The sequence below is a fragment of the Theropithecus gelada genome, chromosome 17 (assembly GCF_003255815.1).
Source record: "Theropithecus gelada isolate Dixy chromosome 17, Tgel_1.0, whole genome shotgun sequence".
NCBI classification, from domain to species: domain Eukaryota; kingdom Metazoa; phylum Chordata; class Mammalia; order Primates; family Cercopithecidae; genus Theropithecus; species Theropithecus gelada.
The window spans coordinates 92,732,826-92,848,679 of record NC_037685.1 but is presented as its reverse complement, the minus strand read 5'-3'; the positions used below and the strand labels follow the sequence as shown (position 1 = coordinate 92,848,679).

Genomic DNA, 115,854 nt, shown 5'->3' with positions numbered 1-115,854 from the left:
TATTTTTAGAAGTTACACTCTGAAGTGTCATGGGTATCTGAAAGAAATCTTCAAATTGTTCAACAACACATGTACAGTAAATTGAACTACATTAAATTGTTTCTATTCAATTTTTATTATAATTTCTTTTTTGTTTGTTTGTTTTTGTTTTTGTTTTTGAGATGGAGTCTCGCTCTGTCGCCCAGGCCGGAGTGCAGTGGTGTGATCGCAGTTCACTGCAAATTCCGCCTCCCGGGTTCTCGCCATTCTCCTGCCTCAGCCTCCCGAGTAGCTGGGACTTCAGGCGCCCGCCAACACACCTGGCTAATTTTTTGTATTTTTTTTTTTTTTAGTAGAGACGGGATTTCACCGTGTTAGCTGGGATGGTCCCGATCTCCTGACCTCGTGATTTGCCCACCTCAGTCTCCCAGAGTGCTGGGATTACAGGCATGAGCCACCGCGCCCAGGCTTCTTATTATCATTTCATATACTTCAGCCTGATAAATAAATAAGTATAGCAAATATTAATGGTTGTTTCAGCCTGGGGATAAATATATGAAAGTTACTGTCCTATTCTTTCAACTTTTTTGATTACTTGGAAATTTTATTAATAAAGTTTTGAAAGAAAAAAATAAGAAAAAAAGTTTGACATCAAACTCACTGATGCTTGTATTTTTAGTAGCTATACGATGGCAACAATGCCAAGAGTAAGTTTCTGGCGTGGGAGCTGGTGGGGGCACCTGAGGCAGCTTTATTCCATCCACATCTTCCATTAAGAAGGCTTATTGCCACCAATAATAAGCATAACCCTACCTAAGAACAATGTGCTTGGCTACTCTGGGCATACTGCCTATGGGGTAGTCCTGCTCTGCAAGAAGCAGTAAAAAAAAAAAAAAAAGAAAAGAAAAGAAAAAGAAAAGAAAAAGAAAAAAAAAAAAAAAACAGTGTTCTTTAGCCCAAGCCTCCTAAGCACTAGATTTTGTCTCCTAAGACTCACTAAGTGGATGCTTTGTGACCTGGGCGAGGTGTTTAATTCTCCAAGGATTTAGTATTAAGTAAATCTGAAGAACAAGGAGGAAAGAGTTTAGGATGACTTCCACATTTCTGGCCAGAGTGACACCTCAGGAAGAGAAAGCCTAAGCATCCCTGGGGGCTAGGAGTTATTTCAGGCCAAAGCACTGAAGAAGGAAAGAGAGACCTTCTCTTTAACAGTGGTATATGGGACTCAGAGCCGTCTTCTTTGTTTATTCATTTATTTCTTTTTATTTTTTTACTTTTTGAGACAGAGTCTCATTCAGTCACCCAGGCTGGAGTGCAGTGGCCCGGTCTCGGCTCACTGCAACCTCTGCCTCCCTGGTTCAAGGAATTCTCCTGCCTCAGGAGAGTCCTCCCAAGTAGCTCAGACTGCAGGTGTGCACCACCACACCTGGCTATTTTTTTTTTTTTTTTTGAGACAGAGTCTTCCTCTGTTGCTCAGGCTGGAGCAGTGGTGCAATCTCAGCTCACTGCAAGCTCTGCCTCCCCGCATCTGGCTAATTGCTTGTATTTTTAGTAGAGACGGGGTTTCACCATGTTGGCCATGCTGCTCTTGAACTCCTGACCTCAGGTGATCTGCCCGCCTTGGCCTCCCAACATGCTGGGATTATACGCATCAACCACCGTGCCCAGGCTATATAACCATCTAATTTAATATTGACCAGATGAAATTTCCTTTTGTACCCCAAGCTGATGAACAGGAATGGAGCAATTTTGTTTTTCAAATGTTCTATAATGAGCATATATTATATTATTATTAAGGAAAAATTATTTTTAAAGTGGTTCTATGGTATAAACTCACAAAAAGTAAAATTTTAATTACTTGTAATTATGTAATTGTGAGCTAAATAGTGAACTTTTAAGTTCATACATTTGAATTTTTATCAATTAATTTACAGTAATAAAAAGACACACGATGTGTTTCGGCAGCAGTTGAGGGAGAAACTGCCAACAGCAGTACCAGCAGGATGGGGGGCACCACATCCACCCACCCACACTGGCAGCAGAGGTGGCATCCTGAGAAGAGGCAGGCAGGGAGAGACTGCCGCAGCTGGAATGACCAGAGAACCATCAGCAGGGCAGGGCAACTGTGGGCATGAACCATCTAGATCCCCAAGGAAGGGAAACAATGGTGTGGGGGAGGTTGGAGATCCAACAACACTAGGAGCAAATCCTCCCCCTAATAGCCACAAGGTGACTCACCGAATATATTTCCAGGCATTAAAATAGATGATCTCTGACCCTCACCAGGATTGTTATGTTTGGTTTTTGTTTTGTCAATGTAAAAAAAAAAGAGAAAAAAATGGTTAAGAGTAGAGGAAGCCCTACAACAAAAAGCAATTGTTCCTTGCTTTTTATCTCCACAGCCTCAGTCCCACTTCCAAAGGGCAACCACTTTGACCTTTGTGGTTTTAAATTCTCCTGATGATCTTCAACTGTATGAATAGGATTAAGCTGCTATTTTGTGACATTATTGACTCTTGCAAGGACTGATTAAAAAGTCAGCTTAATTCACCTCCCTAAAACACAAGGTGCACATGATAGTTACATTACAATTTTTAGTCCTATTGGTCACTTTAGTAACTTCAATATCCTTAAACTTTTGTTTTTAGTTCTATTAAATACAGATGGTGCCTCTTGGCTCTCCATTTCGTGATAGGAGGAGATGTGAACTCCTATTTCTCTTGAACTCTCCACCTCTGCTTCTACCTCCAAAATTCTTATTTTTTAGAAATGAGGCTTCCCTCTGTTGCCCAGGCTGGATTACCTCTGGTGCAATCATAGCTCATTGCAGCCTCAAACCCCTCTACCTCCAAACTTTTTAAAGCTGTACTCTCCTAGATATCCATGACTGATAACATTTATATTCCCTTCAGTAACTATAATTCGTTTTCTTTTTTCTTTCTTTCTTTTTTTTTTTTTTGAGACAGAGTCTCACTCTCTTGCCATGCTGGAGTGCAGTGGCATGATCTCAGCTCATTGCAACCTCCGCCTCCTGGATTCAAGTGATTCTTCTGCCTCAAGCCTCCCAAGTAGCTGGGTCTACAGGCATGTGCCACCACACCCAGCTAATTTTTGTATTTTTAATAGAGACAGGGTTTCACCATGTTGGCCAGGATGGTCACAATCTCTTGACCTTGTGATTCTCCCTCATCGGCCTTCCAATGTGCTCGGATTACCGGCATGAGACACCGCGCCTGGCCTAAGTCTTCTATAAGTTGGTTCTAATAGACAATAACCAATAAGCAGCATTATGAAAATGTTGGTCCACAGCAGAGCCAAGTAGTATGCTGTGATTGATTTGCCTTCGTGTAATCACAATGTCTCAACCCTGTGCTGCTCAGTTTCTCAAAATCATGGTTACTTTGTTGTTGCTGTTGCTTTGCCTAGTACTTTTTTGTTGTTGAAAGAAATCTGTGCCATCTTACCCATTCTATTTTCTTGGAATATTTTTCTTTTCAAAGCCCATCGATGACTCAGTTAAACTTAATTCATATTTGTATTACGATTTTCTTGTAGAGTCTTTCAGAAAATAAAATTTCTAGGTGCTTTTCTTATTTTCATTTTCTTTGCCTGAAGTATATCTTCAAGTTTTTCCAACTGTATGTTCCATGAAATACCTTTGTTTCCTGGATCCCCCATTCTTGCTCAGATACGAACTGGTGGCTTAGTCACCCGCAAAACTGACATTCTAGGTCACATCTGCTGCTGCCTGAATCCCATGGCTTCCTCGTGGTACTTTGCTGTTTTACTGATGGAGTATATGCTTTAATAACTCCTCAAGAAAAGTTGTCTGGCAGGTAAGCTTTCTAAGTCTTTGCATGTGTAACAATGTCTTTATTTTGCCCTTGCACATAATTTGACTGGGTGGAAGTTTCTCAAGATGAAAATCATTTTCTCCCTCAACTTCCAAGCTATTATTCCACCATTTTTAGTGCAGCTGATGATCAATCTAATGCCAGCATGCCTTGTTTCTTGTAGAAGTTTGTGTTCCTCTATTTCTGGAAAGCTTTTGAATAGCTGGTCACTTATTTAACAAATTTTATTGAGCTCCTACTCTATGGCAGCCACTGGGGACAGGACCTAGGGACACAATATTAAATTATTATTATTATATATATTTTTGAAACAGAGTCTCACTCTGTCGCCCAGGCTGGAATGCAGTGGCACGATCTTGGCTCACTGCAAGTTCCACCTCCCGGGTTCATGCCATTCTTCTGCCTCAGCCTCCCAAGTAGCTGGGACTACAGGCGCCCACCACCACACCCAGCTGATTTTTTGTATTTTTTTAGTAGAGATGGAGTTTCACTGTGTTAGCCAGGATGGTCTTGATCTCCTGACCTCGTGATCTGCCCGCCTCAGCCTCCCAAATTGCCGGCTAAGATTGGATTATTTCTAATGAAGTTTCCCACATGTCCACCAAAGACAATGCTTGAGGCATCTTCCTTTTTCTCAGAGGCAGAGATCATATTAGCTTAATTTTGATATATAAAGATTTTATTCTTAGAGCTCCAGAAAACTGGGCTAGGTTGACAGAGAAAATGTTAGATGCTGGTGTTAGCTCACTGCGGTATTAATTTAGATGTGTGATTATAATGGGGAAGAACATAATTTAACAGAAAAGCTTTCTGTTCATAGTGTTTTCCTTGACTTTCCACCTTTCCCATATGTTATTGTCTGACACTGTAGGGTACATCACTGTGAAATCAAAAACAAGCAAGCATGTACCCTTTGTCCTCAAAGGTTGGCATGCAGGCCTGTGAACTTGGAAAGAAAACAAAGCTTTCTAGCATGATAAACAAAGAAAATGAAGATTAAAAAGTCTGGTTTCCTCTTCCTGGCATCAGCAAATACCAGCTGTCAGAGAGCTCTGAGTAATCTACCCCTCCTATTCCTAAAAGGTAATTAATATTAAAACATTGCCAAAAGGAGCTATATTTTGATTTTCAATTAAAACAACACAAATGAAGTGGCAATGCAACAAATACGAGAGAAAAATTTTAGATTGCAATATTTGCATTTGTGATGTTTTTACCATCTAATTTCACTCTCTCCAATGGTCCCTGAAACATCACCGGCAGGCTGACATCCTGATAAACTCTAAAAGGAAGAAAAAAAAACAATCTAAAAGGCAGGATGGGTGTGGCAGTTAGAGAGGTCACCATGAAAAAGAAGGAAAGCGCAGCTACTCAAGGGATACAGATAAGTCATTAGGGTCAAGGGTTGAAAGGAGTACATGAGATTGCAGACTGCCCATGTGGTAACTAAAACTAATGACAGACTTCTAATAAAGGAACAAAACCTTNACTGCCCATGTGGTAACTAAAACTAATGACAGACTTCTAATAAAGGAACAAAACCTTTAGATTCTTTTGTTTGGCTGTTACTGCCAAACAAAGCAAGTTGCCAGACCAGTCCTAACATGTCATCAAACAGTAGAAAGCTTCTTTCCATTGGGAAAAGCTAAGAGAGGTGTCTCTTCAAACCCTCTTACAAACAAAAAGGGCCAGCTTTCTCCTGATGTTTCTGCTTTTAGAGAAGACTTGTAGACTGGGCGTTGTGGCTAATGCCTGTAACCCCAGTACTTTGGGAGGCCAAGGCAGGCAAATCATTTGAGGTCACCTGGGCGACAGAGCTAGACTACGTCTCAAAAAAAAAAAAAAAAAAAAAAAAGTATTGTTTGTAAAGTGTAGTAGATTGAAAACACAAGCAAAAGGGATTCTAAATGTCTAAAAAGGCCTATTTCCTTCTTTAACTCATTATTCTCATTTAAAAAGCTTGACTGGGCGTGGTGGCTTACGCCTGTAATCCCAGCACTTTGGGAGGCCGAGGCGGGCAGATCACGAGGTCAGGAGTTCCAGACCAGCCTGGACAATATGGTGAAACCCCATATCTACTAAAAATACAAAAATTAGCCAGGCCTGTTGGTACACACCTGTAGTCCCAGCTACTCGGGAGGCTGAGGCAGAAGAATCACTTGAATCCAGGAGGTGGAGGTTGCAGTGGGCTGAGATCGTGCCACTGCACTCCAGCCTGGGCAACAGAGCAAGACTCCATCTCAAAAAAAAAAAACAAAAAAAAACTTAAACTGTAAAAAATTGTAAACTGTAAAAACTGTAAAAAATTGTAAACTGTTCTACCTGCTTTATATATACCTAAAGTTAATTAATGCATTTTCTGAACATGATAAAGTTAAGTTTAAGAACAACATACATGCACCACTTCCCCTGCTGAGGTCTCTGCTGCCAGTTTGGTCCAGGAACACGTAATCACCATCCTGTTCCCAGGTAGTGGCATGGTCAGTACCTACTGCCCATTTCCTCAGAAGACAATACTTTCCTTTCCAAAATGTTTACTATTTATTTGCTCAGAACAGATAGGTCTTCATTTGACTCACTACCTGAACCACCAGCTTCTTACGTTATCTCTTTAAAGCAGAATTGATTCATATAATTTTGTGAAGTCACCTAGACTCTAATCTGAAAGTTCTTCTTGAATATCTGTGGTATCACCATTTCTAAGTAGCTCTGCAGTCTAATGGTCGTAACTAACTTAATCAGACAAATATGAAACCTGTTTGATGCTACCATTGTAGGAGTCAAATTCTTAATGTATTTATAACTTAATAAATTGCAATTCAGAGTTATGACACCAAGTTAACTTTGCTCCACCCCTTTTTAGCTGAGGTTCCAAATTTCTGCTTCAGGATGGAAACTGCCAATGCAATGTTCAGACCATGTTCTACTCAAAAGTCACATCTTATCCTTCATAGCCACATGACAGACCAAGCCCCCCCCCCAAAATAAAATTGTTTATATTTTATTATGATTATTAGTAATTAATCCATAGAAATTGAATAACAAAGGAAAAAGCTCAAGATAAATAATTTCTTTCTTGTGAATTCAAACACATGCATACACACACATTCTCCTCTGTGTGTGTTACTTCCTCCTCACATTCTGTCCTATGGTACAAATAGTTACACAAAAGTCTACAAAACACGAGTAGCAGCCCCCAGCTGTGTAAAGCTCAGGCTGATTCTCAGTCTAGATCACCAGCTTCTCCATGCTAAGTGTACTTGTGGTTTCGTCCTCTTCATTTGACCCAAAATATCCTGGGAGGTCCAGCATCCTCTGCTCAGCCTCAGTGAGGCCAAATGATGTATTGTCATAGAAGGCAAACTCAGGGTGAGTGGGGAAGCTTTGACACTTGTCTTTCCTACACTGAGAAGGGCTCAGAGGACTGATCCTCTGGTAGCTATCTTTGGGGGATGTGGGAGAAGACTGCTTCCTTGAGACACTCTTGTGACTGGGGGACGGTCCCCTACGAGCTCTGTGGGGCTCTGTTCTCTCAATTCCTGCCACTAATCCTGCCTGGCGATCCCCAAGGTCTGGTTTCCTTAAGGGCTGCCCCAAAGTGTAGGATTTAGGGAGAGGGTTTAATGGACCACAGGTTCCACTTGCCCCCTGGAAATGCTCCAGTTTTTCAGGAAACAGGTGGGCGCCTCGACTCTGAGGCCTAAGTCTGTCCTCTGCCTGCTCCCCGGTCCGCGTCCTAGAGCTGTAGGCGGGGGCCTGCCGTGGAGTCAGAGTGGACATGCTCCTCTCTCGGAACGGCCGGGCCTGCCTGGCTTCATGGAAACTCGCTGTTCTCCTGAAATGGGCGTTCCTGGCATGGCTCCTCTCGGATGGGCCCCCTCTGCTGCCCACGTGCCTTGCCTGTGACTTGCGAATCAGAGTCTGGCTGGGGCTTATGGCACAACTGGCCTGAGTCACACTTAAATCCAGTCTGGAGGGAGGCCTTTCCCCGGCGCTGACGGCAGGCTGCTCCGGAAATGGGGATTTGATCCGGAACTTGTTTGCTGCAGCTTCTTCCGGGCTTTCCAAATCTAAGGGAGGGCTGGCAGCCGCATCAATGGCGGTGTCTGTCAGGGGACTCTGAGACACGTGATACACTTTGGTGGTTTCCGTCAGACCTTTCTTTTTCATCTCCTTTAATTGCTGCTGGGCAAGGCGGTAGCTGAACAGAGGTGGGATTATCTTCTGGGCATTGGACTGGAAGCTCTCGCTGCCAGAGACATCATCCTCGGGAGGCACTGGCCCGCTCCGTCTGTAGGTCAGAGGGATGCCCGTGTCCCCTGGACTCCCCGTGGGCCCGTCTCCCCCATCTGAGAAGCTCCCACGCTGCTCGCTCAGCTCACAGATATTCTCCTCGTCCGAGTTCTTCCGGAAGCCGGGGGAGTGGATGGAGTTGTGTCGAGCAGGGGTGCTGCACTTGGGGGGGCGGCCGAACCTCCTCCACAGAGTGATGAGCACGGTGGCAATGATGATGAACAAGCACAAGGATATACCAGTGACAGTCACGATGTTGTTGGACTTCACTGGACCCTGGGGCTGAAGAGGAGATGGGCTGGATGGCTGGAAAGCTGCAAAACAGACCAACAACAACAACAACAAAAAAAAACCACAAAGGAACAGATGTATTTTTACTTTTTCTTTTTCTTTTTTTTTTTTTTGAGACAGAGTCTTGCTCTATTGCCCAAGCTGGAGTGCAGTGGTGTGATCTCGGCTCATTGCAACCTCCGCTTCTCAGGCTCAAACAATTCTCCTGCCTCAGCCTCCCAAGTAGCTGGGATTACAGGCACGCGCCACCAAGCCCGGCTAATTTTTTTGTATTTTTAGTAGAGCTGGGGTTTCACCATATTGGTCAGGCTGGTCTTGAACTCCTGACTTGTGATCCACCTGTCTTGGCCTCCCAAAGTGCTGGGATTACAGGTGTGAGCCACTGCGCTCGGCCCAAATACGTATTTCTAGTATTGTTTGCTCTGCACGGTTTTAAGATCTCTGAGTCACTCACTCTAATTATCTAGCAGTTAAGGAATGACAGAAAATAAACAAGGACTGGGATTTCTGGTCTTCCATATGGATTTCTGCCAGCAGCTGAAGCCAAACAAGATCACCAAAGGGGAAACACTGCAAAAACAGAGAGTGACCGAAGCAAGGTGACCTGGTAAGCCATAATCAAGGTGACTCCCATGCTCACCAGCTCCTGCTGGAATTGGCCTCCAAGTTTCCACACAGAAGTAGCATGTAGAAATTTTCTTTTTTTTTTCTTTTTTTTTTTTGTGAGACGGAGTCTCGCTCTGTCGCCCAGGATGGAGTGCAGTGGCGTGATCTTGGCTCACTGAAACAACCTCCACCTCTGCGGTTCAAGCCTCCCTCAGCCTGCCTCTCCTGCCTCAAACCTCCCAAGTAGCTGGAACTACAGGTGCGTGCCACCACGCCCAGCTCATGTTTTTGTTTTTAGTAGAGACAGGGTTTCACCATGTTGACCAGGATGGTCTCGAACTCCAGACCTCATGATCCACCCGCTTCGGCCTCCCAAAGTGCTGGGATTACAGGCGTGAGCCACCACACGTGACCAGAAATTTTCAAGGTAAAAATCAGTGTTCACTTAGGATAATGTAAATGTGGTACCTATTGTTAAATGTACCTCTGAGAGGCACATCAGAAAATACCAAGTATAAAATGTGAAATGCAAAATGATTTAGGTAGGCCACATTTAGGTACCTACATATGCACATCTTAAGGGAAATTAACTGATGAAAGTAAGACTTGGCAATATATAATACAACTCATTTCCCCCTTCTATTATCCAGAAACTTGTCTTTCCTAAGTGTTAAATCCTCTGCATTCTCACTCTTCTATTTTCAACTATCCACTCCCCTTCCTACCTTCCATTGTGAGGGATACTTTTCTTCTTTTTCTCTGCTCAAACTGGTTTGTCCCACAGTCATCAAAATGTTTCATCAAAATGCAGGCACCATCTGGAGCCTCCACCTGTGCTGCCACTGAAACACCTGGAAACCTGAGACCAGCTAATGCCATCAGACCTCCCCACTCTCTCCCCTTTGGTCACCGGTCCTATGGCTTTTTTCCCCATGGTTGTATCACCACCACCAGCTCTGTGCTTCATCTTCTCCACCCGTCCTCCCACTGCCCACTCTTTGTACTGTCCCCTAAGGGACAGCTGATTACAAATTCCTCAACATCCCTAACTGCTCCACAAAACACCGCCTTCACCTTCTTGTCCCAACTGAAACCAGGCTACCCTGCAGGGCATGGTTTCCCCCAACCCTCTCAGTGGAAGCTGTCACACATACTTTCTTTCTTTCTTTCTTTTTTTTTCTTTTTTGAGATGGAGTCTCGCTCTGCCACCCAGGCTGGAGTGCAGTGGTGCGATCTTGGCTCACTGCAAGCTCCGCCTCCCAGGTTCACGCCATTCTCCTGCCTCAGCCTCCAGAGTAGCTGGGAATATAGGCACCTGCCACCACGGCCGGCTAATTTTTTTGTGTTTTTAGTAGAGATGGAGTTTCACCATGTTAGCCAGGAAGGTCTCGATCTGCTAACCTCATGATCCGCCGACCTCAGCCTCCCAAAGTGCTGGGATTACACATACTTTATAAGTAAACAGGGCCAGAAGCGGAGTGTGCTCCCCAAGCTCATTCCTATTGCTGTTTCCAACCTGTGCTCTTTTACCTCCATAGAAAACTTCCATTCCTTTGATGCCCATGCCATCCTTGCCAACCACCATTCTACTCCTCTCTCAACACCATCATCTTCCAACCTCCTGCTAGCCATCAGTCACTCTAGCACCTGGGTCCCAGTCTCCCTCACTATGCCAGAGCTAGGACCATCCAGGTGACTTCAGGTCCATCCAACATATAGTAACTTCCCACCGTCGGCTCCTCTTCTAAAATCTTAAACTGCTCAACCCACTCTCTAGCTGTGTTCACTACTCTCACTCACTATTACTACATTAAGACTTCTGATTCTCCAGCCCTCCATTTTCTCCCATCTGCCAGACACTTCCTAACCTCACTTTTCCCCCTAACCAAATTACAACCATGATCCATTACTGAAACCATTTTCCTTCCAACAACCTCAACTCTCTTGACCTCTAATACTGCTCTACAGCAGAAGTCTGACCCTAGACATGTGAATCTCAGACACATGAATTCCTAGCTGCTGCACTGGTGGAGAAAATAACACAACCATGTAGGTCAGTGCCCCCACATAGTCACAGCACCCAACCTCAGCTGCCCATGGGTCCTTCCATAGGTCCCCTACAACACCTGCTTCCAATGTCACCACTTCCTTAAGCCCCCTATCCAATCCACTTCCTTAACACTCTTAATAGGTCACACACACACAATATAGAAGCCATCAGGCAAGTACATGCCCAGCTTCTTCTGTGATCCTCCTCTGCCCCATAAACTTACTAGCAGCCACACCTCTATTTACCTTTTTTCCACATAATCAGTGGGAGAACTGTCCTCCTATAAAAGGTGAGGCCACAAGCAAATGCTCTCTAGGCCTCCTTCATCCAGGGGCATCATCCCTCTGCAGCAATTATCTCCAGCTGCTCTTCTATGTAGCTCCACTTCCTTAGCACACAAACATACTCAAGCTCTTTGCACTTTCAAAAGACCCTTCTCCAACCTTCTCACACTCTCAGACATATCTTGTTTCCTTGTCTTCTCAGCCATGCTTACTGAAAAGAGGGGTCCGCATTTGCTTACTGCTCTTACATCACCTCTGTCTCCTGCAACCTATCCCCAAGATTCCAATTAAACAGCTCCCACCAAGGTTATGAATGACCTCCCAATAGTCAAATTCAAAGGAGTTCGTTCTGCAGCATTGGCTACTGTTATATAGCTCTTGCAACTCTCTCTCTCTCCCTTTTGGTTTCAATGAGAACATTCACTATGTAATTTAGAGAGAAGAGCATGAATTTTAGACCCAAGGAGAGCTACAGTCCATTCCTGACTCCACTAGCTCTACTGTCTCCATTGGCTGTCCCACCACCTCCATCTCAATATGCCCAAGACTCACCATCTTCCCCTACAACTTGTGCTTCCTCTGATATATCTGATCTTAAAGGAATGGAATCACAGTTCACACAGTTGCCAGTACTAAAATCCTGGGTTTTATCCTTCATGCTCCCTCTCCATCATTTGCCACATACAGAGTCTGAATTCTCCTCTCCCTCCATCACCATTGCTGCCACTTCATTTTGCAAATAGGTTCCTGAAAATTTTTTCTTAACAGGTACATCTGCTGCCATGCCTAACCTTCTGATTTATACTCCTTGCTACAGCCAGATAGAGATACCATGAAAACACAGGTCCCAACCTTCAAGGCCCCTCAGGATATGAATCCTGTTTGCTTGGCTGGCCTCATGTCTCCCACCCCTTCCTGGCACACTATCATCCAGCCACACTAAACTACTTTCAGTTTTCCAGGTCTCTTAATGTGCCATCTTCCATGCCTTCATTCATTGCTCCCTTTGCTAAAACTCCCATTTTCACCTCCTTCACCTGGGGGACACCTCAGCTTCCAAACTTCAGCTCAAATATCACCTCCTTGGTTGGGTGTGGTGGCTTATGCCTGTAATCCCAGCACTTAAGGAGGCCGAAGTGGGTGGATCACTTGAGGCCAGGAGTTCGAGACCAGCCTGGCCAACATGGTGAAGCCTCATCTCTACTAAAAATACAAAAAATTAGCCAGTTGTGGTGGTGTGCACCTGTAGTCCCAGCTACTTGGGAGGCAGAGGCAGTAGAATCCCTTGAACCCAGGAGGCAGAGGTTGCAGTGAGTTGAGATCATGCCACTGCACTCCAGCCTGGGCAACAGAGCAAGACTCTGCTTTTAAAAAAAAAAAGGATCACCTCCTCCAAGACTGGAGATGTTTTGGGCTTGGATTATCACTACTGAAAGCTTCTATAGCAAGCTATGGGTACATTTTTCATTGCAGGCCCTTAATATTGTACTGAGTATTAAGCCTGTTTATGTGCCTTTTGAGCTACTATAAGCCCCTTCAAGACAGTCTTATCAATACATTCCCAACCACAGTCACAGTAACTTGCATAGTGCTCAATAAACACTGGTTTAACTGATTGATTCATTCCTTCATTATTAAAAAGGCAATAGTAAAATGATCAGTATTCCACCAGATGGAACATCGGTGCAACAGTAATTTAATTATGCTACTCTCTTGTTGAACAAGATAGATCATATAATGTAGAACTACATTCAGACCTTGGCATAAGAACATTCTTCTAAAGCCAAACCAACTTCTGAACTCCTAAACAAGTGAAAACAGTTGAATGATGAAAGACTTTTTCCCTGATATATCACTTCCTTCACCTGCAGTGGCTGCTCATGACAGTGGGTAGCAGCATTGCTATTACACACCATGAACCTCTTCACTCGACTCTGTTATCTTTTTACTCTGGGTGGCTTCCTTTAAAATCACAGCTGGAGAAAAGCCCAAAAGCTGCTGGCCTTGCCCATCTCTATCTCTAGTTTTTCCTCTTTCACCTGAAGTAAAGGAGATGTGTTGATGCTATGCAGCCTGTGAATGGATCTTTACATTTCCAAAGATTGAAAATAGGTTGACTAGGACAAAGAGAACACTTGGAAGACATGATCATTTTTATCCACGTAAGCAATATCTGAGGACCACTTACAGTAGAGCAGGCGAGTCTATAGGACTTAGCCTTCTTGCTAACTTATAATGCACAAATTTCCAGTTCCTATTCAGTATTAAAGAATTAAGATGCTGGCTGGGCGTAGTGGCTCACACCTGTAATCTCAGCACTTTGGGAGGCCGAGGCAGGTGGATCACCTGAGGTCGGGAGTTCAAGACCAGCCTGACCAACATGGAGAAACCCCATCTCTACTGAAAATACAAAAATTAACCGGGTGTGGTGGCACATGCCAGAGGCTGAGGCGGGAGAATCGCTTGAACCCGGGAGGCAGAGGTTGTGGTAAGCCAAGATCGCGCCACTGCACCCCAGCCTGGGCAACAAGAGCGAAACTCCGTCTGAAAAAAAAAAAAAAAGAATTAAGATGCCAGAATATGACATAATATCACATCACATTTTGGAAAAATGATTGTTAATTCCAGATTGTTGATGCTTCTTTTAGAAAGCCAGATTGGCCTGTATATAAAGGCAAGGTATTCAAGATAGGTAGCTTAGCAAGGAGTCAAATTCAATGCCCCCACTTTCTAGCTTAATGATCTTGGACAGGCCACCCATCCTTTCTATCCCACAGGGTCCTCATCTGCACTGTGGAGATAAGAATATGCCTATGTTATGTGTGCAAGGTCCTTAGAAAAATGCCTGGCAGACAGTAAGCTCTCAAGAGATCTGAGCCCAGCATAATGATACCTACTTTGTGGAATTACTGTGAGCCTTAAGTGAGATAATGTATTTTAAGTGTTGTCACATAACGAATTAATGGTAATAACAATAAATAAATATTGTCACATATAAAAGAATAGTAGTCACCAGTGGCCACTGAGTTTAAATTCATCTGAGTGTTATGGAACTCAGATATGAAATGTCTGAACACATGACCCCATCCCAGAATTGAGAGGATAAGGTGTATTTGAGGGAAGTTATACACCAGGAAGGTGCTGTGGAAAGTGAAGAAAACTTATAAAGAAAAGAGCAGATAGAGAAGAGAGCCTTAGAAAACAGTTTATCACTGAAGAAATAATGGATTCAGGGTGGGGCCCATGAAAGACAGGCAGATGGAGGGCTAGGAGAAGAGGAAGCTACAATAAGAAAAAAAAAAAAATTAGGAGAAAGAAAAATGTCCTAAAAATGCTGGAATGAAGGGAACAAGGCCTATGATACTGGCTGGAAAAATGATACAGCAAGAAGGATTTTCTAAGGCCACAGGTGGGGACGCTGGCTGACATGTTGCCAGGTGCCTGTGGTTTGGGCTAAAAGGTACTCTGAGATCCAAACACAGAAAAGCACATAACTCCTCCATATCCCAAAGAAACAAGGAACTAATATGGTCTTTTAACCTGGAATTGGAGAGTACAAGAAGGACAAGATAAAGTCCTTGTGCCAAGGACTTTATCTAAGAGTCAGGAGCGGAGCAGAGCAGAGGCTGGCCAACTAAATGTGGATTGTCTGTCAGGGGGCGGGATGGTGTGTGGAAAAAGCAAGGACTATTCAGTGTGTAACTCGTGGTAAATGAAAAGGATTTAGCTCCATAAGTTGGGGCAAACCTAAAGCCACATGAGCAACATATCTATAGGCTATTTACATCAAACACTCAATGACCAGCTACTAGTATGTACCTTGAAGACACTCAGAAGATGCAGGAAAGGCCAGTCCCCAGATGACAGCAGGAAGAAATGTCCCTCTGGGGCTGGGCACGGTGGCTCACACCTGTAATCCCAGCCAGCACTTTGGGAGGCAGAGGTGGGCAGATCACGAGGTCAGGAGACCAAGACCGCCCTGGCTAACATGGTGAAACCCCGTCTCTACTAAACATACAAAAAATTAGCCAGGCATGGTGGTGGACACCTGTAGTCCCAGCTACTTGGGAGGCTGAGGCAGGAGAATGGCGTGAACCCAGGAGGCAGAGCTTGCAGTGAGCAGAGATCGCACCACTGCACTCCAGCCTGAGTAACAAAGCGAGACTCCATCTCAAAAAAATAAAATAAAATAAAAAAGTCCCTCTGGGTAGGGGCAGTAAGGAATAACTTAGGCCACTCAGGGGATAGGACGGGGAGTCTTGCCCCATTTTGACAAATAATGGTCTATGTGGTCCCCTGGCTTTTCTGGGTTGATAGGGAGAAAAGGAAAACTGTTTTTCCACAGTTTTGGTGGAGAGAAACAGAGGGAGAAAAAAACAAAAATCTTATGAAGAAATGATCCCTTCCCCATTGTTTGCATTTTTAGAAATTATTTAATATGTCTGAATACTTAATATTTCCTTATCATTTCCTTATCTTCTACAGTGGTAAATCCCATTATCTCACTGGTAAGCTACTCTCCTAGCTATTCCCAGTCTTAGATACACTAACAAATACAGCGTTAGTACAACCAACAGCAATCACAGAGCATTAATGAGTCTACTCCTGATCTCAGACTGGTAACTCTCAGGCAGCCCTGGATTCAATATTCCTTCTGATGAAGGCTCTGAGGAGAGACTCCTGAAGGAAGCAAGAATACCTACCAGCACACTCCTCCAGGGAACACAGGGAGGTCTCCAAGGACATTCCAGGGCAGCCAGGTCTGGAGGGGAAGGAAGTGAGACACACTCGGCGACGCTCTCTGACACCATCCCCACATGTGGCACTACACTGGCTCCACGGCTGCCACACTCCCCAAGTTTCTGCAAGGATATAAGTTATGCTTTTAATGCTAGTTCATTTGAGAATCAGTATTTAACTGCACCCAAATGAAACAGCAAAACTCAAATCTCAGGTCTTGAAAAGTCTGTAAGTTGAAGTGTTCCCAGAGATGAAGAAAGCTGAAAAGTGTTGCTCCTAACTTTAAAACAAAGAAAAGCTGTATAATTTATAAAGTCGTAACCTTTCCAGAACCCAAAAAAGAGCTGAGGTTGCAGGACTACTTAACTATCCTGCAATATAAGGAAAGATAGGATCCTCCAAGGAAAAATGAGATGCAACTCTTGTTTACCAGGGGCAGACACCAGGCTGCATACAAGGTGGTGAGAAAAGTTCACCTAAAAATGTAATGAACTGCCAAAAGCCTAGTGGGCTAGCACAGAATATAGAACCCCTATGACTCACATACACAAGCAGAATTTATACCCACTTGCAGACTCTTCTCCATGGATCTCATCAAATACAGGAAGCACTGGGGCAGGTGCAAGACCAGACAAAGCCTCCCTCGTGGTGGAGGCCCAAGGAGGGAAGGGGAAGCACTGTGGAAAAGACACAGAGCCTCACCTGTCCTCTCTCCATTTCCTCTACTGAATAAAAGCTTCAACCACTTGGGGAAAGGCCTCAAACCCTATTATCCTAAGAGTACCAGTTGATATCAACTGCTTCTAGAGAATGGAAAAAGAAACTCCTTCACCCTTGGGGAAGAGCCAAAACTATCGTGGACCCACACTATTAGAGATCTTCTACTACTGGGGAGGGGCGGGATCATCAAGAAGGTCCCATTCCTGAAACTTAGGAACACAGCACTTGCCTACGACTGAGGCTGAACTAGTACAAGGGAATGCCCTCCCTCTACTCCAGGCTAGCAAGTGCCAAGAATCAAGTAACAACAGTCGACTTCTGGGGAAGAGGCATAGCAAAAGAAGAAAGCCTCTCTGATGTGCAGGTTCACACCTAAAGCTGAGGGTGGGACAGAAGCATGGAGAAAACCCCTATAGTCATGCAATGCCTTCCCTAAACACAAAATAACACTAGAAGAATTTCAAATGTGGTAAGCACTGAGGGTAGCCATAACAATGGTAAAAACCCATAATTCAATTCTTTATTAACCCAATACCAAACTAAAGGCCTAGCAGAAACAGAGGTATGATCATTTCCAGGCATAAATACTTCCATGTCTATAGTTTTTCAAATAAGGTGTCCAACTTTCAACTCAAAATTATTAGGCACAAAAAGCAAGGAAAAAAAAACGTAAAACTATTAAGAGACAAAGTAATCAAGATAACCAGACTCAGATCTGACCCAGATATTAAAACTCTCAGAGAGATAATTTAAAGTAGTTATGATAAATATGCCAAATACTTTAGTGGAAAAGTTGAACAAGATGCATAAACAGATGGAAAATTTCATCAGACTGTTGGAAACTAAAAAGTCAAATGGAAATATTAGAATTTTAAAATATGGTAACACAGATGAAGAAGGCTCATCAATAGACTTGACACACAGCTGAGGAAAGAAACAGTAAATGTGAATACAGGTAAATAGAAATGTCCCAAACTAAAAAACACAAAGAGGAAAAAAAGAGTAAATAAAACAACAGAAGACCTAAGTCCCATACATGTAATTGGAATACCAGCAGGAGAAGATAGGACACGATAAATACGTCCAAGAACTCTCCAAAGTTAATGAAAGACCCGAAACCACATATCCAAGATGCTCAGAAAACACCAAGCAGGATAAATACAAAAAGCAATACTGTACCCAAACTGCTGAAAACCAAAACCAAACCAAAAAGTTTGAAGGCTGTGGCTGAAGGGTAGGAGAATACACCACCAGAGAAGAATGACAATAAGAATTATAGCTGACTTCTTGACAAAATTATCCAAGCCAGAAGATAATAGAATGTCATCTCTAAAGTACTGAAAGAAAAAACTACCACCCCAGTAAAAAAATACATATATATGTATATTATATGTATATATATTTCAAAAATAAAGGAGAAAGACTTTTCCAGAAAAAAAAATGGAGATCACATATTACCAGCAGTCCTTCCATACAAGAAATGTTCAAAGAAATCCTTTGGGCAGAAAGAAAATATTAACAGACAAAAATCTGCATTTATATAAAGAAATGAAGAGTGCTGGTAATGGTATATATAAAGGTAAAAATCATTTTTCTCACTTTTAAATGCTCTAAAATATCATTGATAGCCTAAAACAAAATAGTGGCAATGTATTGTTTGTTTTTTTGTTTTTGTTTTTGAGACAGTTTCACTCTTGTTGCCCAAGCTGAAGTGTAATGGTACGATCTTGGCTCACTGCAACCTCCACCCCCGAGGTTCAAGCAATTCTCCTACCTCAGCCTCCCGAGTAGCTGGAATTACAGGCATGCGCCACTCATCCAGCTAATTTTTGGTATTTTCAGTAGAAACGGGGTTTCTCCATGTTCGTCAGGCTGGTCTTGAACTCCCGACCTCAGGTGATCTGCCCACCTCGGCCTCCCAAAGTGCTGGGATTACAGGCATGAGCCACCATGCCTGGCTATATTAAGTGTTTAATAGTATATGTAAAGTAAAATTATGGCAATGATCACACAAAGAATGGGAGGAGTGAATTGGGAGTGTATTGTTAAAAAGTCCTTATACTACATGTGAAGCAATATAATACCTGGAGGTAGACTGAGAGTAAAGATATATATTATAAACTCTAGGACAACCACTAAATACAATTTTTTTTTTTTGAGACAGAGTCTTGCTTTGTTGCCCAGGCTGGAGTGCAATGGCGTGATCTCAGCTCACTGCAACCTCCGTCTCCCAGGTTCAAGAGATTCTCATGCCTCAGCCTCCCAAGTAGCTGGGATTACAGGTGTGCATCACGATGCCCAGCTAAGTTTTTTGTATTTTTAGTAGAGACAGGGTTTCACCATGTTGGCCAGGTTGGGCTTGAACTCCTGATCTCAAGTGATCTGCCTGCCTCGGCCTCCCAAAGTGCTGGGATTACAGGTGTGAGCCATGGCGCCCAGCCCACTAAATACATTTTTAAGGTATAAACAATAAACCAATAGTGTAGTTAAACCATTAAAATATTCAATTAACCTAAAGTAAGGCAGAAAAAAAAAGAGGAAAAAACAGAATGGATGTAACAAATATAAATCCAGCAAAATAGTAGATCTTAATCCAACCATATAATGATAAAACTAAACACTAAGTTAAAAGACATAGATTGTCAGATTAGATAAAAAAAGCATGATCCAACTTTTTTTTAAAAGTCCACTTTACATATAAAGACATATATATGTTAAAAGTAAAAAGACGGAAGATATGCCTTATGAACATTAATCAAAAGAAAACTAGAGTAACTACATTAATATCAAACAAAATAGATTGCAGAACCAGGGATATTACCGGGGATAAAGAGCAACATTATATAGTGATAAAAGGGTCAGTTCAGCAAGGAACCTCAATCCCAAACGAGGATGTACCTAACACCGGAGCTTCAAAATACACACAAAACCCTCCCAGCCATTATTGATTGATACATGTGAATTTCTCATCCAAGCAGATATGCAATCACTGCCAGACAGAATAAATGAGTAATTTCCCTATAAATAATTACTCTGGCAGGCATGGTGGCACACTCCTGTAAATCCCAGCACTCTGGGAGGCCAAGGCAGGTGGATCACTTGAGCTCAGGAGTTTGAGACCAGCCTGGGCAACACAGCAAAAACCCATCTCTACAAAAAATGCAAAAATTAGCCAGGGATAGTGCCATGCACCTATAGTACCAGCTACTCGAGAGACTGAGGTAGGAGGATCACCTGAGCTGGGGAAGCCGAGGCTTCAGTAAGCCATGATCACACCACTGCACTCCAGCCTTGGCAGCAGAGTGAGACATTGTCTCAAAAAAATAAAATAAAATAAAAAAATAAAGAATTATTCCAAGTCCCCTGTCTATCAGTACCCATCCAACCCCAAGTTCTATCAGATCCTGCCAACACTAGGCACCAAAACACACTCTGCATAAAACACTCTCTTCATCCTTCATGGACAGAAACTTCTAATGCAGTCAAAGGTATACAAAGCACTACAAAACATAAAACATGTAGAGCAGATGCATTCTCAGGTGAGCCAAGTGGTGCAATCTGGAGTGAGTAATGGAATATGAGTTCTTTAGAGTAATTAAAAGGATTTTCACAAGAGTGGGAGGGTTACAAACCAGTATCCTGGACCAACATCAACTGAGGTGTGCTAATTATGTTCCATCTAGAGGTCCAAGTGAACATAATGTTGGTTCTGTGCCTCCAAGATCACACTGGAGCTCCTCATACAGCATAACAACGAGCTGGCTTTGTCTTCAAGGCTTCAGAGCTGTTCCCATACTAGGCCCCCTTGCTTGAAAAGCTTTGAGAATCTCCTATTAAAGTCTCTCTGAGTTATAGTATTGTGATTTATTTTGGGAAAATCTACTGGAAATCCTACTACTGTAAATTCTAAATTGAAAATTAAATCAATATGTAGTTTATCCTTCTCCATGCTCATATTTAAGACCACAAAAGGTAGAATTACACATGCTAAGAATCTTTTGTTATTCCTTCTGAACTCTTTTACTTTATATAATTTATTTAAGTACATAAAGTCATTTGTCAAACTAAAAATAAAAATTCCACTAGTGAGGATCAGAAAAAAAATCAGTTTTGATTTAAAAAGTGTATTTTTTGATTAAAAAATTATATATATATACACACACATATAAAATGGAACTCATATTCCATTACTCACTCCAAAGATTGCACCACTTGGCTCACCTGAGAATGCATCTGCTCTACACGTTTTATGTTTTGTAGTGCTTTGTATACCTTTGGCTGCATTAGAAGTTTTTGTCCATAAAGGATGAAGAGAGTGTTTTATGCAGAGTGTGTTTTGCTGCCTAGTGTTGGCAGGATCTGAGAGATCTTGGGGTTGGATGGGGACTTAGAATAATTCTTTTTTTTTTTTTTTTTTTTTTTTTTTGAGACAATGTCTCACTGCTGCCAACGCTGGAGTGCAGTGGTGTGATCATGGCTTACTGAAGTCTCGACTTCCCCTGGCTCAGGTGATCCTCCTACCTCAGCCTCCTGAGTAGCTGGTACTACAGGTGCATGGCACTATCCCTGGCTAATTTTTGCATTTTTTGTAGAGATGGGTTTTTGCTATGTTGCCCGGGCTGGTCTCAAACTCCTGAGCTCAAGTAATCCACTTACCTTGGCCTCCCAGAGTGCTGGGATTTATAGGAGTGCACCACCATACCTGCCAGAATTGTGTGTGTGTGTGTGTGTGTGTGTGTGTGTGTGTGTGTATATATATATATATATTTTTTTTTTAGATGATGTCTTGCTCTGTAGCCCAGGCTGGAGTGCAATGGTGCAATCTTGGCTCACTGCAACCTCTGCTTCCTAGGTTCAAGCAATTCCCTTGCCTCAGGCTCCTGAGTAGCTGGGACTACAGGCATGTGCCACCATGCCTGGCTAATTTTTGTATTTTGGGTAGTGATGAGGTTTCACCATGTTGGCCAGGATGGTCCTCAATCTCCTGACCAAGTGATTCACCCACCTCAGCCTCTCAAAGTTCTGGGATTATAGGCATGAGCCACCGCAGCCAGCCAAAAGGAAAAATGTTAATGTCAAAAAAAAATCTCATTTTAAAATGCTGTGTTCTTTTCCCTTGAAAGTAAAATCATAGCATGTAGGATACCAAACAGTAAAACAAAATGAACATTTAAGCTAAGCTTTTATGTCTCAATTTCTAAATCAAATTAATCAAACAGTAAACACAGGAAATCACTCAAAACAATGAACAAATTTAAGTAGGCAAATATTTGTAAATGTCTTAAGTAACTCCTTCTGATCCCTGAGATCTCTGCTAATAACTTTGAGGAAAATACTTGGCAATATGGGAACTCATTAGATAACTGTAGTTCATACGTCAGAAATGAAGAGCAAAATGACCAATACTCCAAATAGTCCCACTTGATGAATGAAAGGCTGTTTCGTTTGTCCTGTTTAGATGTCCATACATGTGCTCGCACTACATGACAAACCTGTTTGTCCAGGCTAAATGCCTTTCAGCCTATTATGGAGGGTTTTGAATAAGCAAAATATGTCTTCAATGTGAAAAGGGAGGTTTGTTTCTACCCATAAAACTATCTGAAGGAATACAGCCTTTGAAATATTCACATCTGCAAGGCATTTTGTTCAAGAAACCAAGGTAACTAAACAAATCATGATTATAAGAAAATTCTATAGACATAAGGGAGTGGCTATAAGCAGTAGGAAGAGCAGTAGCCGCTGGGATAAGCAGTTCAGATTTTCTTTCCATAGACAAGGCTTCCTTATATTGAACAAATCATACTTATGCTTGGGCCTGTGGGCTCCCAAGTGGTTATGGGTGTTCCAAGAGATGGGTGGCACAAGATGAAATAGTAAGTTAAGGAGGAAAAAACAGAACCTTTTTTTTCCATCTAAAAGCTTTGTACTGTTTAATACATGGATTGACAGTCAATTTGCATAGAAGGCAGTCACAGAATAGTGGTCAAATTAAACTCTCAAGCTATTCTATCTGGATTTGTGTTCTGACCCTTCTATTTAAACACCATTGACCTTGGGCAAATTACTTAACCTTTCTGTGCCTCCATTTCATCACCTATAAAATTGACAATGTAATGAGTTGAACTCATAAACTTGTTATGAGGACTAAATGGGTTAATATCCATAAAACAGAACAGTGTCTGGTGCAAATCACTATGTAAATATTTATCCCATTAAGTGGAATAAAGACTACAAATAGTCATTTTTGCCAAATCCATTATGTATTTGCTATCAATTGTTATTTACATATTATCCTAAGATCCTCAGACATATTTGGAAGAAGAGACAAACATAAAACACAGAGATTGAGACCATCCTGGCCAATATAGTGAAATATATTTTAGTCTCTACTAAAAATACAAAAATTAGCCGGGCATGGTGGCGCATACCTGTAGTCCCATCTACTTGGGAGGCTGAGGCAGGAGAATTGCTAGAACCCAGGGGGTGGAGGCTGCAAGGAGCCCAGATCGCGCCACTGTACTACAGCCTGGGCAACAGAGTGAGACTCTGTCTTAAACAAACAAACAAACAAACAAACAAACTATTATTCTATTTTCAAAAGGAACTAATAAATTCAGTGTGAGTCAGTGGCTCACACAAGTCATGGTGAGTCCCTAAGTGGTACCATTCGGCAAAAAAGACACTCTTTACTGGTCAGAGATAGAAAATAAAAGGAGAACTCAGTTCAGTCATAAATTTATATACTAAAAACACAGGAAGTCACTGAGGTTCCTGTCTCAAGTATAAATTTAATTTCTCAGACCAACAGAGTCAGAGCTGGTCTGCCACACCGAGAGCCAGGGTCTCCAGGCATGTTTAGCTCTCCCAGTTACTGCCCCAGCCCTGCTGTTCTGATGTGTCTCACAGTTGCTGCATGGGGCAGCCCCACAGGGAGCCCCTGACTACCCTCCACCTGGACACACAGAGAACCACTCCCGTTCTGCCCTTTTCCAGCGTCTTCCTGCTGCTGCTGCTGTGGGAAAAACTTCAGCCTTTAGACATGGAATGAAAGCCACCAAGGTGAACCTCCTGCCCCCATGTGACCTTAATTAAATGACCCCAATTTCTTGATTTCCCTTGATTCATTTCTGCTAAATTCAGTGAGATTCTTTTCCCCCACGAATAATTTCTTTTGAAAAGGCAAGAATATTGGGCCAGGCACGGTGGCTCATGCCTGTAATCCCAGAACTTTGGGAGGCCAAGGCAGGTGGATCACCTGAGGACAGCCAACATGGTGAAACCCCATCTCTACTAAAAATACAAAACTTAGCCAGGCGTGGTGGTGCACATCTGTAATCCCAGCTACTCGGGAGACTGTGGCAGGAAAATCACTTGAACCTGGGAGGTGGAGTTTGCAGAGAGCCAAGATCACACCACTGCACTCCAGCCTGGGCGACAGAGCAAGACTCTGCCCCGGAAAAAAAAAAAAATATATATATATATATATATATATATATATATATATATATATATATCTTAGATGAGTAAATTCGTTCAACCTAATTGTTTTTCTCCTAATACCTAGTTGAGACTAGCCAAATCTGAGTTCAATTTTCACTTAATAAGCATTGAGCACCTCTGAATGTGCCAGGCATACTAAGTGGGCCAAATAAAGACCATAAAAAGCTTCAGAGCAGCACGAGTCAGGTTTTGCCACCAAGTAAGCTTCCCCCATCTGCTGTGCAGAAAGGATTTATAGGGGGAGAAAGACATTAAACAAGCAATGGCAGAAGTGATAAATGCCATCAAAGAAGAACGAAAAGATGCTGCCCCAGCTTACAGCAGAGGAACTGAACCTCAGGTCATGGAAGAGTAACCCAAGTGGAGACTTGGAGGATGGGTTAATGTTAACTAGGGGAAGGAGAGAGGAGGGTGTCCTGGGCCCCAGTGCAGAGATGGTGACTGCGAGGATGTGGGGGCAGCCTGACCATGGAAGGTTTTATGGATTTGCATCCTCATGCCTAGTGAAATAACAGGTTTTAAGAAAGAGAATAGCCTCAGCTGACCTGAATTTTAAACAATCCTTTTGGCCGCAGTGAGAGAAGCAAGTGGACAGATGGAAACCGATTAGGAATCTGTTCTGAGCCTAGGCTAGGGGTAATGGAGATTTAACCCAAGTGGTGCCAGTGGAACTAAAGAGAAGTGGAGAGGTTGAGACACTCAGGAGACAAAGCCATAGGACTCAGTAATGTAGCATTTATAGGAGGTAAAGAAGAGGAAGACTCCTGGCTTCTGGTTTGAACACTAAGATGGTTGGTGAAGTCCTACACTGAGAAGCAGGGTTAGGGGGTACAATGATGAGTCTTGGTCCAGAAATGCTGCTTCTGAGGTGCCAGGGAGACATCCGAGGGATGCAGCGCCTGGATGCAGGGGACGAGCAGGGAAGAGACGTCCACCTGGAGCCATCAGCATCAAGGCTAATCACCTGGCAGGTGTGTGAAGAGTAAATGAAAGACAACCAGCACTTGACAGACAGTGGAACTGGCAGGCCAAGGAGACTGTGAAGAAGCAAGCAGGGAGCGGGGAGGTGAGCAGGGCGAGTATGGTGTCACAGAATCAAGGTCAATGAAGATGCTGGCTGAAGTGTCCCTGGATTTGGAGTCCTGTACCTCATTTGCTGGCTGCTTCAGTGAGAGTATTTCAGGGGAGGACTGGGGCATGGAAGCCAGTTTGCAATAGGTTGAAAAGTAAATGGGAGGCAAAAAAAAAAAAAAGAACTCTCAAGCACAGACAAATTTTTCAAGCAGTTTTTGGGCTATTGAAGGAAGAAGAAAGAGGGTGATGTCTGGGGAGGACATGGGGTCGGGATGGTTTGTTTTGGGAGAAGAGAAATAAGTACATTTCAAAACTGATGAGAATGAGTCTGTAAAGGAAGGACAGTTAAGGATGGGAGAGAGAGGGGATAATGACTAACAGAAGGTTCCTGAAATGAGCAGAGGGGCTGAGATCCACAGTGGAGGGAAGGAATAACACTTCTTCCATGGCGGCAGGAAAGCAGGGGAGAGGATGGGGTGAGAGGATGGGTCTGACATCTACAGGTATACAGATCTTTTGGTGGGAGGGTGGAGTTCTCACTTAATGGCTTCCAGCTGCTCTGTACGGTAGTTGGCAAATCAACTCTCAGAGTTAATCAGTGGGCAGGGGTTAAGGTCTGAGGGGAGTGGAGGAGGTCTGAAAGGACTGTTGTGTAGAACAGGAGCAAGACCTGGTCTGGGTGACATGCTGAGCAGTACGCAGGCCCTGCCAAGGGTGAAAGCATGATCCACCCATGGTGGCATCAGGCCACCATGATGTAACCTTGTCACTCAGCCTTAGCAACTTGGGTGCAGTGGGTGGCTGGCAGATGGCTGGATACATGCAGAGCTGGGGTGTGTCCTGGTAAGTGTATCGAAAGGAGAGGCTAAGGAGTTTAGGATATTGGCAGGAGGGTGGTTAAAGGGATGAGCCATGGAATCTACACTGGATAGAAAAGAAGTGCAAGGAGGGAAGTGGCCAGTGGTGGAGGAGAAAGCCAAAGGAAAGGGTCTTAAGGAGACGAAGTGGGTAAATTTGCAAAAAGGAACACTGGGGGTTACAATCAGGCTCGTGCAGTCAGGGGACACTGGGCTTACCAGGGATAAAGATAAAAAGCAAACGAGACCATTTCTGCCAAATTAAACTACTTGCTAAGACCAGACTTTCCCCCAAGAAAAGGGAAAGAAATGCAAAGAGCAGCATAGGGAATTAATGGAATTGTCATAACCTCATTTCTTCATGATTAGGTAGGGCATTACACAAAGAATACAGAATCCCAATACATTTTTAGAAATCTTGCTTTGATTTCTCACTAAAAAGGCCACATTCCTATAATGAATGACTTAAGAGAGAAGAGACTTAAGAGGACTTAAGAGGAAGACAGAAGTTGCTAATTTGGGATTTGGCTTTGAATTCCAATAATCTCTGCCATGAACTTACCATATGATTTAATAATGGGATTTTAAAAATGTAATGTAATGTTTATTCACCACTTCCTAAATGCCAGGCACTATCCTGAGTGTTACATGTTGATTTCGTTCAATCTCCATGACTCTGAAGTATGTACTTGTATTGCCCCTGTTTTACTGATGGGGAAACGAGACGTAAAAGACATTAAGTAGGTTTACCAGTATTCTTACTTTTTCAGCTAAGGGTGATAATGCCAGTTGGTACATTGTAAGGCATGAACCATAAAATGATGGTACAATTCACGTAAAGTTCACCTAAATTCTAAATAATTTTGATTACATGAAGGATTTGATTTAAAATGTTAAAAAATCTCAATACAAACCTAAATTTCTCTGAATCAGCATGCACTCCTTCTCCTTTGCAGAAAAATGGCTTCTGCTTGAAATGCCAAAGTCAAAGCAGTACTTATTCTTCCCCATGTCAAACAAAGTACAGTTAAAAATTGTCCTCCTCTCTCCCAAGGGCAGGCTGTTTTCAGCCAAGTGAATGATCCTCTTCCCAGGGGATCTGGGTGCCTCCTTGAAGACAGTGACCACTCCTTGGACGAAGGTGCATGGTGGAGGCAGCACCATCACCTCTACCCCAGACTCACATGTGAGTTCTGGCACCATCACCAGTTTGTATCCAAATTTCTGGGCCAGGTCAATGGGTCCTGTGGAGGTAATGACTGAGTCTCGCCCAAGCAGCTTCAGCACCACGGTGACATAGGCTTCTGGCCCCACGGGTGCACAGCCAAACTCAACCCACTGACCTTGAGCAAGTTGTGTCCTTTTGCTGGTTCTTATTTCCAGTGGCTGTCCTGAATTTCTTCTTGCCTCAGGAAGACTGTTGGTGAAGATGACATCCACTACAATGTTGGGCTTGTCCACAGGAAATGGGCACAGTGGTTGACTGGTAAATAGGCCCACTTGGAAGGTGCCTTCTGCTGCCTTGGCACTCCTATTCAAGTCAACGTGAAAGACCGGCCATTCCACCTTCAGAAAGGCACTTTTCTCCCACCAGGGGAATGGAGTGCTGTTGTCTGTTGCTTCTGGAATCATTGTGAACCAGTAGTCACCAGCCTCCTTGAAATAGAAGCACTCAAACTTGAGTGTTCCCTGGGACTGGTTGGTCAAGAGGTACTTGGCAGTTACAGTCTGATTGGTGTTGGCCTCCAACAGCAGGACAGATACATTCCTCAGTGTCCCATTAGCACCATCAAAATACTGGAAATCCACATACACTGTGTCGTTGCTTAGTGCTACATGGCCTGGCTCTCTCAAGAGGAGATATTCAGCTTCTCCAAGAACTGAAATGAAGTGGTCAGAATTGGTTTTTAAAAGGTGCATTTGAGAAGGACTATTGGTGACATTGATGAAAACAGAATTAAAAAAAATTTTTTTTTGAGACAGGGTCTCATTCTGTCACTGAGGCTAATGTGCGGTGGCACAATCACTGCCTGCTATACTCCTAAACTCTTGGGCTCAAGCGACCTCCCACCTCGCCCTCATGAGTAGCTGGGACTACAGGCACATGCCACCACACCCAGCTAATTTTCTTTTTGTAGAGATTGGTCTCAAACTGCTGGGCTCAAGCAATCCTTCCACCTCAGACTCCCAAACTGCTAAGATTATAGACATGAGCCACTGTACCCAGCAGAAAACAGCATTTTAGACAAGAGAAGTTAGAACTGAGCCAGGGATGATGTAAAATGATACTAAGTACAGATCCTGGAAGCTGGCCATTGTGCTCTTTCCATTCTGAAGTGATTCTGTTCCTTCTTCATCTTTCATAGTCATGTTAAAATAATTAGTGGTAAATACTCCGAATTCACCACATTCAACAATGTGATATATCTGCAATGAAAATCTATACAGCTTGAATAATAATTTTTAGGATTAAAAACCCAGTAGCTTATATTGTTAATCATATTCTGACGTTTAGATATTTGGGGAAAATGGATATACAGTGAAGAGAAAGCTTGATCTAAATGACACAATACAAATTGTTCTGGACTATTTTAAATGTAAAACCCTAAATTTACTTCAAAGTTATTATTTTCTGATATTCAAGACAAGCACTGGGGAATTTTTACCAGTAAAGGAATCAGTGTCCTCAGTTGTATGAGGCAGACATATTTAGATGGATAAGAAATGTTGACACTTTATTCTGCATGGATAACCAAAGGGATAGGGTGAACATTTATGAAATAACTAGGCTTGTCCTTGGCAGTTTAATGACATTACAGCAACTTGTATTTGCCTAGATAGGACAGATGACTACTACTTCTCAAGTATCATTCTGTTAGGATCAATCATATCTTTTAAAAAGAGACCCAGCAGAGCAGCTTAAGTGAAAAGTGCAAAGAACAGACACACAAGAATCCTTGTTTCTATTTTGAATCCTATCCAAATACATATCAAAGGAGGCAGGATTTGGCAATGCAACAGTCAGCTGGCCCGTGGCTAGGGTAAGAAACAGTTCTAGATATAAGGGACTGAAGTTCCCTTTAGGTTTGAAAAACAACTTGTGTAAATATGAATTTTTTTTCTTATTATATATGCCTCATGAATATATATGTCCAAAGGGGCCCATGTGTTTTTTTGTTTGGGCTGGTAGTCTTTAAAATACCCATATATATAAGCAATCAATGATTATTAGAATCAGCACATGAATATCCTGGCACACAGAAGAGTTTTTAATTAGCACAGCATTTCACCTAGTTCTCATTTGAGATGAGATGAAATAAAAGACATGAAACTTGGATGACTTGAATGCTTGATTATCACTTGTTTGAAAACCATAATCGGATAAAGTTCTTTTTTTCTCCAATTAAGCAAAAACAAGTTGTGGGATATTCCCTTTTGTTTAGAGATGACTCAAAGTTGAGGAAGGTGGCTGATTCTGGTGCAGCTTGTATACTGGTTCAGACCCAACCTGGTACCTTTCTTGAACTGCTGGGTAAAGAGACCCCAGCACTTACCACAGCCCAAGGAAGTGCTTAAGACTGAGAACAAAGTCATACTAATTTGGATCTGAAGGGGGCAGGATGGTTCTGTGGTCCATTTAAGAATAAGAGGCATACACCACTTAGTTAACTAATGAAAGTCTATTGCAGGCTGGTCCGATGGTAGCAGGTTATCAGAACTTATTAACAGTAGTGTCACCAAAGTTGGTATATGACCCCCAACTACTAAATTTGACTGGCTTAAAAAAAAAAAAAAAAAGCAGTCTATTGTGTATGACAGAGATTGTCAATGAAGCAAATCAGATTCTGATTTGATGGGAGACAGTCAATGAAAAAGACACACATGCCCCATTGGAAATGGAGAACAAAGATGCAATTGATGGGTTCCAGCAGCAGCAGATAGGAGGTATGTACTAGAGGGAGAATTTGCTACTTTAGAACTCCTGTTAGAAAACTACAATTTGGGCCGGGCGCGGTGGCTCACACCTGTAATCCCAGCACTTTGGGAGGCCGAGACGGGTGGATCACCTGAGGTCAGGAGTTCAAGACCAGCCTGGCCAACATGGTGAAACCCTGACTCTACTAAAAATACAAAAATTAGCTGGGCATGGTGGTGGGCGCCTGTAATCTCAGCTACTCGGGAGGCTGAGGTAGGAGAATTGCTGGAACCTGGGAAGCGGAGGGTGCAGTAAGCCGAGATTGCGCCACTGCACTCCAACCCAGGCCAACAATAGCGAGACTCCATCTCAAAAACAAACAAACAAACAAACAAAAAACCACTACAATTTGGTTCTACCACATCCTGACTACTATAGTATACAGGTAATGGTATATTTTGATCAGTATTAAGTAGAGATAAAGGGGGGTAAAACAGATCTATGACAATACCTACTTTTTTTATTTTATTGGTGGCTTGTGTACTCAACTTCTATGCTCTTTTTTATGCTCATTCAACTTTTATTTTCATATTCCAGTAAGAAATTTTGCTCTTAACAACACCCTTGTATAATTTGTTTAAATGGAGAATTTCAATGCTTTATTTATCATTATGAAACCAAGAACACATACTTTTTGTAGAAGGCTGTCACATGTAGAGTAATCTGTGGTTTTTTTTGTGTTTTTGTTTTTTTTTTTTTTTGAGACAGACTTTTGCTCTTGTTGCCCAGGCTGGAGGAGTGCAGTGGCACGATCTCAGCTCACCACAACCTCCACCTCCTGGGTTCAAGCGATTCTCCTGCCTCAGCCTCCCAAGTAGCAGAGATTATAGGTGCATGCCACCACGCCCAGCTAATTTTTGTATTTTTAGTAGAAACGGGGTTTCACCATGTTGGCCAGGATGGTCTCAATCTCTTGACCTCGTGATCTGCCCCCCCTCGGCCTCCCAAAGTGCTGGGATTACAGGCGTGAGCCACCGCATCCAGCCAGAGTAATCTGTTTTTAAAGAAGGGATACATTACTTTTCTTTTTTGTTTGATTTGTTTTGTTTTTGAGACAGAGTCTCACTCTGTCACCCAGGCTAGAGAGCAGTGGCGCGATCTCGGCTCACTTCAAGCTCCGCCTCCCGGGTTCATGCCATTCCCTGCCTCAGCCTTCCAGGTAGCTGGGACTACAGGCACCCGCCACCACGTCTGGCTAATTTTTTTTGTATTTTTAGTAGAGGCAGGGTTTCACTGTGTTAGCCAGGATGGTCTCGATCTCCTGACGTCGTGATCCACCCACCTCGGCCTCCCAAAGTATTGGGATTACAGGCATGAGCCACTGTGCCTGGCCAAATTACTTTAAAATAAATGAATCCCACATTGGCTTTCCTTAAATCCGGAGTCTTCTTGTATAAATAAACTTCTTAAAAAAAGAAAAGACTGAGAAAGGAGGTCTACTGAATGAAATGAACAGCAGTGCTCTGGTCCATTTAACCAACTGTGCCATTCACATTACACAAGCCAGTGTCCTCTACATCTTGGATCAAAATTTCTTCACCAAATTCAAAAACAACTTCCACTCCCATACCATCAACCGCCTAGATGTCTATGAAATATTTGGAAATCATCAAAAGAAAAGTAGTGAAGATTACATCATATTGTTGATTCTATTGGTTCAGTAGTTGTATAAAGCTCTCTGAGAAATGAACTCGATTTTTAGTTGAAACGAATGACGAGAACAGACTTTAAGTACCTACTATCTGCTCATTCAGGGTGTTTCGCATTCTTGATATTATCATAACAACCCTGTGAAGTCAATATTATTGCTGAGATTGAAAGAGATGAAGAAACTTTTCTAAGAGCACGCAACTTTCAAGGATTGAAATTCAGATTGGTTCCAAATACACGTTAGCACCAAAACTCTGTCAAGTGAAATCTTATGTAGAACCCTAATATACACAACATCACTGCATGTGTGTATGAAGTGATTTATCACACTGAATTACAGGGAAATCAAAAAGAACTCAAGGTAACATGCTTGCCTCCAGTTTTTTAAAATTTGAGAGAGTTGGTTTTTTAATTATTTTTTTAAAGTCTTAAAAATATAAAGTGAAATATGAATCAATCATGCAGAATCACTGAAGCATGAGAGAACCCAGGGTTGCAAGGGTCACGGTTTAGAAAGCACTGCACTATAGACCCTACCCTGCCTCCTTCATGAAGAGCCATCAACATCAATGCATTTACAAATGTCATATTTATGTTTTATTCCTACCAATAGCATTAAGTATACTCACAATACTCACCATAGTCACAGAGCACCACCAACAATAGATTTGAAAAGTCTTTCAACATTGGTTTCATTCTGATCGGCAAAATCCCAGGTCTTTAGTCTCCTCATGTCCTTTCTCACGTACAGATTGTGATTTTTTTCCTCAAAAACACCTGAAATTAGAACCTCAAAAAATGATGGCTCCATTCAATGTGATTGATAAAATAGTGATCATGAAATGACAAAACCATTCTAAAACTCAAACTTCCTAAGTGATATTGAAAGGAAACTAGAGAGGACATTAATTTTCCCTGGGGCAATGACTTATAATTATACAAGCCCCTTTCATTCCATTATAACTCACAGGTCAAGAATATGCAGGTATGCCTAGCACCCACTAAGATTATCTTTGCACAACACCAAAATCTCTTCTCTTTATAGCACATCCTTAAGTGGAGAGTTTATTGTTATTTGCTTAATTTTATCAAAGTTAATAACCAATTTGGATACATTTTCACATTATTTATCTGCTTGGCATTTCACACTGATAAATTTACTAAATTTCTGCTAAACTTTAATTTAGCATTGTGCTATATATACTCAAATGCTCCCTGCCTGGCGTCCACAAATGGGCTAACACTTCCTTGCACAATTGGTGTGTTACCAGGATTGCTTCATTTATCGATTCCTAGGAGCTACATCCAAGCGATCAAAACTTTTTTAAAAAAAGATACTCCAGAATACTACAATTAAATGTGAACTCCATGTGGCCCTGACTTCCCTTGTTTAGGGCAGCCTAAGGAGAAAACAGATAAATAACAATCATCTTCATCATCCTGAAATACTTGTTGCTGCTGGTATGCATCATGAGATTGGTGGTTCACACAGCAATCTTCCCAGTCTACCTAAGAGGGCAGGGAAGACCTTGCTGGCCTGTGGTTCACAGCTATTTGTTGGAAGAGGCACTTATTTTATTTAATTAATTTATTTATTTAGAGATGGAGTCTCGCTCTGTCACCCAGGCTGGAGTGCAGTGGCAAGATCTCGGCTCACTGCAAGCTCCACTTCCCGGGTTCACGCCATCCTCCTGCCTCAGCCTCCCAGGCAGCTGGGACTACAGGCGCCCACACCACACCCACCTAATTTTTTGTATTTTTAGTAGAGACGGTGTTTCATCGTGTTAGCCCGGATGGTCTCGATTTCCTGACTTCGTGATCCGCCCGCCTCAGCCTCCCAAAGTGCTGGGATTACAGGCGTGAGCCACCGCGCCCGGCTGGAAAAGGCACTTATTTTATATAGACTATTCAACTATAGAATAAGATACTGGGCATTTAAGATAGTTCTTTCATACTAGAGTCTAACAAACTATGTATTAATATTAAATACAACCAAATATATATTTTCTTAATGTTGATGGTCCCCCCCATTATTCACAGTTAATCTTTTTTTTTTAGACAGAGTCTTGCTCTGTCACCCAGCCTGGAGTACAGTGGCATGATCTTAGCTCACTGCAACCTCTGCCTCCCAGGTTCAAGTGATTGTCCCACCTCAGCCTCCTGAGAAGCTGGGATTATAGGTGTGCACCACACTCTTGGCTAATTTTTGTATTTTTAGTAGAAACAGGGTTTCACCATGTTGGCCAGGCTGGTCTCAAATGTCTGACCTCATGATCTGCCCACCATGGCCTCCCAAAGTGCTAGGATTACAGGCGTGAGCCACCACACCCAGCCCACAGTTAATCCTTTTAAGAAGCAAGTATATTATATTCCAAATACATGTTACATCTCTTCAGATAAGAGCACAAATTAGTGGAATTAAGAAGACTGATTGAAATAAGCCAAAATTCAATGGAAGGGAAACTGGTGTGTCCTATTAGCTTTCTTCCATTAACAGTGGGCTGAACAAAGGAAATACTGTACTTCCTGAAAGGGAAGCAGAGATTTGAAGTGTAACTATGCAGACGATTAGGGCTCCCTCCTCTTCCCCGCCACCCCTACCCCCCAAAACAAAAAGAAAAGGGAAGAAGAAGAAAATTGTTTTGGGTGGAATTAGCCACAGATTTGACCCAATTCTTTCCTTGAACATGGACTGGGAAACCTGGCCAAAGTCAGCCAGTAAGATCCTTGCAGAAAGCATCATATCACTTGGGCAAGTGTGAGCACTTAAAGACAATTACAATGCTTCTTTTAAGTCACTGAGACCTGGTAACCAAACCAAGGAGAAGCAAGCTCCCAAAAGTTGAACTGGCTTCTCTCAGATTTGTTTGCTTCCACCACAATAACCTTTTTATTTTTGAAGCCCCAAATCATAACTGATTTTGTGATAACACATTTTCTTTCTTATGAAAATGATCCCTAAAACATAGAATGGTGAGATAATCTATATTTAGAGCTGAATGGAAAAAGACTTATAAAACAGACCAGCCTACTTGTCAATCATAATATGGAATATGATTATAACATTAGTCATAATATGTCTCTTTAATTTCTTTCTACCTTGCTTGCTTATTTTCTTTCAACATGTTGTTCCAGATACCCGACTGACTTCTTATAATGTTTGGCTTCAGAATTGTTCTAGGAAATTAAGAACTTAGGTATATTTTATACACATTTGAAAATACTTCTACATAGCATTCTTGTATGTAAACTTTATAGACAAATTCTAAATGCATCAGCTGAGAAGGTGGGGAAAAGTTGTGAATATTCTCAACGGCTAACAGCATCACCGAATCTCAGACCCTATGTTTTTGCTGAAACCAGCTAGGACAAATGCTTCTAAATCTCCCTTCATAGCTGCAGAAAAAGAAAAGGAATCACACTAATGTCCATGGGACCAATGATTCGTGAAAAAATAAAAGGGAAAACGAAGAAAAGTTATTTTGTCCCTTCTGACCAACATGCACATGTTCCTGTGTATATATAGGAATAGTATTTATTGGGAGGAAATCTGTAGTTCCAAAGCAGCTCGTGTAAACAGGCTTCATTTATATGTTCATTCGAGTCTGCTCTGCCCTGGTCCCACGGGTTGGGTGCAGCGTTCCTAGGACGCCGTGGCTCGCCCCATTTACTCAGCTTCCCAAATGCCCGCAAGCCCAGTTCACGCTTGGAAATCTACCCCTCTTGTCGTCAGCTGAAAGCCCTCCTTAATGAGGACCGTCTTTAATTTAATTTAATCCTTGTATCTCATACTTTTTGTATCTCAGAAGGGATTTCTTTTTGGAAAGAAACAGTAGCTCAAGACGCGATTTTTCAAGGTTCTGTGGCCAGTCTCAGTCACCCGGCAACGTCTGAGCCAGGGCAGAGCCAGGTTCAGTTAAATTCGGGACTCCGAGGTGTGGAGACCAATACTCCTTAAAAGCGTCCCCTGGGGCCGAGGCGGGGGTGTGGAGGGGCCGCCAGCGTCCACCTGCGCCTTCAGGCTGCTGGGAGGTGGCAGGGTCCGGGGGCATTTCCCGACCCCAGCGGAGCCTCCGAGGGTCTCGCGGCACAGGAGCGCCCGCTGGGGCGCGGACGCCGGGATGCGGAGGGCGCTTCTTACCTTTCCAGACCGCCGGGATGCGGAGGGCGCTTCTTACCTTTCCAGACCGACGGGCAGCGACCCCAGGCCGGCCGGGCGAGTGGCGAGGCGGACGGGAGGCCTCAGGGGCCGCGAGGCAGCGCGCCGAGCATCCCGCGTCCCGGACTGCGCGCCCTGACCCCGCGGCGTTCGGCTCCTACAGCCCCGCCCTGGGCCGCCCCCGACGGCGTGGAAGGGCGGGCACCGGGAGGGCGGGGGACACCCGGGACCGGGCGTGGTCGGCTCCCGCCCCTTCTAGGCAGCGCATCCTTTCCTGCCCGCCCCCAGCTCGCCAGCTGCTGGACAGGAAACAGGCAGGAAACGCGCGGCCAGCCAAGGTCCTGCGGCAGGGGGTGCGGCCCCGGCAGACGCAGGTCCCCTCAACACACACCTGCGTCCACAGCACACAGCCGGATCAGGGGTTTAACTAAGGACGAGCCAGCAATCTCCTGACACTTCACATTCAATCACTTCTACCCTAGTGTCATTTTCTTCAGGGAGACCACAAAAATTAAGTCCTTGAAGTGGCACAGCATGTGGGCTGTAAACTTGCTTTCCCAAATGTCATTGAAGAGTTTCAAAAGAACATAGTTCAGGTAAAGTGCATCTCCATTTTCTTTCCCTGGGGTCAGAATTGGTTATTAAAAATAACTAAACGTTTTTAAAACCCTACTCTGCAAGTGTTAAAAGTTCTTTTTATGGGAATGTGAATTAGTTCAGCCACCGTGGAAAGCAGTTTGGAGATTTCTGAACTAAAAACAGAACTATCACTTGACCCAGCAATCCCATTACTGGGTGTATCCCCAAAGGAAAATAAATCATTCTGCCAAAAAGACACCTGCACTCCTATGTTTATCACAGTACTATTCACAATAGCAAAGACATGGAATCAACCTAGGTGCCCATCAACAGTGGACTGAGTAAAGAAAATGTGGTATATACACACCACGTAATACTAAGCAGCCATAAAAAAAGAACAAAATCACGTCATTTTTAGCAACATGGATGCAGTTGGAGGACAGTATCCTAAGTGGAACAGAAAGCCAAAAACTGTATGTTCTCACTTATAAGTGGGAGCTTAAACAATGGGTACTCATAGACATAAAGATGGCAACAACAGACACTGGAGACTCCAAGTCAAGGGAGGGAGGGAAAGGGGCAAGCGCTGAAAAACATCCTATTGGGTACTACGTTCATTATCTAGGTGACAGGATCAATAGAAGCCCAAACCTCAGCAACATGCAATTATCCTTGTAACAAACCTGCATATGCACCCCCAAATCTAAAACTAAAATTTAATAAAAAGTTTTAAGTTTTTTGGAAAATATGAGAGGATAGATTCCACCTTAACAGCTGTGCTTGTTAAATTGAGTGAATGAGCAGTATGGCTTACGACTTGCTTTTCTTTTATGCAGAATATACCATTTGACAGCAAAACTAATATCCAGTAATGGAAATCAAAGCACAGTGGTGGCCTCTGGAGAGCGGATGACTGGAAAGAGGCACGAGGGAACTTTTAGGGGGCGACAGATATGTTCTATTGTTTGGAGTGTGAGTTACATGGATTTGCTAAGCATTTGTTAAAACTCGTTTGACTGAAGATCTGTGCAATGCAGTTTGTAAACTTTACCTCATTTAAAAAATATTTTAAAGTATGTGATTTGCAGATCTTTGACTCTATCACTTCATTTTTTTAAAAGGTAGCACAAGTATTTACCTATGTTACCAGAGGTATAAAATTTTCTAAGAACTTGTCTTGTCAGCCAGGTGCAGTGGCTCATGCCTGTAATCTCAACAATTTGGGAAGCCAAGGCAGGAGGATTGCATGAGTCCAGTAGTTTTAGACCAGCCTAGGCAAAATGGTGAGGCTCCATCGCCACAATAAATAAGAAATTATTTGGGAGGCCAAGACGGGTGGATTGCTTGAGCTCAAGAGTTCAAGACCAGCCTGGGCATCATGGCAAAACCCCGTCTCTACCAAAAATAGAATATACTAGCTGGCTGTGATGGCATATGCCTGTGGTCCCAACTACTTGGTAGGCTTAGGCAGTAGGATCACTTGAACCCAGGTGGAGGCTTCAGTGAGCCAAGATGATGCCACTGCACAGGCTGGGTGAGACCCCATCTCAAAAAATAAAATAAGAAATTAGCCAGGGGTGGTGGCATGTACCTGTTGTCCCAGCTACTCTGGAGGCTGAGGTAGGAGAATTACTTGAGCCCGAGGTTGGGGCTACAGAGAACAGTGATCACACCACTGTACTACAGCCTATGTGACAGAGTGAGACCAACCAATCTTGTCAAATAGTTACTTCTAGCAATACTAATTAAATCCATCCAAAGTTTCAAAGAAGACTTTAAGGTGATCATCCAATTTCACTGCCAGTAGAATTATCTAGTCTAATTTCCATTCACCAATTTACACTAGGATTATTTTTCAAATACATACCACCCAGCCCCTGGCATTTCAGTTTTAAAAGCAAAAGCTCAGTGGAAAGAGCAGGCATTGGAGTTATAAAAGTACAAAAATTAGCTGGTGTGGTGGTGTGCACCTGTAGTTCCAACCATCAGGAAGCTGAGGTGAGAGGATTGTTTGAGCCCAGAAGGTAGAGGTTGCAGTGAGCCGAGATTGTGCCACTGTGCTCCAGCCTGGGCAATAGAACCAGACCGTCTCAAAAAAAAAAAAAAAAAAAAAAAAAAATTATATGGGGGTATAAAGAACCCAGAACAGGATAAAACAATCTTGAAAATGAAGAGCATATTTGAAGGACTCACATTTTCCAATTTCAGAATTTACTACAGGCTGGGTATGCTGGTTCATGCCTGTAATCCCAGCACTTCGGGAGGCCAAGGCAGGCAGATCACTTGTCAGGAGTTTGAGACCAGCCTGACCAGCAGCGAAAACCCATCTCTACTAAAAAAAAAAAAAAAAAAAACAACTAGCTGGGGATGTTGGCACACACCTGTAATCCCAGCTACTCAGGAGGCTGAGGCAGAAGAATTGCTTGAACCCGGGAGGTGGAGGTTGCAGTGAGCCGAGAATGTGCCACTGCACTCCAGCCTGCATGACAGAGTGAGAGATGGTCTCAAAAAAAAAAAAAGAAAAAAAAAAAAAGAACTTACTACAAAGCAGTAGTAATCAAGACAGTGTGATATTAGCAAAAAGATAGATATATAGCTAGAATTGCAAGTTCAGAAACTCATCTATGGTCAATTGAGTTTTTAAAAAAACAAAAAACCCCATACGCAAGCATATGGTCAATTGTTTTTTGACAAGGGTGCCAAGACCATTTAATGGTCAATTAATGGTGCTGGCATAACCAAATAGCCACATGCAAAAGAATGAAGTTGGACCTCCTACTTACACTGTATACAAGTAAAAAGATACACTTTTAGATAAAGCCTAGATTAAATTCCAGCCCTGACACTGCAAACCTGGGTAGATTTCTTAATCGCTCCCTCCCTTCACTGTAGAAGGCATATAATAGTTATTGTGAAATATTATAGTGATTAAGTGAAACATATCGGAGGCAACTTTCTCTGCATTAATCTTTCAGGCACATACTTTTTCCCCAAAAACCTACTCTTTAAGGGTGGAAATCCAGGTACAAGTGATATGCTTGGTCATATTTTAAATAACAGCTTTATTGAACTGACTGGTCAATTTTGTCTCCATTAGAATTATTGCCAAACTGTACTGCTGTCTTTATTGGACAGTTAAGATATAGTTTAACGTTTTCTAAAAGAAGGCAATATAAAAATGAAAGGAAAAAAAGCTTTCAAACGAACAGTGGTATGGTCAGTATTGAACTATAACTGATCTGGCTCTCAAAATACCTTCAATTCTCTTTCTGGGTTAGCGACTGATCTAGTAATCTTGTGCAAATTGTATAAAATTTATACACTATCTCAATAACTCCGTTTATACAAATGGAGAGAGCTTTTTTTCTCTGGGTAATGCTCTGAGATGAAAGCTATAACAGACTCATGATTTCATATCAGGACACAAGGAAGAAGACGAATGGCCCAATTTCCACACTGTAATAACAAGAACTTACATGTGTATATAACAACTACTCTAGAGTGCTTTCCACATCATGCACATGGCCCATGCCATATTTGAGTAAGACAGAGCAGATCTCACTCAGACAGGCTAAGCCTTGACAAGTCTGGTTGAGAAACCTCTCGGGAAGAGGGTAAAAGACAGAGTTGGTTTGCTAGGCAACTCATGCATGACTCAGTACTATAATTCAAAAATCACCCAATTCAGTTAATACTTTACTAGGAATCTACCATGTACAGTCACTGACCTAGGTCAGTGAGAATTCAAAAGAAATGTTACCTGACAGTCTTTGAACGTAAACCTAGTTTCTCTATTTTCTTATGGTATCAAGACAACATTTAAGAGAACAAGACAAAATATAGTTGAGCATATGGAAAAGACAATAGCTCTTATAGAGTTTAGAAATAATAGAGCTGTCTATTGGAAACATTTCTGGAGCAGGCAGGATCGAGCAAAGTATAATTTAGATTGGTGGGAGTGGGCATGGGAGAGGGGAGGTGAGTGGGAAGAAGTAAAGAAGGGAGGTTTGGACAGACAAGGGAAACATCCAGGAGCAGGAAGGGGCACACCTCTGCTGTTCCCTTTTCCCAACACCTTCCACTTACTGACAATCTCTTGGTCTTTGTGAGCCTAGTTTACCAGGTTCTTCCTTTCCCACAAAGTCTTACAAAGCCCTCCACCAGGACTAAGGGCTCCTTCTTCTGTCTTCCCCAGCATGGTACATATGCCCCTTACATGGTACTTACTTCATTCTATCTTCAGTGAAAGTCACTTACATGTCTGTTTCCCCAACTAGGTCTCCCTTTTCTTAAGGACAGAGCTGTATCTTATTCATCTTTTTATCCCCTCCCACTACCAGTGCCCAAAAAAATTGCTCACAAAAAATTGCTATATGTTCAAAAAAATCTATTTTTCATTGAATTGAATGGGAGCTAAAGTAGGATAAAGTGGAGCCAAATTATAAATAGGAATATAGGTCGGCGTTCATTCATTCAGTAAATATTTATTGAATGCTTATTGTGTACAGGCCCTGTTCTTGGCTCTTAAGATACATCCATGAACAAACCAGACAAAAACCTCTGCCCTTGTGCAGCTTATACTCTAGATTGTAAGGGATGGGATTAGCAATAAATTTACATAAATTCAACCATACCTACTGGAAAAAGACACATGCATGTAAATTATTAATGCTATAAGAATCTACTCTTGATATGCAGTTTGTATTTTTGTACTTAATATAAGCATAATATATTCATACCTATGTATCACTCCACAGGAATTTAAACTTTAAGACTACAAAGAGAACTTCATTGGTAATTTAGGAGATTTTCAAGGACCATTCTGAGCATGCTCAATTTTGTCCTTAGGCACGGTCTTTAAAACCTAACCACCTTCCAAGTTGTGACTCCACTGTACCAAAATGAAGACTCTGAGACTTTTGGGCAAAAGAACCATTTTAAGTATTTGAGCATGAGAATGATGACAAGATGAATCCACATTCTCTCAGATTAATCTGGTAACAAGGAACAAGAAAGAGTACATTCATCTGAATATACATAGTCAGGCAACAGTGGAATTCACATCAAGAATTTTTTAAAAAACCAAACCAGTTCATGACATGTCCCATTCTTTTTAGACAACGAAAACAGTAACAGCTCAATGTCATAAATATTTATAAGCAACTCTTAATTATAAAATCCAAAGGAAAAATTCTTAACATAACTGGCTTTAGTATGATTAAAGGCTTATCATTTGCATATATTTTTCAGAGTATTTAAAAAGAATGCCAAGAAAAATCGTTTTTAAATTTTGTAATAATTTTACTCTATATACATTAATACCAATCATTTAACCTTGAAAACACAATCTTCACTAACACAATGTAAAAAATTTTTTTGACAGTAAATGACTGGAAATATTGCATTACCATAAAGCTACAAAGAGGTTCATGCTCCTAAGAGCAAAGTTAGGAAAACAAAATAATAATAATTATGCCAGTGATAAGCACCAAGACAGAACTTTTTTGCACTTAGGGCCTGATTGGTTGTATTTAAACATAACTTCTACATTAGAGGACCAAAATCACACCTTATAATAATGGCCCAAAAAAAAAGATAAAAATACACAAATACATACAAAGGTCTCGAAACAGTGACGAATGCCCACTTTAAAAATAATAAAATCAATCATACTCATTTTTAAATTAATGTGGCATTTGCAAAATATATTTATATGTCACTTTTCTTCCTTCTTAAGTCATTTTATACAATTTGGATTGCTCCATTTCTTTTCATCAGTTGTCACACTAAAGTAAATAAATATGTTAAATTATGTAGGTTTGCAGTAATGAATCCAAACCATTAGCGCTAGATCGAGTAGCTCCAGCAATCCTCCTTGCAACTCACTCCAACTGGTGAAACAGATTATTTATCTTTATAATTTTAAAAGCCTTAGCCAGGTGAGAGAGAGAGAGAGTGTGTGTGTTTGTGTGTACAAGTTTGCCAGAGCAGTGTGAGACAGTAAGTACCACCCAGAAAGAGGTGAGACATATAAACAAGCTTACGCAATGGTCCAACTAACCCCTAAAAGACTTGGGCAGTGAGACACTGAGTTACCCTCAAAATAAACCTGAGGCTGAACAATGGGGGAACCAGAGGATCCGACACCACAATGAAGAGTCAGTGACAGGTTTGGAAAACCAAAACTAAAGTGGGATGTCTCAGGCACAGCCTTCCTGTGACACTGGAGGACACGAAACAGCAATAGCCACTTTTCAGGCAGGGATAAGGGATTGGGATCCCCTGGGTCTGCAGCGGAGGGTCCCTGGCACTTCCCAGAGGGCACTGCAGCAGCCTCTGGCAGTGGCCCTCCACCTTACCCACTGACAATGTCTTAGGGGTTCCAGAGTGTGAACCTGGGTATCCCTCTTCCTGGTTCCAAGGGTGCTCCCAATACAATACTTTCCCTCCCGCAGGCTTGGCCAAAACCATCACCACCCTTTCACTTCCAACTCAGTTTCAGAAAGGGCGTCTCCTGTCCTGTGGGGTCCCTGAGTTTGAGATAATGCCAACATACTGGAGGCTGTAGAGCAGTAACATGTGAAGTCAGGTAGTCACTTTAAAACTTAAGCAATCTACATGCAGTATTAGCCAGTTGTTGTTATCTCAGTAACACTTCTTACCGAAGTAGTTTTTCCTCACAATTTATAGTATAAAGAACAAAGAAAAAATATTGCTGGAATATGATAGACTTTTTATAGTTCAGTGTGGAAACTCCTTATGGAAAAGAAAAGGAGACATTACTTTTCCACTTTCGATCTCCTGTCTGTGGCTTTGAGGTAGAAGAACACTAAGGTTCCTGTGAAGCCATTTAAAGGCTCCCTCTGCCTTTCCACCAGCACAACAATCCCAGGGAATTCCTGAGCTGTCTACCTCCTAAATTTGTAATCATAACTCTGGGCATGTCTATACAGCTCTCTAGTTCAGTTTCAAAATCCACAGCATTTGGAAACAAAATGACACAGTTGCATTCTTTAAATGCCAGTCATGAAATCATCACTTAAAAAAACAAAGAGAAACTAGATAGAATATATATAAATATATGTGTCAAATAAAATTATTTCATCTTTAAAGGTATTTTATTTGGTATGTTGAAGACATGCCTATGACTGCTTCTAAAAGCCCCTGGGAGGAGCCTCATATAGCAAGCTGCAGTATATTTTGTCCCAACATTGTCATGTGTAGTCAGTGAATTTCAGTCACATCAAAATAATCTAACCTGTCTGAACATGCAACTTCTCTTTTTATTCTCTGCAAAACTAAATTCCCTTCTTTATAAAATGATTAGATTTGAGGATCAAGTTAAAATCCACTATATTTCAAGTTAAACTCTGAGGGTTCTGCACAACTACAGCATGATTTTAAATTCATATTGGCATTCACTTTTCTGAATTTTCCTCTGCATATCCTAAATAAATTTCCTGGACCATATTTAGTGAGAAATTAAAAGAGATTTACATTGCACTGTGAAGTTCTAATAAATTCTCAGTTGATCGGGTTTATCTCTTAGCTCAATGTCATACAACCTCTACATGACGCAAGCATATGGACAAAAAGGATTTTAAATACAAAACCCTTAGCTCTGTGTCATAAATAAATTTGGATAAAAACGCAGGCCTTCCACTGAGTCATCACGGCAAAGATGGCCCATCTTCTCTGCAAGCAGCAACCTAAAAAAAAAGAAAACAAAAAAACCCACACAATTATCTGTCCATGCAGAAACACAAACATACATGGTAATGAAAGGTAAGAACCTTACTTACCTTTCTTTGGCTAGGAGGACAGACATTCCCACAAGCTTAGCAAACTCTTCCGATGTTAGGGATCCCTTTTCTGAAACCTAATAGAAACACACAGCAGAAAAAAAATGTAATTAATTTAGGACACTAATTTAAACACACTCTGGGTTCTAATGGTAGGCAGAATGTATATGCAAGAAATAATTTACTGAATGTCCTACTAAAATTCAAAGAACATTCACACTATAACTAAATCTTAACTAATGCTTAATCCTACAAAAGTTGAAGGACCCAGAAGGGACATACTGGAGGCTCAAATATCAAGATCAAGCTCTCCATAATGTAACAAAGTCACTGTACTAAAGCCTAAAAAGAATTATGATACTCTGAAAAAGAATATGTAACAAATTCTGAGTACATATTAATGCTCCAGCGAAGGGACTTTACACATAGGTTTAGTTTAAAATATGTGGTAGAAATATCTGTAGTCTTGGGGTTTTCATCTAGTTGAAAATGAGAAGGATAATAAATAGAAGTTATTCAAATTATATAGGCTCACCATAGAAGCTATGAAGACAGTACTATTTCAAGTATCCTAATGAGTAATATTGGCAATTTGGCCAGTAAAATCCATCTAAACTACAGTCGCTTTTTATATTTTTGAAGCAATTATTTTCATAAAACTTGTGGTGTTTTATCAAGCTGCTTATGTAGGTGTTACTGGAAGAAAAAGTTTGTGTTGTAACATCTGATAAAATTAAAAACCTGTTCTCAACACTGAGTTTTAATAGAAAAGAAAGCACCTCACTAAATTCTAATTCTCCTTACATGTAAGATGTTAAGAGTGTCAAGAAGTTTCAAAAAGCTCTTAACGTATGACTTTGGTTAATACTGATTCATTGTTAGTGATAAACCGTTTTTATTTGGGTGTGTGAATGTTACTTTTCGGTAAAGTTAAATTCAAAAGGAAATCCTGTTTTTTAAGTTGCTAAGCCTTCGGGTCTTCATAGCAAGCTCTAAAGACCGGAGAAAATCGGCTTCACATACTGTCTCCAGGGCCGAGGCCACCATTTCCTCTTCCTTGTGAGATTGAAGCTCAATTACCATGACGCCACTGTCAAACACACGGAGCCTGAAAACCACAGGTGCGAGAACAAAGCCAGGAATTATCTAGGATATCCAACTGCTGAAAAGCAGCACATCTTTTATATCTTCTTTTATGCCCAGGTCTGAGGGCAGTATTAAACAAAACAACATTTAAAACATATTGAACACAAGGGACAATGGCATACCTAAACAGCTCATGAATACACAGATAATAAAATTATGAACTAGAGTCTACATGCTAAAGAAAATGCCTAGCTTTTTTTTTAGATGGAGTTTCGCTCTTGTTGCCCAGGCTGGAGTGCAGATGGCATGATCTTGGCTCACCGCAACCTCTGCCTCCTGGGTTCAAGCGATTCTCCTGCCTCAGCCTCCCAAGTAGCTGGGATTACAGACATGCGCCACCATGCCCGGCTAATTTTGTATTTTTAGGAAAAATGGGATTTCTCCATGTTGGTCAGGTTGGTCTCGAACTCCTGACCTCAGGTGATCTGCCCGCCTCGGCCTCCCAAAGTGCTGGGATTACAGGTGTGAGCCACCACACCCGGCCACCTGGGTACTTTTTTAAACCTAAGGAAAAGAATATTCACACCTGAACATCTCCAGAGACTAACACAAAATGTCTAAGGGAAGAGGGGCTAGTTATTCTGACCTCATGGGAAGAACCTACATTCTTATCTCATTCCCCCAAATCCAAAAGAGTCTGACTCCTAGCCCTGTTAGGACATGCCCAGCCCTAATAAAGAGGAAATCATATAATTTCAAGAAAGCAATAATCTGGCTTGACACTAGGGACGGCAAACTTCGCTGGGCCTTCCCATCTACCCCACACAGAATCATGGCTGCAGGCGGCAAACTTCCTGCAGAGGTTCCTTTACCTGAGAGGTAATTTCAGTGCTTCCAGCATCTTGCACGCATTCACTAAATCTTCTGGTGAGAGCAACTAATAGGGAAAAAAAAAAATCCAGTAATGCTATACAATGGTAATGATCACTAAAACAGAAGAGTAAATTTTAAAATTACCATTTATCAAAAATTTTAGGTGATTTAATCACTACAAAGCAAAAAAGACTGACAAAGGAACCAAAGACTTCTATTCATTAAACCTGTGCTACCCAATAAAATATGCATGCCACGTATGTCACTGTAAATTTTATAGCAGCCACATTAAAAAAGTAAAAAGAGGCCAGGTGCGGTGGCTCACACCTGTAATCCCAGCACTTTGGGAGGCTGAGGCGGGTGGATCACAAGGTCAGGAATTCGAGACCGGCCTGGCCAACATGGTGAAACCCTGTCTCTACTAAAAATACAAAAATTAGCCAGGCGCGGTGGCGGGTGCCTGTAATCCCAGCTACTTGAGAGGCTAAGGCAGGTGAATTGCTTGAAACCAGGAGGTGGAGTTTGCAGTGAGCCGAGATCGCACCATGCATTCTAACCTGGGCGACAGAGCAAGACTCCATCTCAAAAAAAAAAAAAAGAGTAAAAAGAAACACATGAAATTAATTTTAATGCATATATTTTATGTAGTCCAATAGATTGAACATAGAACCAATTCAACATATAATAATACAAAAAATTATTAATGAGATATTTAACATTTCCTTATTTTGTACGAAGCCTTCTAAATCTGGTGCATTTTTACACTTGCAGCATTATCTTGATTTGGATTAACTACATTTCAAGTCCCCAGTCAGCACATGATGTGGCTATCCTTTTGGACAGTGCAGCCTTAACAAATCAGCATAGTGTGGTGATGACAAGCACAGCTTTCAGTCCCACAGGATGGCCCCAGAGCCAGTCCAGCCTAGAACCAAATACCTGTCAAACCACTGTCTCTGCCTGTGGCCTTGCTCAAGTTATTTCATCTTTCTAAGTTTCAATTTCCTATTCTCCAAATTATCCCCTACGGTAAAAGTAGCCACGTCACTTGAGTTATTGGGAGGATAAATGAGGTAACACGTGCAGAGCGTCCAGTGGATGGTAAGTACTCACTAATGGTAGCTATGATCAGTATTCAGATAAAAACACAGAGCAGGGGCTTAACTCATGGGACTGGGTGAGCCATTTGCATGGAGGTGACTGTCGGGGCACAAAGAATACCTAGACAGAACCTTGGAGGCCAAGGACATCTGGATGTGAAGGAGCAAGGACAGCTGAAGAATAGCCACTGCTGATACCCAGCCAAAGGGGCAGGGCAGCTTTCCCTCTGCATTATCTACAAGGCAACTTGTTCCAACTGAGTTGATTCAAAAGAGTTAACTATTGCAGAGGAAGGGCTTCCTGAACAACTTTATTTATCACAATACAAACAGAAAATATTAGAGCTGAACAGTTTCATTCAGTCCAAACCCTTATATTAAACGTAAGAAAACTGGCTCCCTAAATGCCGGCAAGGATGTGGAGAAAGGGGAACTCTTACAGATTGTTGGTGGGAAGGTAAATTAGTACAGTCACTATGAAAAACACTATGGCGATTTCTAAAAAAACTGGAAATAGAACTATCACATGATCCAGCAATCCCACTGCTGGGTATATATCCAAAAGAAAGGAAAGGAGTATATCAAAGAGAAATCTGTACTCCTATGTTTATCGCAGCACTCTTCACAACAGTCAACATCATTTGCAACAACATAGATGGAACTGGAAGACATTGTTTAGTGAAGTAAGTTAGCACAGAAAGACAAATATCACATGTTCTCACTCATATGTGGGAGTTAAAAAAACTGATTTCATGCAGATAGAGAGTAGGAAAATGGCCATTAGAGGGTGGGAAGAGTAGTGGGGAAGGAGGGATAAAGAAGGTTGGTTTAATGGGTACAAAAATACAATTAGAAGGAATAAGAGGCCAGACACAGCGGCCCACGCCTGTAATCCCAGCACTTTGGGAGGCCAAGGCGGGTAGATCACCTGGGGTCAGGAGTTTGAGACCAGCCTGGCCAACATGGAGAAACCCCGTCTCTACTAAAAATACAAAAATTAGCCAGGCGTGGTGGCGGTCGCCTGTAATTCCGAGTTACTTGGGACACTGAGGCAGGAGGATTGCTTGAACCAGGGAGGTGGAGGTTGCAGTGAGCTGAGGTTGTGCCACTGCACTCCAGGCTGGGTGACAAGAGTAAGCCTCTGTCTCAAAAAAAAAAAGGGGGAATAAGACAATAGCATCCAGTAGTACAATAGGGCAACTATAGTTAACAATAATCTATTGTATTTCTTTTTTTTTAAATTAATTTATTTTTTGAGACGCAGTCTCACTCTGTCGCCCAGGCTGGAGTGCAGTGGCGTGATCTCGGCTCACTGCAATCTCCACCTCCCTAGTTTAAGGGAGTCTCCTGCCTCAGCTTCCCAAGTAGCTGGGATTACAGGTGCCTACCACCAAGCCCAGTTAATTTTTGTATTTTTAGTAGAGACGGGGTTTTGCCATGTTGGCCAGGGTGGTCTCGAACTCCTGACCTCAGGCAATCTGCCTGCCTCAGCCTCCCAAAGTGCTGGGATTACAGGCGTGAGCCACCGCGCCCAGCCCTATTGTATATTTCTTTTTCTTTCTTTTTTTTTTTGTATATTTCAAAGTAACTACAAAAGTGGAATTGGAATGTTCCTAACACAAAGAAATAATAAATACTGGAGGTGACAGATCCCTAATTTCTCTGATTTGGTCATTACACATATGCTTTTATCAAAATTTCACATGTACCCCATAAATATGTACAACTATTATGTATCCATAAAAAAGAAAAAATAAAAATGTGGGGGCAGGGCATGGCGGCTCATGCCTGTAATCCCAGCACTTTGTTTGGAAGGCCGAGGTGGGTAGATCACCTGAGGTCAGGAGTTCAAGACTAGTTTGGCCAACATGGGGAAACCCCGATTCTACTAAAAGTATGAAAATTCTCCTGATGTGGTGGCACACGGCTGTAATCCCAGCAACTTGAGAAGCTGAAGCACAAGAGTTGTTTGAAGCCGGGAGGCAGAGATTTCAGTGAGCCGAGGTTGTGCCACTGCACTCTACAGAGTGATACTCTGTCTCAAAAATACAAAACAAAACAAAAATTTTAAAGGTTAAAAAAAAAATGTGGTACATATATACAGTGAAATACTATTCAGCACAAAACAGAATAAAATCCTTTCATTTGCAGCAACATGGATGAACCCGGAGGATATTATGTTAAGTGAAATAAGCCAGACATAGCAAGACACCACCACTTGATCTCACTTACATGTAGAATCTTTAAAAAGTTGATCTCATAGAAGCAGAGAGTAGAAGAGTGGCTACCAGAGGCTGGGGAGGGTAGGTGGGAGCGGGGGATGGAGAGAGGTAGGTCAACAGATACAAAGTTACAGTTAGACAGGAAGCATGAATTCTGCTGCTATATTACACAGAGTGACTAGATAATGACAATGCAGGGTAGTCCTTTTTTTTCTGTTTCTGAGTACTTTTTTTTTTTTTTTGAGATGGAGTTTTGCTCTGTCCCCCAGGCTAGAGTGCAATGGCACAATCTCGACTCACTGTAACCTCTACCTCCCTGGTTTAAGCAATTCTCCTGCCTCAGCCTCCTGAGTAGCTGGGAGTACAGGCACACGCCACCATGCCCAGATAATTTTTTTGTATTTTTAGTAGAGATGGGGTTTCACCATGTTGGCCAGACTGGTCTCGAACCCTGACCTCAGACAATCCGCCAGCCTCAGCCTCCCAAAGTGCTGGGATTACAGGTGTGAACTACCATGCCCGACCCCGAGTACTTTTTATTGATACATAATATCTTACATATTTACGGCGTACAGGGGCTATTTTTATTAATACACATGCATAAAATGTGTAACGATCAAGTCAGGGTATTTGGGGGTACCTATTACCTGAAGTATTTATCATGTCTATGTTTTAGGAACATTTCAAGTCCTCCCTTCTAGCTACTTTGAAATATACAATACATTGTTGCCTCCCTACTCTGCTATTGAACATTAGAATTTATTCCTTCTAACAGTACGTTTGTACCTATTAACCAACCTTTCTTCTTCCCCGCTCCTACCTATACACCTTTCCCAGTCTCTGATATCTATCATCTATTCTCTACTTCAGTGAGATTAGCTTTTTTAGCTCCCACATGAGTGAGAACAAGAAATATTTGTCTTTCTGTGTCTGGCTTACTTCACTTAACCTAAGGACTTCCAATTTCTCCATGTTGCTGCAAAGGATGTGATTTCATTCTTTTTTTATGACTGAATTGCATTCCATTTGTATGTCTCTGACATTTTCTTTATCCGTTCATCACTGATGGACACTTAAGTTGATTCTATCTCTGTTTGTTGAAAAATGTTTATTTTAGATTAGGGGGTATATGTGAAAGTATGCTACACAGATAAACTCGTGTCACTAGGGTTTGCTATGCAGATTATTTCATTGCCTAAGTATCAATATTAAGCCCAGCACCCAATAGTTTTCTGTTTTGCTCCTCTCCCTCCCTCTAGTCTCTACCCTCAAGTACATTCCAGTGTTTATCGTTCCTTCTTTGTGTTCATAAGCTCTCATCATTTAGCTCCCACTTATAAGTGAGAATATGGGTATTTGGCTTTCTGTTCCTGCACTAGTTTGCTAAGGATAATAGCCTCCAGCTCCATCCATGTTCCCACAAAAGAATTATCTCACTCTTTTTTATGGCTGCATATGACAGACAAGAGAGGATTTTTAATGTTATTACCAGAAAGAAATGATAAATGTTTAAAGTGATGAATATCTTCATTGCCCTGTGATATGGTTTGCTTCTGTGTCCCCACCCAAATCTCATCTTGTAGCTCCCACAGTTCCCACGTATTGTTCGAGGGACCTGGTGGGAGATGATTGAATTATGGGGATGGGTCCTTCCTGTGCTGTTCTGGTGATAGTGAATGTGTCTCATGAGATCTGATGGTTTTAAAAATAGGAGTTGCCTGCACAAGCTCTCTTTGCCTGCCACCATCCACATAAGATGTGACTTGCTCCTCCTTGCCTTCCGCCATGATTCTGAGGCCTCCCCAGCCATGTGGAACTGTGAGTCCAATTGAACCTCTTTCTTTTGTCTTTCTTCAAAAATTCTTTAAAAATTGCCCGGTCTCAGTTATGTCTTTATCAGCAGTGTGAAAATGGACTAATACACCCTGATTTTATCATTATGCAATGTATACATGCACTGAAACACCATATAGTACCCTATGAATATGTACAATTATTGTGTCAATTATAAAGAAAAATAGAAAAAGTTTTGAATAGCAAAAAATAAAAATAAAAAAAGAAGAAGGAAAACTGAGTCTCAGAGATGTTAAGTAAGCTACTGAAGGTCACTAAGCAAATCACTATCAAAACCAAGAAAAGAATCTACCTCCTAGATCCCAGGGCAGTATTCTTTTCACTGTACCACAGTGCTTCTCAAAATAGCTTTGATATTCACAACCCTTCCTCAAATTGTACTCGGAATTTGTATTAAGAAAGTCTATCTTTAGTTAAAAGAATATTTAAATGTTCTATTCTTACTTCCATTCCTCGAGCTCGGTTTACTAAGCAGTACACCTCCGTGAGAGACATTATTCCCCCTCGTTCCTGTTAAAATATGAAATTTTAAAAAAAGTATTATGTTACAATTACACCAGTTAGCATTTCTTAACAGAAATCATAATCACAGCGAAATCAGACATCATAAAAATTTTTAAGAAGTTTATAAAAAACTTTATTTATACAAAGGAGAACCTATTTAGATACCACAAGGCAGTTCAGATTCAATACTTGCATTTTAATTCATTACCACTTTATTTTTTTATTTTTATTTTTATTTTTTTGAGATGGAGTTTCTCTCTGTCACCCAGGCCAGAATGCAGTGGTGCAGTCTTGGCTCACTGCAACCTCTGCCTCCGGGTTCAAGCAATTCTCCTGCCTCAGCCTCCTGAGTAGCTGGTACTACAGGCATGCACCACCACGTCTGGCTAATTTTTTTGTATTTTTAGTAGGGACAGGGTTTCACCTTGTTGGTTGGGCTGGTCTCGAACTTCTGTCCTCAAATGATCTGCTCACCTTAGCCTCCCAAAGTGCTGGGATTACAGGCATGAGCCACTATGCCCGGCCTCATTACCATTTTAACATTTACTTAAATGAAAAAAGGGGCTCTACACCATGTTTCAAAAAATACATTTAAATGTTTTAACTTACTCCAGCTAATAAATGAAAAAAGTATAGAATTAAATAAGACTATTACCATTTTGCAACCTCCAATGAAATAACAGATCTAGGTAATGACTGTCAATGGCTGTTAACATCACAAAATTTTTTTTTTTAATTTAAAAAAAGACAATTGGACATTATGTATCTCTTGATGGAAGTACACAACAGCCTCTATGAAATAGTCTTGCAATAATAATTTTTAAAAATCCTTACAAACCTTTATTATAAATACGAGTTTATAGGAAATACATAGGACAGGAAAAGCACACTCTATAATCTAAACAACTAATTTCTTCAGGAAACACATTGTGGGGTGGAAGGTAAGAGAGGCCAGAGAAGAAAGAACCCATGAAATTAAAAACAAACAAACAAACAAACTTTTGAAACAAATCAACAAACTGCAATGAATCCTGATTGAAACAGACCAACTGTAAGGGAAAATGTGAATACGAGGCTGACTCGGTGGCTCACACCTGTAATCCCAGCACTTTGGGAGGCCAAGGCGGAGGGATCAACTGAGGTCAGGAGTTTGAGACTAGCCTGGCCAACATGGTGAAACTCCATCTCTACTAAAAATATAAAACAATTAGCCGGGCGTGGTGGCGGGCGCCTGTAATCCCAGCCTCTCAGGAGGCTGAGGCAGGAGAATTGCTTGAACCCAGGAGGCAGAGGTTGCAGTGAGCTGAGATTGCGCCACTGTGCTCCAGACTGGGCAACAAGAGTGAGACTCTGTCTCAAGAAAAAAAAAAAAAGAAAATGTAGCACTTTGGTAGGCTGAGGCGGGCAGATCACAAGGTCAAGAGATTGAGACCACGGTGAAACCCCGTCTCTACTAAAAATACAAAAAATTAGCCGGGTACCGTGGTGGAAAAGAAAACGTGAACACTAGATATTAGATAACATTAATAAATTATTTTAATTTTTTAGATTATGAAATGGGATTACAGTTGTATTTAAAGGAGTCTTTATCATTAGAGTTACATACTGAAATGTTTACAGATAAAGTGATGTGATGTCTGGGATTTGCTTTCATATAATTTTGAGTGGAGGTTGGTTTACAGAAGAAGCTGGATGATGGCTACAGAGGATTCATTATACTATTCTATTTGGCATAGGTTTGAAATCTTTTTTTAATACAAGTGCTTTAATAAACTTTTGATTGCCTGAATACTATCAGACTAGAAGATGAATCTGGATTATGGAATGATTAATAGTACTAAATAGTAAAGACTAGATGTATGGAAATATATCTATTCAGAGAAAGATCATATATTTCCTTTTTAAAAATAAGGAAAACTTCATATCAAATAGATTTAGAAAGTTATAGATGTCAAAAATGAAAATTAAAAACAAATTAGAAAATTACAAAGAATAATAAGCACAGTGAACTTATTTAATATACCTGAAAGAAAAAAAAAAAAAACATGTCAGTTGACAATAACCATATCATGAAAAGAGTTATGCTCTTTTTAACTCTTCTGATGACATACGGCTAATTTCACATAGTTTAAAAAAAACACATAGGTTTAATTTTTACCTCTAAAGGCACCTGCAATATTCCAGCCAGCTGTTTGGCCAGTTGCATGTGGTACTGTGTGCCTGAGCCGTAGGTTTCTCTGGTAACTGGGTTAGCGATTCCCATGCTCAGCAAGTAGGATTTAAACCTGATGGTCTATAATAAAAGAGGAGAAAATGCAGAATTGTCTCTCCACCTCAATATCTGAAATTCTTCTATGACAAATTCAATTCCACTCAATAATTTCTACATATCCCCATTCCTTCTACTGTGTTTCTGTGCTGTGAACTGTAAGAGAGCAGATTTCCAGGAGTTCCCTGCATACATCTAATTATTCTCCTTCCTACTTCTCTGCTGGTCTCTCATATTCTGTTTACTTCACAAGTTTGATGTGAGATTCAGAAAATGCCTCTGCTATATTTAATGCCAACCAAATAGTACAACTGAAAACTTAGGAAAATAGCTGTGATTAGATTGTAGACAAACTGAATGAAACAAACATCAAACTTAGGACAGCCACTCCTTGTACATTTCAGTATTTCTGTTTTCTACACTCTAAAAAAAGGCATTGAAATAGCCTTTAATCCTAATAGAACTAATATAATTTTTATGGTTGACTTTTCTTTGGCACTTTCACATATCCTCAAGTCCTAAAAGAAATAAAACAGGCTGGGCGCGGTGGTTCACGCCTGTAATCTCAGCACTCTGAGAGGCCAAGGCAGGCAGATCACCAGGTCAGGAGATCAAGACCATCCTGACTAACACGGTGAAACCCAGTCTCTACTGAAAATACAAAAAATTAGCCGGGCGTGTGGCACACGCCTGTAGTCCCAGCTACTCAGGACGCTGAGGCAGGAGAATCGCTTGAACCCGGGAGGCAGAGGTTGCAGTGAGCCGAGATCACACCACTGCACTCCAGCCTGGGCGACGGAGCAAGACTCCGTCTCATAAATAAATAAATAATAAATAAAACATAAATAATAAATACAACAGTACATTCAGAAAGACAATGTAAACCACAAAAACCTTCCTGCATTATTTGTGTTATCTAGTTTCAAATGCCTTAAAAAAAGCAACTTATTTACCTCATCTTCTGTGATGTCACCTTGTTTGTCTTTAATTTTATTAGCAATTGATTTTGATAACTCCACCATTTCTTTAGCCTGTCAAATAAAAAGTAAAGACTGAAAAAGCAATATTGTCCCCAAAATGTCTGCTTACAAAATATATTTCAAAAACTGTATCATAATTGGTATGAATTTAATAGGCATAAATGATATATACCTTGATCATTAGTTTGCTGAGGTCCTCAAAGGCCTGAAATGAGAAATGAATTTTTGTTGAAATCCATCTAAATAATTAAAGCAATGAAGCACCCTCTATTTTTTCCCCATAAAAATTTGAAATTTTCGGCCGGGCGCGGTGGCTCGCACCTGTAATCCCAGCACTCTGGGAGGCCGAGACGGGCAGATCACGAGGTCAGGAGATCAAGACCATCCTGGCAAACACGGTGAAACCCCGTCTCTACTAAATATACAAAAAAAATTAGCCGGTTGTGGTGGCAGGCGCCTGTAGTCCCAGCTACTCAGGAGGGTGAGGTAGGAGAACGGTGTGAACCCGGGAGCTTGCAGTGAGCTGAGATGGCGCCGCCACTGCACTCCAACCTGGGACAGAGCAAGATTCTGTCTCAAAAAAATAAAAAATAAAAATAAATAAATAAAAATTTGAAATTTTCTTGCAAATATCAATTTGTTAATAAATATTTATATAAATAATAAATCTACCTTACTCTAAAATTGCATTTTAGCTAAAAAACCATACATTTTCCAAACAAACTGCAAAATAACTTCACATTTTCAAAGAGAAAATAATTATTATTGATTAAATAAGCAAAAGGTGATATAAACAGTAGTTCAGAAAATATTATTTACTGTTATTTGATAAAAGTAAGAAATTCTGTCACTGTCACTGGTTTTTTTCTAAAATCATTTTCTAATAGGAAGTCAAGAATAAAAAGCACTACAAAGCATTCCTAGTTAAAAATGGCAATACACAGCTGCAGGAATAGTTATCTGGGCACAATAATTTTGGCTTTAACACAGGTCTGACTTAACTGAAACAGTAAGTCTCAGGCTCTGATTATCAAACCCATTATGCTTGTAGATATGGTGGATATCACAAAAGAAAAACATTCAAATACCATCTAAATGTATCTACATAGAATCAACTGTTTAATTTGCTACAGCAAAAAACTACTTCGAAGGCCTCTTTGAATTTAAATATATTTATAATAAATTATTTCAAGTTACTGAAAATATACTCCCAGTGCAGAATATCTTATCTAATTGATGCATACAGATGTCATTTTTTAAAACCAGTTAAGCAGCTTGTCATTAACTGAAATATCAGTCCATATGGTGGTCTGAAACATAATAGTGGCTCTGACCAGCTTATGCCCATCTGCAGGAAAGCCTCCCCCATCTGCAAAAGGATTTTGCTAAAAGAATAGTGTGTTGCGTATTCTTATGGCCAACTCACTAAGGTTAATACTGAAAACAAAGGGGAATGTGCACACACCTAACAGGAATTTCCTTAGATAAACAAAAGGCTTAAACACTGGATTCTTATCAGCTAGAGCCAGCAGATGCAGGAAACCCTTTGTGAGAAACTCTGGGCACCAGCTCTGAAACTAAGTCAATTCTAACATTTAGATAGAGGGTAAATCACACACCAACCTAGTTTTCAAAAATAAAACATACATTTTGCACACTTAGGTTTTTACTTTTAATATATAAGATATTAATAAGATTTTATCTGTGTAAAGAAAACTAGTAAAGATAACACATTTATATTGTATATGGTAAATCACTGTATTTATTATTATTATGTTGTTGTAGAAAAAATATGCTAAGTTGAGAGTCCACAAAGAATACATAAATAAGCCCTGTAAACTTACACATAGGCAATTAAAAAAAAGTAAATATTTTAGTGCCTCAGAAGTGTCTATAAATATTTTAAGTGATTATAAAACACAGAGAAAAGCTTCCTCACTTGTATTTCTATAATTATTATAAAATTTGGAATTAGTCAACTATCAAAAAATGAGTAAAGAAACTACCTACAATAAAAATTAAAGCAAAAGAGATGCACATATCCATTCTATAATTGCATCTGCCAGTTTATGGAACCTTGTATCCCTCTACCACACCTATAGTCAAATTTCCACTCCAAATTTGAGAAAAACAGCACCTGTTTTAAAACCAGGAGTACCCCCTTAAGCTGACTTACAACATGATTTCTTACTGACTTTTAGTTATCACTTTGGCTATTAGCGTCAGTAACTCAGTATATTCTTGATTTTTCACTTCGGTATTCTTGAATGTGCCTTGCAGATTCCATTCCCTTTTCCTGGGTTCTTCTTATCCATGCTGGTCATCTGCTAGAGCCTATTCATCTTTCAGCCTTTGACTTCCATATTCCTGCTGCTAACAAGCCCTCCGTGACCTCAACAGAAGTTAGGGATCATGTTATACGTCCCTGCTGCACCCTATATGTTCTCCTTGCAAGGTGTTTCTCCCACCATGGATAATGCCTCTTTGCCTGCCTGTGTCTGTGCATCACCACAGTATCCCCAGCCTCTGAATCAAGGCCCAGTAGGGAGGAATATCTGCTGAATAAATTAATGATCTGCATGGCTAATGATCTGCTGAATAAATTAATGATCTGCATGGTTAATGATCTGCTGAATAAATTAATGATCTGTATGGTGGAGCACAATGCTTATGTAGAATCTTTTGAACTATGCGACTCCAAGAAAATTAGACTGAAACAAAATAATTTACTTGATAAATTAAGAAAAACATTATTTTCAACATAACATTGAGTTAGTATGGCAGTATTCAGAAAGAAAAATACAAATAATGCAAAATCAGCCCACTGCTCCATGCCATCTCCAAAAGTGCTGACACAAAGAGGATGACAACAGACACTGCTGTAAGAGGATGGTGACAGCACCTTCCAGGTGGCGAAGAGAGTGGTGATGTGGTGCACTGTCACCACCAGCAAACTGCCTGCAAATCAGGAGACATGTGTTCTCATCTGCCTCGTTCCAAATCTAGTCACTCACTCTGAGACAATTTCTTCTCTGAATAATAAGAACCCTTCTAATGCTAAAATGTTGAAATTTTATGAATCTTCTCAGAATAGATGATTCTGAAAAGATGGTGGCTATGGCAGCACAGTTTTTGAATCTCTCCAAATCACAACATGAAAACAGGGCAACTAGATTTTAAAACCAAAAACCCCATAGGTAACATATACTACAATACTAAGTGTAAGATACTAGCAAAAACCCCTCAAGATACAAGCGGGTAGGGCAAACCACTAAGAGCCACAAGACCTGCAGGATGCCAGGATCTAGGCAGGAGAAAGAAAAGAAAAGCAACAATGTAACCCACAGACCTGAGAAAGCAAGAGCCCCAAGAGAGCCAATAGGGATTCACTAGAAAGTAAAGCAGGCCAATTTGAGGACAGTGCCTAAAATGGGGAGGATTGTGCCTACTTCAATTATGGGAGGGTCCACTATTAACCTTTTATATCAAAATAAGCTAAAAGATGTTAGGAAGATGATACAAGCTATGAAGGTTCAATATAAATCAGAAATAGGTGACAGGAAAGAATTAAAAATAAAAGGAAAAAAATCATTTCAGAAATAAAGGCTACACTAGACAGACATGAGTGAATAAACACAACAGATAAAACCTTCAAAGAAAGGTGAAAAAGAGGAAAACTTCCTAAATAAAAAAGAAATGAGGAAAGAAATGAAAAGCATTAGAGTCACAAACAGTGAAGACAGGCAGTGAAACTGCAACATACAGCTAATAGGAGTCCCAGAAGAAAAAAAATCAAAGCAATTATTGAAAATTATAGGCCAGGCACTGTGGCTCATGCCTGTAATCCCAGCACTTTGGGAGGCTGAGACGGGCAGATCACGAGGTCAGGAGATCGAGACCATCCTGGCTAACATGGTGAAACCTCATCTCTACTAAAAAATACAAAAAAAAACCTAGCCAGGCGAGGTGGCGGGCGCCTGTAGTCCCAGCTACTTGGGAGGCTGAGGCAGGAGAATGGCGTAAACCCGGGAGGCGGAGCTTGCAGTGAGCCAAGATTTGGCTACTGCACTCAAGCCTGGGCGACAGAGCGAGACTCTGTCTCAAAAAAAAAAAAAAAAGAAAAAATTAGCTGGGTATGGTGGCACGCGCCTATAGTCCCAGCTACTTGGGAGGCTGAGGCAGGAAAATTGCTTGAACCCGGGAGGCAGAGGTTGTAGTGAGCCAAGATTGCGCCACTGCACTCCAGCGTGGGCAACAGAGTGAGACTCCATCTCAAAAAAAAAGGAAGTTATAATACAGGAAAATTTCCCTGAAATTAAAGAATTCCTGAAACTATTTACTGAAAAAGCACAGCATGTAACTAAGAATAACAACTCACAATGACTAATAGACACATTCTAGTAAAATTACTGGGCTTTAAAGTAAAATTTAAAAATCCTTTGCCCATCTAGGAAAAATAGCAACTGTCTTTTAAAGGGAAAAAATTAAATTATCATCACTTTTTGATAGCAACACTTCATGCCAGACCAAAAAAAAAAAAAAAAAAAAAAAAGTAATATAGTGAAGACACTCAAAAAAAGAAAATGTGAGCTGAGGATTTTAAATCCAACAAAACTGACCTTCATGTATAAGGAAGACAAACATGGCAGATACAGGGAATATTGTTCCTATGATCATTTCCTTAAAAATCTATTACAGAATGAGCTTCAGACAACCAAAGCGACCACAGAGAGCTCAGCATTGAGGACTGGTGGTACTAAACATGGAGGTACTTATAAAACTAAGAGTCAATGAGAGCTGGAGCTGAGGGGAGAGTGTATGCAGTGGCTGCATGCTCAGACGGTGTAAATACAGTGCACCTATTTTTCAAATGTATGAAGAATGGGGAAAACACATATACATTTTTTTTTTCAACTGTTTTAGTAATTATCTGGTAGTGTCATCTTAAATTTGAATAGAAAAGATAGGTATGCTCTTGTTAGGCACTTTATATTAACAACAACAAAATTCTAGCTCTGTCCATTGAAAAAGCCTAGAAACAAAGATCAACCCAATAGTGATGAATATTACTAGCAAGCAGATTGTGGTTCTGAAATATCATTTCCCACTAAAAGAAAACAGAGCGGGCTGGGCGCGGTGGCTCACGCCTATAATCCCAGCACTTTGGGAGGCCGAGGCAGGCGGTTCACGAGGTCAGGAGTTCAAGACCAGCCTGACCAACATGGTGAAACCCCGTCTCTACTAAAAATACAAAAATTAGCTGGGCGCAGTGGTGCACACCTGTAATCCCAGCTACTCGGGAGGCTGAGGCAGGAGAATTGCTTGAACCTAGGAAGTGGAGGTTGCAGTGAGCCAAGATAGTGCCACTGCATTCCAGCCTAAGCGAAAGAGTAAGACTCTGTCTCAAAAAAAAAAAAAGAAAGAAACCAGAGTTTCTCAGATAAATGGTTGATTCTGGATCTGAGGCAGGAAATGTACAAGATGGTCCTGGAGCTTTGTCACACCAGATAGTGAAGAAGCTAGCAAAGTTCACCTAGTCACAACAAAAGCACTCAGAGGGCCAACTTGAAGCAGCTCCCACTGGCCAAAGATGGGACAATTTGAGCTTCAAATAGGATAATAATTATAACTGATTGAAATCCATCAAATATGCTAAACTTCATGAATTCCTAATGACATGTTAAAAAAAAACCTAATTAGTCAGCTGGGCACAGTGGCTCAGCCTGTAATCCCAGTACTCTGGGAGGCCAAGGCAGGCGGATCACGAGGTCAGAAGATCAAGACCATCCTGGCTAACATGGTGAAACCCTGTCTCTACTAAAAATACAAAAAATTAGCCAGGTGTGGTGGCAGGAACCTGTAGTCCCAGCTACTCGGGAGGCTGAGGCAAGAGAATGGTGTGAATCCGGGAGGCAGAGCCTGCAGTGAGCTGAGAATGAGCCACTGCACTCCAGTCTGGGCGACACAGCAAGACTTTGTCTCAAAAAAAGAAAAAAAAAAAACCTAATTAGTCATCGTCAAAAGATAATAAGGAAACAATTTATTATCCTGATGATAAAGGAAAATGCAATTATCCAGTCTTTCCCATATGAACTGGACAACCAAATAGTAGATAAGGGAAACATTTCTTTAAAAAGTATTCCAACTAATAAATGAAAAATAAAGACAGAATTATCACTATTTACCACAACCAATGAACTAATAGATCTAGGCACTGAATATTAACAGCTGCTAACATGACAGAGATAAGATGTGCCTCCCACGAAAGAACACTGCATCACCTCTAGTTTTGCCAAAGGGACAGAACATGAGTGTGACAGAGATTCTGGATCCAGCTGCCAATTTGGGGAAAATACAGGGTTGAGGAAAATACACAACTTCAGCACAGATACACACACATCCAGAAAAACCTACCATGGGCACTTAACAGGTCAAATGCCCTTGGTTCCCAGTGAGCCCAAAATAAGTATTTAAATAACTATTTGCAGTTTTAGACTTTACTTGATTGACATAAATCTTTGAAATTCTCTGAACAGCAACCATCATGGAATTTTACTTATGAATTACTATAAAAACCAGAGATTTACTTTAAAGCATCATTTAATAAAAAACCAAGACCATTTTTATATAAGCATGGAAAAATCAATGATACGTTTAGCTGTATTAACTAATTACAGAATCTAATGCATACTGGTCTTTTTAGCTAGAGTTCTTTCCCCTTCTCTTGAATTTCCTCATATATGATGAAGCTTCAAAACATTGGAAAGTACATGCTCAGGGTTGTCTCCTAGTAGAAGTGATGGGCTGCTTTGAGCCATTCTTAGTGATGTTTGGTCTGATCCCTGGGTGGTCATCAACATAAAATGGTGTGGTATCTGGCCACAGACAGTGGCCACAGAATAGCATTTTTCTCTCAACTAAGTTACTTCAACTTCCAAAATCATTATATAGAGAACCCTGAACTCATTAGGAGTATCCTTCAATCAATTCCATCTAGACTTTAAAATCCACACACAACATTCTATGATATTTTCTAACAGCAAGCAAATTTGCATTTCTTTTTTATTCCTTTCAGAAAGAGGTTTTGGTTAGATTTTGCCAGTCCGAGGTAGACCTGTTAAAGAGAATAGGAGACTATGTAGCTTCAGGCAAATGAAATATATTCTAAATTACAGAAGGGAATTAGTCACAGCTGTATCTAAAAGAATAGACACAAATGGCTGGAATAGATGCAGAGCCAGAATTTAACAGTTACCTCAGAAATGTTTTTGTCCGTTTCTTTTCTTTTTTCTTCCAGTTTCCTTTCAATACCTACAATTCCTACAGCCCTTATTCTTCCTGGCTGAAAAAAAAAGAAGTAGAAAATAAAACATACAAAATAGGAAGCAAACAAAATCTTTTGTAACCAACCACATTGTGTTTTCAATGGCGGGAAAGGACCCACAAAGAACCAAAGAAAAATAGCATACACTGACGTTTAGCTTCCCTTCAAAACATGTGTTTGTTTCTTGCTGTACATAATGATCTTAAAATCATTCAAGAAAAACCAAATATACAATAAATGGCATATTTTACTCTGCATTTTAGATATAAGTTAAATTTCCTATCATTTTCCTTCTTTGGCAAGCTATTATGTATCAGATATTTAATAGGGTCTCAAATGTACAAAAAAATCACAGTTTAAATTTTGGTTCTTAATTAACACTTATTATCCAAGCTACTTTCATACATTTGAGTACCTGTCTAGTGTTGGTGATTAATTTAAACAGGCCTGGAAAACATCACCCAGCTGTACTGTCTGTTCTCTCAAATGCCACACTGACTATGAAGCACAGAATTCAGTGGGTGAACTCAACCTTCTATCACCCTAAGAATTATGCTGGTAAGCAGTTATTTATGCTTACTAAGTGTCTGCTGTATAGACAGCACTAAATTAGGTACTGTGAAAATAATTTTTGTGTTTTTTTTGAGATGAAGTCTCGCCCCTGTCGCCCAGGCTGGAGAGCAATGGCACAATCTTGGCTCACAGCAACCTCTGCCTCCCAGGTTCAAGTGACTCTCCTGCCTCAGCCTTCTGAGCAGCTGGGATTACAGGCGTGTACCACCACGCCTGGCTAATTTTTGTATTTTTAGTAGAGACAGGGTTTCACAATGTTGGCCAGGCAGATCTCGAACTCCTGACCTCATGATCTGCCCCGCTTTGGCCTCCCAAAGTGGTGGGATTACAGGCATGAGCCACCGTGCCCGGTCGAAAATAAATTCTTTATCAGAATGCCATTGCAGTATTTTGTTTTGGGCAAGTTCTACAATCATAGAGTCTTTTTCTTAATGAAGATGTAAGTACAGAGTTGAAAATACTGGATTAGCAAATAGTTTTAAAAATACCTGGGGTCCTCTATTTGTTTGTAATGACTGGGAAACTGGCATATTCTCCCATCTTCTCTGTGTCATTTCCTCTGATAAACGCCTGTAAAACTGTTATGCAAATAAATACACTTTAAATGAGTCAGTCAGATTGTAGCATCCTTGTATAAATCATTACTTAACATTTCCTTCTTTTTTTTTCAGGTGGAGTTTCGCTCTTGTTGCCCAGGCTGGAGTGCAATGGCATGATCCAGGCTCACCACAACTTCCGCCTCCCTAACTCAAGCGATTCTCCTGCCTCAGCCTCCCAAGTAGCTGGCATGTGCCACCACACCTAGCTAATTTTGTATTTTTAGTAGAGATGGGGTTTCTCCATATTGGTCAGGCTGGTCTTGAACTCTCGACCTCAGGTGATCTGCCCGCCTCGGCCTCCCAAAGTGCTGGGATTATAGGCGTGAGCCACTGCGCCTGGCCACTTAACATTTCTTTCGTATAAAAGTCTGTTGTTCAGTCATTTGCAGCAAGCCCAGAATTCTCAGAGACATCAAAGAAAATCAAAGGAAATTCTTTTCTTGGATCAGCTTCAGAAAGCACAAAGGAAAAAAAAGAAGGAACTGACCTTCTATATAAAGTAGGCTATTCTCAACAAAGAGATGAGTGACAATGAAATCAATAGACTTACTTTAAACAATCCTGCATATGTGGATTGTTTTCAATCTATAATGAAACAAACACAGTGCCAGGAAAAATATACAACCATTCTCCATGAAGGAAGCAGAGCATAATTTGTCTAGTTAAAATATAAAACCAAAAAGTAGGACCAAAACATACCTATGCTCACAAATAATCAAATATGTTTTTCATATGCTTAGTGATCACTTGTCAGGAGCACTGGGTGAGGTGCTATAGAAAAAATTAATAATAATTTATTATATTGATGGGGAGAATACATACTTCTAATTATCTTAAGAATTATTGTATAGCAACTTATTTGGAACATATAAACTATTATACTGCAGAATAAGTACTTAAGTGATTAAGATTAACTGGAGTTAATCAAGACAGACAGCCTGATTTAAAGCTGGGGAACCTTCAGATACTGAGATAGTTCAACATATCATTCCATTTATATTCTGTTCATTTAACTAAACTATACCACTGAAAACTCTGCTAGTAGGCAAATGGCATGACTTAGTGTATTTTCCAGCCTCTGTTCCTTCCTTGGGACCACACCCTCTGCTTCCCATTCCCACTGAAACCTAAACTTCATACTCTCCGCTCACTGCTAAGGCTTAGGATATAATAAAATTTTATTGTAAAACTATGGTGAAATCTGGTATGTTGTATAATACTACCTTCCATCATATTAACAAGCCACAGCACACACACACATACATACCACACATACACACACCTTTCTAGTACAATTTTATTCATGTAGAAACTTACCTCAATCTGACCATGTTCTTTGAAGGAGAGTTTGATGTAGGAGTTCTTACTACTCTGGAATGGGCCAGGTTCTTTGTTAGGAGGAGCTGGGTGAAGATGAACCACTATTTTGGCACTGAAGAAAAAACAAATGTAATATATTGAATTGCTTTTCAAAAAATATATATAACTAATTCTACTTTTATAACTTTTTATGTGTTTCAAATCACTTTTAAAATTCATATAGAAACAAACATCCCAAAAAGCATCCTTTTATAGTGTGTATTAATTCAATATTAATAAAGCTTTCAAAAATCTCTCTACTTAAAACTTATAAGCTATGAACCAAAAAGCTTCAAGTTACTAGCTCTGTAGATTAAATTAGAGTGTGACTTTAGAAAATAAGGTCAAAATAAATTTGCGAAAGTTTGAGTTTATGATTATGGTTTTCCAACTACAAACATCCCCAGAGGTTATAAGGGGGCCTATGATTTCTGCCAAAGCATACACCCTTATTCATTTGAAAACAAAAAGTGAAAACTTATCTGTAAAAATGGCCAGCTGATATTTTATTAAAATTCCATCCAAAACTAACATTCTACAGTGTCATTTGTTGGAAAATGCCACTCAATCAACAGCATGATCTGGAAAGATAGCCAATAGCAAAAACAATTCCGAAAATGCTGTGGCTCTAAGAACACAAACTACCATTATCTTTATGACTATCATTATCTTCTATGCTATTAAAAATACCACTATATTTGGTCAGCTTAATAAGTCTGTTTTCCTCCTTTTTTTTTCAACCTAGTCAATAAGCAATCCTATAAAGATCTGGGAAACTAAAAAACTCAAAGTATCCCAGGTACCTAGTTTAGTGCTTTTTCTGTGTTGATCATGCTATAGATACACACTCAATTTTACTTTTCTTTTTTTGGAACCATATGGTTACCCAAATATTACTGTAAAATTGAAACACCAGGCATTGGGCCTCCTCAGTGTGAATGGGTAGGGCCAGTCTTGTAAGGACTCCTCCTATTCCCTTGTGGTAAACTTCTTTAAGTGAAGTGAGAAAATAAACTATGTGAGCAGAATCATAGAACTGTCTGAAACAAATCATCAAGTAGAGCAACAAAACTATGACAATTATGATAAGATAACCAAGCAAAAGCATTTCATAGTCTTTGAAACTAAAAAAAACCCTCAGCCCTACTATCAGATTCTGTGAAAGGACACCCATTGAAAAAGTAGTAAGTATAATCAAATAAAGTTTAAAAGCTCCAAAGTAAGCATAAAAAATCTATGCCAAATTTTGTATATAGTCTTTTATCAAGTCATCCAATTACTATACTTCATTAAATTTTAAATCTATGAAATAAAAAAAAGCATCTTCAGAGATGTTAAAAGGTGAAATGTACACATCTTGAAATCAATGCAAATATAACTGTTTGAGGGGAGGGGCTGGGAACTAAAGAGAATACTTGACAAAAGTTAACTTGGCATATTACTGAAGTCCTCCTCACTGGACATGTTTAAAAAATAAGACATTAACGTGAAGGTAAATATTTAAAATTTTTTTTTAGTTTAGATTTCCTTGGAACACAGGAAAGGAAAATTCAAATAACCTGGAAACAACCTTAAAGTTTACTTTTTAGAACTTAATACAGTGGAGAAAATTGATAAGGGGAAAATATAAATCATAATAACAATCTACCCTAAAAATCTATGGCTTAAAAAAATCTATGGCTTATTAATTTTTTAAAACATTGGTTTCTTTTATGTCAAATAAATAATATTTTACAGTAAATCATAACATTATGATCAAAGCATGCATTGCATGTCCAGTGAAGCTCAACATTGTTTAACTTCTACTGAAATGCCTAATTATGCTAAACCTAAAGATAAGCCTACATAGGAAAAAAAAATCCCATGCCAATAATATTTGTTCATGTCTCCTCAATGACATGCACTTAAAATATAAAGCCAAGTTTTCGGTATATTTGAATAAACAGAACATTTGAACTTACACCTTTATACCAAGGTGGCCTCATCTCCTGGTTTGCCTGGGATGGTCCCATTGTATCCTTGTTACCCTGGTCTAATTGTTCATTGTACCTGCTATTATTCTGATAAATGTCCTGCTTTGTATAGTAACTATTATTATATGCTGTTTAACTCTGCTATCTGAACAAGTAAAACCTGAGAAACAAACTTAATGATCAGGTTAGAAACAGAAGCAAAGTCAGTTATTTTTCTCAAATAGGTTATTTCCGATTTTAAGTATGAAATGACAGGTACACAGGCATGTGAAAGCAAAGTGTCTATGGAAAGATAATGATAACTGGGCCACATTTCTTTTTTTTATTTTTATTTATTTATTTATTTATTATTATTATTTTTGAAACGAGGTCTCGCTCTGTCCCCCAGACTGGAGTGCAGTGGCCCGATCTCAGCTCACTGCAAGCTCCGCCTCCCAGGTTCATGCCATTCTCCTGCCTCAGCCTCCCAAGTAGCTAAGTCTACAGGCGCCCGCCACCACACCCGGCTAATTTTTTGTATTTTGAGTAGAGACAGGGTTTAACCATGTTAGCCAGATGGTCTCGATCTCCTGACCTCGTGATCTGCCCGCCTCAGCCTCCCAAAGTGCTGGGATTACAGGCGTGAGCCACCGCACCAGGCCCACATTTCTTTATTATGACCCATGTATAATAAACAAGGATATTACAGCAAATTATTCATGCTTAAGAATCAATTCATACATCATTGAGTCTAAGATAGGACCTTCTGACCAATAGCATAACAGGAAATGTTTTCTGTGAATAAAGACTGTACTATATAGACCTTACCTCTTCCCAATTCCAGCTGCCTGTTCTTCAATGAACACAATTTGGGAAAGGAGAACGGCCATGCAACACTCCTAGAAGGAAATCAATAGCTTAAATCAAAGACTCTAAACAACATCCATAACACTTGTCAGAAATCCTTGTTTTATAGCATTACAGTGCCATATACCCTAATAATAAAAATAATGAAAAACAATGATTTTGTTACTTAAATGAACTTAAGGAAAAATTAAATGGAAACGATACTGTGGTGGCATGTGGCTGCATGGAAGAACATAAGAAGTTTAAAAGAAGCTGTCACTAGCTTTTGTTTTTACAATGGGTGCATTTTCTTTTTTTTTTTTGAGACGGAGTCTCGCTCTGTCGCCCAGGCTGGAGTGCAGTGGCGTGATCTTGGCTCACTGCAACCTCTGCCTCCCAGGTTCACACCATTCTCCTGCCTCAGCCTCCCAAGTAGCTGGGACTACAGGCGCCCGCCACCACGCCTGGCTAATTTTTTTGTATTTTTAGTAGAGACGGGGTTTCACCATGTTAGCCAGAATGGTCTCGATCTCCTGACCTCGTGATCTGCCTGCCTTGGCCTCCCAAAGTGCAGAGATTACAGGCAGGAGCCACCGGACCCAGCCACAATGGGTGCATTTTCTAAGAGTAATGTTTCTACGAAAATGTTTTACTTGTAATATTTTCTTACACTGAAAGCAAAAAACAAAACAGATACGTCAAAACAATTTTAAGGAGGGCATTAATGTAGATGATTTTCTCTTCTTTATAATTTTCCATACTTCACTCATATGCCCATATGCAATTATTAATAGTTTTAAACAAAAAATATTGATGTAGTATCCCTTTATCCATGTTTAACTTTTTTTTTTTTTTGAGACGGAGTCTCGCTCTGTCAGCCAAGCTAGAGTGCAGTAGTACAATCTTGGCTCACTGCAACCTCTGCCTCCCAGGTTCAAGTGATCCTCCCCCCTTAGCTTCCCAAGTAGCTGGGATTATAGGTGTAAGCCACCGTGCCTGGCTCATTTTTGTATTTTTAGGAGAGATGGGCTTTCACCACATTGGACATGCTAGTCTTGAACTCCTGATCTCAAGTGATCCCCCTGCCTCGGCCTCCCAAAGTGCCGGGATTTACAGGCATGAGCCACTGTGTCTAGCCAGTATGTTTAATTTTTTTTTTTTTTTTTTTGAGACGGAGTTTCATTCTTGTTGCCCAGGCTGGAGTGCAATGGCGCAACCTTGGCTCATTGCAACCTCTGCCTCTCAGGTTCAAGCGATTTTCCTGTCTCAGCCTCCCGAGTAGCTGGGATGACAGACATGTGCCACCACGCCCAGCTAATTTTGTATTTTTAGTAGAGATGGGGCTTCTCCATGTTGGTCAGTCTGGTCTCGAACTCCCAACATCAGGTGATCCACTGCCTCAGCCTCCCAAAGTGCTGGGGTTACAGGCATGAGCCACCACACCTGGCCTTAGTTTTAACATATATAAACAGTTATGTTTAATTTTTATGTGACTAGCAATGTAGTAAGTCTAAAATTTGTCCAGATGGACCTCTTTATATGATAATCAAAAAATTATACTAAGATTAACTTATCAACATATGGTTTAAGGACATGCATTCTATCCTCCCCAAAAAGATTTATTTCCTGAATATATATTACTTGTAAAAGGATTAGATAATATTAACAGTCTAAGGCAGCAGTCCCCAACCTTTTTTGTATCAGGGACTGGTTTCGTGGAAGACAGCATTTCCTGGAGAGCAGGGCGTTGTGGTTTCGGGGTGAAACTGTTCCACTTCAGATCATCAGGCATTAGACTCTCATAAGGAGTGCACGACCTAGATCCCTTGCATGCACAGTTCACAATATGGTTCGTGCTCCTACGAGAATCTAATGCGTCTGCTGATCTGATGGGAAGTGGAGCTCCGGTGGTAATGCTTGCTCACCTGTCACTCACCCCCTGCTATGTGACCCAGTTCCTAACAGGCCACAGACCAGTACTGGCCCGTGGCCCGGGGAGTTGGGGACTCCCGCTCTAAGGCATGCCTTATCAACAGGGGCAATATCAGACCTAGGAGACAAAAATTAGTTCCCAGGGTGCAAAAAAGTCAGATATTGTAATAGTTAGCAGCCCTTCAAGGGCTACAGTACAGTATATAGTTTATTCGTGGTACTAAAATTTCACGGGGGTTTGGGAGAACAATCAGGAAAATAAAAACACAGATGAGATAGCCATCTTACTGGCAATGCTGAAATTAATGTATATATACATTCAGGTTGAAGCTCTAGGAAATAAAGATATATATCAGCTCTACATACATATAACTCTCCATCTTCCTTAAAAAAAAAAAAAAAACAACAACAGGTTGGGCAAGGTGGCTTACAACTGTAATCCCAGAACTTTGGGAGGCTGAGGTGGGCGGATCGCGAGGTCAGGTCAGCCTGAACAATATGGCTAAACCCTGTCTCTGTTAAAAAATACAAAAATTAGCTGGGCATGGTGGCACATGCCTGTAATCCCAGCTACTCGGGAGGCTGAGGCAGGAGAATCGCTTGAACCTGGGAGGCGGAGGTTGCAGTGAGCCGAGATCACACCACTGCACTCCAGCCTGGGTGACAGAGCAAGACTCTGTCTCAAAAAAAAAAAAGGGGGGGGGGTGTGGGGGACTCCTCTTGCTGAGTGACTTAGAGACAGATCTCAATATCTAGATAAAGGCATGCACTTGATGGCAGGCCTAGTCTCCTGATTCTCAACAACAACCCAGAACACAATTTGGTTTTAAGGACATACGAGCTCTTTTTAAAGACTCCCTCACAACTGATGGGGGAATTATTCCCCTGTTATACATGGACCATTTAGATATAGAGTAGAATTTGGTATTTAAAAAACATGATTCTCCATCCAGTAACTACATGGACTTTTCTGGAGCTGAATAAGGGACAACACGCTAACTCCTGTTTCTGCACTCCATTCAGAGAAATTATACGGGACACACTCTTTTGTCATTCAGAAAAGGAAAATTTATTATTGCATTCATTATATAAGTTTTACCAGACATGAAAAAAGAAGAAAAAGTTTCAGTGATTTAAAACCTACAATGGTGGCTCACTCCTGTAGTCCCGGCTACTTGGGAGGTTGAGGCCAGGAGAATCACTTGAGCCCAGAAGTTAGAGATCAGCCTGGGCAATACAGCAAGACCCTGTCTCTAAAAAATAAATAAACAAAATAAAACCTTCAACAGATGTAAAAAACTGTATCTTACATGATTTTTCTGATCTCTCCAAATCAGTCGGTGTGTACTAAGAAGGAGAGTCCCAGCATCAAATTTTATCTAGAAAGAAAGAGCATCACAAAATATTAATAATATACCACTCATTGTGGTTCAGATTTTCTTCTTCATAAATTATACAACACTAAGTTAATCATATAAATAAACATTTCACTTTTAGAATAGGCTTACCACAAAGTAAAGAGAACCAATGCTACATACTTCATAAGCTATCTGTATAGTCTTGACAGAATTAGAAAAAAATGCAAACAACAACCAGGTATGATACACATTCATACTCTGCAATCCATGCAAAGGTTAAAAAGAAATGATGAGGTAGAACTGCATGGATTACCATAGAACTCTAAGACACTGGATGAGTGGGAAAGAAAGTGATTTACAGCAATTTACAATACTACATATGCTGTATATATGTGTGTTTGTAGAAACACAAGTAGTGAAAAGGGTCTAAAAGGAACACACAATTATCTGTTAACAATCATTATCTCAGAAAAAGTGTGAGGAAAGAGGTAGAAGGGAAGCGAAGAGCTCTTTTTTACCTCTACACTTCACTACTGATTGAATTTCTTTGCAACTGAATTCATGTATAACACTCTTAACATTTTTTAATAAAAACAAAATCCAGGAATAGATACAAATACATACAAAAATAAATATGGATGGAGATTAAATCAATGGCAGTGGGACAACTGGGTCGCCAGGTAGGAAAAAGAAAAACCCGTATGTCTGGATTTATACCTAATATAATGCACCAAAATGAATTCTAGATGGATCAATCAAGTAAAAAACGAAAAAAATTATAAAAGCACTAGAAAAAAATCATGAGATAATTTTTAAATAATCTGAGGGGAGAAGACCTTTCTAAGAAGGCGTAAAACCCATTAGCATTAAATGAAAACCCCCAAATTCATATGTTGAAGGCCTAACCCTCAACGCGATGGTATTTGGTGATGGAACCATTGGGAGGTGATTAGGTTTAGAAGGTCGTGAGGTGGGGCCCTCATGATGGGACTAGTATCCTTATGAGAAGAGGAAGAGACAGGAGGGCTTCATCTCCATGAACACGTGCTGAGAAAAGACCATGCAAGTACACAAGCAAATTGTGGCCATCTGCAAGCCAGGAAGAGTCTCCTTACCAAGAACCAAATCTGTCAGCACCTTGATCTTAGACTTCCCAGTCTCCAGAACTATGAGAAATAAATGCCTGTTGTTTAAGCCACCCAGGCTATGGTATTTTGTTTTAGCAGCCGAGCTGACTAGGACATACTCTTTAGGTATGTATCAGCTATTCAAAATATAAATTTTAAAATGTTCTTCAAAACTTCAATACAATCACAAAGAAATGCCAGCTAGGTCTTTAGGACCAAAACTTTAACCCTCACTACTTGTTACTGTGCCCTGAAAGTTATATAAATAAGCAAGTTTTAGAACTGGAACCCAAGAGATTAATGAATTAAACCCCTGCGTTTCTGTTAAAAGCAAGATATATATTGGAAGTTTCTATTTCGAGTTACTAGAAAGTGGAATTTGCCATAAGGTAGGGCTTGCTTGTGTCCTTTCCAGGAATATTCGGTTATTTTAAAAGTTATATTTGATGCTAAGTGGGAGCTGAAAAACAAAAAAAAGTTAAAAGGATAGTCCCATTTATAAGGCAACCTTACAACATAAACACTAAGGAAAGCATTTTAGTGAGTGTCCAGTTTATTAAAATAAGACTGGAATTGTTTTGAATTTAAAATAATATGTTAAAAATATGGCTGGGCGCTGTGGCTCACGCCTATAATCCCAGGACTTTGGGAGGCCCAGGCGGGTGCACCACGAGGTCAGGAGATCAAGACCATCATGGCTAACACGGTGAAAACCTGTCTCTACTAAAAAAAATACAAAACAATTAGCTGGGCGTGGTGGCAGGCGCCTGTAGTCCCAGCTACTCGGGAGGCTGAGGCAGGAGAATGGCATGAACCCAGGAGGTGGAGCTTACAGTGAGCCGAGATCGTGCCACTGCACTCCAGCCTGGGCGACACAGCGAGACTCCATCTCCCCCCGCCAAAAAAAAAAAAAAAAAAGTGATCTGACTTCAGCACTCACTGAAAAGTTATTACCCTGGTTTTTTAAATTTACATATTTTCTATTATAAAATAATGCATGTTCAGTGTTGAAAATCTGGAAAATATTTAGAGTCTGAAAAAGAAAATGAAATAATTCATACCAGCCAGAGTGTGTGTGTATATATACATAGATGTTTATGTATACATATGTATAATCTTTAAATAGAATAGGACAGAGTTTTATAACTATTATTAATAGTATAGTTATAAAATATAGTTAGCAACCTATCATTGGCAATTCCTCATGCTAATTAGGGCATGCCATAAATCTTTTTTTTTTTTTGAGATGGAGTTTCGCTCTTGTTGCCCAGGCTGGAGTGCAACAGCACAATCTTGGCTCACTGCAACCTCCGCCACCCGGGTTCAAGCCATTCTCCTGCCTTAGCCTCCCAAGTAGCTGGGATTACAGGCCCCGCCACCACGCCCAGCTAATTTTTTGTGTTTTTAGTAGAGATGGGGTTTCACCATGTTGGCCAGGCTGGTCTTGAACTCCTGACCTCAGGTGATCCACCCGCCTCAGCCTCTCAAAGTGCTGGGATTACAGGCGTGAGCCACCACACCTGGCCTCATGCCATAATTTAATTAACCAATCCCTATGGTGGACATTCAGATTGCTTCCAATTTTTCCATATATAATAATATTATGTGTAATATTATAATAACATCTGAGATGAGCATTCTCCACATGTAATATTTTTATGCATCTCTGATTCTTTCCCAAGGGTAAATTCCTAAAAGTGAAATAGTTAGCTGAAAAAGAATAAACATTTCTAAATCTTCTGATATATGCTGCCAATTTGCCACTTTACACATTACTAACATTATTTTTTAAATTAGCTGAGGCTACAGAAGTGTCTGTGAATTCAAACAAATGACCTGCCTACACTCCTTACGAAAGTAAACACATTATCCAGTCATAATGAGCCCATGAAAACTGTGCCTGTATAAACAAGCAAGTATGCATGTATTATTCATAAGAGGCACTTGGGCGGTGGGAAGAGCAGTCCATTGGATCTGGTTTGCAATTCTATCTCCACCAGTTACTAGTTGTGTGACCTTGGACAGCTCAGTTTTCTCAACTATCAGCTGTGGGTGTCAGTTTCCTCATCTTTGGGAAGATTAGCTGTATTAAACATTACATCAAGGGTGGCACCGGTGGCTGCCATATTATGAAGTCCTTTTTTTTTTTCCGAGACAGAATCTCGCTCAGTTGCCTAGGCTGGAGTGCAGTGGCATGATCTCGGCTCACTGTAGCTCCATGAACAAAGCACAGGCTTTGATTCTGATCAACAGAGATTTAAATCTCTCTCTGTGGATCTTAGGCAAGTCACTGTATCTCTTCGAGTTACTTTCTCATTCAGTAAAATACCTCATATTCCTGTTGAGAGGATTAAATGAGATGACATATACAGCTCTTGGCTCACAGTAGGTACTTTAATTATTCAGGTTTTTAAAAAAATGTGTTTCACACCTACAACCAGCCAGGAGATACAAGGATGAGCAAGGCACACCTTCTGTGCTCCAGGAACAATCAAACTAGTCTAGAAGACAGCCATGCGCACGCTTGCCCAGAGAATGGGTTGGGACGCAAAACTATGAAGACTAAGCAATCTGGACTGCAGTCCCTAGGCCAAAAGAGCCAGTGAGGCATCCTAAAAGGGAGACTAACTTCATCAGATTTGGGGGCTAATGTGTGTAGCCTTGTAGAGTCTTTAGCACCACAGAAGTCTGGAAACCTTCCAACAGGTGAAGGAAGCCAGGATACCGCACTTTCCCCCAGGAGTCAGCCTGTACCTCATTCAGCCTAGGGACCACATAGCTGCAAGGCAGCTGAGCAAGTGACTAAGTCCAGCTCTGGGGCACAGTGGTAAGGAGAACCCTCTTAGAGCTCCACTCCAATTTCAAGCTTTTAGAAGAGTTAATTCTGGACTAGATCACAGGGTCTCAAGCAATGTTTTCCCCATGATTTGTTTCTTAAACCTCTGACATCTATATACTTGTCTGCTAATACAAGCAGCAAAAATTTTAAAGTAAAAATTAAAACTCGCTGGTTCAACAATGTATCTTTCATATAAAACTACTAATGGCTGTTATTTTACACTGTTTTAAATCTATCACAGCTATACTGCCTGCCAGCAAAGGTGTTCCTAGTCTTCAAATTGGAGTTCCATAGAACTGTATCATGCCACGCTCTGCAAAAGCATGACTTCCTAGTGCTCCCTCAGGGAGTGGCACTGGAGGAGTCTCTGAGGACAGATCTACCACTGTCAACATTCAGTTCCTCTCAAAGGGGGGACAAAATCAAAACGCCGAGGAAGGGGAGGTGGATTAACCTTCCCATTTAAAATAGTTACAAAGATGTAAATTGGTAAGAAAAGAGAAAAAAACAGCTTGTCACTCCAATCCAGGGATAGAAGACTCAACTTGAGATCAAGCTAGTTAAAGTGCTAAAGCAGGCTGGGCACAGTGGCTCACGAGTCTGTAATCCCAGCTCTTTAGGAGGCCCAGGTGGGTGGATCATTTGAGGTCAGGAGTTTGAGACCAGCCTGGCCAATATGGTGAAACCCCGTCTCTACTAAATATACAAAAATTAGCTGGGCGTGGTTGCAGGCGCCTGTAGTCCCAGCTACTCAGGAGGCTGAGGCAGGAGAATGACGTGAACCCGGGAGGCGGAGGTTGCAGTGAGCCGAGATCGCGCCACTGCACTCCAGGCTGGCCACAGAGCAAGACTCCATCTCAAAATTAATTAATTAATTAATTAAATTAAGAAGTGCTAAGGCAGTAAGTGAAGTTAGGTCCAAGCAAATTATTTAAGGAAAAGACCTTTACTCAATAATACAGGCAACCAGCCCATAGAAAATGCCCTAAGGGAGTCAGAGGACCGGGTCCAAAGTCACCTGTGCCTGTAAATAGCTGTAAGTACTGACCAGGAAAAGCTATGAGTTCAGTAACTTATATCAAAGTACAGCGGAAAGTGTCGTTAATAAAACGGCAAGGGAAGAGAGGCAGCAAATTAAAACTTCTGGAAACCAAAAATGCTTGTGGGTAAGTGAGTTTTAAATTTTTTCTAATTCCAGTTTATACATTTCAATCCAGGACAAAAGATTTCATAGTTTCAACAAAGTATCTACAAAATATTTACTTACACTTCCTATTTCTCCTCTCGATTTGAAAACGCACCTTCTAAGATTTATACTTGCATTACAAGGCACGGTCTACTATTAATATAACACTTTACAAAACATACGCTCAGAACGCCTTTCTAAAGCAATTAGAAAACAAAACAAAAACCCAAAAGCTTTTGGCAAGGGCATTCCAATAAGGCACTGATACCTCTTTAGGAAATCCTTTCGAAGCAATCCCTCACCCCTCTGCCCAGATATGCTAATCCCTCCGACTGCATGAGGTCCAAGCTAAAGCTTCCGCTGGGGACCGTACGGCCACCGCGCCCTCCTCACAGAAAGGCGGAACCTGGCTGTCGGGTGCCGACACCGAGGCTGGTGTAGTCAGGGGGTCTGGAAACACGCCAAGGAAGTCGACTGCCGGATCGCCGCCCGGCGCCCGCAGACTGCGAGCGCTCCTTCTCCCGGGCGCTGCGGCTGTGCTCTCCCGGAAGCATTCCGGGCAGAGAGAAGCAGACGCGATCCGCGCCTGCTGGGAACCGTGCCAAAGTTGGGACCCGAGCAGGGGAGGCGGCCGAGCGCCCCACGCTGCGTGCGACCGACCGGCGGGGAGCGCAAGAGCGCTGCGCCCCACACAGAGGCCGGCCGAGCCGCCGAGGGCCGTGAGCTAGGCCGGGGACCGGGCCACACCGAGCCGGGCCGCGCGCCCACCGGGGACCCCTTCCGACAGCCCCTTGGGAAGGCTGGCCGACGCCCTACCTTCTCCTCGCCATCGTAGATTCGCACCCCGCGCTGCTGGATCACCAGGGTCTCGTTGATCTCCAGGAGGCCGCTGGTCCAAACGAATCGGTCCATGGCCGCCGCCACCTAGCCCCTGCGCTCCCGGGCCGCGAGCCGCAAGCCGGGCAGCCTGCGGCGCCCCCTAGCGTCGGACGGGGCGGAGAAGGGTCGGGGCTGGTGAGGGAGGGAGGGAGCGGCCTGGCCGCGAGCAGGCGCGGCTGCGAGGTGCGCCCGGGGACGTGGAGACGTGCGTGGAGCGCCCCCTGGTGGTCCATTAGCCGCCGGCCTTTTAGAACCCTTGATCAGCTAGCTGTCAACCCCATTCTAAATTCAGAGCTTACGGGCGCGCGAGGGAGCCCCGACCACAGCTTAGCCTTGCTTATTGTGCATTATGACAGCATGTTTGTGGCAGTTTTCTTGTCAGTGCCCAGAATATTGCCATATTCATTAATGATTGTAAATAATCATAACCCCTCTCCTTCAAATGACTGTTTATGGCACGCATTGTTTCTATACAGCTGCAGTTAGTACTACCTGTGCTGCTCTTTTTTTCCCTTTAAGATTATCTTTATATTGTAACACAAAGGATAAATGCTTGAGGTAACGGATACCTCATTTACCCTGATGTGATTATCACACACTGTATGCCTGCATCAAAATATCCTATATACCCCAGAAATATATACACCTATATATCCACACAAATTAATTTTTTTTTAACTGGGGGAAACAGATTTTATTTAACCGGGCTTGGTGGCGCACGCCTGTATTCCCAGCTGCTTCCGAAGCTGAGGCGGGAGGATTGCTTGAGCCCAGGAGTTTGACACCAGTGGGCGACGTAGAAAGACCCTCTCCCCCTCCACCCCAACTCCCCCACGCCACTCCATGCCCCAACCCCCGGGCTCAGAAAAAAAAGATTATTTTTATTTAGGCATTTCCAATATTAATACAGACCTCATGCGTGAATTTACATTTCAATATGTAGTTCCTCTATAATTTAGCTGTTTGTTGGCAAAGCCATCCATGGCTGCTGCTCTCACCCACCAGGCGACCTCGTGCCTCTAACCATTTCATTTTTGTATTTTGCTATATAAATGGAACACCTGGCTGGGCGCGGTGGCTCACGCTTGTAATCCTAGCACTTTGGGAGGCCGGATCACGAGGTCAGGGGTTCGAGACAAGCCTGGCCAACATAGCGAAACCCTGGGTCTACTAAAAATACAAAAAATTAGCCCGGCGTGGTGGCGGGTGCCTGTAATCCCAGCTACTCGGGAGGCTAAAGCAGGAGAATCGCTTGAACCCGGGAGGTGGAGATTGCAGTGAGCCGAGATCCCGCCATTGCACTCCAGCGACAGAACGAGACTCTGCCTCAGAATAAATAAATAAACAATAAATAAATAAATGGAGCACCTTATAGATGTCCTTCTACAACTGATATTTCTTTTTAGGATTATTTTCTTACAGTGTCTTCCTAAAATAGAACGACTGCTTTAAAGGTTGTGATATATTTTAGAGAGCCTACTACTTATTGGGGTCTTAACCAAGGCTGCCTGCCCAGGTGGGCAGAGGGGCAAAGGGGCAGAGGGACATAGGGTAGGCTTGCTCTCTGCTCCCAGGGCTCCACATTTCCCCCAGTCGTGGAGTCAGTAGTCTGTGGCCAGGCTTTAAAGGAAAGGAAAGGCTCTTTCCAATGGATATAAGCAATCTCTCCCCAGAAATGAATTGCCACTTTTACCATGTTCTAAAATCCTGTGTGTATTTTGGTCTATTTCTAAACAGTGTCTTCTGTATTTCATATTTTTCAATTTCCATCATGACTATATGCCCAATAACTAAAAGTTCTTTGAAAACATTTGATTTGCTGTATTATGCTATCAATATATATCACAATTTTTGATTTTTGAGTATTTGATTGTTTACCAACTTTTTAGTCTTTTTTAATTGAAGGTAACATGTGACCTAAGAGTCCTAATCAGATGTGGAACTGTGCAGTTTTGCCTGGGCTTTGCAATGATCAAAATGTTAGGCAGTGAGGACATTTACAAGGTATGTTTTCTGCCCTTGAGTGATGTACAGTCTGTACTACACAAATATAAGCCTGGCATATGATAGCTGCTGGGATAGACAACTGTACAAGGGTTTCCTGTATCCAGGCTGGAGCAAGGAGAAATGTCATGTGGCTTATATATGGCAATAAATGAATAGACAAAAGGTTTTAATTTTTATGAAGTCCAGTGTATTTTTTTCTTTCATAGTTCATGGAATTTGCCTATTTAAGAAATCTTTTTTCCACAAACTGGTTATGAAATCTTTGCCTAACACAAAGTCACTAAGATTTTCTCCTATAATTTCTTCTAGAAGCTTCATAGTTTTGGTTCTTACATTTAGGTCTATGCTTTTTTTTTTTTTTTTTTTTTGAGACGGAGTCTCACTCTGCCGCCCAGGCTAGAGTACAGTGGCGGGATCTCGGCTCACTGCAGCCACTGCCTCAAGGGTTCAAGCGATTCCTCTGCCTCAGCCTCCTGAGTAGCTGGGATTACAGGCGTCTGCCACCATGCCCGGCTAATTTTTGTATATTTAGTAGAGACGGGGTTTCACCATGTTGGCAAAGCCGGTCTTGAACCCCTGACCTCAGGTGATCCACCCACCTTGGCCTCCCAAAGTGCTGGGATTACAGGCATGAGCCACCACGCCCGGCCATCCCCAGGATGTTTTTGCCAGGACCTCCCACCTTCTGAATCAGATGGTTCCTTTCAGTCCCAATCCTGCTAGACTTCTGTAGTGCCCAACACTGTGGTCCATTACCTCTTTCTTCAGCTTCTCTCTTCTCCAGACTTTGTGACCCCATTGTGTCCCCATTGTCCTCCTTTCAGATTGTCCTTCCCTGTTCTCTCACAGGCACTTTTTCTTCAAATGACCACAGGAGGAACAACTAACACTAATTAATCAATACTTCAGGTGCCTGCAGTTTCATGGTCAGCTGTGTTGGCAAAGAACCGTTCTGAAAGGAAGTCTTTTTTTGTTGTTTTGTTTGTTTTCCTTTTTTGTTTTTTGGATCTTTTAGAAAAGGGTCTGCTTTCTCTCCAATAATTGTGTGGCAGTAATATTAAAAAGTGTCTCAAAAATAGACCATCATTGGAGTGGATGAGTCTGGAGATTAGAGGAGAATTGCCATGTTGGGAAACCTAGCAGTTTTGCAGGTTTTCCTACTCACCATCTCAGCCTACTGAGATCTCCATGGTATCCTTTGAATCACTTTCTTTTTTTACCATGCCCACTTATAAAAAATTATTGAGGTTCACGTAACATAAAATTAACCATTTTAAAGTGAACAACTCAGTGGCATTAATACATTTACAGTGTCGCCCAGCCACTACCTCTAATTCCAAAACATTTCATTTACTTCAAGGTAATGAATCCCTTATTCATTAAGTGGTCTCTCCCAAGTCGGCCCCTACCCTCAGCCTCTGGCAACCACTATTCTGAGTTATTTCACTATGGATTTATCTACTCTAGATCTTTCATATAAATGGAAGCATACCATATGTAACCTTTCATATATTACTTCTTTTAGCATAATGTTTTGGAGGTTTTTGAGTCACTTATTAACGCTCTATTTTGTTCTCAGTTAATAGAAATCCCTGGTTACCTCCACCTATCTGATGAAACTAGTAAATAATCGACAATATTGACAGAAGTATTTAAACAGCAGTGATATCTTAAGGATGGTGATGGATACTGTTACACTAAAACTGGGACATTTCATCATGTAAAAAACTACACAAAATCTCAAACCAAATTCTTCATTAGCAAGATGCTACCATAAGACGTCTTAAGAAAAAGCAGGCAGAAGTGGGAAAAACTGACCACAGCCAAGGGCCAGCTGTGGAGGCCCTCAGACCTGGGAAGGGTAAACGGATTGGAAATCGCATCCTCCCGTCTGTGTCCCCGGAGCACCTAAACCTGGGTGAAAGAGTCCAATCCAGCCTTACTGCAGTGATCAGGCAAGAAATGTAAACCCAGTGCTTGAAACCAGGCAGATGCAGTCCAGACTCGCCCTCACTTCCCCACTGCCACCCTTAAAACCTTCTAGCCCTGACTTGTTTCGTTCTGTCATGTGGATTGGGTGTTTGTTTGGGCTTTATGAAGGTGGTATTTTTAGATGAGAAAAACGAAAAGATATGGCAGCACACTTAACCGCACAAACACAAAACGTCTATAACAAATGCTATTTTATCTTCAAAGGATAATTATATATAACCTTGAGGAGGGGATAAGGTTTATCCTCATTTTTTCCGTTTCTCCTCCTCTCCTCCCTTTTTTGCATTTGATAATTGCTTAGAATAAAGATATGGAAAGCAGATCCCAATTTCAGTTCCCCTTCACACGCTGTGCAAACGTGGACAAACAACCTCTGAACCTGTCACCTCTCAGTGGAAAAAGTGGTGACAACGTCCCACCTCAGAGTTATGATGCTCAAAATGAAGCAATATTTGTGAAATATATACACATGCTCGTGGTACGCCAGATCGGTGTTTACGTCCTCGTCAGTGAACGCACCTTTGTTTAGTAAGAAGGGCAGCCAATCAACACTTTTTTTGTCTTTTTCTCGTCTGCCTTCCTCCAGACTGTGAGGGACTCACATGGGACTGTGTCCCATCTCGGTTGTTTGTCAATCTAGTCCTGCTATGTCGTGGGGACTGAGCAGGTCGACTCCTCCCCCATCGCACGTCCAGGAGGAAGAGCGCTGTTTAGGTTTGAAACCTGCAGACTCAGTCCCAACCGAACTGGGCAGACACCAGATCAGCCTGGGCAACTGCAGTCCAGGCTCCGCCCCTCTAAGTCCATTGGCTTATTCAATTCACGCAGGAACCAATGGGCGGAGACGGCAGCCGCGCCGTCTGAGGGCTTAGCAGCTGCCGGCTTATGCAGTGTGCGGCGGCGGTGATCTGAGCAAGTCCTATCTAGGCGCTAAAGCGGAGACGCATCCCCCGACCCGAGGCTACGATGAGCACCCCGGCTGTGCCCCAGGACCTGCAGCTGCCCCCGAGTCAGAGGGCCCAGTCCGCATTCAAAGGTGAAAGCCGCGGTGGCGGTGGCTGTGGCGGGCGCGGGCCCGGCAGTCGGGGTTCGGGGCAGGGCTGGCGCGCTTCACCCCTCCCCGGCTCTGTGAGAGCCCTGAACGCGGCGTCGACCTCGTCCCGCCGCATTCTTGGCCTTGTAGAACGGGTCATAAAAACAGGACCCGCTGCGTGGTGTTAGTGTGCTGTCGCTGCTGGCTGGGATGGGCCCTCCTAAGAAGGAATCCGTTAGGCTAGGGGAAACGTGCGGAGGTCCGGCCGGGACCGGTGTCGGAGACCCGGGGTCCGCGAGGGGCGGGGCTGCGCGGGTTCCCGGGCCGACTGCGCCTGCGCCGAGTCCTCCGCCTCTTGGGTCCGTAGCGAATTTCTGCAGGGCTGGGGGTCGGATAAAATACCCCCATTGTATTATTTCCAATTTCACAGTTTCTCCTTCAACTTTATGGAAAGCGAGGGTTGATTGGGTCTTCAAAAGTAATATTGTTATTCCCAAATTCTACACACTAGAAAGCAGAAGAAAGTAGTTCTCACCTAACCCAGTTCTGGTAAATTAGAACTTTGGAGTCTAGCGCCTCACTTCTACCATTTAGTTTCTTAAAACTTGGCTTTCAGGAGCTGTATGTAGAAAATGATGTTCTCCAGATTTTTCACATACGGTAAAGAATGTGATTCTTATGCAGAGGGGTTTTGGGGACCTGTTATGGTAACAGCCTCTTACAAGATGATTTCTCAAAGGCAATACTGAATTCGGGAATTTTCTGTTATATAGATGTGACCTCAAGTGGAATCAGTTTTGGAAGTAAACTCTTCATTTAATCAACAAGATTTATTAGCCGTTATTCATGTTTTAACTAATATTGATTTGTAGCTCTTACCTTTTGTTATCTAGAGCAAAGAAGACAAAAACTCAAGGAACATCTGTTGAGAAGAAAAACGCTTTTTGCATACAAGCAGGAAAATGAGGTGTTATCCAGGTAAGGTCAAGTTTATTTCTTTTCACTTCTGTCCAATAAAAATGCAAAGTAAACCATATCTGTCCAATAAAAATGCAAAGTAAACCATATCTGTAATTTTAAATTTTCTAGTAGCCACATTTAGAAAGGTTTTTTAAAAAGTGCTTACATATTATTTTACATCTTTTTGTGGTACAGCATCTTTAAAATCTGGTATCTATTTTACACTTACAGGACATTTCAGTTTCGTCTGTCCACATTTCAAGACTCAATAGCCACATTTAGCTAGTGGTTACTTTATTGGATGGTGCAGCATTAGATCATCGTTTTATTAATTTTTTTTTTTTTTTTTGAGACAGAGTCTCGCTCTGTTGCCAGACTAGAGTGCAGTGGTGTGATCTTGGCTCACTGCAACCTCCATCTCCCGGGTTCAAGTGAATCTCCTGCCTCAGCCTCCCAAGTAGCTGGGACTGAGTACAGGCAAGCACCACCATGCCCTGCTAATTTTTGTATTTTTAATAGATACAGGGTTGCACTATGTTGGCGGGGCTGGTCTTGGACTCCTGACTTTGTGATCCGCCCGCCTCAGTCTCCCAAAGTGCTGTGATTACAGGAGTGAGCCACCACGCCCAGCCTAGATTATCGTTTTCTACATAAATTAGTTCACAGTCTAAGAAAAAAAAAAATTATAAAACAAAGTATGTGCATAGACTAGATTATCGACTTACTGTTTACACCAAACAAAGGTCGTATTTCTATTATTTAGCAAAGCTTTTACTCAGTGTGGGGGAGTTCATCAGGGAAGAGTTGGGTGGCCCTCCCAAATGCTTAGAGATTATTAGTTGTAGGCTCAACCCTCCACAGAAATATCTTTATTATTTTGTTAAAATATTTTAGATAGTACATAGCTGTAGCAAAAACAAAAACCCATGAAAGTAGATGAAGCAGAAAGGCAAAAGATCCCCTCACTCTCTAGAGATAACCACTGATAACATCCTTACAGGCTTAGGCCAGGCGCAGTGGCTTATACCTGTAATCCCAGTACTTTGGGAGGCTGAGGCGGGCGGATCACGAGGTCAGGAGATCAAGACCAGCCTGGCTAACACAGTGAAACCCTGTCTCTACTAAAAATACAAAAAATTAGCCAGGTGTGGTGGTGGGTGCCTGTAATCCCCAGCTACTCAGGAGGCTGAGGCAGGAGAATCGCTTGAACCTGGGAGGTGGAGGTTGCAGTGAGCCAAGATCACGCCATTGCACTCCAGCCTGGGTGACAGAGCGAGACTCCGTCTCAAAAAAAAAATGTCTCAGGTAAAAAATTGTATATACCACCCACACACATATTCAGAGAGTGAAAATGATAACGCAAATGGGATAAAAATTTTAACAATAGGTGGATCCTGGGTAAAGAGTGTATAAATATTCTTTGACCTGTTTTATATTTTTGCAATTTTGTGTAAGTTTGGCGTTCTAAAATTTTAAAAATAATTTCTAACTTTAATAAGTTGCTTTAGTTTGGAATAAACATTTTATCCTTCACAAATAAATCTTTTACTTCTTTGTTTAAGACAAAAAGGTGATCCTAGGTTTTTGGTTTGAATAAGTAAATGAATGGTGATAACCATATACTGAAATAGGAAGACTGAAGGAGGAGCTGGGGAATTAGGAGTTCTGTTTTGACTATATTTGAAGTACCAACCAGACACCCAAGCAGATATGCCAAATAGTTGTGTGTCTGAAGTTCAGGGGAGGGTTTGGGACTGGAAGCATAAACTCAGGAATTGATCAGTATACAGATGATATTTACTTAAAAACCTTAGGATGGAATGAAATTACTAGGGAATAAGTAGAGATAATATGGATTCAGACAGTGACTCTCAACCGCTTATTTAAATAGGGAATCCAACAGGGTCAGGGGTTTATAATACTCTTAAACATAATAGGAAGAAAAGAAAATTCTAAAACGCTCCTTGTGGCTTAAGTACTACATTTATTCCTTTCAGAAAACATGTCAGCCGGGTGCAGTGGCTCAAACGCCTGTAATCCCAGCACTTTGGGAGGCCAAGGCGGGTGTATCACTTGAGGTCAGGAGTTCTAGACCAGCCTGGCCCACATGGTGAAACCCTGTCTCTACTAAAAATACAAAAATTAGCTGGGCGTGATGTCAGGCGCCTATAATCCCAGGGAGGGCCAAGGCAGGAGAATCGCTTGAACCCGGGAGGCGGAGGTTGCAGTGAGCGAAATCATGCCATCACACTCCAGCATGGGGGACAAGAGCGAGACTTCGTCTCAAAAAAAAAAAAAAAGGAAAGAAAACAGATGTCAATTTAGGTGTTAATCACTTCATCAGTGAATATTAAATAAGACAGCCGACCTGTATTGCAGCTTTTCAGAATTAAACAATATTTTACAATCTCTAAAGTATAGATATCCTAAGACTCATTTCAGATAACTCTTCTGAGGGTGGTTTTATAATAAGACAGAATAGGATTAAGTCTCCACACTAGACAGGTGAGTAGGATGGGCTCTTCTTGTCATGCTAAGTTTTGTTTTGTTAGCTAGAAGTTAGCTACTAAGATACCCTGTTAAGTGGCACATTTTTATCTTCTTTCACCATTGTTCAAAATGTATAGTACAGGGTATGTCAAAGTTCTGTACCTTCTCCAAGCTGACAGAACAAATAGGTATGAAAGCAATGTAAACAGAATTTATTAACTACTAAATTATGTCAAATGTAAAATATACTCTTTTTTGTTTTTTTTGAGACGGAGCCTCATTGTGTCGCCTAGGCTATAGTGCGGTGGTGCGATCTCAGCTCACTGCAACCTCTGCCTTCTGGGTTCAAGCGATTCTCCTGCCTCAGCCTCCAGGGTAGCTGGGATTACAAGCATTTGCCACCATGCCTGGCCAAATTTTGTGATTTTGGTAGAGACAATCACCTGCTAAGAGATGCTCACAGTCTGCCTTGGCCAGTTTATAGCTATAAAAATAAGTTAGGTCAATTTCTTGAGGAGGGATTTTCTTTGCAATACCGCCTAGAAACTAAGGTTCTTTTTTTGAGAAATGATCTCACTCTGTCACCCAGCCTTGAGTGCAGGGATGGGATCTTGGCTCATTGCCTCAACTCCCAGGCTCAAGCAGTCCTCCCTCCCCAGCCTCCCAAGTAGCTGGGACTACAGGCACCCACCACCACACCCAACTAATTTTTTATTTTTTGTAGAGACGGGGTTTTGCTGTGTTGCCCAGGCTCTCTCGAACTCCTGAGGTCAAGTAATCCCCCCCACCTCAGCCTCCCAACGTGCTGCTATTACAGGCATGAGCCACCACAACCAGCAGTCCATATTCTTAATGTATCCTAATATACATTAAGCTGTGAATGGCATATGGTAATTTTTGAATCACTTTTGGGAGGGCTCTTTTTTATAAAAGTTTTTTCAATGTAGTACATCTGTTACTAAGCACTTAAAACTAACCCAAGGAGGTATCACTAAAGGTTATTTGAAGACTTGTTTGAATGACTTGAGAATGATTTGAAATAAGATTATTAAGTATTTACAAATTCTGTGGACAGAAAGTGTTAGGACTTTTAGAAAATATCTTTAAATTCCTCAGCCATTTGTTTACACTATTTTTTTTTTTTTTTTTTTTGAGATGGAGTCTCGCTCTGTCACCCAGGCTGGAGTGCAGTGGCGCAATCTCAGCTTACTGCGAACTCCGCCTCCGAGGTTCAGGCCATTCTCCTGCCTCAGCCTCCCTAGTAGCTGGGACTACAGGCCCCCGCCACCATGCCCTGCTAATTTTTTGTATTTTTAGTAGAGACAGGGTTTCACCGTGTTAGCCAGGATGGTCTTGATCTCCTGACCTCGTGATCTGCCCACCTCGGCCTCCCAAGTGCTAGGATTACAGGCTTGAACCACTGCGCCCGACCTGTTTACACTATTAAAAATAATTAAAAGTTTTGCTTAGGGCTGGGCGTGATGGCTCACACTTGTAATCACAGCACTTTGGGAGGCCATAGTAGGCAGATCACCTCAGGTCAGAAGTTCAAGACCAGCCTGGCCAACATGGTGAAATCCTGTATCTATTAAAAATACAAAAATCAGCTGGGTGAGGTGGCATGTGCCTGTAATCCCAGCTACTCAGGAGGCTGAGGCAGGAGACCCGCTTGAAACCCGGGAGGCAGAGAGGTTGCAGTGAGCCGAGATCATGCCACTGCTCTCCAGCCTGGGTGACAGAGCAAGACTTCATCCCAAAAAAAAAAAAAACTTGCTTAGGACAAATTTTAACTCAGGTCTTTATTAAATTTAAAATTAGTAAGTCAGTTAATTGTTAACATTGCCCTCTTCTTCCTCCCCAACAGGAAGCCTCCTTGGTACAGGATTGATTGATTAATCATTTTGTTTGTTTTTAAGTAGTAGAGGTCGGAGAGTTGTGACATCTGAGGACCAAGTTCAAGAAGGGACTAAAGTGCTGAAACTTAAAACAAAAATGGTAAGATGTGGACATAGCACTCCTAAATGGTCCCCCTTTCCGTTTTGCCTTTCCTAAACACTTTTCTTAAATAATTCTTTTAGGCTGATAAAGAAAATATGAAGAGACCTGCAGAGAGCAAAAATAATACAATAGTGGAGAAAAATTGCATTCCTTTAAAACCTTCAAATGAACTAACCAATTCAACTGTAGTAATTGACACGCATAAATCTAAGGATAATAATCAGACTCCGCATTTGTTACTAACTGAAGGTGATCCCCAAAGTCAACATATGACATTAAGCCAGGCATTTCACCTTAAAAACAATGGTAAAAAGAAACAAATGACTACAGAAAAACCAAAGCAAGATGCTAACGTACCCAAGAAACCTGTGCTTGGATCTTATCGTGGCCAGATTGTTCAGTCTAAGATTAATTCATTTAGAAAACCTTTACAAGTCAAAGATGAGAGTTTTGCAGCAACAAAGAAACTTTCAGCCACTATCCCTAAGGCCACAAAGCCTCAGCCTGTAAACACCAGCAGTGTAACAGTGAAAAGTAATAGATCCTCCAATATGGCTGCCACTACTAAATTTGTGAGCACTACATCTCAGAACACACAACTTGTGCGACCTCCTATTAGAAGTCATCACAGTAATACCCAGGACACTGTGAAACAAGGCATCAGTAGAACCTCTGCCAATGTTACAATCCGGAAAGGGCCTCGTGAAAAAGAACTATTACAATCAAAAACAGCTTTATCTAGTGTCAAAACCAGTTCTTCTCAAAATATAATAAGAAATAAGACACTATCAAGATGCATAGCATCTGAAGTTGTAACCAGGCCTGTTTCATTGTCTAATGATAAACTGATGGAAAAGTCAAAGCCTGTTGACCAGCGAAGACATACTACAGGAAAAGCAACTGTTGATAGTAGATCAGCTCAGCCCAAAGAAACCTCAGAAGAGAGAAAGTAAGTAGATGTAATTTTCTTTATTACCTTAGTTTTTAATCAAGTACTGTTTGTAGATTTGGCTTATAATTTCCTTGACTGCATTAGAATTTTCTTTCATGGTTTCTCTTCTGTCGTATGCAGGCAAATTTGTATTGTGGAGCAATATGACCTAAAAGTTTTTGTGTTTGAATATGTTTTCTAAGGTTGCTTTTTTAAAATCTAAGGTAAATGCTTTAATAATAGTTGGGAAATACTTTATAATCTCAAATCAAAAAATGCATTAATGGAATCATTGAGCATAATTGACCTTGATATGTTTAATATTTCATCAAGCTTGTGAACTATATATATGCCACTAGAGTAAGATTACTTAAAAATAATACTTTTTCTTTTTTTTTTTTTTAACTTTTCCTCTATTTAACAGAGTTCTGACAGCGATTTCAAAGTAATATTTATATCTGCTTCTAACTATAGAGCTCGTCTGAGTGAGTGGAAAGCTGGCAAAGGAAGAGTTCTGAAAAGGCCCCCTAACTCAGTAGTTACTCAGCATGAGCCTGAAGGACAAAATGAAAAACCAGTTGGGTCTTTTTGGACTACCATGGCAGAAGAAGATGAACAAAGATTATTTACTGAAAAAGTAAACAACACATTTTCTGAATGCCTGAACTTGATTAATGAGGTAGAGTCTTTATATTTGCTTAGCATTTTATAGTTTGCAAATTACCTTCATAAACATTGTTTCATTAAATCATATTGTCAGTCTTTTTGACCAGGAGATGTTGGTAATACTATGTTGACTTAACATTAACTGTGAGATTATTTTAACAATTACTTAATTGTGAGATACACTGCTTCGTTCATTAATTGTGAGCTTATTAGCCTTTAATTGACTACATTTTGCATTGAGTTCATATAAATATACAGGTTGAGTATCCCTTATCCAAAATGCTTGGGACCAGAAGTAACTGAAAATGTTTTTTGTTGGATTTTGGAATATTTGCATGTACATAATGAGTTATCTTGGGGATGAGATCCACAGAATTGATTTACATTTGTTTTTTGCTTTTGAGACAGAGTCTCACTCTCACCCAAGCTGGAGTGCAGTGGTATGATCTCAGCTCACTATAACTTCTGCCTCCTGGGTTGAAGCCATTCTGCCTCAACCTCCAGAGTAGCTGGGATTACAAGCGTGCACCACATGCCTGGCTAATTTTTTGTATTTTTAGTAGGGACAGAGTTTCACCATGTTGGCCAGGCTGGTCTTAAACTCCTGGCCTCGTATGATCCACCCGCCTCAGCCTCCCAAAGTGCTGGGATTACAGGTGTGAGCCACTGTGCTCGGCCTCATTTATGTTTTATATATAGCTTATACATGTAGCCTAAAGATATAATATTTTTTGTAATTTTGTGCATTAAACAAAGTTTGTGTACTTTGAACCATCAGAAAACTAAGGTGTCACTTTGTCAGCCACCCATGGGATAGTCTGGTTGTTTGGCAACACCATCATTCCTCACTCTGAATTACTATGCTACCAATAAGCAATTATTCTCTTGCACTTATTCACACATAATTACTTAACAGTTTAAAAAAAGACACATTAATACAGTGAAAAATATGTTCAGAGTAACTAAGCAGCACAGTAGCATCATCAGAACACCTGTATCAGCTGTTAGACAATAGCAACAACAAACAGCAGCATGTTTTCAATCTCCATCTATGATGTTGTGTTTAATTAAGAGGTATTTTACACTGTATTTTATTTTTTTAGGTGAGAAGAAACATCAGAAGCAGTTGAAGGACCAGGAAGTGGGTCCTCTAGGGATAAGGAGTCATTCTGCTGGATGGCTTTTTAAGATGTTTACTTCAGAGTCACTTGTCTCATTAGCAGTGGTTTTTGTCTTAGAAGTTTCTGTTTGATTTTATAAAGGAACATGATATCTTTTTCTGTTCTGAATAAATGCTGCTCTAGTTCTTCAATAAGCCTGTCACATGTTTTCACCTTGTCACCTATAGGTACATTGTCTGCAGTGTTAATGATGGTCATCTTCATTGTGATGTTGATACTCAAAAGTTTTCGATTTCAGATTTTGGATTTTCAGATTAGGGATACTCAACCTGTATCAAAGGGATAATTGGATTTTTTTACTGAATTACAAATATTTGATTCCTCTGAGATAATTAATGTGTAATACCCTGAGGTGATATTATTGCTTCTAATATTTTGTTTCTTACATCTATTCATCATATTTACACATTATTTCTTACGTTCATTACACATTTTACCAAAGACTAGCAACACAAATGTTGTGTGAGTCATTATTATCACAGATTAACTTACCTAAAATACTCAAAAAAAATCACATTCATCTGGCCAGGTGGGGTGGCTCACGCCTGTAATCCCAGCATTTTGGGAGGCCAAGGTGGGCTGATCACCCGAGGTCAGGAGTTTGAGACCAGCCTGGCCAACATGGTGAAACCCTATATCTACTAAAAATACAAAAATTAGCTGGGCGTGGTGGTGGGCACCTGTAATCTCAGCTACTCGGAAGGCTGAGACAAGAGAATCGCTTGAACCTGGGAGGCCAGAGGTTGCAGTGAGCCGAGATCGTGCCATTGCACTCCAGCCTGGGCAACAAGAGCAAAACTCTGTCTCAAAAAAAGGAAAAACAGAAACAAAAACCCATTCATCTAAGCCAACATCATGTTTTTGAATTTATTGCAGAATTTTGCTATTTAGACCAAAATCCTATGGAGTATAATAATCAGCTCCAGAACAATACTATGTTTAATAGTAGACAATATCTTTGTTTCCTGACTGCTCTTTAATCTTGTTTTGGTCACCCACTAGTATGTAAGATCCATAACAAAACTGAATTCAAGGTATTATTTCAAACCTTACTCTACTCTTCATGAGCATCTTGTAACTTCTTGTGGTTCTGAACACTTGTGATTCTGAACACCAGTAAAAGTTACAATCAGGAAAACTGATTCTCTAATAGAACAGAATCAGAGTTTATTTCTGTTCAGTTGAAGTTTTTCCTTTTGATACTATGAATTTTTTCTGCCCTACTATTTAACTGTATGTAACTCTGACATAAACCATTATAGATTCATTTTAATCTTAATATCAAAACCTGACGAAGACAATTAAGAGGAAAAAAAAACTCTGCAGGCTATTCTGACTCATAAACATTTGGTTTAAGGTATTAACAAATGGAATCCCTCAATATATATGAGAATAAAGTCAAGACCAAATAAATGTTCATTTTTTACTAATAAATGTCTCAACTAATATTTCATTTTTTTGTTTTATGCTTATGGCTATCTTTATCATTGATCTTGACTATAGTAGGCTCAATTATTGTTCATAGTTTGTAAGCTAAAAAATATTACACACATTATTTCTTGCTCTTTTAGGGATGTCCAAAAGAAGACATACTGGTCACACTGAATGACCTGATTAAAAATATTCCAGATGCCAAAAAGCTTGTTAAGTATTGGATATGTCTTGCACTTATTGAACCACTCACAAGTCCTATTGAAAATATTATTGCAATCTATGAGAAAGCCATTCTGGCAGGGGCTCAGGTAAGATAAACATTTGCTGATCTTTACGATTACAGTAGCAGACAATTTGGAATTAATTTGAAACACATCACAACATAGCTTGAGAAAATTGTGGTTGTATATGTAGTAGTTGTAAATGTTTAAAGGCCACAAAGATTGCTGGCTGTTGGCCTTCTAAGTCTTTTATTCCTGTACTGGGAATAATCAGACTTTAGAAAGTGGGTATAAGCTGAAATGTATATTTAATGAAACTTTCTACATGAAATGTCTTAGCATATTATTGTATGCATTTCCTGGTTGGAAATCTGGAAGACTGAATGTAATATTAAAATTTGTTTATTGAATATAAAGCAAAAGGGATGAAATTAGCTTTTTAAATGTTATCAAGCTCTCTTGGTTTTGTGAGAGAACTCTTTCACTTTAAGAGTAAACCCAGGCCGGGCACGGTGGCTCAAGCCTGTAATCCCAGCACTTTGGGAGGCCGAGATGGGCAGATCACGAGGTCAGGAGATCGAGACCATCCTGGCTTACACAGTGAAACCCCGTCTCTACAAAAATAGAAAAAACTAGCTGGACGAGGTGGCGGGCGCCTGTAGTCCCAGCTACTAGGGAGGCTGAGGCAGGAAAATGGCATAAACCTGGGAGGCGGAGCTTGCAGTGAGCCGAGATCGCGCCACTGCGCTCCAGCCTGGGCGACAGAGCAAGACTCTGTCTCAAAAAAAAAAGAAAAAAAAAAAGTAAACCCAAATGTACTGCTATATCTACACTGTATAGATTGATCCTGTCTGCATACAGAAAATGGCAATAAACCAGTTTCTCGAACATTATTACCTCTATAATGGTTTGATACCATACTCCTTACCTCTTCCAGCCTATTGATACACAAAGCTTTGGGTGTAGAATAAATCATTTCTTGAGTTTGTGTGGTTGGGTTTTTTTTTTTTCGTGGATACATGTTCTTAAAATATGTTTCGTTTTAATCCAGGTTTCTCAGAAACACATTCTTGGAGATTGTTTACATAGATAATTTTTTAAAACTCCTTTTTTTTTTTTTTTTTTTTTGAGACGGAGTCTCGCTCTGTCACCCAGGCTGGAGTGCAGTGGCCGGATCTCAGCTCACTGCAAGCTCCGCCTCCCGGGTTTACGCCATTCTCCTGCCTCAGCCTCCCGAGTAGCTGGGACTACAGGCGCCCGGCTAGTTTTTTGTATTTTTTATTAGAGACGGGGTTTCACCGTGTTAGCCAGGATGGTCTCGATCTCCTGACCTCATGATCCGCCCGTCTCGGCCTCCCAAAGTGCTGGGATCACAGGCTTGAGCCACCGCGCCCGGCTTAAACTCCTTTTTTTAAGAAAGATGTATTCACCGTTGTCTCAACAAAATCAACAAATGCTATTTGACTTTTCACTTAAGTAAAAAATCAGATATTCAGCAGATAGTCTCTCAGTGGCTATCATGTGTAAAACTCTTTTCAGAATGGTAATTATATTTGATAGATGCTACCTGGAAAGGAGTGTTAGGCCCCTACTATGTTGTATCAGAAGGGACATTACTTAAGGCAACTAAGGACATTGTAGCAAGGATGCAAAGTTGGAGCCAAGGCTCACATACAAAGCAATAATGTAAACGGAAAGATACAACACCAGAGGAGAAGCTGCTGGAAAACAAGAATCAAAATTAGCCAAGATGGCTGGGCACAGTAGTAGATACCTATAGTCCCAACTACTTGGGAGGCCAAGGTGGGAGGATTGCATAAGCCCAGGAGTTTAGGCAACACAGACCGTATCTCTTAAAATTAGTGGCCAGGCATGATGGTTCACGGCTGTAATCCCAGCACGTTGGGAGGCGGAGGTGGGAGGATCGTTTGAGTCCAAGAGTTCAAGACCAGCCTGGGCAAGATGGTGAGACCCCATCTCTGCAAAAAAAAAAATTTAAAGTTTTTTTGGTGGTAGACAGTTGTGGTCACAGCTATGCGGGAAGCTGAAGTGGAAGAATTGCTTGAGCTCTAGAGTTCAAGACCAGTGAGCCATGATTGTGCCACTGCACTCCATCCTGAGTCGACAGAGCAACACCCTGTCTCAAAAAAAAAAAAAGCCGAGAAAACTGAAAGCAGGATAGCTGAGTAATTCAGGACTAAGTTGTGGAACTAAGAATGTGAATTACACCTTCCCTAATCTTCATTGTGTTGGATGGAACATAGTAAACGCTTATAATATCTGATAAATTCGTGAATGAATATGTTAAGATGATCAACCTTAAGCTCTTCAGAGATACATTTCATAGCATATGAAACAAAAATATAACCGTAGACTTAAATGTAAGAGAAAAGGAGCAAGGCTTAAGTAAAATTATGGGGGAAGTTGTTAAATGTGAAAATCTACGCTGGGCGTGGTGGCTCACACCTGTAATCCCAGCGCTTTGGGAGGCCAAGGCGGGCGAATCATGAGGTCAGGAGTTCAAGGCCAGCCTGGCCAGCATGGTGAAACCCTGTCTCTACTAAAAATACAAAAAATTAGCTGGGCATGGTGGTATGCGCCTGTAGTCCCAGCTACTAGAGAGGCTGAGGCAGGAGAATCACTTGAACCTGGGAGGCGGAAGTTGCAGTGAGCCGAGATTGCCCCGCTGCATTCCAGCCTGGCGATAGACGGAGACTGTCTCAAAAAAAAAGAATTCTATCCTTCATTTTTAGTCTATAAATTGGAAAAGACAGCCATTTTTCTTTTATTTTTCTTTTTTCTTTTTTTTTTTTTTGAAATGGAGTCTCGCTGTGTCGCCCAGGCTGGAGTGCAGTGGCGCAATCTTGGCTCACTGCACATCCGCCTCCTGGGTTCACGCCATTGTCCTGCCTCAACCTCTCAAGTAGCTGGAACTACAGGTGCCCGCCCCCACACCTGGCTTATTTTTTTATATTTTTAGTAGAGACAGGGTTTCACCGTGTTAGCCAGGATGGTCTCAATCTCTTGACCTCGTGATCCGCCTGCGGCCTTCCAAAGTGCTGGGATTACATACGTGAGCCACTGCGCCCAGCCAAGACAGCCATTTTTCAATCTTAATTATTAAGTGGTCTGAGAAGCATGGTTTAAGAGCCACTCCCTTACTTTAAAATACGGTATGAAGTTTTAATCACAACTTGGATACCTAGTTAATGTCAGAGAAAATAAAACTTACATGGATCTGCTTTATTCATTTAAAAAATTAAGCCTATTGAAGAGATGCGACACACGATTGTAGATATTCTAACAATGAAGAGTCAAGAAAAAGCTAATTTAGGTAAGTTTTAGTTCTTTTATTTCCTTCAAGTGAATTGTAGTTTTTTTGTTGTTGTTGTTTTTTAACTTTTAAGATCAGGAATACATGTGCAGGATTTGCAGGTTTGTTATAAAGGTAAATGTGTGTCATGGGGGGTTGTTTTACAGCTTATTTCCTCACCGAGGTATTAAGCCTCATGTCCATTATTTTTCCTGATCCTCTCCCTTCTCCACATTCCCATGTGCACCAGTGTGTGTGTATTCTTGAGGTGTCCATGTGTTCTCATCACTTAACTCCCACATGCAGTATTTAGTTTTCTGTTCCTGTGTTTGTTTGCTCAGGATAATGGCCTCCAGCTCCATCCATGTTCCTGCAAAGCACATGATCTCGTTCCTTTTTATGGCTGCATAGTATTCCATGGTGTATGTGTACTACATTTTCTTTATCCAGTCTATCATTGATGGGCATCTGGATTGATTCTATGCCTTTGCTATTGTGAATAGTGCTGCAGTAAACATATGCGTGCATGTGTCTTTATAGTAGAATGATTTTATAATCCTTTGGGTGTATACCCAGTAATGGGATTACTAGATTGAAAGTATTTCTGTCTCTAGGTCTTTGAGGAATCGCCACACTGTCTTCCACAATGGTTGAACTAATTTACTCTCCCACTAACAATGTAAACGCATTCCGTTTTCTCCACAACTGTGCCAGCATCTGTTATTTTTTGTCCTTTTAAGGATAGCCATTCTGACTGGTGTGAGATGGTATTTCATTGTGAATTGTAGTTTTATTGTTTCTTTGCTGAATTAGTTTTTCTTTTATCTTTTTTGATTATTAAAATATATAGGTTGTTTTCTTTCCTCCTACTTCCGTTGACCTACCTCTGAGATAAAGTGGCTTTATGTAGTATTTTTAATCAGGAGATCTGGCTCAATATTTAGATTTGTCACTGAATGTCTGTGAAAGTTGCATCGTCTCTCTAGGCTTTAATTGTCTGCCTTAAAAATGAGGCAGTTTGACTAGATATCTAGACTTTTCACCTGTTACATTCTGTGATCTGTTGTGTTGGCTAGAAGAGCTCATTCAGGAATTCTCTTTGCTGGGGATAGTAGATGGAGATAAGAGATTCATTAGTTGCCAGTCATAAAAACATTTTAAGATTCAGATAAAGTTTATGCCAGTTGATATGACTTTAGGCAAAAAATACCCTCTTTTCTGTAAAATACAGATTTTTGGGGACCATTGAATGAAATAATATAAAGTTTCATAGTTGATGACACATAGAAAATTCATTAAACTGTAGTCATTACTTAACTTTAGAAAAATGGTTTCCAATTATTTGCTATAACCGTATATTTTACAGTCAACAAATATTTGAGTGCATATTATATACCATCGCCTATGTATCTAGTTGTTTTCTTTTTATTAATTTTAACAAGAGTCAAACAGTTTGAACTTTTTCTTTCTTTTTTTTTTTGAAAGAGTCTTGCTCTGTTGCCCAGGCTGGAATTCAGGGGCGCAATCTCGGCTCACTGCAACCTCCGCCTCCTGGGTTCAAGCGATTCTCCTGCCTCAGCCTCCTGAGTAGCTGGGATTACAGGCATGCGCCACCAAGCCCGTCTAATTTTGTATTTTTAGTAGAGATGGGGTTTTGCCGTGTTAGGCAGTCTGGTCTTTACCTCCTGACCTCAGGTGATCTGTCCACCTTGGCCTTCCAAAGTGCTGGGATGACAGGTGTGAGCCACAGTGCCCGGCCAACAGTTTGAACTTTTTGCTTTCCAGAACAGTATTAGTACCCTTTTAGTATGCAAAATTAATTTAAGATGTAGAGATCTAGGTTGAAGGGCTAAACCTTAAAAAAAAATCGAAGAGCATACTAAAGTTCTAAATTAAGGCCAGGCTCGGTGGCTCACGCCTGTAATCCCAGCACTTTGGGAGGCCGAGGTGGGCAGATCACCAGGTCAGGATATGGAGACCATCCTGGCTAGCACAGTGAAACCCTGTCTCTACTAAAAATACAAAAAATTAGCTGGGCGTGGTGGCGGGCGCCTGTGGACACAGCTACTCGGGAGGCTGAGACAGGAGAATGGCGTGAACCTGGGAGGCAGAGCTTGCAGTGAGCTGAGATTGCGCCAATGCACTCCAGTCTGGGCGACAGAGCAAGACTGTGTCTCAAAAAAAAAAAAAAAGGTCTAAATTAAGTACGTTATGTGAGTTTTTGATTACATGTATTAACTGAAAAAAACAAAAGTCTGTTCATTGGTGTTAATATGTTAATGGCTGTGCTAATTACTATGCTAATGGCTATGTTGGAGGTCATGCTTCTAATGGCAGTGTGCTTAGTTCATCAGGGATTATTTCAATTTATGGTGACTGCTAATATGTACCAAGGTAACATACGGAACATCTATATGATCTGATCTTACTAGTAGTATTTAGTGAAGGAGCTTGAGAAGCAAGGAGAGAAGGGGAAACCGAGGAAAGACTAGTATACCACAAACAAAAGGAGGAGAAAAGTTTAAGAATAACCCAGTCCTGGCCGGGCACGGTGGCTCATGCCTCTGTAATCCCAGCACTTTGGGAGGCCAAGGCGGGTGGATCATGAGGTCAAGAGATTGAGACCATGCTGGCCAACATGATGAAACCCCGTCTCCACTAAAACTACAAAAATTAGCTGGGCGGGCTGGGCCCGGTGGCTCAAGCCTGTAATCCCAGCACTTTGGGAGGCCGAGGCGGGTGGATCACGAGGTCAGGAGATCGAGACTATCCTGGCTAACATGGTGAAACCCCGTCTCTACTAAAAATACAAAAAACTAGCCGGGCGTGGTGGCGGGCGCCTGTAGTCTCAGCTACTTGGGAGGCTGAGGCGGGAGAATGGCGTGAACCCGGGAGGCGGAGCTTGCAGTGAGCCGAGATCACGCCACTGCACTCCAGCCTGGGAGACACAGCGAGACTCCGTCTCAAAAAAAAAAAAAAAAAAAAAATTAGCTGGGCGTGGTGGCACATGCCTGTAATCCCAGCTACTCGGGGGGCTGAGGCAGGAGAGTATCTTGAACCCGGGAAGTGGAGGTTGCGGTGAGCCGAGATCGCACCACTGCACTCCAACCTGGTGACAGAGTGAGACTCCGTGTCAAAAAGAAAAAAAAAAAAAAAAAAAGAAAAGAATAACCCCGTCCTGTCTCTTATTCATACAAAAGACAGCGAAGTGGAAATTCAAATTTCATAAAAAGGTCTCTTATAATTCTGTCTCTGGAGATACGTGGAAAGATGAAAGCAGTATTCTGATTAAGTTGCTCTTCCTATCTTATAGGATAATACTAGTTGGTGTTTTCTAGCAAGTATAATATTTGATTAGTCTTTAGATAGGGGAAGGAGCTATCCATAAACTTGGTTTTCTTAAGTGTATAATTGTAAGTTCTGGATATAAAACCAATTTCACAAATCAGTTATTTGTGAACAGCAAAAGACCGTAAGTGGTCAAAGTAGTTCAGAAGAGGGTAAAAAAAAAAAAAAAAAAGGACAAATAATAAGAAACAAGCACCACGTGGGTGTTTCACAGCTACCTCAAACACAAATAGCCAAACTTGAACACATAATTTTCCCCTAAACTTGATTCTTCTTTTAGTTCTCTGTCTTAATGAATGGCCCTGTCTGGTTGTCCAGGTCAGAATCTTGGTGTGATTGTTTACTCCTTCTTTCTTTCCCAGTTCCCAACCCTTTTTCCCCAGCTGATCAAATTCAGTTTAACTTCCTAAGTATCTCTTAAGATCTATCTACTTCACTCCATCCTTACTCTCTTTTCTATAGTCAAGATGACCTACACTCTTACCTAGACTATAACAGTGGCCTTCAAACTTAAGTTTCCTGCCTCTCTGCTCTTGCTTCATTCCAATCCATTCTCAACACTGCAGCCTAAATGCTCTGTCACTCATCTGCATAAATTCCTGAGTCCAGCCTCTTCTCTTTCCCTCTCCCCTACATCCCTGAATTTCTCTTTCTTTTTTTCCATTTCTTGAAAGGGGTTATACTCTCTTTTCCCTCCAGGTCTCTCCGAGACAATCTTCTGCTTTTTCTTAATTTCTACTTATCCTTTAGACTTCAATTCAAATGTCACTTCCTTGGAGTAGCCTTCCCTGATGATTTCCCTGATATACCATCCCCTCTCCTCTCAGCCTAGGTTTAGTGCACCTGTTTTGTGCTCCCTTTTTCTTCCCTATGCAATATTTGATGCATTTGATTGCTTTCTATTTAGTTGTTTGTCCTGTCTTTTGCATTATGTAAACTCAATAGATAAGGACAATGTCTGACGTTCTTGACCATTGAGTCTCCTGTGCTAATGCAATGCCTGGCACATATTTGGCACTTAAATATTTGTTGAATTAATCTATATTCTTTTCTCTCTTCTTCAACTTCCACTTAAAACTCAGTCACTGTCATGCAACTAAAACTTCTCTTAGTAAAAATTTTTAATAATTTTCCTAATAATTAAATCCAGAGGTTTTTTTCAGCTCAGTGGATTTACCAGGATGTCTCACAAGTATTTCCAGCCTAACATGTTTTGTTTTGAACCCTTTGTCTGCCCTCACTGCATTCCCATACCCAACATCCTTTTCCCATACCCAACATCCCTTTCTCCCACAAAAGAAAAGAAAAACCCTTCTCTGGCATTTATGACTCTTAAGAAATTTTAGACAAGATGCTCCTAACACATTTGCACACTCAGTTCTACACAGTCATGCATTCATTTGTTAATAAGTTCTGACTTGGGTGGATGTGGTGGCTCACGCCTATAATCCCAACACCAGAGGGCCAAGGTGGAAGAATCGCTTGAGGTCAAGAATTGGAGACCAGTCTTGGCAACATAGTGAGACCCCATCTCTACCAAAAAATGTAAAAATTAGCTAGGTATGGTGGCACACACCTGTAGTCCTAGCTACTTGGGAGGCTTTGGCAGGAGGATCACGTGAACCTGGGAATTTGGGGCTGCAGTGAGCTAAGATTATGCCACTGCACTCCATCCTGGGTGACAGAACAGCAGACACCCTGTCTCTAAAAAAAAAAAAAAAATGTTCTCAGAAATATTTCTCAGATTGGACCCTTCCTTCCTGTCTGACCTCTTCCTTACTTAGGCTATTACAACAACCTTGTTATCTTGCCATCACAGATTGTTACTTTTCATTCTCTGCCATTCTAGACAGTCCTTTACATTGACCAAATTTAATTATATCTGTCTCTGGTGAATTGTTTTTACCAAACTTCTTTTATATAAAGCTCATTAAAATCCAGCTCTTGCTTACCTATCTAAGCTCAATACCTCCTGCTCCCACTCCTAACCTTGCTCCTTACCCTATATTCTAAACACACTGGCTCTTTAATGTTATGTTAATAGATCGTTTTCTTTTATGTGCCATATGAAGGTTGTCTTCCTTGGTCTTGGTCAAGTACTCATTTTTAAGACCCAGCCTAAATGTCGCTTGTCAAGCATTCCCTAACCATCTCCCTATAGCACAAGCAAAGTTAGTTGTTTCTTTTTGTGGGTTTTAATAATCCTTTGTTCTTATTTCATATATAGCATTTCTTTCATTTCATATTATTTGTTATATAGTTGGCAGCAATATTTGCTGAGGAAAAGGAATGGTTCAGAGATGGCAATTGTGTTCTTTTATTTTGAAAATTTGGTCAACTAGGAATACCTTTAATGTCTTCTGATTTTGTTCTTAAAATTCAGCCAAAAGCTTAATCTATAAATGTATCTTCTATAGGAGAAAATATGGAGAAGGCTTGTGCAACCACGGAAGAAGTCAAAGAAGTCAGTATTGAAGATACAGGTGTTGATGTAGATCCAGAAAAACTGGAAATGGAGAGTAAACACCATAGAAATTTGCTATTTCAAGATTGTGAAAAAGAGCAAGAGAACAAAACAAAAGATCCAACCCATGATGTTAAAACCCCCAATACAGAAACGAGGACAAGTTGCTTGATTAAATATAATGTGTCTAGTACGCCATACTTGCAAAGGTAAACTTTTAAAATGTACTATGATTTGTTTTCATGCTTGGGGATAATAAATATGGCATTTAAAAATCTTTGAGATAGCTTCAGATTACAGCTACCGTGTGTTAATATAGAAAAGTTTTCAGGCCAGGCATGGTATCTCATGCCTGTAATTTCAGCACTTTGAAAGGAGGCCGAGGCAGACAGATCACTTGAGCCCAGGAGTTCAAGACTATCCTGGGCAACATGGCAAATCCCCATCTCTACAAAAAAATTGGCTGGGCAAGGTGGTGTGTGCCTGTAGGCCCAGCTATCTGGGAGGCTGAGGTGGGAGGATCACTTCATCTCAGGAGGCAGAGGTTGCAGTTAGCCAGGATCATGCCACTGCACTCCAGCCTGGATGACAGAGCAAGACCCTGTCTCAGAACAAAAAAGAAAACAGAAAAGTTTTTAAACAACTAGAATGTCATGAGAACATTTCACCTCTTAAATACTGTATTTACTTTCACTAACTATTGCCATGTTGAAAAAGAAAACTTTTTTTTTATTTACTTGAATCTGTGTGTTATTAATAAGAGTAGGTTTTGGCATTCAGGAATTAGCCAGTTCTACAGATACTCAGGTATCTACTGTATACAGGTTGTAATGACGGATTGAGAAAAGGGTAAGTTTCTCACTTCAATGAGCTTATAGTACCTCTCTAAAAGACAATTACATGCTTTTACGTGGTTATAACATACAAGCTATATAGTATGGTACATATCATGAAAGTACAGAGTAAAAATGTTAACATGTTTTTGAACTCTGGAAATATTGTTTTAATTTTCAGTGTGAAAAAGAAGGTGCAGTTTGATGAAACAAATTCCGCATTTAAAGAGCTGAAGTTTTTAACACCAGTGAGACGTTCTCGACGTCTTCAAGAGAAAACTTCTAAATTGCCAGATATGTTAAAAGATCATTATCCTTGTGTGTCTTCATTGGAACAGCTAACGGAGTTGGGAAGAGAAACCGATGCTTTCGTATGCCGCCCTAATGCAGCATTGTGCCGGGTGTACTATGAGGCTGAAATACCATAAGAGAAATAAAGCTCTTATAGGGAACGGGGTTTTTATTATGTGTGGGGTATTTTGTTTTGAGTAGCTTTATATTGCCCTTAGGTCTGGAGTTGGCCATGTACCTATGTATCCTAAGTATTCATGGCAGTTAGCTCCTTTATTAACATTCATGTTATGGCAAGAGTTGTCCTGCTGTGCATTGGAAAGCTAATCCCACCTTGTCAATCTCAACCGACTGTTTTTTTTTCTTTAAGATAGGTAAATTTTGTCAGCTAGTTTACTATGTTCCTTGAATATAAACAGGTTATAATACTACCCTGTTCACTTTACTAAATATAAGTACAGTAATGATGCATCATTAGCAAATGAGGTATTCTAGGTAAAATGTGTATGTTTGCCTTGACATGTTTTTAAAAGTGATGATGTACCTCTGCCTTTAAACAGAATGCTTTTTTTTTTTTTTTTTTTTTGGCCTTTCTTGGATTAATCAAAAATTGTATAGAATGACTCACTTGGAGTACTAAGACACAGGAGGTTTAGCTTGCTTTCTTACCAAATTCATGTTACCCAGACTTGTGTTCTCGTGTCCCTTGGACTGTCTGTTGATTGATGAAAAGTGTACTGTCACTTTTTGTCAGTAGTAGTCTGTGGTCTCCTGGCCTCTTTAGATTATAATTGGGGTCACCAAGAAGGATACTTAATTAAATACCCCATTTCTAAGAGAAGATACTTTGTGTGAGAAAGGAAAGATGCCAGATTTAGTGGTTTAACTTCTGTAACTTCACTTGATAGATTTTAAACAATTAGAATGGAGTTAGGGAAAGAATATATCATACTGAATAAATGTCATTCTAGTTTAGACAGCATTTCTAAAATACCTGATACTAATGCTTGTTTTGTTCCCTGTAACATAAAAACTTCACTGTTAAGTCATGTCCCCTGAAACATGGTAGTTACCTACACAGTTTTCTCTCCACACATAAATAACACTACTAAAGTTGTTTTGTAAGGTTCCAAACTGATAATTATATGGCACATATCTGTCAACTCTGCAGTTTCAAATAAATGACTTTTTAATTGTAAAAGATTAGTTTAAAAACTGTATGAATGTGGTTGAAGATCACATGCTTAGTCGTTTTTATGTTCATTCCATTTGTATATCTCTTTTTCTATTTATTGACTTCTCATGTTCTAGAGAGTAGGACTTTTATTCTGTGTACCTTATATATACAATTAAAATATCTGTATAATGATGTTTCAATGAAGTTTATTTCAACAATTATTTTATGAAATGCAGTTTAACCACAGTGAATGAATTTTAGCTTTCCTTTTGAAATATGAAATACATTGTAAGATTTGACTTGAGGTTTTTGACACTGAAGTACATGCTTAATGGTATATTTTCAAAAATCATCAGTCTACTTATATAAACTTTACCTAATTTTTTTCACTTTAACAAAAACATAACTATGCCTTTTTTCATACTTTGACCCAAAATAATGCCATTTTGAAATAAAGTTCAAGCTTTGATACACTCTCAGCTTTTTAATATCCATACAATATAATTCATTTGTCTGTATAGCATAGCTTGAAATGCCTTTGTAAAGAGAACTCAAGATAGAACTTTTACCTGAGGGGAAAATCTGTCTCTAAATAGTCCTAGTTCTAACTTTCAACCAGAGGTCTTACTCCTTTTCTGATGCTTAAGGACAGCTATGTTATCTCTCCCCTAGGTTTGTTCCAAGCTAAATGATGTGATACCGTGCATAAGCATCCAGTAGAGACAGAACAGGGACCCCTCTTAAGGGCCTGCTTGGATCTTCCCATGCATAGTAATAAAGGAAAAATCTTGAGTCTCTTCAAGGGAAATTCCATGTACCTAGCTAGCCTCAAAACAGTAAATTGAGCAGCCTGGAATAAAGAAAAAATGTTTGATTCCCTATAGAAATGAAAGATAACATCTTGACATGTTGAATGTTTTAGAAACACAGATCCATACCAGATGAAAATGCCAACCACTGTAACGGGGACCTCAGATAAGGGGAAACAGGACTGACTCTAACCACAATTCTTTGTTCTAAATTTCTTCCTGAGGGGCCTAGAGAGAATCATGCCCACAGGCCAAATCTTAACATGTCTTTCTGCTGACCCCAGGTTTTTAGACAAAGCCCTACTTTATCCATTGCAAAGCTCTGAATCTACCTATGACCTGTAAGCCCCTGCTTCCAGGTAACCACCTTTTTGGGCCAAACCAATTATAACCTCCATGTATTGATTTATGATTTTGTCTGTAACTTCCACTTTCCTAAAGGGTACCCCTGCCATTAAAAACCCTGTCTTCCAGCTGGGCGCAGTGGCTCACGCCTGTAATCCCAACACTTTGGGAGGCCGAGGCGGGTGGGCTGAGGCAGGAGAGCCTCTTGAGTAGCTGAGATTACAGGTGCCCACCACCATGCCCAGCTAATTTTTGTATTTTTAGTAGAGGTGGGATTTCGCCATGTTGGCCAGGCTGGTTTTGAACTCCTGACCTTAGGTGATCCGCCCACCTTGGCCTCCCAAAGTGCTGGGACTACAGACCTGAGCCATCGCGCCCGGCCTAAAAAAATTTTTTTTGGGGGGGGGATACCAAATTATTTGAAGGAATGGTACAAATCAAAGAACATAAGTGGACGTTTTGGTACAACTTATAGAAAAGGTAAAGGATACCCCAACATGTATGCACTGCCTTAGTGACCAGGGAAGTCACCCCATGGCTATGGGGAAATTAGCCTGAGGCTTAGCTTTCATTATCACTGTCTCCCAGGGTGTGCTTGTCAAAGAGATACTCTGCCAAGCCTGATTCGGGTGCTCCTATCTTGCGCAAGTTGGTCACGTGGTCACCTAATTCTTTGATGGCTTTCACCTGCTCATTCAGGTAATGTGTCTCAATGAAGTCACACAAATGAGGGTCATTTTTATCAGTGGCCAGTTTGTGCAGTTCCAGTAGTGACTGATTCACATTTTTTTCCAAATGCAATGCACACTCCATCGCATTCAGGCCGCTCTCCCACCCCAGTCCTCATAGTCTGGTTTCTTGATATCCTGAAGGAAGATTCGGCCACCTAGTTGTTCTACAGCTTCATCATTTTCTCGGCATGTTCCCTCTCCTCATGAGATTGGTGAAGAAAGTATTTGGCAAAATTCTTCAGGGCCACATCATCGCGGTCGAAGTAGCAAGACATGGACAGGTAAACGTTGGAGGCGCAGAGCTCCAGGCTGATCTGGCGGTTGATGGCGGCCTCTGAGTCCTGGTGTTAGTTCCGGCGCACCTGCGAGGTGGACGCGGTCGTCATGGCGCAGGCTAAGGCCAGGCCAGGCGGCGGCGGTGGCTGCACGGCGCAGGAGCGGCGGCGGGGGCCTTGGGGCGGTCCGAGGGCGCGGTGTAGAGGTGACGGAGGCCTGGCTATGGGCGGCCGGCCGGGATGGGGGACGAGGGCTGGGTGCCGTCCGAGCACTGTTGAAGCAGGAAACCCCGAAGACTCTCGGCGAAGAACGTCTGGCCTAAAACATTTTTAAACAAGCAAGAAAGGATTCAGTTTACCACTCATAAATTTATCTGAAACTAATCCTGAAGGTTTTATTCCAGTGGGAAAAACAAAAAATCTAGCCAGGCATGGTGGCACATACCTATAGCTCCAACTACTCAGTAGGGTGAGGCAGGAGAGTCACTTGAGCCCAAGAGTTCAAGGCTAGTGTACACTGTGATCATGCCTGTGAATAGCTCCTATGCTCCAGCCTGGCAACATAGCAAAACCCTGTCTCTGAAAGAAAAAAAAAGTAAGTCTGAGATGTTAAGAAAAGGGTTAGCCACGGGAGGAGGATTTGCTCCTGGTGTTACTGTATCTCCAACCTCCCCCACGCCATTTTTTCCCTTCCTTGGAGATCTAGATGGTTCATGCCCACAGCTGCCCTGCCCTGCTGATGGTTCTCTGGTCATTCCAACTGCGGCAGTCTCTCCCTGCCTGCCTCTTCTCAGGATGCCACCTCTGCTGCCAGTGTGGGTGGGTGGACGTGGTGCCCCCCCATCCTGCTGCTACTGCTGTTGCCAGTTTTTCCCTCAACTGCTGCCGAAACACATCGTGTGTCTTTTTATTACTATAAATTAATTGATAAAAGTTCAAATGTATGAACTTAAAAGTTCACTATTTAGCTCACAATGATATAATTACAAGTAATTAAAATTTTACTTTTTGTGAGTTTTATACCATAGAACCACTTTAAAAATAATTTTTCCTTAATAATAAAGTAATATATGCTCATTATAGAACATTTGAAAACAAAATTGCTCCATTCCTGTTCATCAGCTTGGGGTACAAAAGGAAATCTCATTTGGTCAATATTAAATTAGATGGTTATATAGCCTGGGCACGGTGGTTGATGCCTATAATCCCAGCAGGTTGGAGGCCAAGGTGGGTGGATCACCTGAGGTCAGGAGTTCAAGAGCAGCAGGGCCAACATGAAATCCCATCTCTACTAAAAAAAAAAAATACAAAAAATTAGCCAGGCATGTTGGCGGGCGCCTGAAGTCCCAGCTACTCGGGAGGCTGAGGCAGGAGAATGGCGTGAACCCGGGAGGCGGAATGTGCAGTGAACTGCGATCGCACCACTGCACTCCGGCCTGGGCGACAGAGTGAGACTCCGTCTCAAAAACAAATTGAATAGAAACAATTTAATGTAGTTCAATTTACTGTACATGTGTTGTTGAACAATTTGAAGATTTCTTTCAGATACCCATGACACTTCAGAGTGTAACTTCTAAAAATAAGCTTGTGCTTCCCTACAAAACCCAAAATATAATTATTATACCTAAGAAAGCAACTCCCTAAAAAAAACTAATATCCAGTCTATTTTCAGATTTCCCCAAGTGCCCACAAAATGTTTTTTATAGCCCTTCTTTTTCTGATTCAGAATCCAATCAAGATTCATGCATTGTACTTGATTATGGCTTCTTTCATTCTACATTAACCCCCACATACCCTTTTGTTAAAAATGACATTGACTTTTTAAATTGATAAGGCTGGTTGTCCTGTAGAATGTAGATTGCCCTTTATTTTTTTCTGGACTATCTTTTCAAGGATGTTTAGATAAAACAGCCTTAGAAGGTGAAGACATCTCCCTNCCACTGCACTCCGGCCTGGGCGACAGAGTGAGACTCCGTCTCAAAAACAAAAAGAAACAACAAAAAAGAAATTATAATAAAAATTGAATAGAAACAATTTAATGTAGTTCAATTTACTGTACATGTGTTGTTGAACAATTTGAAGATTTCTTTCAGATACCCATGACACTTCAGAGTGTAACTTCTAAAAATAAGCTTGTGCTTCCCTACAAAACCCAAAATATAATTATTATACCTAAGAAAGCAACTCCCTAAAAAAAACTAATATCCAGTCTATTTTCAGATTTCCCCAAGTGCCCACAAAATGTTTTTTATAGCCCTTCTTTTTCTGATTCAGAATCCAATCAAGATTCATGCATTGTACTTGATTATGGCTTCTTTCATTCTACATTAACCCCCACATACCCTTTTGTTAAAAATGACATTGACTTTTTAAATTGATAAGGCTGGTTGTCCTGTAGAATGTAGATTGCCCTTTATTTTTTTCTGGACTATCTTTTCAAGGATGTTTAGATAAAACAGCCTTAGAAGGTGAAGACATCTCCCTCTGCAGCAAAGTAATTTAAAATCTTTTTATTGTAAAGAGCATATAAAATTTACCATTGTTAATTGTAGAGTTCAGTAGTGTTAAGTATATTCACATTGTTGTGGAACCAATCTCTGAAACGTTTTCATCTTGCAAAACTGAAACTCTATACCCATTAACCAACACCTCCCCATGTCCCTCTCCCTCCAGCTCCTGGCAACCACTATTCTGGCTTTCTGTTTCTAGGAATTTGAGCACTTTAGGGAACCTCACATGAGAGAAATCACACAGTATTTGTCTTTTTGTGACTGGTTTCTTTCACTTAGTATGATGTCCTCAAGGTTCATTCATGTTGTACCATGTGTCAGCATGTCCTTTGTAAGGATGAATAATGTTCCATTGTGTATTTACAACATACATATTGTATGTTGCAAACATGCCACATTTTTCTTATCCATTCATTCATCATTAAACATTGGTAATGCTTCCATCTCTTGGCTATTGTGAATAATCCTGTTATGAACATGGCTGTACAAATATTTCTTTGAGATCCTGCTATCAATTCTTTTGGCTATATGCCCAGAAGTGGAATTGCTGGATCATATGGTTATTTCTATTCTTAGTTTTTTTGAGGCACCACCATGCTGTTTTTCATAGCACGACACCATGGTACATTCCCACCAACAGTGTACAAGACGGTGTACTCTGTCGCCCAGGCTGGAGTGCAGTGGCGTGATCTTGGCCCACTGCAACCTCCACCTCCTGGGTTCAAGTGATTCTCCTGATTCAACCTCCCGAGTAGCTGGGACTACAGGCATGTGCTACCACGCCCGGCTACTTTTTTGTATTTTTAATAGAGACGGGGTTTCACCATGTTAGCCAGGATGGACTTGATCTCCTGACGTGATCCACCCTCCTCGGCCTCTCAAAATGCTGGGATTACAGGCGTGAGCCACCGCACCCAGCCTAACTTGTATTTTTAGTAGAGACAGGATTTCACCATGTTGACTAGGCTGGTCTTGAACTCCGACCTCAGGTGATACACCCGCCTCAACCTTCTAAAGTGCTGGGATTACAGGTGTGAGCCACCGCGCCCAGCCTCATTGTGTTTTTGGTTTGTATTTCCCTAATCATTAGTGAAGTGCTTGTGGGCATGTGTATATCTTCTTTGGGGCAATGTCTTTTCAGATCTTTTGCTCATTAAAAAAAAATTGAGTTGTTTTTAATTGAGCTGTAGGAGTTCATTGTATGTTTGTATATTAACCCCTTGTCAGATGTTTGATTTACAGATATTTTTTCTCATTCTGTGCATTGCCTTTTAACTCTGTTGATTGTGTTTTTTCATGCACAGATCAAGTCAGATTTTAACTTTATATATTAGCTTCTATAATTTGATATTTGAACACTTTTTCTCACACTGATCACCTTGGTTTCTAATAATATCAAAATATTTGCTTTCTCCTAAAAATGCACAAAATAGTCACAAAATCAAAGTGCTATATTTACTACTAAAAATAAGATACAGTATGAAGTTCTATATGTCTTTGAAATTCTTTTTGTCCTTAGAATATACAGTGGTAAGATGTATATCTTATACAGTATTCAAAATTCATTCAAAATTATTGTCTCTGTGTGGCTATATTACCAATTCAATACAGAGTTTGGGTAATTCATTTCAGTCTGTTTTTAATTTTAGTGTTTGCTTGGTTTTTCTTTTCTTTTCCTTTCTTTTGACATGGAGTCTCGCACTGTCACCCGGGCTGGAGTGCAATGGCATGATATTCGCTCACTTCAACCTCTGCCTCCTAGGTTCAAGAGATTCTCCTGCCTCAGTCTCCCGAGTAGCTGGGATTACAGGCATGTGCCACCATGCCCAGCTAATTTTTTGTATTTTTAGTAGAGATGGGGTTTCACTGTGTTGGCCAGGTTGATCTCGAACTCCTGACCTTGTGATCCACCTGCTTCAGCCTCCCAAAGTGCTGGGATTACAGGCGTGAGCCACCATGCCCGGCATTGGTTTTTCTTTAAATATGTAAAATAGTTACATGGATTAAAAAGAAAATGTCGGCCGGGCACGGTGGCTCAAGCCTGTAATCCCAGCACTTTGGGAGGCCGAGAAGGGCGGATCACAAGGTCAGGAGATCGAGACCATCCTGGCTAACACGGTGAAACCCCATCTCTACTAAAAAAAAAAATACAAAAAAATAGCCGGGCGAGGTGGCGGGCACCTGTAGTCCCAGCTACTCGGGAGGCTGAGGCAGGAGAATGGCGTAAACTTGGGAGGCGGAGCTTGCAGTGAGCTGAGATCTGGCCACTGCACTCCAGCCTGGGCGACAGAGTGAGACTACGTCTCCAAAAAAAAAAAGAAAATGTCTATAAAAAGATATATTCAGAAAAGTTTTGCTTCCATTCCTATCTCTTTTACCCCATTCCCCAAACTCCTACCCCAGAGGTTGTTTATTTGACCTTCCAGTATATATTTATGCAAAATTAAGCTATATATTTATATGTTTATATTTATATTCTTATTTCCCCCCATTCCTTACACAAAATATAACAATACTGGAATCTTGAAGCACTTTACTTTAAATGCATGAATCTTAAACTCTCTTTCTACTTAAAAAAATCTGCAAATAAGGGTCATAATAACTTCATGAACTTAAGAAATTGTTTGTTCTAAACAGTAAATTATGAATACCTATTTAAAAATAAGATGGCAATGAAGGATATTCATTGTATCATCATGGAAATGTATTACTGTCTTACCTTTGTTGTTCTTATTCTCCTTCCCTGTCTACGGTAAATATACAGCTGCCTGAGAGAATGGATTTACAAGCCTATATTCCCATAGTACTTGGCTCATAAACCAGTTTCCCATTCATCTCATTGTTTTACAGTTATTTATATGTCTTTTCCCCCAATAGTGTGTGAGCTCTGAGAGCAGGGATCATATATCCTATTCTTTTTTGTATGTCAAGCCGCATGCTACAGGGGAAAGTTCATTGTCTTTGGAATCTTGGCTCTATCACTTCCCAGCTGCATGAGTTTGTGCGTGTTACTTCACCACTGTGGACTTCAGTTTTCTCATTTACAAAAAAGTAATATCCTCTTGCAGGACTCTTGATAACACTAAATGAGACCGTGTAAGTAAAGGGCCCCATGAGTGGTCCAGCATCCTCTGAGCTTCCAATGCTATGGCGCCAATATTTTGTTTGTTCCTAGATTCAACTTCCCTTTCCACTGTGACATTAGCTCTTTTGATAAATTCTACATACGTATTTGTTTATTGTCTGTATCCCAACCAGTCAAAACCACCATGATATGCCTGTACTTGCTCTATTGAGAGTAGATGTTCTTTCTTTCCAATTTATAGCAAAGATGGAGTTAGTGTAGGGGGTGAGTTGGTAACATCTGTTTCACAACTCTAGGGAGCAACATTCTCACAGACCAGGGTGAAAGATGGCCCCTGAGAGACTGTGCAACTTGACAGCCTGGCTTTCTATCCTCCAACCTACACACCTATCTGTTTCTAAGCCGTTTTTTACTACTTTTTCTTTACCTCCTCTACCTGTGCTTAGGAACTCATGCTTTCCCTTTAGCATCAAGCTTCTTGGAGAAGTTACTTACTCCATTGCTCCCCTTTTATTAGCAATTTTCTTCTTCTTTTCCATTCACTCTTCAATTAATTGCAGTCTAGCTTTTGGTTTCCCTAGATTGAAACACATTCCAGAAAAATCAGTTTAATTTCAAAGCCTTGCACTTGCTCACTGAAACTTTTCATCGCTCTAAAACATTGGATTCATACCTCTCCCAACCCCAATTCCATATCCTCCTTACCTGATTTATTTTTTCAGAGCACTTATTCAATACATTAAATCTTCACATATTTATATGCTTATTATCTGTGTTCCCTGCTAGAATGTAATCCTAGAGGGCAGGGATTTTCCTTTTTTTTTTTTTTTTTTTTTGACACAGAGTCTCACTCTGTCGCCCAGGCTGGAGTGCAGTGGCCTGATCTCGGCTCACTGCAAGCTCCGCCTCCCAGGTTCATGCCATTCTCCTGCCTCAGCCTCCTGTGTAGCTGGGACTATAGGCGCCACCACCATGCCCAGCTAATTTTTTGTATTTTTAGTAGAGACGTGTTTTCACCGTGTTAGCCAGCATGGTCTCAATCTCTTGAACTCGTGATCTGCCCACCTCGGCCTCCCAAAGTGCTGGGATTACCGGCATGAGCCACCATGCCTGGCCAGGATTTTTATTTCTTATTTTGTTCACTGCTTTATTCCCAGTGCCTTGAATAGGAGATGCACCTAATGGGTGCTTCATGCATATTCACTGACTTGAACAAATAAATGCATTTTCTTATCTCCACATTCATTGTGTCCTTTCCATGTCCTCCTTGACTTCGCAGGGACACTTGACACTTGCTTCCGTGTACTTCCATGACCACACTCTCTCGTGGGTTTCCTCCTGTTTTCATACCACTTTCTTATTTCCCTTTGCCAGCTTCTTTTCTTGTTACTCTTAAATATTGGCCATTCTGGTGTTGTCCTTGTTATCTTTCTCTTCCTATTCTATGCTTTTCCAGACAAGCTTCTCTACACTCGGGGATTCAAATACCACCCACAAGGTGAAAATTCTCAAGCATATATTTCCAGCTCTTGAATGTGCTGTTCCCATCATTGAAATGGCCCCTCCCGTCTTAAATCACAACACAGTTTTTTCTCCCCAGACTGCTCTGTATTTAGGTTAAGAACCAACATGCAACTGATTCCCCAAGTCAGAAATTGAAGCGTCACCTTGAACTCCTTCCTCTCACCAGCATTCTGAAGCAGTAGGACACCAAGCTGCCCGTGTTATCCCGGCTCGCTCTCTGCCCACTGCACCGCCTTATCATTTCTAGCTTGTCCTGTTTCACTCATTTTCTAAAATTCCCTTGCCTCTGTCTTGCCTTCCTCTAATTCATCCCACACGTGGCAGCCAGAGCATTCATTTAAAAATGCCAAACTGCTCATGCTTCTCCCCTTAAAGAGTCCCCCTTTTCGTGATTCTCAGCTGTCTGCAGAAATCATCCAAACTTCTTGGCACAGTATGGAAGGCCCTTTAAGATCTGTCACATCTTCTACCCTGACGCAAATATTCTGCATATGGTATGGACTACTTATAATTCTTTAAAGAAGCCACACTCCTTCTTATCTCCTTTGTACATGCTGTTCCCAGTGTACTTTGTACATGCTGTTCCCAATGCACAGATGCTCTTCCACGCTTTGTCTATCTGGTGACTCCTGCTCAGGTCTTCCCTGATATCCCCAGGCAGAAACAGAAGATCCCTCTGTGTCCTCTCCTACAAATACCTCATTTACAGCACTGATTGCATTGGCAGGAATTGCTTTTCACATGTCTATCTTCCTGAAGCATCTGTGAGCCCCAGGAGGGAATAAACTTCATTCTAACCATCTTTTTGAACTTTTTTCTTGGCACAGAATGTTTATTCCGGTTTATTAAGTTGAACAATAACAATACTACTCTTCATCATCACCTCACATTTAACATGAAATTCTCATTTAAAATGTTCCTAAGATACTTTCTCCGTGGTCCAGCATTGGGTGGTTGCTATTCAGTGCAGAAAGGGAGATGCCATCTAAGTGTGGTGGCAGAGTGTGGCTTGTCACCCACCAAGAAGCCCGAGTTATTGTCTCTTGGCCTCTATGGACTTTGTGAGGCATTTAATCCTTCAGGCTTCAGTTTCCTTAACTAAAATGAGGAGCGGAATAACCTGAGTTCTGAGATTAAACAGAAAAGTGGAACTAAAGCCTCAGCCATACTCTGTTTTGGCAACCAATTTATAAGTTTTACCATCCTAAAATAAGCTCTGTGTATTTTATGTAATTATAATTTTGTATATTCATTTAATGTGTACCGGAGTTGTAGGCAGTCATTTTATTATTTTCATTTTTACATTTTTTAGAGACATGGTCTCACTCTGTCATGCATCCTGGAATGTAGTGGTTTGACCATAGCTCACTGCAACCTTGAACTACTGGGCTCACGCAGTCCTCCTGCCTCAGACCCCTGACTACAGGCATGCGCCACCATGTCTGGGTAGCAATGAAATCTCACTATGTTGTCCGGGCTGGTGACAGACTCCTGGACTCAAGCAATCATCCTGCCTCAGCCTTCCAAAGTCCTGGGATTATAGGCATGAGCCACCATGCCCGTCCGTAAGTGGTCATTTTAGATCATAAACTCCATAAGGGCCAAAGGCCTTTTGACTCTCCACATATGGTTGAGTAGAGTACCTGCACTCCATATGTATCGGCTGAACTGACTTGCATAGTGTTCAGAATACCTTTATAGCAATTTCAGAAACACAAGACGAGAAGCAGATTTGTGTGATTTTAGTTATAAATAGCAAGGAAAAAATGTTTTTCTCCTGGTAAATGAAAGGCACCAGTTTATCCAAAGGACTGAGAAAGGAAACTGATGCCTTGATCTGCTAAGTCCAAATCCTTTTGGTAAAATAGGGGTGGACAAATGGAAAAACCTGCCCTAGATGCCTCTGTGATATTTTCGTAATGCTCAGAGCAGGTGCTCTGTAAATACCTGTTGGATGAATGTTGCATGACTGCAGTTCCTCTGTAGCTTTAAAGAGTTCCTAAGAGCAGCTAGCCATATCCCTTAATAGTATCTTTCTGCTGACAGCAGCTGGCTATGTATGCTGTTAGTACGATTGCGAGATGATGAAGCAGGAGAGAGGTCAATTCTGAATAAACATCTAGGAATTTAGTAAGAGAAGTTGAGCAAAGAGCTGCATAAAACAGCTGTGGATACCAGTTAATGTAAACTTTATTCAGTTAGCTATACTAACTTTTTGAAAAATAAAGGCTGATGCCTGGTTACCTGAGCACTGACTCAGGCCCACAGGTGAATTTTGGACAAAACATTTTATTTTGAATTGTTTTTTGACGGGCCAATACAATCCAGTTTTCCAGAGTTTCTAACACTCCCTATTATCTTGCTTTACTCATTTACATAACCTGTGAATCTCCTGAAACTTCTTCCTGGTTTAGAGGAAAATTGAAACTAGAAAGAGAAATCTTTGGATGGCAAACTGGTCTGAATTTACAATTTAGTTTTCAGAATTGGTTTAACCAAGCTTTCAGAGCCAATGGGCATGTTTCTTTATCTGATTTGTCTTAAAGCTTTGTTTACTGCTACGATCTGTGAAAGACTTAAAAAAGAAGGGCTCATGATGAGTAATTGTCCAGGGCCCCTTACAAATAGGCATATTTTCATTAATTAAGAATTGTTAGGCCGGGCGCGGTGGCTCAAGCCTGTAATCCCAGCACTTTGGGAGGCCCAGACAGGTGGATCACGAGGTCAGGAGATCAAGACCATCCTGGCTAACACGGTGAAACCTTGTCTCTACTAAAAAATACAAAAAACTAGCCGGCCGAGGTGGCGGGCGCCTGTAGTCCCAGCTACTCGGGAGGCTGAGGCAGGAGAATGGCATGAACCTGGGAGGCGGAGCTCGCAGTGAGCTGAGATCCGGCCACTGCACTCCAGCCTGGGCGACAGAGCCAGACTCCATCTCAAAAAAAAAAAAAAAAAAAAAA

General features: G+C 41.1%; 3 protein-coding genes and 1 pseudogene across 10 annotated transcripts; 1 reads left to right on the top strand and 3 right to left on the bottom strand.

Moving 5' to 3' along the window:
• Positions 1–6,823: 6,823 nt before the first annotated feature.
• THSD1 (thrombospondin type 1 domain containing 1) lies at positions 6,824–36,516 on the bottom strand. 3 transcript variants are annotated; one of them, XM_025364243.1, is made up of 5 exons: positions 36,053–36,516; positions 32,513–32,651; positions 27,163–28,128; positions 16,061–16,219; positions 6,824–8,440 (listed from the first exon to the last, which is right to left on the bottom strand). In XM_025364243.1, exons 2-5 carry the CDS (start codon positions 32,568–32,570, stop codon positions 7,062–7,064), a joined length of 2,562 nt encoding a protein of 853 aa, XP_025220028.1. In that variant the 5' UTR covers positions 32,571–32,651; positions 36,053–36,516; the 3' UTR covers positions 6,824–7,061. The 3 variants fall into 3 exon arrangements, with proteins under 3 accessions (XP_025220028.1, XP_025220029.1, XP_025220030.1); XM_025364244.1 differs by having other exon boundaries at positions 36,016–36,510; XM_025364245.1 differs by lacking the exon at positions 16,061–16,219.
• A 4,466-nt stretch (positions 36,517–40,982) lies between these two features.
• On the bottom strand, positions 40,983–77,916 carry VPS36 (vacuolar protein sorting 36 homolog). Of its 3 annotated transcripts, none has more exons than XM_025364246.1 (14): positions 77,214–77,391; positions 71,198–71,266; positions 67,938–68,008; positions 65,116–65,230; positions 63,688–63,777; positions 62,558–62,644; positions 55,475–55,507; positions 55,276–55,353; positions 54,212–54,346; positions 51,994–52,059; positions 46,373–46,437; positions 45,438–45,522; positions 44,415–44,491; positions 40,983–44,321 (listed from the first exon to the last, which is right to left on the bottom strand). In XM_025364246.1, the coding sequence occupies exons 1-14, from the start codon at positions 77,307–77,309 to the stop codon at positions 44,228–44,230; spliced, it is 1,161 nt and encodes a 386-aa protein (XP_025220031.1). In that variant the 5' UTR covers positions 77,310–77,391; the 3' UTR covers positions 40,983–44,227. The 3 variants fall into 3 exon arrangements, with proteins under 3 accessions (XP_025220031.1, XP_025220033.1, XP_025220032.1); XM_025364248.1 differs by having other exon boundaries at positions 40,987–44,321; positions 76,666–77,916; XM_025364247.1 differs by having other exon boundaries at positions 40,987–44,321; positions 77,241–77,391.
• A 4,124-nt stretch (positions 77,917–82,040) lies between these two features.
• On the top strand, positions 82,041–104,086 carry CKAP2 (cytoskeleton associated protein 2). 4 transcript variants are annotated; one of them, XM_025364405.1, is made up of 9 exons: positions 82,041–82,311; positions 83,202–83,286; positions 87,675–87,753; positions 87,837–88,705; positions 89,162–89,366; positions 92,106–92,276; positions 95,454–95,523; positions 101,268–101,523; positions 102,329–104,086. In XM_025364405.1, exons 1-9 carry the CDS (start codon positions 82,242–82,244, stop codon positions 102,573–102,575), a joined length of 2,052 nt encoding a protein of 683 aa, XP_025220190.1. In that variant the 5' UTR covers positions 82,041–82,241; the 3' UTR covers positions 102,576–104,086. The 4 variants fall into 4 exon arrangements, with proteins under 4 accessions (XP_025220190.1, XP_025220191.1, XP_025220193.1 ...); XM_025364406.1 differs by having other exon boundaries at positions 87,678–87,753; positions 102,329–104,084; XM_025364407.1 differs by lacking the exon at positions 82,041–82,311 and adding an exon at positions 82,638–82,857 and having other exon boundaries at positions 87,678–87,753; positions 102,329–104,084.
• A 1,195-nt stretch (positions 104,087–105,281) lies between these two features.
• On the bottom strand, positions 105,282–113,135 carry LOC112610709 (annotated as a pseudogene).
• Positions 113,136–115,854: the final 2,719 nt, after the last annotated feature.

Coding starts and splice junctions, on each gene's coding strand:
- THSD1 (XM_025364243.1), bottom strand. CDS start 32,570: ATGAAACCAATGTTGAAAGACTTTTCAAATCTATTGTTGGTGGTGCTC. Junction 16,220..27,162: donor GCTGATTCAGAGAAATTTAG/GTTTGTATTGAG, acceptor ATATCCTTGCAG/AAACTTGGGGAGTGTGGCAG. Junction 8,441..16,060: donor TTCCCTGGAGGAGTGTGCTG/GTAGGTATTCTT, acceptor TCTGTTTTGCAG/CTTTCCAGCCATCCAGCCCA.
- CKAP2 (XM_025364405.1), top strand. CDS start 82,242: ATGAGCACCCCGGCTGTGCCCCAGGACCTGCAGCTGCCCCCGAGTCAG. Junction 88,706..89,161: donor GAAACCTCAGAAGAGAGAAA/GTAAGTAGATGT, acceptor TTCTAACTATAG/AGCTCGTCTGAGTGAGTGGA. Junction 95,524..101,267: donor TCAAGAAAAAGCTAATTTAG/GTAAGTTTTAGT, acceptor TATCTTCTATAG/GAGAAAATATGGAGAAGGCT.
- VPS36 (XM_025364246.1), bottom strand. CDS start 77,309: ATGGACCGATTCGTTTGGACCAGCGGCCTCCTGGAGATCAACGAGACC. Junction 68,009..71,197: donor GGAGAGATCAGAAAAATCAT/GTAAGATACAGT, acceptor ATTTCCTTCTAG/GAGTGTTGCATGGCCGTTCT. Junction 52,060..54,211: donor TATTGCAGGTGCCTTTAGAG/GTAAAAATTAAA, acceptor ATATTTTAACAG/GAACGAGGGGGAATAATGTC.